Source organism: Meles meles, chromosome 8, assembly GCF_922984935.1.
Source record: "Meles meles chromosome 8, mMelMel3.1 paternal haplotype, whole genome shotgun sequence".
Lineage (NCBI taxonomy): Eukaryota > Metazoa > Chordata > Mammalia > Carnivora > Mustelidae > Meles > Meles meles.
The window spans coordinates 63,293,871-63,417,001 of NC_060073.1; the positions used below are offsets into that span (position 1 = coordinate 63,293,871).

General features: G+C 45.4%; 2 protein-coding genes across 4 annotated transcripts; one reads left to right on the forward strand and one right to left on the reverse strand.

The window, feature by feature from the left end:
• Nucleotides 1-58,569: 58,569 nt before the first annotated feature.
• On the reverse strand, nt 58,570-81,214 carry THAP12 (THAP domain containing 12). Its single transcript, XM_046017176.1, has 5 exons — nt 80,826-81,214; nt 70,892-71,012; nt 67,368-67,475; nt 63,236-63,272; nt 58,570-61,489 (listed from the first exon to the last, which is right to left on the reverse strand). Exons 1-5 carry the CDS (start codon nt 80,912-80,914, stop codon nt 59,556-59,558), a joined length of 2,289 nt encoding a protein of 762 aa, XP_045873132.1. The 5' UTR covers nt 80,915-81,214; the 3' UTR covers nt 58,570-59,555.
• A 185-nt stretch (nt 81,215-81,399) lies between these two features.
• GVQW3 (GVQW motif containing 3) lies at nt 81,400-112,923 on the forward strand. Of its 3 annotated transcripts, none has more exons than XM_046016132.1 (2): nt 81,400-82,387; nt 112,221-112,923. In XM_046016132.1, the coding sequence occupies exons 1-2, from the start codon at nt 81,916-81,918 to the stop codon at nt 112,502-112,504; spliced, it is 756 nt and encodes a 251-aa protein (XP_045872088.1). In that variant the 5' UTR covers nt 81,400-81,915; the 3' UTR covers nt 112,505-112,923. The 3 variants fall into 3 exon arrangements, with proteins under 3 accessions (XP_045872088.1, XP_045872086.1, XP_045872087.1); XM_046016130.1 differs by lacking the exon at nt 112,221-112,923 and adding an exon at nt 84,530-84,867 and having other exon boundaries at nt 81,400-82,959; XM_046016131.1 differs by lacking the exon at nt 112,221-112,923 and adding an exon at nt 84,530-84,867 and having other exon boundaries at nt 81,400-82,728.
• Nucleotides 112,924-123,131: the final 10,208 nt, after the last annotated feature.

Genomic DNA, 123,131 nt, shown 5'->3' on the forward strand with positions numbered 1-123,131 from the left:
GGGGGGACGTCAGGCTAACTGCAACATTCCCCAGCCCCACTGAAAGGCAAACTCTGAGTCTGTTCCAGCTAGCAAGAGCAGAAGAGCTTAATGTGGGAGCTGTGGACCCGCACGAATGGGTTCAAATCACAGCCACCTCTGTGTGACCTTGGGCAAGTCAGTTCGCCTCTCTGGGTCCCAGCTGATATGTAATATCTTGATAGATGATATCAATGTCTACCTCATAAGGTTGCTCTGACAATGAACCATTAATCCTCACAAAGCAGGGAGTCAGGCCTGATCCTGGGATCAAGAGCTAGGTCTCCTTTCAACAGAGAAGCAGAGTTTGTGGGAGAAGGATTGCCCTAGAACCATTTCCAACAGCCCTTCCCCTTGCTCGGTCTTAGTCTTTCATCTGCAAAGTGAGTGGGGCAGCCTAGAAAGTGTCCAGGTCCCTGAGGATCTAGCCATACTATGTCCTGTGCCCTCCTCGAGCCCAGCTAGGGGAAGCACTGGCGTCCGATTATACAGGGGACCCACAGGCCCTGGGGCTGAGGACAGGTGATCCTTGCCAGAGGCGAGGGAGGAAGGACGGTCTCTTTGAGGTCACTGGGAGAGAGGCAGAGGCAGAGGGGGTTCATGTGAGTGGGTGGATACCGAGTCCCCCGCCCAGATCCCTGAGGCTAGGTCCTTCAGACAATGAGAAGAGGATCAGGATTGGGGCACCGCAAGTGGCACCCAAATCGACCTTTCCAAAAACAAAATCTGGAAAAGTCCTCCTCTCCAGGACTGGATAGACGAGGGCCGTAGTGTGGTTTGGGACCAAACAAACGTGGGTTCCCAACCCACCTCTTCTACCTGCATGACATTGGTAAGACAGTCAAACTTTCTGTGCCCCCATTTCCTCATCTGTAAAATGGGCATAACGGCCCTCCCCTCACAGGGAGATGACACATGCAAGAGTCCTAACCAGAGTGGGTCCTTGGAAGACAATGCTCCTTTCCCTCCTCTTAGTGACCTTGAGGCCACCTAAAATGACCGAGGTCCTGTTGTGGGCAGAGGCACCCACATGGACCAGTCTCAGTCCCTGCTCTCCATGAACTCAAGGGTCCCTGGGGAAGCTTGATGATGTGGCCAGAATGCTGGGGTTGAGTGAGAGCTTCATGCCAGAGGTAGAGGTGATCGGATGTGTATCCATCATTGTTGAAGTTGGGGGATCAGTATGTGGGATTTCATGATATCGTTCTATGTACTTTTGTACAGGGTTTAAATTTTCCACAATTAAAGTTGGTGAAGTCCCTAATGGATCCGCTAACATTGTGTTAAACACCACCAACTATATGAAACAGGCTCCTAGAAAGACCAGACAATCCCCAGTTCAAGGCTATTACCCTGGAACCCCGGGGTCGTCCTTCTCCCTCCATGAGCCAGATCTGTCTTTCGGCCTGTGTTGGTAAACAGAGATTTACTGGGAGCCAGCCCACGCAGTCAGTGATTGCCGTTGGCTGCTCTCCCCACAGAGACCACACGGACCACAAACCCCAACACCTGTACCATCTGCCCTTCAGAGAGAACGTTTGTTGCCCTCTGGGCTGATCTCCTGCCCACACGCTCACCCTCCACGGTACACCCACAGCTCTGCTCTCAGGATCCAGCTGTCCTGTCCAGCCCTGGCCTTGGGGGCGGGGGGGGGGGAGGCGGATCCTGGGTGATGGCTGGGACCTGCCTCACTTCCCGCTGTCATCTCCACTTCCTTCGGCCCCCAGTCCAGCAGCCTCCCCTCAGCCCTCGTCACCGGCCACAACGACCACCTTCAGGATCTCCGGTCCACACCCCACTGCCACTACAGATACCCGCCTTGCTCTGTCTGTGCTGCTGCCCACTCTGACTCCTCTGGGAGCTTCCTCCTCTTGGCTTCCACCTTATCCACAGTCCATCATTCCAGTAACAGTCCTGCTGATACCCCAAACCCGTTGCCTTTTTCCTTTGCACCAAACCTCAAAAGCATCTGGTGGTGGAGGAACCCGCCGAAGCGTTTTGCAATGCCGAGACCAGCCAATGCTGTCCAGGGGACAAAGCCACACAGCAGGGCCACTTTGTACTACAGTTTCATATCATGCCCAGACAGAGAGGCCGCCTGCATCCAAACTCCAAAGACGCTGACCTAGTTAGCTCACGTCTGCCTTGTTTCCAGCAGCTCCTTCAAGCCTTCTCTAGTCCCAGGTGATGGAGTTTAACAGGCTGAGATGGGATGGGAAGGGCATTGCCAGTGAAGGGAGCAGCAAGAAAAGGATGGGGGGTCGGGGGTGGAGTACAGTCAGAGGCAATGGGAGTGAGGCTGGAGAGGGAGGCCAGCCCAAGGAGACAGCTGTAGCCTACAGGTCTGTAAGAAGATTGTGGGCACTGGGCAGCCATAGAAGGTTCTGGAGCAGGCAGTGGCCAGATGGTGGGTGGGGAATCAGGCAAGCGGCATGGAAATGGGGTACCCATTCACCTCATGCTCTGTGTTCATCTGACAGGCTGGGACTCCCCTCAAAGGGGAGAGTGCCTTTAGAGGCCTTTAGAGGTACCCCAGGTGTTGGGCCCCTGACCCCTGACCATTCCCAGGGAGGCCCAGTCTGTCCACAGCACGTGGCTTCCTTGTCCCTCAGCCAGGCGGTATCAGCAGCTGGGTACTCCTGAGGGGACTCGTGAACAGATCACCAAACGGAAGGGTGCTGTAAAACAGGAGTAATTTCTTCCCCTATCCAGCTTGTCTCTACGTAGTAGACAGAAACGGACATTTCAGAGCACCTGCTGTGTGCGGGCCCCCGCTCACCCACTGCCCCCAGCTCCCAGAGGTGAGCATGAGCGTACCCACATGACAATTAGGAAACTGAGGCTCGGCAGGCCGGGGGACCTAGGTCAGAGCTCACCGTCAAGGACGGCGCCAGACCTGGAGGCCACGTGTCAGACTCCCTGCCTGGTGCTCTTTCTCCCCCACGCAGCGGCCCACCGGGACGTACCGACCGTGACCAGTCAACACCTCGGGGCAGGAATTCGCATTTATCACCCCACACACCATCCATGGAGGGAGCTCGCCTTCATGGGGAAGCCCCCTTCCCACGGTGGATTGGCTCCATCTGGGAGAAAGTCATTTTTCATGGCCTTCCATCCTCCCACCTTCGCCTCTCAGTCGGCCCTTCCCTCGGTGGGCATCCCCATCCTCCCAGCCAGATGTCCCAGGATGCACTTGAGGACCCAGCCAACTTAGTTTGTCTCCTCTGGACAAGCTCCAGTTTATCTGCAGAGCCCAGAGGGCCCCTGTGCTCCTCAGTGACCCAGCCAGAGACGATCCGGGCATCCTCTGTAGCCTGGAACCTTGGCTCACAGCCACTAACCCCTCTGTTCCTACCCTGGGTGGCCTGCAGGTGGGCCGAAGCAGAGGCGGCAAATATTTGCTGACCGAGGGAATGCATTGTCACTGAAGACCCCTCGGCAGGTGTCTGCGTGCACGGGAGGTGAAACAGGGGGCAGTGGCAGGGGAAGGAATTGAAGGAATTGCCCCAAGATTCACACCTGTGGGGAGGCTCAGACAGTGGGCGACCCAGCCCCAGCCCTGGTCAAGTTCAAAGGCTGAGGGAGAAGAACAAGATGAGACACTTAAACAACGGAGTCCAGGTGAAGATATCATTCAGGGCTGGGACGACAGCTTTGCAGCTGTGCCTAAGTGAGAAAAGTCTGAGTGTAAGATGGTTCCCGAATTGAGCTCCTGGGGAAGCTCCTGTATCTAGAGGGGGTGTATGGAGGGCTGGGGGCAGAGAAAAGGGTGCCAGGTGAGAGCCTCAGAACTTGGGATCTGGAAGGTGTCTTGGGCAAGCCCCTTGCCTTCTGAGAGCCTCAGTTTCTGCCTGCTGGTCCTTTGGTTGGCAGAAGTGTCCAGCAAGACCATGTATGTGAACTCCATTGGTGGTGGTGGGAAGGGTCCCCTGTGTGTCCTTCTTACTGTTGTCGGTGGTGTCGGTGGCACCCATGTGCCGTCCCAGCAGGGCCCCAGGTGGGGGCTAGAGGTGTGGTCTGCTCAGATAAGGGGCCCTCCGGCTCCCTAACAGGATGGCAGGGGCCCGGTCAAGTGGTTACTGGGGCCATCCGAACAGTAAGAGGAGCCAGGAAATTGTTAATCTGGCAGCTCCTTCCTGCTGTCAGAGACCCTAGATGGACAGGGGCAGGGAGTCCTGGGGAAGGCCAGTTCCCTTGTGCCTGCCTGCTCGGGGACTCCATGGGAACTCCATGGGAACCCAGCCTGGGTGCAGGACAGGTCTCAGCTAACGGTGCTTCCAGCCTTCCCCTCGGATGGGCCTCTAGGGTGAGGGGGAGTCGCCAGAGCATTGCAGGGGGATTGGCTGGGCTGGCCTGAACTAGGAAGACCCATGTCTCTGTGACTCTGCTTCTCCAAGATGTGTGATCCTGACCGAGGCTGGGGGTTAATGTTCAGAGAGCTCCGTGGCTGAAACAGCCTAGGAGAGAGCTGGGCTTCTCTCTTGGGCCTCTGCGGCTCGCTCCCGCCTGACCACACTGTGACCTCTCCTGGGTGTCCCTCAGCTGGCCTGTGCCACATCATCCCACAGGCTCCCTGCCCCCCACCCCCACGTCTGCCTCACTCCTGCCAGAGGCTGCAGGCAATACCCCCACACAAACAGGGCTCCTCAAGGGGAGGTCTCTTGTGGGCGCCTGGCATAGAAGGCCCCAGGGTGGTGTGCACTGAAGGGACAGAATCCAGGCAGAGAAAACAGTAGGCGAAATGTTCACAGCCCAAAGACACCTGGTCCATTTGGGCCCCGAGTGTCCCTGGTGTGGCTCAAGGACCTCGATGGGGTGGGGACAGAATTGGCAGGGTGCAGGCCTGGAGAGGGCACTGGGGGCAGACTGAGAGGGCCTTGAATGCCTGGTTGAGGCCTGGTGATGTGAGGCCACCGTACAGGACCCATTTGCACCTTCAGACCCACCTGTCCAGAAAGGGGCTGTCTGTCCACAGCGTGGAGGGCACAGCACAAGCCAAGAGAGGAGGCAAAGAGATGGGGGGCAGCGGCCCTGGAGAGTAGGGCTGGAAGAGGAGGGAGGGATTCCAGAGTCTTTCTAGAAGTGTCAGGGTGGCCCAGAGAGTGGGTGCCCACCCCTCTGGATAGGGGCTTTGCTGAGCCGCATGGTCTCTCACCACAGGGCAGACTTGGGGAGGGATGTGATGCTCAGTAGCCTCAGCCCGTGGGGCCCAGGACAGCCTCGGGGGTGGGCTCCACAGTCTGGGACAGTCCCCTTGTGTGGGGCCTGGAGCAGGAGCCATCACCACATACCCCAAGATGAGCTTGGCCGTGTGCATCGGGAAGCCCTCCCTCTCTGCTGACAGCCCCCTGTCTCCCCAGCCTGGGACTGAGTGTGTCTGCATCTGCCCTGTCTGTCTGGCCCAACACCTAGGAGTCTCCTGCCAACCAGCCCTCCTCCCCTGAGCTCCCCAGAACTCTCCACATTTAAGACTTAGAATGACCACATCTGCTCCAGGCAGCCCCCCCGAGTGTCCCCCCAATCCCCTCCTGGGAGCCCCACAGTCCCCGGGCTTCCCAGCTCTGATCATGCTGAGTCCGCTCCCATTACCCGGGGCGCCAGGGGTCAGCCTGAGGTCTGGGACTTCTGGGTGTGACTCCTCTCTCCCCCTCACCAGCACTGGGTCTGGAGCCACAGTATCCAGCTCAGTGCAGGCCAGCTGGTGGCTGGCTGGCCGGGTGGGGACAAGCAAGCATGTGACAGTACTCAGTAGTGTGAGGTCATGAGGGTGAGCCACGAGAAGGAGACACAGGTGTGTCGGTCTCCCAGCACTTTAGAATTCCCAGGAAGCATAAGACAGGCTCTGGGCTCTTGATGGCAGCCATTCGGTGTCAGAGACCACACCGGGGACCCCAGTAGGACCCCCAGCACATGGCCCCTCAGGGGCAGAGTCTGGAAGCCTGTGCTGGGCTGAGCCTTCCTTCCTTGCCTCAGCTGGCCACACTCTGCTGACTTCTCAGGGGGCAAAGGGGGTAGAGAAGAGGGCATGAGGAGGACACGGGGATGGGGAGAGAGACCACTCCTGTGGTGGGGTCTTCACCAGCGGCATCTAGTGATGTCCTCACAGCAGCCATCAAGGGAGGCAAGAGAGGGGAAGTGATTTGTCCAAGGTCACCCACCAGGAAGTGGCAGAGCTGGGATTTGAACCCATGTGGACTTGACCCTAAACCCACACCCTTTCCATCTTTCTGGACTACTGAGAGACAAGATCACCAGATCACTGGGGCCCCTCACTCTGCAGCCTTGAGAGCAACCCAAGCAAATGGCCTCAGTAGGTGGGAGGGGAGGTGGAGGTGGAGTTCACAGGAGCACGTGGGGGCCCATCGGGCACCTGGCACACGGACCCTGGGCCAGGGAATCCATCGCACCCTCATGGGGCTGACGGTGCCTGCCTTGAGGTGACTGGCCTCTACCCCAGGTTCTGTGGAGTTGAGGTGAGAGCCGAGGAGGAAGAGTGGGCCATGGAGGTGTCCGAAGGGAGGGCCTGTGTGATGCCAGCAAACACCGCACCAGGGGTATGCTTCCCAAACACGCTGACAGGCTGTCTGGGGCCTGCGGAGACCGCGGGGCTGGGCACATGTGGGTGTTCTAAGCAACCCTCACAAGCGGGGATAGCAGGACCAGCAGCCTCCGCACCCCCTCCAGGAGAAAGCAGGTTACTCCTTGTCTGCTCTGTGGTTTCGTCTGAGCCACCCTACCCTGAGGACCTTGCGTAGCCAGTGCCCAGCCCTGCCCCTCCCGGCCCGGCCCCCTCCAGTCCCAGAAGCCCCCACCCCCAAACCCCCATTGTTCCCAGCCTTGCCCCTGGGATCCCTGGGCCTGGAGCTCGGGAGACAATGAACATTCCAGGGATTCCGTAGACCCCACCCCTGCCCTCAGCCTCCTTCAAAGTAGCCGCTGGGGTTAGGGTCTGTCTTGACAGAGGTGCCAAGCCACGGGGCCCTCCCACTCCCCTCCCAGCTCTACCGGCTCAGCCCCTCTGAACTTCTTCCAGGCGCAGAGGAAGGGCCCTGTGTTGGGCATTGCAGCTAGGAAGGCCTGGCTGGGATGGTTTGCTCAACCCGGGCCCCAGGCCGCGCTCTTCCTCGGATAGGCTGGGCACCCTCGGGTAAGCCACTGTGCTCTTGGGACCTGAGTTTCCCCCTCTGTCAAGTGGAGCAGACACAGAAGGATGTGGTTGTCACGATCTTGGGCGTTGGAATCCCTGATACTGGTTTTGACCGAAGCAGGTGGTCAGGCCTCCCCATGCCTCTGTTTTCTCCTCTGTCAAATGGGAATGATGGCAGCACCCACCTCACAGAGGGCTGTGTGGTTTAAAAGAGCCAGGGCTGGGCCCATGCCCGGCCACGGTGAGCTCAGAGGGTAATGGCCATCGTTCTGGGGCCTTCCCAGAGTCCCTCTCATCATGTCACCTCCTGGCCTTCTTTGTTCCCCATCCCTGACTCTCCATGGGGTCCTGCCCTTTGTCTTTCCTCAGACTGTCGCCTGCCGGGTGTGCTTCTCTCCCTGATAGCTTTTGTCTCTCCAGAGACTTGCTGGGTCAGCCCAGCCCAGCCCACACTGACCTCTCCCAACCCAGACATCCCCGTCTGCTCAGATAGGCTGAGCGCCCATCATGGACCTAGCATAGTCTATACCCTACTCCCCCATACCCAATCTTGGCTCAACAGAGGCATTTCTTGCCGGACAATTCAGCTCCCCTTCTGACCTCCCACTCCATAAGCTGTCCTGAGGTTTCTCCCAGTCTGCTGAGAGGACAGGTGTAGAACACCCTCTGAAACAGTGAGGGGAGCGTGTGGGAGGCCAGGGGCCACTCAGAGGAGTACATGTAACTCTGCTGGGAAAGGGGCTGATCAAGGAAGGCTGCTCAGAGGAGGTGTGCTAAATTGGATTTTGAATGACGCATACAATTCTTCAGATAGACACGCGGTGCCAGTGGGAAAGCACATTCAAAACCCCAAAGGCTGACAGTACCGTAGGAGCTGAGGAGAGCACGGTGGAAGGGCTGGAAGAAAGGAGAGGCCTGGAGAGGCGGCTGGGCTGGATCTAAAAGGGATCCACAGTCAAGGTCAGGCACAGGGGAGCTTCTGGACAGATGGAATTGGTTGGGGGGACGAGGACCTTCCTGGCTGCTGGCAGGCGATAGATGGGAAGGGGCAAGACTGGAGGCCCAGGGGAAGGCAGAGGCCATGGCCTGAGCCCCACTGTGGAGGGAACAAGGGGACAAATTCATGGGAGCTTCTCAAGCTCTAGCCTGAGCCTCTTCCCTACTTGCCTGGCATTTCTCCTCCTGGGCAACTCCTCACCCACCCTCAGCTGGGCCTGGAAAGCTCAGGACCCCCTCCAGGCTGGGGAGCTGAGCCTCACTGAGTCCTTGTGCATGGTTCCCAGAGTCCCTCAAGGCCTCCAGGGGCTGAGCAGAGCATGGGTGTCTCCCAGTGGACCTCGTGTGGAGAACCAGGGTCCCAGGGAGGACAGAACCCAGGCCAGCCCAGGGATATACCCACAGCCCCCTTCTGCCCGGCCCTTCTCCTCAGAGTTCCCTGAGGCCTGAGGATCTAGGCCTTTCCTCCCACAGTGCCCGAGAGGGCTGTGTCCTTACCTTCCTCTCTGACGTTCTCCTCCTCCCACCAAAACCCGACTCAGATGTTACCTGCTCCCTGAATCCCTGCTGACTGCCACCCAGGTACCCCCAAACCATTCCTTAGCTGTCTACCAGGGGCACCCCCCTACACATTAGGTCTGCAGCCCCTTGACGTCAGGCCCCAAGTCTACATCTCCACATCACCCAGTCGTGGCTCAGGGACCTCAGCAGGATGCACGCTGGCGGGCTGGCTGGCTGATGCAAGGACGGTGAGCGAATGAAGGAACACTCCAACCTCCAAAAGGCCTCCAGCTAATTCCCGGGCCTCTCTGGCACCCCTGCGCTGGCCTCCCAGGCAAGACAACGGTGGGCCTTGCCCTCCCAACACCAGCCCAGATCTGTGGGGTCCTCAAGGTGGTGCAAAGAGTCTGGGCACCCTTCCATTCCTGCTTGGTCCCCCTGCACCTCTGAGAGTCTCCGGGGCAGAGAATCCTCTCGGGAGATGCATCTCTCAGCAACGTGGGAAGGGACACGGGGAGCCCATTTGTCAACCTGCTGGTCCACACCTGCCCCCCACTCGCCTCGCAGAGGAGGGGAGCTGCCGACTCTGGCCCTCACCCCCTGCCCCCCATCCCGTGGCCTGTTTCCCTTGGAACTGTTTCCCATAGCTGTCTGCTCCCCATGAGTAAAAGCCACTCATTTCCTTCTGAAAATACAAACCGTTTCCTGGCTTCGCAGAGAACTGCCTGGGTGAAATGGGCCATGGTCTCAGCGTCATCTGTGTACAACCCCCCCCCCCCGACGGCCCAGCTGCTTGGGGACGTGTCCCCCTTCTCGCCTCTCCCCTGCCCACTCCCCCATCCTCTACCGCCCACGCATCTACTTCCCCCAAGACGCACACACTCGGCCCATCCGCAGGCCCGATTCCCGGACTCCTGTGCAGGGAGCCCTGTACGGAGGACTGGGCGCAGGTGCTATCAGCTTTTTCTGAGTAGACTTCCATCAGGCATCTCTTCCATGCCAGGGCCTGGGCGGGGCACTGGGGGGATGGGGAAGCAGGCCGCGGCCCCGTCTTAAGACGTCACCAGTCTGGATAGGGACACTGAGGTAGGGAGGAAAGTGGAAAAGGAGCAAGAAGACATGCAGAGGATTCGGTCGGGCATGAAGTCTGTGGGGGCTGAGGAAGGGTTACGGGAGAGCAGTGAGTAGAGGCATGGAGCACACTCACCCCCAGGCCCTGGGCCACCTGCTGGCTGCTGACACACACATCTGGCAACCCCTGGACATCCCACAGGCCCTGCAGACCCAGCCCTGCACATCCAAAAGCGCCCCCGACACCCAACCCCGGTCTCCCCCTGTGTTCTCTCTACCCCCCTGCAGGACCCCAGACAGAGGGTGGGCTTTCTCCAGGGTCCTGCCCACCCTCCCTGCCCTTCATGAGCCTGTCCACATGGTTGGCAGCCCTGCCTCATGACAGCCTCTCCACAGGAACGTGTGGAACCCCTTAAACTCTCACATGCTGCTGGGGCACAAGAGCTTTTGGAAAACTGCATTGCCTTTGGGGCGGAACATATCCATGGGGCCAGCAATCCCCTTCTGGGGACATACCAGGAGGCAGGCGGGTAAATGCTGACCTGCCAGCCCTTGGGGGGAGAAACAAGCTCCCTGATTTGTGGCATCTGCCAGTTCCCATGGTATAAATAATCCCAGCACGGCCTGGGCAGACCGTCAGTGTGACGGCACGGGGCGCAGGTTTGGGAAGAGATGCACTAAATGGGGTCTTGGAAGCCAGAAAGGGCAGTCTCCTGCCCATCACTGGATAGAGCCCGCACAAAGGGACTAGGACAATCGCAGCAGCAGAATTCCTGCTAGCCACTAAACGCCCACCAACAGTGGGAAGAGCTCACAAACCGTGCTCTGGTCACACAGCAGAACGACACATGGCAACAGACGTGAACACGGCGCTCCATGACAAGCAGCCCCGATTAACCCTCATGGACACGAGGCTCCATGAAAGCATCCAGACGCACGTGGGCACATCCTGGACGAAGAAGCCCCAAGCAGGCAAAAGGAGGCCGCAGTGACTGCAGATGGGACAGTGGTCACTTCAGAAGGAGGTCCTGACCAGGCAGGCGCGGGGCCCTGGTCTGTTTCTGGATCTACGTTGGTGGCTCCTCAGGTGTGTTCACTCTTTTTTTTTTTTTTCTTTTTTAAGATTTTATTTATGGGGCACCTGGGTGGCTCAGTGGGTTAAAGCCTCTGCCTTCAGCTCAGGTCATGATCCCAGCATCCTGGGATCGAGCCCTGCATCGGGCTCCCTGCTCAGCAAGGAGCCTGTTTCTCCCTCACTGCCTGCCTCTCTGCCTACTTGTGATCTCCGTCTGCCAAATAAATAAATTGAATCTTAAAAAAATAAAAAATAAAAAAAATTTTATTTATTTACTTGACAGAGTACAAGCGAGCATAAGCTGGGGAGCAGCAACAGAGGGGGAGGGAGAAGAAGGCCCCCCGCTGAGCAGGGAGCCCGATGTGGAGGTTTCATCCCAGGATCCTGGGATCATGACCTTAACTGACTGAGCCACCCAGGCGCCCCAGGTATGTTCACTCTTGATAATTTATCAAGCTGTTACAAATTGTGCATTTTCCTGCATGCGTGTTATGCTTCACAAACGAGTTTTCATTAACACAAACACACAGACGCCTCACCCTCTTGGCGGTCCTCTCCTCTCCTCCCACAGCCATCATTCAGGCCACATACCAGGCCCTCATTACCTCCCTCCTGCACCACTGCCGGGCCTTCTCCTCATGGGTCTAACTCCCTATCCTGCCACCCCTGCTCCAGATTAAGGTTGCCAAGTACACAAATACCAAAAAAAAAGACTTACTGTTTATCTGAAAGTCACATTGAACTTGGTGTCCTATATTTTATCGGAAACTCTACCCTAGCCCATTTCCAGCCCTACCTCCTGAGTGCCCTTTCTCAAAGGCAGATCTGGCCACATCCCTTCCTCGCCCCTTCAGCTCCTCGGTGGCCACAGGGTCCCACCCAAACTCTTAGTATGGCCTTTAACACTGTCTCAATTTCTAGCCCCTTCCAGTTTCTTCCAACCCCCACACACCCTCCAAAACTCCCACACTCCAGCTACACCAAACTTCTTAACACTGATTTATTCAAAAGATATTTACAGATCGCTTACTATGGGCCGGGCTCTCTTACTCAACCCCACTGTACCCTCTAAAGGACTGTTATTTTGCAGGTGTGATGCCTTAGGCCTTAGGGGCCTTCTCATAGCTGAGTTGTTGGATTAACTCATCTTTAAAATTCAGTTCTTGAAGCGCCTGGGTGTCTCATTTGGTTAAGCCTCAGCCTTCGGCTGGGGTCATGATCCTGGGATCGAGTCCTGCATCAGGCTCCCTGCTCAGCCGGGAGCCTGCTTCTCCCTCTCCTTCTGCCTGCTGCTCCCCCTGCTTCTGCTCTCTGTCAAATAAACAAAATCTTTTAAAAAATAAAATAAATTTACTTCTCCTTCTAGGGAACTCCTCCACCCTCCTGACCCCAGGCTATGCGAGGGGGACCCTCCTCAAGGCTTCCAAAGCCCCCGAGCTTCCCTGGGTCCCAGTCCCTAGCACAGCGTTCTGTCACTGTCCTTGCCTGGGTCCACACCTGTCTCCCCACCAGACTGTGACTTCATCCTGGATAAAGGCCAGGTCTGACTCATCTTGGGGTCCCCAGCCCCAGCTTGGGGCCTAGAATGGAGCTGCTTTCAGGAAAGGTGAGTGCAGTAAGTGAAGGGACCCAGTGATAAACGAGAGGAGAGAGAGTCCTAGAGTTTTCAAGGCAGTTGTGATTTCAAGGTGGTTGCGTTTCTTTCCAGTTGCTCCCATAAGGACTCAGACACTGTCAGGCCATGTGTTTCGACTGATGTTTTGGAAAGCACCATCTGTGTCTATGGGAGGGCACGGGCCTGCGGCAGGGATGGAATGCAGGGGGTGCCGTCCCCTCCCCAAGCCTCAGTCCCCCATCTATGAAAGGAGACTAGCTGGCGAGGGCCACTGCCCTGCAGCCATTTCAGCCCCAGCTCTGTCTTCTCCACGCCACCCTGGGGCCTCACGCTTCAGCGCCTGCGGCTCTGGGAGGTGAGACCCACGGCAGCGGAGGTGGAGCCCCCCGGTACATTAATGAGGTCCGTGTTTACCCAGGCTGGGCCCATAAAATGCTTCAAGCGGAACAGAGCTCGGCTTGGAGCAATCTGGCATTGTCCGTTCCGGCTCTTCAACCTTGGAATGGGCCACCTGGGTGGGCATCTCATTCCCTAGACATCTTGGAAAACTCCAGAGGGAGGCTTGGCACTACCTTGGAACAGCGAGTGGACAAGGATGGGTTTGCCAGGCTTTGGGACCTGAGAAGTTGATTTACCTGCACAACCTGCCCCCAGCCCTTACCCAGCCCATGCAAGACTCCCCTGGGAGCTGCAACATGGTGTGAGGGGAGGATTTGGGCTCATCTGTTTACGAAACTCCCAGTAAAAACAATTGGGCACCCAATGCACCAGAGGATAAGGCAGGAATCTGTCCACCCCATCCATCCAACTCTTGACAACAGTCCCACCAGCTTCTGGGCAGCAAAGACACCACCAGCACCGGCTCTGGAGTCACGTGGTTCCGAATTCAACACTGTCCTCTGTTGTATGACCTTCGGCTTCCCTCTCCATCTCTCTCAGCCTCATCCTTAAAAACCGTACCTCATTATAAAAAAAAAAAAAATTGGAAGGGGAGGCGAAACATAAGAGACTATGGACTCTGAAAAACAACCCGATGGTTTTGAAGGGGCAGGGGTGGGAGGTTGGGGGAACCAGGTGGTGGGTAATAGGGAAGGCACGTATTGCATGGAGCACTGGGTGTTGTGCAAAAACAATGAATACTGTTACGCTGAAAAAAATTAATTAATTAAAAAACAAACAAACCAAAAAAAACCGTACCTCACAGGGGCCTGGGTGGCTTAGTTGGTTGAGCATTTGCCTTTGCTCAGGCCATGATCCCAGGGTTCTGGGATGGAGCCCTGCATCAGGCTCGTTGCTCAGCGGGGAACCTGCTTCTCCCTCTGCCTGCTGCTCCCCCTGCTTGTGGTCTCTCCCTCTCTCTCTCCCCCTCTAGCAAATAAAATATTAAAAAACAACAATAAAACCCCCTACCTCACAGGGTAGGTATGAGATTTCCCAAGACAACACATATAAACTGACTAAAACAGTGCCTGGCACTGAAGCTTCACCTAGGAGGTAATGAAGTCAGCGTTTCAAGGCCCTTTGCTTGAATTTGTCCCTTTTCGAGAAGATGCTCTCAAAATGTGCTCGCATGGCCAAACATCTTTGGGGAATTTTGTAAAATGGAAGCCATTTTAACCATAAAGTGTTGATAGCACCCTCTCTTTCCACCCCGAATCCCCCTCCTTCTCTCCTCCCTGTTGAGGGCTGTTGTGGGGCTAGAGGCTTTTGGAAATCTAGCTAAAGGGAATGTGAGGACACATTTACAGTAATTTGGGATTAGTGGTTTATATTTTTATGCTTCACAGTCACTTATAGGTATAGTTAGTGCCAGCTGCCCTGGTGTAGGAAGTTTCCAGAACCAAGTTCCCTGCTGCCCACTGAGCCCACTCAGCTAACACCAGGCCTGTGACTGGCCTTGGAGGTCTGTGGGTAGTGGAAGAGAAACAAGGTTTGAAATGTACGGAGCTGTAAGTTCATCTGGGGGATATTCCTTTAAGCTTCCGTTGTGGCGAATTGCATGCAAATAATTTAGGCCTCATCAAAACAGAAATTCATCCATTTGTCCCATCACTGATGACCAAGCCAATGGAATTAGACATTATAAATACATCCTTTTTTCCTTGATGGGAATCTTGTGAAACAGAACTTACCAGAAGTTTTGGATTTGTGGAACACAATCTGTAGCAGGACAACAACAGCAAGTGTATCTGCATGTAAAGTGGTGTATTTCATGCATCCCAACTACCCTAACAATGAGTATTCAATAAACATAACCATACAAGAAGGGAGACGCAGTTGTCTTTCTAGTCTTTCCAGAGAGAACACTGTGAAAGGTATTACACTATGAGGAGGCAAGTAAAGAGTATGTAGTCCAAAGTTGTAAGAAAAGAGGTGTCCAAAATACTAGCCAATAGGATCCAATAGTACATTAAAAGGATTATTCACCACGACCAAGTAGGATTTATTCCTGGGCTGCAAGGTTGGTTCAACATCCGCAATGTGATACAACACATCAATAAAAGAAATAACAGGAACCATATGATACTCTCCATAGATGCTGAAAAAGCATTTGACAAAGTACAGCATCCTTTCCTGATCAAAACTCTTCAAAGTGTAGGGATAGAGGGCACATACCTCAATATCATCAAAGCCATCTATGGAAAAACCCACAGCAAATATCATTCTCAATGGGGGAAAACTGAGAGCTTTTCCGCTAAGGTCAGGAACACAGCAGTGATGTCCATTATCACCACTGCTATTCACCATAGTACTAGAAGTCCTAGCCACAGCAATCAGACAACAAAAAGAAATTAAAGGCATCCAAATCAGCAAAGAAGTCAAACTATCACTCTTTGCAGATGATATGATATTACATGTGGAAAACCCAAAAGACTCCACTCCAAATCTGCTAGAACTTGTATAGGAATTCAGTAAAGTGTCAGGATATACAATCAATGCACAGAAATCAGTTGCATTTCTTTACACCAACAAGACAGAAGAAAGAGAAATTAAGGAGTCAATCCCATTTACAATTGCACCCAAAACCATAAGATACCTAGGAATAAACCTAACCAAAGAGGCAAAGAATCTATACTCAGAAAACTACAAAGTACTCATGAAAGAAATTGAAGAAGACACAAAGAAATGGAAAAATGCTCCATGCTCATGGATTGGAAGAACAAATATTGTGAAAATGTCTATGCTACCTAAAGCAATCTACACATTTAATGCAATCCCTATTAAAATCCCATCATTTTTTTTTCAAAGAAATGGAATAAATAATCCTAAAATTTATATGGAACCAGAAAAGACCTCGAATAGCCAGAGGAATGTTGAAAAAGAAAGCCAAAGTTGGTGGCATCACAATTCCAGACTTCAAGCTCTATTACAAGGTTGTCATCATCAAGACAGTATGGTACTGGCATAAAAACGGACACATAGATCAATGGAACAGAATAGAGAGCCCAGAAATAGACCCTCAACTCTATGGTCAACAAATCTTCAACAAAGCAGGAAAGACTGTCCAGTGGAAAAAAGACAGCCTCTTCAACAAATGGTGTTGGGAAAATTGGACAGCCACATACAGAAAAATGAAATTGGACCATTTCCTTACACCACACATGAAAATAGACTCAAAATGGATGAAGGACCTCAATGTGAGAAAGGAATCCATCAAAATCCTTAGGAGAACACAGGCAGCAATCTCTTCGACCTCAGCTGCAGCAACCTCTTCCTAAGAACATCAACAAAGGCAAGGGAAGCAAGGGCAAAAATGAACTATTGGGATGTAATCAAGATAAAAACCTTTTGCACAGCAAAGGAAACAGTCAACAAAACCAAAAGACAACTGACAGAATGGGAGAAGATATTTGCAAACGACATATCAGATAAAGGGCTAGTATCCAAAATCTATAAAGAGCTTAGCAAACTCAACACCCAAAGAACAAATAATCCAATCAAGAAATGGGCAGAGGACATGAACAGACATTTCTGCAAAGAAGACATCCAGATGGCCAACAGACACATGAAAAAATGCTCCACATCTCTTGGCATCAGGGAAATACAAATCAAAACCACAATGAGATACCACCTCACACCAGTAAGAATGGCTAAAATTAACAAGTTAGCAAAGGACAGATGCTGGCGAGGATGCAGAGAAAGGGGAACCCTCCTACACTGTTGGTGGGAATGCAAGCTGGTGCAACCACTCTGGAAAACAGCATGGCGGTTCCTCAAAAAGTTGAAAATAGAGTTACCCTAGGACCCAGCAATTGCACTACTGGGTATTTACCCTAAAGAAAGAAACGTAGTGATCTGAAGGGGGATGTTTATAATGTTTATAGCAGCAATGTCCACAATAGCCAAATTATGGAAAGAACCTAGATGTCCATCAACAGATGAATGGATAAAGAAAATGTGGTATAAATATACAATGGAATACTATGCAGCCATCAGAAGAAATGAAATCTTGCCATTTGCGATGATGTGGATGAAACTAGAGGGTATTATGCTTAGTGAAATAAGTCAATTGGAGAAAGACAACTATCATATGATCTCCCTGATATGAAGAAGTGGAGATGCAATGTTGGGGGTTGGGGGGTAGGAAAAGAATAAATGAAACAAGATGGGATTGGGAGGGAGACAAACCATAAGAGACTCTTAATCTTACAAAACAAACTGAGAGTTGCCAGGGGGAAGGGGGTAGGGAGAGGGGGGTGGGGTTATGGACATTGGGGAGGGTATGTGTTATGGTGAGTGCTGTGAAGTGTGTAAACCTGGCAATTCACAGACCTGAACCCCTGGGGCTAATAATACATTATATGTTTATAAAAATTTTTTAAAAATTATTAAAAAAAGAAAAAAAGAAAAGAGGTGTCCTAGAGGTACTTACGGCACTTGGGAAAAATTTGATTTTTCTGAATTTGGTGAAGTTTGTGATATTTTCCATTCAGAAAAATGTGTAATTGGTTGTGAATTCTTTTTGCATTTGAAATAAATATTCACTTCTGGACTTGATTTTGTATTGTTCTTCTTAAAGAGGGCTCCCAAAATTGTTTAAGTTTCAGGTTTCCCAAATCTGGATCTGACACTGCCTAACACACAGTAAGTCTCATAAGTGCTGGAAATTTCTGACTTGGTCATTTTACCCTGGCCAGGACTCCAGTCAAAGTCCTCCTCCTCCTCCCACCATGGAACTCAACATCCCCTACCCATGTTGCAATTATAAATATATAAATGGAGAAAGGTAAAGGGGCAGACACAAGGTGAATGCTGGCTCAGCCAGCCAATGTCCCTGTCACACATCTGTCTCTTCCACCAGAGAGGAGGCTTCCAGGCAAGGATGGCCTGACTCATCTGGGTCCCCAGTGCCCAGTCCAAGCCTGGCATGGAGGAGGTCCCAGAGGAAGAATCAGTCTTGGACTCAAGGTCAGCCAAAGCTGGGGTCCCCTAGCTTCCTTCACTTTTCAGCTAAAGGACAAAGAAGAGTATGTCTTGGTAGTCTTTTTTTTTTTTTTTTAAGGTTTTATTTATTTATTTGTCAGAGACAGAGAGAGAGTGAGAGAGAGAGCACAAGAGCATGGGGAGCAGCAAGCAGAGGGAGAAGCAGGCTCCCCGCTGAGCAAGGAGCCCAATGTGGGACTCGATCCCAGCACTCCAGGATCATGACCTGAGCTGAAGGTAGACACTTAACTGCCTGAGCCATCCAGGCATCCCTAGCTTGGTATTCTTAAACTGAGCCCTCAGGATCCTCAGAGGTGCCCAGAAGCAGCCAAGAGGGTTGAGGGAAGGCTAAGGGATTGGGGTTCCAAGCCCCTTCATCTCCTTTCACCCAGAGCATATGCACTGGGTTTCTGCTTGAGAGTTCATCTGAAAACACAGAGTTCATCTGGAGACACAATGCTAAAAACTAGATGGAAAACCACTGGTATGTCTCTCCTGCCTCGTGTGGGCTCCCAGAAGGCCAGAGCTGTGTTCCAGACTCATATCTGATGTGTAGAGAGAAACTCCCACCTGGCCTTTTGTGAGGTGACCTCACCCCCTGTATCCTGGTATTTTTTTTTTCTTTCCTTATTGCCCCTTCTTCTTTTCTTTTCTTTTATTTATTTATTTGACAGAGAGAGATCACAAGTAAGCAGAGAGGCAAGCAGAGAGAGTGAGAGGGAAGCAGGCTCCCTGCCGAGCAGAGAGCCCGATGCGGGACTCGATCCCAGGACCCTGAGATCATGACCTGAGCTGAAGGCAGTGGCCTAAACCACTGAGCCACCCAGGCGCCCCGTCCCCTTCTTCTTTTAAAAACTGATTGTTTTCTACATACATCTGTAGACCACTTCCCTTTTGCCACAAGATGGGCCAAAAATAAATTAATCTGGAAGTTTAATAAAAGTCTCTTGAATGAAGAGTTCTGAAAACATCTCTTCTCCTCCAGTCCAGCCCTCTTCATGATCCTCTCCCTCTCCCTCCTTTCCAGCCTCCTTCATGCAGCCAGCTTCCTGGCTGTTGTCCCCGCTAGACGATGAGCTTCTTGAGGGCAGGGGCCATATGTACCCACCCAACACCCTCCCTGGACGTGTTTACAGAAAGAAGGAAGGGGGGGGATGCCCCACGTCATAACCCATCTCTCACTCATGGTGCGGTAGCAGGAATGTACTTGGGACTCTGGAATCACACACACCCAAGTTCAAGTCCTGGCCCCACAGTCGGCAGACTGGGTAACCCTGTAAGTCACTTCCCTTTTCTGAGCCTCATCTGCAAATTAAGAATAATAACCCTGCCTCGAAGGTCAGTGGAGCAGTGAGACTGCACAGCCAGGGCTCGGCGCACAGTCAGTGCTCAGAAAAGGGCTAGAGAATGAGCTGAACCAGCTGGGGAAAGGGAAGGGGCATCTGTGTGCAGAGCCTGGCCTGAGCTGGGGCCTTCCCTCTCCCGTGAGTTCCTCAGCCCCAGGGACTCCACATCTAGTGGGGCAGAACCTTTTAACTGGGCCAGGCCAGGAGGGTGGGTGGAGGTAATCAAGCTTGCCCAACCTTGGCAGAAGGCCTGGCCCCCCGAGCCTGCCCGTGCTGGCCTCCAGACTTCCAACAGTGGGGTGTTCCAAGGCCAATCTACTACCACCAGCCGGCCACTGGCCACACAGCCTGCTTGGCTGTCCACCCTATGCAGTCCTTGAGGCTTGGGAAGCACGGTTAGGAGCCCAGCAGGACAGGCAGGATGCACAGTATCCAGCCAAAGCCAGGTAAGTTCAATACAATTACCTTCTGCAGGTGCATTCCATAGAACGCACACTTATTAAAGAAATGCTTGGCCCTATGTGGGAAAAATAAAACAAAATAATAATATATATTGTATAATATAATTCAATGTAACTTATTGAATGCCTATAATAATAAGATGTATTTTTATTATTTAACTCTGCCTCTGAGTATTATTCCCATTTTATATGAAACTGAGACTCAGGGAAGTTAAGAACTTCAAAACTTACTCAAGTTCACAGAGAAGGCCTGTGCTGTGGTCAGGATTCAAGCTTTATCACCCTCCCCCAAAGTGTGCACTGGCACCCTGCCCAGGGCCACCCACCTCTCAGTTCACTCCCCTGCTAACTAAACCCTCCTCTGTCCCCAGCCTGGTGTTGGGGCAGGGGTCCAGGACAGACCTTCAGGGCTCTTCCCCAGGCAGGTTTGATTCAGACAGAGACAATACTAAGAAGAGGTAACCATTCCCAGATAAGGAATTGAAAGACTACAAGCAGGGCCTCGGAAGGCTAGAGGTGGCCTTTGTCCAGGGCTTTGAGGGTAAGGGGAAAAGGATGACCGCCTCAATACTATCTGCTTTAAATTCCCCATTATACAGAAGAGAGGCATTTATCACAGGGCACCCAGGCAGGCCCCCCAAGGAGCAGACACAGAGCTGCCCCATGCCCAGGGCTAACTCCAGGCCTTTCACACCCCACCTGGGGTTCTGGGAGGGTGTGAGGTCCCAGTGTAAACTGGGGGCCAACAGAAAAGCAGCACAGGCAAACAATAATTTGAACCAATGTGTGGGAGGACCTGCTCCCAGGCAGAACAGCCGCACGGGGGTGCAGCCCTGGGAGGAGTGAGCTCCCCATCAAGGAACAGTGGAAGTGTCACTTTGCAGAGGACACTCGGCTAGGGTTGCTAGAGCCAGGGTTCGCTCCTGAAGATCTGGTGTCTCTGGTTCTGAGGATTCTTTCCACAGAGCTGCTGGGGCCTAGAGCAGACTCCTATCCGGAGGAGGAAGAGCTTGTAGGCCAGAGATCAGCCAGCTGAAAAGTGACCTCCCGGAAGGTCCAGAGGGGGTGGGGACCTGCTGAGAATGACAGGTCTCCACACCAGACGGCCCCCTCGCCCAAATGGCCCCGGCCAGCCTACCACGAGCTCGCCACGTGGCTTCGCGTCGGGCCATCCCCTCCATGCCCTCCCCTGCTCCATCTGTTCTCAGAGCAGTTCTGAGGCCAAACCAATTCTTATTATCCGCCACGCTGGAGCCTAACACCTTGTTCACATTATTTCTTTCATATAGAGTTGGGGGTGATAAACTCTGCTTTGAGTAAATTTCATAGGGACAAGAGCACCCTTCTGTAATGGGGGGTGGGAGGGGCCCCAGGACCGGCCCCCCCCCCGGGTCATTTCATCTTCCCGGAGCCCATCGCCCCCAGCCCCTCACTCCTCTCTCAGTCTCAGCTTCATCTCCTGTGAAAGGAGGATATAAGATTATTTTACAAAATCAAAACAGACCAAAATGTGTTCTTAGAAATGGAAGGGTCCCCCTGCCCCAAGGTAGAGGGCTGAGGTGCCTGGAGGAGGCAGGAAGCCGCCCCCGGGTCCCTGGCAGGCGCTAGCACCGGGAGCCTCCCCGCAGAGGTGCCGCTCCCTGGGGCTCCCTCTCCTCTGGCTTTGGCCTTGGGCCTGGGAGATGTGGAAACTCTGAGGGCCTCAAACTCCATGTGTTTTATGGGCCCAGAGAACACAGCTGCCCCCATAAAATCACTACAGGCGGCTTACAAGCCCTGGGACCGCCCGGGATCCCCTTACCCATGGCACCCTGAGCTCTCTGGGGAGTGACTGCACCCCCTAAACCAAAGGGAAGCTGCCAGGGCCCCTGTGACTGGACCACCGAGGTAAATCCCCCTGCCTGCCCTGCTGGCCCTGTGGCCCTGTGGGGAAGGGCTCTCTACCCCGCCAGTCTGATGGAGGAGGTCCTGCAAGACGGTTGGTCTGGGTGCTGGGTGAGCTGAACGACTGGCTGTGTTCCTAAGCAGACTGAGCCCTGGGTGTTCCTCAGGGAGCTGTAATAGGGCGGGAACCAGACGGGCCTCCCTCTGCTTCCTTTCCGTGAGAGGCCATGGTTAAAGATGCAGACTGACACTTTCTGTGGGGGTCACCTGTCCCTGGCAGGCAGCAGACCCCCGGACTCGTCCTTGCTAAATGATTTGTGCCCCTCTCCATTCCAGAGTGTCCGCTTTGTCCCACGGGCAACTTCTTTCTTTGCCTGCCAAACTCTGGCAAAGCAAGGTTGACCATGCAGCCCGATCTCCTCTCCCTCCAGCCTCAAGGATGGACACCAAAGATGGTGTTTTAGGCGAGAATCAGACACACGTTTCTCTGCCCCCAGACTCCAGGACTTGCCAAGAGGAGGGGACAGTCTCCTTGCACACCACGCCTGTCTTTCCAGCCCCTGCTGTATCTCATAGGTTGGCAGTAAGTGCCCATCACAGAACTACTTCGGGGCCGACTCTTTCTCCATCCCTGCATAGATGCCTTCAAATGTGGGGTGCTAGGCATCTACGAGATGCAATTTGGGGCCTCAGCACCCAACACAAAGAAGGTGTCCATCAATAGTCCCAGACCCTTCTCTTCCTAAAACAACGGAGGAAACAGAAGAGCAGAAAGCAGGGCTACACGGAACATCAGGCAGAACAGAGTCTCCACAGGCTTCCAGAGACGCACGGAAAACCAGGATTGGGAGGGATTCGTATTTAATTAAAAAGCAGTTGAGGTCCAGATATAAGGTATCATGACATTAATGGTCCAGGAAATCTGGAACCTTAAATCATAGCAATCTCTCCCCAGAGGGCAGGCCTGGGACCCCAGGATTAGATAGGGGGCTTGATGTGTGCCAAGGCAGGAAATGCTGAAGGTGAGTTCAGATTCCTCCCTGCTAAAGCATTCAAATAAGCAGCTGGTGGGAGCCCAAAGGCCCCGGAGTCCAGTTTGGCACCATCCTTTCACAGCTGGGAAACTGAGGCCCGGCGAGGGGTGGCTCCTGCCCAGGGTCCCATAGAGAGCGGGGGCAAAGCCAGAACCAACACCTGAACTGGAGGCTCTCTCTCCCTGTACCGACCTGTGGTCGTACTCCAGGATGGATACTTTCCCACGGTCCCCTGCCAGGCTCCTCCAGCAGGGTCTGGGGCCTGGGACTCTGCCAGGGTCACTGAGCTAAGAGATTTTTTTTTTTTTTTTTTTTTTTTTTTTTTTTTTTTTAGTTTATGCAGGGTTCTTGGTGGTGGTAGATGGGGGTAACCTCAAGACCTCAGCAATAGGATGAACCAGCTGTCCCCCTGGGTCCAGGGCCACCCACACTTACATCACCAATGTGGTCCTCACCACCTGCCAGCACTGTCTTCCATCAGGAACTCACTGATTGATTCTGGGAGAACTTTGCCAGCCTCCCTCTCCTCTGGCCTTGGTTTCACGCTCTATATGGAAAGGAGGTCGAACTATACCCTCTGTGGAGGCCCACAGAACCGACAGCCTGTGATTCCTTGAGTCTATTGGTCTTATTAGCCTGCGACTCCATCCCCCAAAAAGGGGCATTGTGAAGACAGAAAGCAACCAGCAGGGTGGGGAGATGATGAATGGGGAGACAGGAAGTGTTCTGAGCTCCCAAGGAAAGACTGTGACATGGCCCCCAGCCTAGGATCCTTCTGCGCCCCCTAATTCTCTGGATTTCCTTCCTCAGGGCTGGCGTGAGCCAAAAGTCAGACACTTCATTCATTCATCCCACAAGGATTTATCACTTCCTTGGAATGCTCTGTGCTTCTACAAATCTTGAGATGTCTGAGAGCATTTAGCCAAAGTGGGTGGGTCTCCAGAGCTGCAGCTGAGTGAAAAGCAGGCTGCCAAACAACCATTGGCTTCTTTGGCCACATCAGTAGAGGTTGTGCTCAAATCTAGGGAGGTGATTTTCTCAGTCTACTCCATGCTGACTGGATTCCTAGAGAGTGGTGACCTGTGTGGGAGTGGAACTATGTGGTCAGAGGAGGGAACTAGGGCAGTGAGAGTTCTGGAATGCAGAACATGTGGAGAGTGTTGAGGTTTCTGGGCTGGGTCACCCTGGAGAAAAGCAAACTCGGGATAAGGGTGCTAGTTCCAGACCTCAATAAGGATATCTCAGGATAGATGGCCATATGTGTTTGACTGAATTATAGATCTGAGAACTAGAAGACCTTAGAGATTTCTGGTTCAAGATCTCTGTCCACTGCCTCCTAGTGCAGCTCACATACCTCCTGTGACAGGGAACTTACTCCCTGCTTGGCAGCTTCTTCCATAGTAAGAAGATTCTGACAGATAGGACACTATTTGTTGTGCCCCTACTGGTTGGTTATATGTGCACTGACCTCTACCAGACGTGGAGCTGGTGCTTCCTCTACCTCCGATCGTGTAATTCTCACAACCCTGAGAAGTAAGGATTATAGCCCATTCTCTACAAACTCTGAGCCTCAGAGCAATCAAGCAACCCCCCCACCGTCCCACAGCTAGTGAGGACAGAGTGGGGATTTGATCTCGTGTCTCTCTGGTTCCAGAGCTGTTTACACCAGAAAACATTCATGTCTTCCCTGCTCCAGCCACACACAACCGTGTGTCCTTCTCCAAACCCACGAAGCTCTTTCACGAGTCACTGCCTTTGCCTAGAGCCCCTTCTGCCTGGAATGCCCTCCCTCCAAGTCCATCTGAAAACTTTCGTTCTTTCTTGGTCATTATTTTACAAACACGTACAGAACAGCGAGAGCGCAACACTTACTCTATTTATGGCATAGAGTAGGCACGCCATGTTTGTCTAATCGATACACGAATGCATCAGCAATTCCAGTCCTCCAGTCAGGTCTCACCCACGGTGGGCAGTCTTGCTGGCCTCCCTCCTCCGGCCTCCAGAGTAAACAAGTGTGTCCTGGACTCCTTCAGCCCCACTCCCTGTCCGCCTCCCCACTCCCACACACCGGGGGGGGGGGGGGGGGCCGGCATCTCTCTTGACCCTGGCCTTGGCACAAAAGAGAGGCTCAGAAAGGAATGTGGAATGCGGTGGAATAGGAGACAATCAGTAAAACTTACAGACGACTTTAACCCCCTGTTGTTGCAGAAGAGGAGATGAGGCCCAGAGAAGACGGAGTTGGAAGGTTGGGATTCTAAGCTCTAAGTCTCCATCCCACGAGCTGTCCTGACCAAGGAAAGACGCAGAGGAGGCCTGTGGAGGTGGAGGGCCCACGCTGGCTCTGGGCTTTCAAGCCAGCCCTTCCTTAGCTCAGCTAGCAGGGGCTGCCTCTGGGGCCCGGGAGGGGTGAGCTGGGGTCAGGGGGAGTGACGCAGGCTCCTGCTTCCCCACAGACGCCTTTCATTTTCCAGGCCAAAGTCCTGCTCCTCCTGCTGGCTGGAGGAAGGGCCCCCGGTGGGTGCTGAGTGTGAGGCTGAGGTTCAAAGTCTGCCTGAAGCCGGCCTGTTTCTCTGTTTCCGCCATAAATTTACAACCCCAAAAAGACCTGGCATCTTTGGGGGGTGGGGGTGGAGTTGGGAGAGTGGTGGGGGGTCTTTCCATGGTTGGAAATGCCTTGTTGGAAAGTCTGAGGAAGACAAAATAGCTCCTCTATGCCAGAGGAAGAGATGGGCCTGCCCTGGGGGGAGCAGAGCCCGCCCACAGAGACCCCACGTGGAGGTCGCTCAGAACAGTCTTATCGCCCAAGCCCCTGGCCAACCAGGGCATTTCCTGCTTTTGCCCAGACACCCACTTTTCTCAGGTGAAGTTCAAACTCCTCGATCTGGATTCAAAAAACAGGGGGTCCAGTCAGCAAAGAGGGGAGATTGACTCCTTACCCCCAGACCCTTTGGGGCTCTCTGGGGCTCAGACCCATGTGGGCCTGGCAGAAGCTCTCAGTCTGCAGAGGGCAGCGAGGGCCCCAAAGTGGGGGTTCCGTGGCAGAGGTAGAGGCAGGACCAGCACACAGGGCATCTGATAAATACTTGTGGAATGAACCCCGTCTGCCAGGGAGAAGACGGCAAGAGAGGCCGAGCTCCCGGGCAAGCCCTCGAGCAGTCTGTAGGTTGAGATTCAGTTCAGAGGGCCCACCTTCGCCCCCCTCCACTTCACAGCCCCAGCACTGGCCTCCCCTTGGTGCAGCAAACCTATGCCAAAGGCTGCCTGAGCCCCTGCGCCCCAGCAAGTCCCACTTTTCGCAGAATGAGAACCTGAAACTGAGGGGAAGTGAGTGACTCATCTCAGGCCAGTGAATGAGATGGGCCACAAACAAGGCACCCGGTTCTTTATGCAGGGCAGCCCGCGCCGCTGAATGATCGCCCCGGGCCTGGGCTGGAGGCCACGATGGAGTCACCACACTAGTGCTGCAGGGGACACTTGAGATTACCTAATCTCCCCCAGTGCCACCTCTGTGCCAGTCCCTATCACGGCCCTGGGGCCACGGGGGCCATCCGATCTGCCCCTGCCCTCCAGATGGCCATTTCCTGGAGAGACGACAGAACCTGAGACAGACCCCCACATTCGGAGTGTTAAGCGCAGGGATAGGGACAGAATCAGGCACTCTCTAGGAAAAGTGGCGGGAAAGGCCATCCTGGACAGAACAGCAAGTACAAAGGCCCGGGGGAGGGGGTTTGCAGAATGGCAAATAGCACCAGCCAGAGAACGGCAGGTGGATTCAGGGCAGCTAGAGAGTAGGGGGGCAGGCAGGTAGCACAGAAGGATGAGGGCCTGGAGATGAAGTAGGAGAGGAGACAGCGGCTGGATTGGGAGGGCTCTGTGATTCCTTCACACAGAAAGTTACCATGTCCCGGGAACCTGGCCCTCCCTTTTACCCAGCCACTCACCACAAAGAGCCACATGTCCCCTTGCCTGCACTAGTGAGGGACACAGCCAGGTCACATGCCAATGATCTCTTCAAGGACCTTCCCTAGGACCTTGAGAATCGGGCCTCAGCCAGACCTACCAGTCCTTACCTTTGTTTCATTAGGGTCATTTTCTCCCAGCCTGCACATCAGACGGAGAACAAACACAAAACAATAATCCTGGCTTCTTCTCCCTCCCTCCACCCCCAGCCCTGCTGTTCCCATCATGGAAGGAGCGGCCTCCGCACCCAACGCCAACCGCTATCCAAAACTCCCAGCGTGGGCTGGGCCCGAGGGCCAAGGTGCGGTGGGTCAGGCCTGCCCTAGCACTGAGGGAGGGGCCCGGAGCACAGAGTCCATATAAATTAATTTAATTGAGCCCTATTATCACTTTGCTCCAAGCCTGCAAGTCTAATCTAGCGTTGAAGTAATTCATTGGGTGTGAATGTCCCGGAGCCAAGACTTCCCTGGGCTCTCTCGGAACACACGCTCCCTGCCTGGCCCAGGCCCCCGGCCACGGCAGCCTGGCTCAGCAGAGGGGCTATGTGGGGAGCAGGGAAGGCCAGGGAGGCCTTAAAATAGCTCTTTACTTTGGCTGCATTGCCTGACTTTCCCAGAATGAGGCCCCAGTCCACACCTCCAACACACACACACACACACACACACACACTCCGGCTACACAGTCACACATCAGCTTGACACTCCAGCCCTCACAAACCCCAGAGATGGCCGAAAGGGTCCCAGGAGACCTGGGTGAACCCTGATCGACCACGAGCTGTTGGATAAGTCCATTTCCTCCTTCTGTGCCCCCGTTTCTTTCCCTTCCTGCAGACCTTCCTGGCTTCCCACTTGCGGAGCTATGTCACCTTAGGCAAGGGATTCAGCCTCTCTGAGACTCAGCTTCCTTATCTGCAAAGCAGGGAATCCACGAACGCTCATCTCGCGGGGTTATTAGGAGGATTAAATGAGTTAATAGACGCAACTATGTTTTCCCCATCGCAAGTGCTCAGTAAATGGTCGCTCATTGTTATTGCGAGACTTTGGGCGGTGTGGGGGGCAGGAAGCCCTTTGTGCAACCGTAATTGCTGAGGCCAAGGTACACACTGGAGTTATAATTTCAGAAAAGTGGGAGGGAGCTGGGCGGCGTGGTTCCCACGGAACTTTCGTCCCAGGATTAGGGCACCTGAGAGCTGAGAGAATGCGGGGTTGCCCAGCGTGGTGCTGTTATGATTAGATTTACATTCTTTATGGTGCAATTATTCAAACCCTGATGCCAAGCTCATTAAGCAATCAGGCACCATGAACAGAATCCTCTGGGTAGAGCCCCGATCTGGAGGGGAGATGTGGCCTTGGGGGCCCTTGGGGCCCTGGTTGAAGGGCGGAAGCAGCACACTCATGCATGAAGGCAAGTGTGTGCACCACACACCCACAGTGGCGGGGGGTGGGGGTGGGGGGTAGGCAGGTCCTGCTGAGGACCTTGTCAAGAAGAGACAAGGGACACGGGCCCTAAAGGCAGCGCAGAGGTTAAGTATTTACTGGTCTGCCTGCTTCTTCCCTTATCTACTCTGAAATACCAACTGACCTCTGTAAAACCCTCCTGTGCTCCAGGCCCTCTGGCCATGCGTTGAAGGGTATGGGAGCCCAGGGATGACACTGAGGCCCGAGTGAGGACAGGGATGAGGCTATCAACACCAGCAGGAGGCCTGGGATCTACCCCTTCCCTCTGTGCCCCAGAGATGACTTCGGCAACGCTCTCTCTGAGCACCAGGTGAGACCATGTGATGGTGGGAGCACCCCCTCCCTGTCCCTGCGCTGGGATCATTGGATTATTTGAAGTATCCCTAAGACCCACTGGTGCTCGGCTGCCTCCACGGAGCTCCAAGTGTAAAGTGATGTCCGCTTTATGGTAAGCTTTATGGTAAAACGTCCAGACAGGACGTTTGGGAGTAGACAGATAATCTGAGGCTGAGAAACCATAGTCCCAGAGCAATCAGAGGCAAATCTCAGAAGCTCCGTGACCTTGTTTCCCCACACGCCATGGGCTGTGCTGAGCCAGCCAGGTCCCTCTTCAGGACTGAAGGGCCCAGAATCCTGCCTCAAATGTCCACCCTTTGGGAGACTAGCTCTGCTGAAGACAACTATGTTGCCTGAGGTCACATCCCCTCCTAGGGCCAGGCTTTATCAACAACCCATCAATTTGCCCAGCTCCTGGTACCCCAGATTGGGACAACTCAGAGTTTCCTCCTCATTCTAGAGGCCCCATGGGGTCAGCAGAGGCCTTCATGAGACTAGATCACAGTCTTGGGGCAGGGACGCAGTCAGAGAGTACATACAGGAATCTAACTAGATTCAGGAGGTCGAGTAAGATAGCTCCAGGAAGGCAATGAAAGGAGGAAATTGGCCAGCAGTGGATGCCGTGAGGGGAGGGTAGAGGGGGCAGAAAGGCGAAGGTTTTGAGGCAGGAGTTTGAGGAGGTAGAAGAAGGCCAGGCGTGAAGAGCAAGGGGCACCATATAGGAAGGTGGCACAGCCAGTCACCGACCCACAGAACGTGGTGGTTGTGTGTGGGCAGTCGGGAGCCTCGAAGAGCTTCTAGCAGACACAGTCAGGTCTAATTCTGGAAAGCTATCCCACTGTCACGTGGAAGATGGAGGAGAGGGACTGGCTGGGCAACTGTCCTGATCACAGGGAAACTTTAGTGATGAGGGTTCAATGAGGTTAGAGATGGTAGAACTGGAGAAAACTGGAAATAGTGGACACTTATTTGGAGGGAGTCTCCCCAGAGCTGACTGCGTGTTTGTTGAGGTGTCACAGCTGGGGGAGAGGGAGAAGGAAGTCTGTAAGGTCGCCAAGATGGCACGGGTCATTCACTGGCCCCGGGGAAAGCTGGAAAAGAAAGAGGCAGGGTGTAACGGTCCTCAAATGTTCCTGTAGTGGCCCCTCCATGTGTCCCAGCACCCTCAGGGCTCCTGGGCAAGTTATCTTCCCAAAACAGATAAAGAAATGGGGCCCAGAGGAAATTACCTACTTGCCCAATTTCACACCTTCAGGCGGCACTGGGCAGTGAAATAAACCAGTCTGGAGTTTACAACTTGATTTCAGATTCCTGGCCAGGCCACCGGGCACAGAGCACTTGGGGCCAGTCCAGCCCCTCCTTCTGCAGGTCCCATTTTCCTGGGTGACAAGATCTGGCCGCCTGGGCTGTGGGGAGAGTGGCTGGGGAGTGGCACAGGCTTGGTAACCTGGAGAGCACTGCAGAGGCTGTCTGCCCCTGGGGCTGCATTGCGGAACCTGTCCCCAGCAAGCCCTGGCTGGTGTCTCCGGGTGGGCCGGCTGAGCAGGCTTGCTCAGGGCAGAGAGAGCAGAGCTAAGATGGAGCATTTTGGGGATGAGGCCATATGTAGCAGTGAGGGGCTGAAGAGTCCTCCCACCACCCTCCCTCAGTGGGGCTTAGGCCTCAGTGGATGGTGACAGCAGGGCTGCTTGAGAATCTGCAGGTGCACTCACCCTGCCCTCACTCCTGCTTTCTGAGGGACAGCTGGGAGGTTCCATGACCCCAGTGGGGAGATGAGGTGTTTGAAACCAAAGTGGAACACGGCTCTGACCAGTGTCCGCCAGCCAGCTGGTGCAGAACGGAGGCCCCAGGCTTGCCAATTGGGAATATTTGTGCTGCGCCTCTCTTCATTCATTCATTTCTTCGTTCATTCATTCCTTCACTGGTTCAGCAACCTTCCTTCCTGGTCTTGTCATGCGAGCTGCGGACAAGCCCTACCCTCAGGCAACTCCTGGTCCCCTGTGGAAACCACCGCATAACTAGTCACTGACAAGAGGAGCTTGGGTGGCAATTCCCGAGGCTGAGGGAGCCCGGGGGAGGCCCACCCCAGGCTCTGGTGCCAAAGTGGAGTCTGCAGGAAAAGAGGGGTTCCTAGGGGTGTACTCCCAGCTGAGCAGGGAGGACAGAGGTAGGAGAGCAAGGCACAGGAGCTCATGGAGGGGACATCCCACTGTCCGTTCAACCTCTGTTCATATCCTGGCCCTCATCCCCTCCTTTGAAGGTGGGGGACAAAGGGAGAGGAAATGACACCACAGCTAGTTGTGAGGGTCAGTGGTGGCTCTGCCCTCAGGTTGCCAAGGGGCCTTTCCTCTCTGGGCAGTGGCCTGAATGCCAATAAGGACAGGTCCTCAGCCAGCACCCCCCACTGAGAACTAGTTCATCTATTCACTCACTCAACAAATTTTTATTAAGCCCCACTACTACGTGTTAGCTGAAATATATGACTATTTGCATCAGTTACAATCGCTTGAAGAAAAAACAATAATGATCTTCCCCCCAAACACAAATAGGGACATTCAAGTTCCCGTTCCCGCCCCGCCCCCCCCACACACTTAGTAGCCTGGCAGCTTGGGGTCTCAGCTGCTCATCGGAATGGTGACACCCACGCCACATAGAGTAGCTCCACGGACTGCCAGAGAAGGCAGGGACCCTGGGTACCAGCAGGAACTCAGCAAATGCTTGTCCCCGCTCTTCCTGACCAGTGGGGTGAGCACCCTCAGTGTGCCCTTCCCTGGAAGGGAGAGGCTGTTTCAGGGGGGTGAGGCAGAGCCCGAGGAAGAGCCAGGAGGCCAGGAACAGAGGCTCTGTGGCATGTCAAGACCTGCCTGAGTCCCCTGCTTGGTGTGGGATGATGCTTTGTCCCTCATAAGGCCAGCTGGAGGCAGCTGGGGGTTAGTGGCCAGAGGCCCCAGATCCAGGATGGGGTGTCACGAAGAGGCAGTCCCTCTGGACGTTGATGACCCAGGAGAAGAGTTACCTTCCAGAAGTGGCTGGAACCCTTTGCTGAGTCAGACGGAAGACCTGACTGGGACCCCATGGGAGCCCCAGGGAGCAAGCCTCCCAGAGAGAGGATGACCTCATCCACCAGCAGGCGGGCAGGCGTCGGGCTGAACTGAGTGTTGTCACCAAGCAGACACCCCACTAACCAGCAACTCCTCACACTGTCCAGCCCCAAACACATCTCCAAGCAGATGACTGTGGCTAGAGGGACATTCTCCAGTACTACCCGGAATGAATTTCCACCAGTAAGGCATTTTGAGCCCTCCTTCCTTGGGGGTGCGGGTTAAGGCGGGGCTGCCCAGTGGTGGGGGTTGTACCAAATGACCTCCCCAAGGTCATTCCTCCAAAGAATCAGACCCAAGTCTTGGAACAGCAGGAGAGAGTGCCCTTGGAGTCACCACCAAGTCACACCGGGAATCAGGAGACCTAGATTCTGCACCTGGCTTATTGTGAGACTGGGCAGACACAGTCCCTCTTTGAGCCTCAGTTTCTCCTTCAGATAAATGAAGGGCTCTGGCTTAAGCACGAGGGCCCTTCTATTTCTGACTTCTGTGTAACTTCAAGACTGGACACCCAGACACAGGGGCCCTTTGGGGGACTCCAGGCTAGAATTTTCCTTAAGGGCGCCTAGAACACACCAGTGTTGTGCAGCACGTTGAAGCAGCCCCAGTATTGACACTGTGACCCAGAAACCTGAAACATTCTATAGGCCATTCGTTTTGCCCATCCTCAACCCCTGGGTTTCTCTGCAGCAAATATTTCCAGCTTATTACCACGTCCTGCCTTTTGTGGGCAGCCTTACCTCTGGCTTCCCAGCTTCCAGCCTGCTGACCACAGGTCTCCTTGGAAAGTCTTGTTATTTTGGCCCAGCTTGATCCCAGACCATGAGCCACCCGCTGAGCTGGGCAGTGCTTCTCCCTGGATCACCAGGTCAGCCTCTTCCTTGGCTTCCAGCCACTGGTCTCTGCTCATAGTTGCCACATGGACACTTCTGGTACTCAGGTCCCAGGCCCCCGCCTGGCTCAGAAGAGCTGGGGGCATCCCATGCTCTAAGACAGGGTAGAAGCTTTATTTATTGAAGGCTCTCTGCCCCAGGAACCCCCAAGTGGCCTCCTGATTGCCCCAGAGAAGCCTTACTCTTATCCTTGGGGACACATGGCTTCCATGGGCCTGCAGCCCCCTTCAGCTGTGGCCTGAGGCCTTACTGTGCCGACAGCCTGATGAACTAGGTCCCACTCGCTCATTCATTGGCCACGTGACGAACTGTACTTCCATCTTCCATCTCCTCTTCTGTAAAATGGAGATGACAATTGCAGTCTGACCCATCCCTGGCCCACAGCAGTGTGTAATAATCTAATAACCCTCGTCCCAGTTTACCTATCCTCTGTCACTCACCCAAAAAGACTTGAGTTCTAACAGGAGGCCAAACCCTGTGCCAGCCCCCACCCCCCCGCCAGCAAAGGAGACAGGCACAGGACACCCAGTCACACACAGCAGTCCCAGCCCTGGGAGCCTAGAGGAGCCCCTTATCCCCCACATCTCAGAGGCTTACAGAGTGGTAGAGGAAAAGCTGGAGTTTGACGGTAAAACAGGGAAGGGAGAATCAGCATGGGCAAAGTGTGAGGGGCTCAGAGCAGATCTGCATGGCTGAGGCCTGGGAGAGGGAGAGGGTCTTGCTCCCAAGGCCTGGACTGTTGGACTAAGGGATCTCCAGGGTGGCCTCCGTGAAATGGGCCAGAAGAGCCCTGGAAGCCCTCCCTGCTCACCCGTCCTGTGGCTCTGTAAAGCCAAACAAGCGGCTTTCCCAGCTTCTGGAGAAGAGAGAGCAAAGCGCAGCCCGACCTAGCCCAGCCCTTCTCAGAGCCTCATCAGCACAAGATGGGGTCCAAAAGCACTTGGGCCAAGCTGGAGAAGGGGTCTCACCTGCCTAGGTGGGGGGCAGGTAGGCCAACCCTGAAACACGATAAACGGAGCTTTAGCGCCACCTACTGTCCACCTGGAAAGAAGCCACCAGTCCCAGGGGCCTGGGCTGTGACCTAAGTCAGTCCCAGTGGACGGAAGGACTGCTATCCCACAGGGCTCAGTGCCTCCTGAGAGCTAGGGAACTCCTCCAGAAACTGACCAAGGGCAACAGTGGGATCTCAGGGGCGGTCCAGCCTATTTCCCTCTTGTCCAAGGTAGACAAAGGGGTCCTGACTTGCTTAAATAGGAAGTCTTCAGCAGGAAGTCAAGCCTTCCCATCCCTGGACTTAAAATCTTTCTGTTAGGGGCGCCTGGGTGGCTCAGTGGGTTAAGCCACTGCCTTCGGCTCAGGTCATGATCTCAGGGTCCTGGGATCGAGTCCCACATCGGGCTCTCTGCTTGGCAGGGAGCCTGCTTCCCTCTCTCTTTCTCTCTGCCTGCCTCTCTGCCTACTTGTGATCTCTCTCGCTGTCAAATAAATAAATAAAATCTTTAAAAAAAAAAAAAAATCTTTCTGTTACCTCACTGTTACTAACCTCTATCCAAAAGGCTCCAGACAAGAAGTTTTAGGAGACACTGTAGAGACCCTTGTTTGTTTCCAGGATGACCAACTCCAGTGGAGGGGGGAAAAAAAAAACCCTCACTCACTAAGCACATACCATCTGCCAGTCATATAGAATCTTAATCCTTCAAGGGAGGGATTATTATCTCCATTGTATAGATGAAAACAAGGCTTGGAGTAATTTTGACTTTCCCAGATCACAGAGCAAAGTCTGCAGGAGAGCTAAGATTCAAATGTGATCCTAACCACCATGCAGGGCTCCCTTGAAGACGGATGCACACAAATTAATTCTAGAACTAATCAAAACAGAAATAACCAAATATTAGCTTTGATGTTCTGTAAGATCTTTGATGAGATCTGTAAGGGAGCAGGAAAAGCTTCCTGGAGGTGGTGAGGTAGGACATGGAGTGAGGCCCTAAATCCAAGCTTGATGGATATGGGAAGGAGGAGGATTTTTCCAGGAGGCACTCACTGTGGGAGGAGGCACCATCCTCCCTCTTGCTTCCTACTGGGGGAAAGGCTGGGTTATCCACCATCACTCACTTTCTGATCCCCACATCCAGTCTATCCTAGCGCAGAGTCCTACTCATTCCACTAAGAAATTCTCCAGTCCATCCCTTTTTCTCCACTCCCACTGCAGCTACCTTGGCCCAGCTTTCATGAGCTCTGACTACAGACTTCTCACCCATGTCCCTGCAACCCCTCAATTTCACCTCCCACACCAAGCCAGAGCAGTCTTTCTTAAAAGCAAATAAATAATCTGGCCAACTTACATGTTCTGTTAAAAACCCTACAGTAGGGCGCCTGGGTGGCTCAGTGGGTTAAGCCTCTGCCTTCGGCTCAGGTCATGGTCCCAGGGTCCCCATATCGGGCTCTTTGCTCAGCAGGGAGCCTGCTTCCTACTCTCTCTCTCTCTGCCTGCCTCTCTGCCTACTTACGATCTGTGAAATAAATAAAATCTTTAAAAAAAAAAAAAAAACCCTACAGTACCTTCCTAGCATAATTCAGAAGACCCTGCCTCATTGGCCCTTGATGGTCTTTCCAGTCCTTGGCACTTTGCCTTTGAGCTCAATACTTCAGTGACAAACCATAGTGGTAACTTCCTCCAAATGCCAGTCTCTTGGGCTTTGCAAACTCTGTTCCCTCTGCCCATGTCTAATTCTTTCATCTTCCAGAGCCTAGCTTAAATATCTCCAAGAAGCCTTCCCTTACCCCTGGGTCGACTGGGGAGACATCCTGCAGATTCCCGTGGTGGATCTGGTTGCTTTGCTGCCCTCATCCACCGCACCCTGAGCAGAAGGCGCCCATGTCCCACGCGCATACGTCCCTCGCCCCTCGGGCAGTGCAGTAGAGAGGGGTGACTCGTCCAGGCTTCTGCATGCAAGGTTCTACGCGAGGGGTTGGGGGTGGGGGTTGGGAAGAGGTGGGCCAGCGCCAGGAGGCACGCTGAAAAGTCGGTTTCCGCCTTCTCCGGGCCCAGGGAATATTTATGGGCTGCCGGAGGGCAGGCTGGGAGGGAGGCAACCCCCCACCCCCACTCCCTCATCCCGCCTCCCAGCCCCGCAGGCTGGATGCGCCAAGCACTCGGGTTCCCTGCGGTCCCCGGCGGGGGGCCGGCGCGTGCGGATAGCGGCCCAGATCCCCCAGTCTCAGGGCCTGTCCGCAGGCGATTAGGAGGCAACCGCAGCCGGGAAGCGGAGAGTCCCCAGCTGTTTCCTTTCACTCCGGCGGCGCGGCGGGGCGGGACCGGCAGGATGGAGGTGGGAAGGAGCCTGGGGAGGGAGGCAGGTGTGGAGCTCGCTGAGCTACCGGGATGAGCAGGCCAGGCGTGATTCGGCCCACTTCACAGGCAGAAAACTGAGGCGGTCCTGCCCCAGAATCATGACGGGTGGTGCTGCCTCCTGGGTCCGCGCTCTGACTAAAATCTAAGGATTTTAAGTCCAGGGATGGGAATGACTAGCCATTTGGCATCGCTGTAGGCCGAGGGCAACTCACTCAGGTGAGTACAAGAATCATGGGGACAGTTGTTAGACGCAGGTTTTTAGGACCCCATCTCCCAGAGATTAGGCAGGCCTAGAGTGGGGCCCAAAACAAACAGGCAGGCCGGACACCACATACTGTGAAATATTGGTGAAAAGGCATTTTAGAATAAGAAGGCTTCCCTCAACTGATGGCCAGGATAAAGCTAGCATGGACAGGGTGGGGGAAGCAGAGAACCTGAACTTGAAGGAGATGCGTTTGAATTCTGATTTTCTGTTGGGTAACCAGGAGTTGGTGATCAACCTCTCTGTGCCTTGATTTTCTCTTGTGGAGGAACAAACATGGAGATAACATTCAGCCCACATTTCTTTAATATCAAGGAGATTTGTGTAAAAGTGCTTTGCAACTAAACCACTACCATCATTATTATTCTCTGTCACTGCCACTTCTCTCGCAAGGAGAAAAGCCAGCCTGATGTGATGATGAGCTCAGGGGCTACCTTCTCCATAAACTCACCCTGATTCAGTCCCTTGGGATGAAGTCCTCCTTCCTTTGAACTGCACACCACTCAACATCTTTATTCCTATTTCATCTTCCTATCCTATGCCTGGGCTGTCTGTGCAGTACACCTGACTTATGTTCTCCCCACCAGAATGCGAGCTCCTCCTTTGGGCCTCCTCAGAATTAACAATAATGTCAAAAGGGGTTCAGTGGTAGAGACGGACCTGAGTTCAAATCTCAGTCCTTTCACTCACTGACTGTGGGATCTTGATCTGTGGACCACCCCCCTCCCCAGGTCTTATAGGTGTGAAGTGTAAAGGTTTAGAAGGGATAATGTCTGTAAAGTTTTATATAATGTTTATCACTCAGTAGACCCAAATTGGGTAAAACCAGATAGCAGCTTGGGAGACTGAGGAAGGCATCACAAAGGATGGCTCTTGGCCTGGGCTTTGAGGGCCAGGAAAGGTCTTACCAGGTAAAGAACTAGTGGTGGGGGGGCACTCTGCCACATGCTGGTTACACGGCTTACTTCTATAAATTGGCAGCAGAGAATTCCTGCTCGAAAATGTGTTGTTTCTACTCATTTAAAATTGAAATAGGATAAGGATAGCAAGTTGAACACACGCTGTGGTCTTTCCTAAAACCAACTAAACAACAGCGAAGGGATTTATCAAAATATTAGAAACCAGACGCAGCCAACAAAGAATGGGAACTGACTGAATCCTAAACAGGCAACAACAACAAAAAGCTGAAAAGCAGCCCAATTTACACTGTGAAATCTCCAGATGGTTCAGGAGTTGGCTGTACCAGGAACTTCTGGAAATTGGATGGGTGGGGAGTCTTAAAGAGAGGAGGATTACTTGAAAATCTATTTTAGAAGAAATGAGACTGGGCTGCCCGAGTAGCTCAGTCAGTTAAGCATCTGCCTTTAGCCCTGCCTGGGGCTACCTGCTCAGTGGGAAGTCTGCCTCTCCCGTGCCCTCTTCCTTCACCCTCGCTCCAGCTCATGCTCTCTCTCACATTCTTTCTCAAACAAATTAAAAAAAAAAAAATCTTAAAAAAAAAAAAAAGAAGCAATTAGACTCCCAGACACACTCCTTACCTGGTAGAATACTAAAGGCCCATTCTCAGAAGAGAGTAGCAGAAGATCTCCACTCTGGGGGCATTCTGACAATGGGAATCAAGCAATGACTCGTGTATTCAATGCTGAGGTCTCCAGTCTTTTTACTCCATTCAGCTACCCACTAGGATAGTACTCCCCAGACAGGAGACTGAAGGAGTTTTTTTCTTGACCGGCTCAGCAGAAAAGACAAGGAGTGGCCCAACCAGCTCCATGTACTCAGCCCCAGTTATGACTGTCTGGTATCAGGTCTTTGTTTTAGAGTCCCCTTTTTATTTTTATTTTATTTTTTTAACAAAATATTTCATTTATTTGATATGTAACGAGAGTAGGAGAGAGAGAAGGTACACAAGCTCCAGGAACAGCAGGCAGAGGGAGAAGCAGACTCCCTGCTGAGCAGGGAGCCTGATGTGGGGCTCCATCCCATGACTCCAGGATCATGACCTGAGCCAAAGGCAGACGCTTAACAGACTGAGCCATTCAGGTACCCCTAGAGTCTCATTTTTAAATATGAGCAGACTGCAAAAGATAAGTAAACATTTGAGGAAATTCTCTAGTAAGAAATAGGTTAGAAACACATGGTCAGGGAGACTTGAAAGATAGCAACTAGGCATAAAGCAGAGGACTTGAAAGAGAAAACCCTTGTTAATGTGCCAAGAAATGAGGTATTTCATCCATAAGCAAGAATGGGAGGCTACAAAAAAGGACTCTTGGAAATGAAAAATACCGTTGCAGAAAACAAAAAACTCAAAAGAATTCAGATATAAATTTGAGGAAATAGAGCAAAAAGGCTACGCAGGGGAAAGCAGAAAAGACAAGATAATTAGAGGACTAGTTTAAGCAAACTCAGCATCTGCGTAACAAGAGTTTGAGGAGGAAGCAGTAGAGAAAATGTCCTAGAGCTGAAATACGTGAGTGTCAGACTAAAATGACCCACTAGGACTCAGCACTGTGGATGAACAGAGATTGATACCATGACATCAGAATTCCAGAACTCTGAGAATGAAGAGAAGATTGCAAAAACTTCCAGGTAGAAGAACAACAACAAAAAAAAGCAGGCTTCATGCGAAGGAGTAAGAAGCATACTGGCACTGGATTTTTTTTTTTTTTTTTAGATTTTATTTATTTATTTGACACAGAGAGAGAAATCACAAGTAGGCAGAGAGGCAGGCAGAGGGGGAGCGGGAAGCAGGCTCCCTGCTGAGCAGAGAGCCCAATGTGGGGCTCGATCCCAGGACCCTGAGATCATGACCCAAGCCCAAGGCAGAGGCTTTAACCCACTGAGCTACCCGGGTGCCTGCATTGGATTTCTTAAGAGCAAGATGGGTCCTAGGAGCCAATGGCAAGGTGCCTTGAAAATTCTGAAGGGAATTCCTTCCATCCCAGAATTCTGTGCCTAACCCAATGATTATGAAGAGTGAGGACAGGATAAAGACATTTAGTCATGTGAGGTCTCCTTGCCCACTTTCTCAGGAAGCTGCTAGAGGATGTGCTTCAGCAGAAATGAGCAAGGGAGTAAACCAAAGAAGAGGAGCACGTGGTATCTAAGGAGAAGATACCATAAAGGAGGGGACAGAGGAGTCCCTGGGCCAATGTTTGCGCAATAGAAAGCAACTAACCCCTACTGGAACAGGATGGAAGGCTCTGGAAGAGATTTCTTCAAGAAATGAAACTGGTAGGCTATCCAACACATTTAAACATATTGAGAGATTACATAACTGTAATTGTTACACAGGAAAGGAAAAGTAATCACAGAATATTACACGGCTCACTTGTCAGCAGCATTTATATGCCTAATAATAATGGTGAGTACTCTTCCAATCAGACTTGTGATGTAATTATACTGGACAAGACAAACGGGGGCTGGGGGGGGGGAGACAAAACGGACATGTGGGTTTAGAGAGAGTGAAGAGAAAGAAGTCCAAAACGGACACATCGAGAAGGAGCAACGCAAGTAAAACGCAAGTTGCCTCTGTAGAACGGAAAACGCGTGTGCGGGTGCGTGTGTTTTAAGCAGAGAGAAGGCTGCTTTCCATTACGAGACTTGTAGGCTTCCTAAACTGAACTATGTGTGTGTGTAGCTAACTTTTTTTTTTGAGTGACAACAAGTCCCTAAGGCCAGGCCACTAGTGGCAGGAGGGCAGTCATTTTTAGCAGAAGGGACCAATACTGAAATGCTAGTGGGAGAGGAACATTCTGGCGGACTCCGGGGAGCTGAGTAGGTGGACTGTAATTCCTGTATTGAGAGCAAATTCAAATGCCATGCCTTCCAGAAGCCTTCCATGGTCCCTGCCACCTCTTGTGACCCCTCCTTTCCCCCATCCCTGATCCCACCCTCATCACTGCCATCACTGTTTGCTTCATCTATAGACATTTTGTCTGCCCTTACTTTTCCACCAGGCTGTGAGTTCCCCAAGGAAGGTGACTGAAGCCAAGTGGCACAGAGAAGTTGCTCAATAAATATTTGCTGAATGCCTGAATGGTCAGTAGGCATGAGGGCTGTTCTCATTGAACAGAATAATACTTGATACTTATTGAACAGAAAGGCTCTTTTTCGTTATAATCACCCTTTCCTATGTTTTTGGCACAAAGCTGGTCCTTGACAAATGTGCATTACCTTGGTGAGCGGGTGTGGCCTCCTGGAACCCCGGCCCGCTGTGTGATTTTGGACAAATTCCTTAACCTTTCAGAAAGGTCCCAGGATTTCCTTCTAGATCAATAAAGAGATAAAAGAGGTCGAAAATGATCTCCTGGGTCTGGGAAGCGTGACCTGCGAATTGGTTGGGGTAAAAGGGATGGCCACTTCAGGGCACAAAATAGCCCTTAGGGATTCTTAGGTGTCCAGGAAGGCAGGTGGGTGGACGGGCAGAGTAATGGCTAATGAAAATGGCTGGAGAGAGGCCTGAGTGGGAGAAATGATTCATTACCAAAGCCACTCCTCTTCACTGTCCCTCGGCTCTGGCTCTCAGCAGCCAGCAGTGCTGAGCTCCACATCTGGAGGGACATTTGGCCAGATTCTCCCTATCCTCTGACATTGGTTGGGCAGAGTTCCAGGCCAAGCCTACTCTCCACTGGTTGGTGCAGCTCCAAAGACACTGGCTCCAAGGGCTCAGACAGAACGGCAGAGTGCCCACACTGCATGGGTCATTAGATCCTCTAGCCCGGAAGGTTCCCAAATGTTAGGTTTTACAGATGGGTCCATTTTAAGTAAATAGTGGGAGAACAATGTAAAGTTGCCAACTTCTCATTTTGCTTGGGGAAGAACATTAAAATAAGAACTATCACTGTGTTCTGTTTCTTGATCTGGGTGGTGAACCCAGTGTGTTCACTTAGTGGAAACACACTAAGCCAGACACATGTGAATAAGACTATTCTATGTATCTGACTTTGTAAAAAATTAACTCAGAGAACTACCATGTACTATCATATCACCATTTCATCTGAAGAAAAAAAAAAAAGACATTTCATGCTATAAATGGCATATAAAATGGGAAAAGCATAATCTCAGTAAAGGACAGTGGTGAGTTTACAACAGCATGCTTTATCTGATGATAGTAAAGAAAACAATATGTTAAAAAAGGTAGTAAAAAATATGGTAGTAGAAAAATAAATGTGATATGATAGTAAAAAATGATATGATAGTGGGGGAAAAAATCCCAGGGGAGAAACACTCAAAGCTTTACTTCACAATTTTACTCACACATTGGTTTGTCAGTTTAAGGATTCAGACGGGAAGAGTTCTATATCCAGCTTCTTGAGCTTTATTGCAGTTGTGGAGGAAAACCCTGTTTTACTTGGTTATCTTGAAGGAAATGGAAACCACACCCAGTGGAGTTCCACTGATTTCAGAATGTTCCATGAGAGCTGAGAGAGGCTGAGGACTGTGGGGTGCAGAGCCAGCCGGCACCCTGACCAGCCGGTGCAGAGCAATCAGACCTTTACTTGAAACTGTGTCGGAGCCCTAGGCCAGTCCATCCACAAGTTTCTGGGAACCACTCCTCTCTCGGACTCCCTTATGAGAAAACTGAGGCCTCAAGAGAGGAGGTGATTTACCCAAAGTCACACAGCAAGTTAGTGAAGCATTGGGACTAGAACCCGGGTCTCTGACCTTCAGTCCCATCTCCTACCGCCTCCCCCACCTTGCCCTGTCTCTAGGACTCCTGGGAGCTGTTTCTCTTGATCCTGAAAACTGCTCTCAGGTCCTGCCATGTGGCTGTAAACTCTCCAGGGCTCCAGCTCTGGTAGCCAGGGATGGGCTGCAGAAGATCAAGTTACCTGCTTGGAGAGGGTCCACTTCTGGAGCCAGCCACTCTTCAGTTTGGCAGGAGGACAACTTGGCGAGCTGGGCTTGTGAAAGATGCCAGAATGTCTACAACAGAGGGCTTCAGCCATCTAACACCTTCTTTGGGGCTGCACTCACCAAACCCAAGCTGGCACCCTGGCTCTGGGCAGAGGATGGCAAGGGTGGGGAGGGGTGGGGGAGGTTGTCCTGAAGGCTCTGCCAGGCAGGAGAAGGTGGGGTTCTTGGCCTCTGCAAGACAGCTTCTTTCCCACCTCCTGGGCTTTGCCCAGGCCGTGCGTCCTCCCTGCTTCTCTCTCCCCACAGACATGCCCGGTCTCTAACAACCCTGCAAAGACTCTTTTTGTTGTTCTTGTTTTTTAAAGATTTTATTTATTTATTTGACAGACAGAGATCACAAACAGGCAGAGAGGCTGGCAGAGAGGGAGGAGGAAGCAGGCTCCCTGCTGAGCAGAGAGCCCAATGCGGGACCCGATCCCAGGACCCTGGGATCATGACCGGAGCCGAAGGCAGAGGCTTTAACCCACTGAGCCACCCAGGCACCCTTCCAAAGACTCTTTAATTAATGATGCCGTGAAGAGACTGCTTCAAGGGACCCATAGCCTGGTCTACTCTTTGGGCCTTTGTCATCTAATCTGTGATGTGGTTGCTTCTAAGTGTATCACTATCTCTAAGGTTCCTGTCACCACAGTGAGCTTCTCAGGCCAACTCTGATGGCTAGGCTCCCAGATGAGGAAGTGGACCCCTGGTAGCCCAGGTGGCCGATTCCCATCCTGAGCAGAGGGGTGGGGACCTTTGATTTCTCTATCATATGCCAGAGTGCCTCAAAGTAGGAAGAAAATCCAGTCAACCTTACCTTCCAGGCATCCAGAAGGTCTCAATAAATATTTGTTGAATGGATGAAAGAATACTGAGGTTCAGTTTAAGATTATTTTGAAGAAAAGTACCACAGCTTAAAAGGAAAATCAAAGACCTAGTCCAGCTGCCCTCATCTGACAGAAGAGGAAATAGGCCCATTTAAGGCCCTTTCTTGCTGCAAGTATCCTAGGAAATATACGGGGCCAGGTAGGTGTCCTGAACCCAGCCACCTGAGCACAGTTCTTTTTTTCTTCCTCTCTCTCTTTTCAGATTTATTTATTTATTTGGTGGGGGAAGGGGCAGAGGGAGAGAGAAAATGTCTCAACTTCCATGGGAACCTCTCTCTGCACCAGACACGTGCAGGACACGGCCATTTCCTGCACAAAGGACTACAAGGTTTAAGGACAACAGAGTTAAGGTCAAGATTTGCAGGCAGGGCTGACCAGAGTTAGTCTAGCCCTGCTATTGACTCACTATCGTCACTTAGCCTTTCTGGGACTTTCTCTTCTTATGTGTCAAATGGAAATGATGATACCTGCCTTGCTGGGTGCTTGGGAGGATTAAATAGGAACCCTACAAATGCCCTGTATGCTTGGCATACAGTAGGTGCTCAGGTCAGGGCAGCTTCTATGTGTTTCTCTCCCCATGAAGTGCCCGCTGGACCAGACTGCACGTGCATCCCCTCTCCCAGGTCCTCAGGTGAACACTGGCCCCAGCATTGAGTACACCTTCAGTGCAAGACTGTGGTATTTTACTGGGGTCTAACAGGGAGCGCTAAAAGAACGAGGAATGAGGAGGCCCCAGGATGGGAAGCTCGGAGTGGGGGTGCTGTGCTGGGCTGGCAGCCAGCAGGCCTGGCCCTGAGCCCTGGGCAACCACCTTTCTGAATCAGATCCTTCCCTCAGAGCAAGCAAGCAGGCAAGCAGGCTCTGGCGGAAGTCCTGGCCAAGCACAGCGGAATCTTTGTGAGCTCTTGGCTCTCCCCACAGGCGCCCCCCCTCTTCCTTGTCATTGCCTACAAGAGCCTGGGGAGTGGGGCTCCAGGCAGGAAAGCAGCTCCCAGGCCTCCTGGCCCTCATCACCTTCATCAGCCTCTACCCACCTTAGCCTGGCATTCCAGGCCTAAGAATCAGCCCTCTCATCAGTTCTCCCTCCTCCCTGCCTCATCTTCCCCTCTGTGGCTGCCACTCTGTCTAGTACACGTGGTTCGCTGTCTCTTCGATTTTTCTGCAGAGGTGTGAACCAGGCCAGGACTGTGGATAAGTAGGGAGAGGACTTCACTCCAGGAGAGATCAGCATTCTGCTCCCATTGTCTGCTGCTCCTAGGGCAACACTTCAACCCCGCCTTCAACCAGTCCTAAGCACTTGGACTTTGGTTTAGTCTTTACTGGCCATGGCTTAACCCCCAAGAGTAACTTTCCTCCTCTATACAAAGAGACAAAACTCCTACCTTGGGCAGGCCCTGATAGGGCAATTTTCTGTCCACTCAGGAATTTGAGGAGACTCCCTGGGCTCTTGTCCTTGCCTTGCCCCCCAATAGCCCGGTGTCTCATTACCACCCAGAAAGGCTTGGGCTCCAGGAACCTGAACTCTGAAACCGCCACCTCTCTGAGGTCTAGCCTTGTAAGAATCATTGCTCAGAACTCTCCTCTGCCTCCTGGACCCCTGGGTGGTCCTCCTCACTCCTCAGTCCAACTGAGGGACGTATCCCTGTGACATTCTTGCTGACCACTGTCCTACTCTCCCACCATCACCACCATGCAGAGCCTCTGCCTATCTTGTTCACTACTGGATTCCCGGTGTCTGCCCAGGATCTGGAACCAAACAGGGGCTCTGCAAACAAAAACTGCCTGCTTGGGCCAGGTCCTCCCACCTCCTATACTGTCAGCACTTGAACTCACCTTCACTTCACTAAGAACATTTCTGCGTGGAAAAAAACAAACCCATAGGGCACCTGGGTAGTTCAGTTGTTTAAGCACCAGACTCTTGATTTCAGCTCAGGTCATGATCTCAGAGTCTCGAGATCCGGCCCAACCTCAGGCTCTGTGCTCAGCGAGGAGTCTGCCTGAGGAGTTCTCTCCCTCCGCCCTCTCCCCACTGCTCACTCTCTCTCTCTCTCTCTAAAATAAATAGATAAATCTTAAAAAAAAAAAACCATGAAGTCAAACAAATGACAAATGGAGGAAACACTTTTATACAAGACAGAAAAAATACTAACTTCTTTAATATTTTTATAAAGCGATAAGAAAAGTACCTTTGTTCATGTTCTTTATCCAAGTAGGAAGAAATAAAATTTACAAAAAAGAGAAAAATAAACATTTTTATAGCTGTAAAAAAATGCTTGACCGCACTCAAAACAAAAGGAAAATCAACTCAACCATGAGCTATGCCCCTCAGACAGGCCTAGAGCAAATAGTATGTGTTTACGAGACATCTGCTTGCACATGCTTGCAATAATGGGGAAGAATATTCATGACAGCATTGTTTGCAGACTGTGATGACTTTAGCCTGGGGACCATAGGAGTTCACTGCTTAAAAAAAAGAAGAAGAAGAGGAGGACTGAATTTATCAAGCCATAGTTTACCAGCCCCTAGTTCAGATGAACAAGAGACTAGACGTGATCTTGATGCCTCACTACAGGAATACCTAAACACTTAGCTCATGTCCCTGGGATGAAATACGCCTACGGAGGGGAGGTGCTTATCAGTGGCCTCCATGTACATTTTGAAAAGAAAATATACACATCCGTCGTGTGTACCGTAGGATTCTCTGGAAAGATACAGAAGAGCTACCCTGTGGAAGAAGAAAACTAAGAGTCTAAGGGAGCCAAGGCTGGAAAGGAAACTTTTCATGGCATACCCCATTGCTCTGTTTGAAAGGGATTCACACTGTAAGTACATGTTAACATTAAAAAAAAAAAAAAAAATCAGTTCCCGAACCCCCCATATAAAGATGTTCCCTGAAACAAAGGGATTCATGGTGAAGTAACTTTGGTCCACGCAGGGTTAAGCAAAGTTAATGTGTCTTTGCTGCAGGACTGGTGGGGGTGGGGGAGTGGCCTTCAGTATGCTACTGTCCTAGTGAATCCGTGAATCCCTGAGGACACCATATGCAGCACTTCCCGTGCTTATTGCAAGACCACAGAGAACCTCTGTGGGCCAGGATTCTGCGGAAGTGATGCTGAAAATCACCATCTCCAGGAGCAAGCACAGATGTTACGGCACTCACTAGTCTATTCTCTGCCATATGCGTGCACACACGCACACGCGCGCACACACACACACACTCTTCCTCTTTCTCTCTCTCTCTCTGGTATAGCTTTTCTTGAAGTGCTTTCCTCAGGTCACTCCTCTCGTAAGATGCTCCGTGGTCAAATATTCTTGGGAAACACTGTCCGCCTAAGTGGATGACCAATTATTGCTCATTATTGCTTCCCCCAGATTTTACTACTTCTCTGTTTTTGTTCCCACCATTCCTTCCATCTGACTGCTGTTTGTTTTAACCCATTTCTACCTGCCAAAGTTCCAACTCATCCATCAAGGCTTGGGTCTTACGCTTCTCGGATCCTGGCAAAATTCTCAAGCTGCCTAACAGGTGTCTGCAGACCCTTGCTGAAAGAAAGGAGTTACTGAGTGCAGTAGAGGAATGACTGGGGGAGGGATGGAGGGTGGGGATTATATGACTAGGTGTGATTGTGTTTGGGTTAACAATGAGTGATGCAGTAGTGTTTTATGCCTGGGTTGGCAATTCTACTCACTATGGGTGGTGCAGGCTGAACTCCTCCCCCGATAGGTCTGACTGAGGGTCCCAAAGCAGCTTACTGGCCCGATCTTGGGCAGTCCCAGGGATGAGTGAGATGTCCCTCTCTCCTAAACCTCTCCCTCAGGCTCTCATCCCCATCCAAAGCCCCACTGAGAAAAATGCCCACCTCTGGATATGGATCTCCAGGTGTCTTGCCACACTGTGTGCCCTTGGCCTTTAAACTGTCTCCACAGGCACTCCAGGGAAGGTGGGCACTCCCCTGAGTTGTTTTGACCAAAGAACCTTGTGGGGTTTCTGCAGAAACTGAGCTGTCCTCCCTCTGTGTCCAGACTCTACAGCGTATTGGACACCCCAACAATGGCCCTCTCAGGGGCTGTGTGAGGGTGGACCCGCACAGGGATCCAACGTGGGAGGAGGCCAGTTGACTGGCTTATCCCTATAAGCAATTTCCTCTGGAACCTTCAGCAAATTGCCTAACCTCTTTTTGAACTTCACGTCCCCTAACTCTACAGTGGGGGCGCCTACCTCGGTGGCCACTTGAGAGGATTGTTACATAAAGCAGATGAAAGCAGCTGGCAGAGTAGGCACTCAGCGGCTGTTCCCTCTCCCTTCTTCCCCAGTGCGGATTCTGAAACTGCTAGAGAGACCGTTTCTTTGTTTTCAACTGTATGGTGCGAGGACACTGAAAGGAGGATACACTAGGATGGATGGTGTGGCCCAATCTATGTCCATATATGTATGCACATTTCAAAGCAGCCTCACCCCCAGGGAAGGCTTCCCTGAGCCTTTCCCCTTCAAGGGTTGCTTTTATCCTTCTGCTTGTAGCTAGCTGGTATTCTCATCAGTCTCCCTCTGGCCCCACCGACCTCCCACACATGTGGGCCCCCCTCAGATCAGGTACTAAGGATGACAAAGATCTGTGTTCCCAAGCTCCCCAGGCTTGGCACGGAATGGGGTCACCGGATGGGATAGTGGGAAAGGCTAGTTTCTGCCGCTGCCACTGAAGGTCCCTGAAAGCACAATTTTACTTACTACCTAGAAGGTGCCAAGCTCTTGGCCAACGTGAGCAGGCACTGGGAGCCCAGGAAAGGACAGGGATGAGGGGACAAGAGGCGGGAATGGACAGAGCTGGAGAAAGGACAAGCCACTTTGTGATTTGCCTTTGGGCATTCATTCATTAAACTCAATGAGCATGTATTAAAGGCCTCATGTTTTCCAGACCCTTTGCACATTCTGACTTGGGGTACTGCAGCGTGTTAGTGAACAGTAGTGTGGACCTGGCTCTATGCATTCTTGGGTAGGTTACTTAAGGTCTCTGAGTCTCGGTGCTATCATCAGTGATACGGACATTATACTCAATGTTTCACAAGGTTGTTTTGAGAATCACATGAGTTTATTTATGTAAATTGCTTGACACAGTTCTGCTAACAAATGGTTTGCTGATATAATTGTTAAAGATAATAATCCTCACTCAGTCCTATGTGGTTGGAGTTAAGAGTTCTGGCAGACCTTGCAGCAAGGCAGTTCCTTCGTCTACGTGCCAGAGAAGACACAGGCAGAGCAGGAACAGATCCCTGGCCAAAGGTTTGCGGGACTCTCTTCCCATCTGAGCTGTTGTTTTTCCCTGAGTTCAGAGCCTGCAGCGCAGGCGTGCGTGCTGCTCCGCCAAGCACCCCTCCGGGGAAAGTGGTATGTGGGGCCGGGCACAGCTTGCACATAACTGTGCAATAAAGGCAACTTCCTGCACTCACAGCTGAGGATGTACTTAAGGTGCAGTCCATTGCTGGGCCTGCAACGTGCCGCTCGGAGCACCTCCTCTCTCTGCTGTTCCTTCTGAGTTACAGCCTGGCCTGAGAGTTTGCTGCTTCACCTCAGGACATTGTCTTACTGGGGTTTGGGGCAATAATAATGACACAAATGTATTTGTGAAATTTTCCACTTTTCCCAGTGTGCTATCATAGTCGTGATTTCATTTGATCTCCATAATTTTTTAACATGTGGAGAAACTGAGGCACACGGCATTAACATGCTTATCTGAGGTCCTAGAAGTCATCATCAGGTATATTCACAGTCTAGTGCTTATTTGATTCCTTAACATCTGACACTCACTGGGTGACGCCTAGAAGCCGGTCTCTACCCACATTCAGTCCTAGTAGTCCTCCCAACCACCCCATGCGGCAGAAACTGCTGTTATTCTCCCCCAGATGACGGAGAGCAAGTAACTGGCAGAGCTGGTAGGTGGCAGAGCCAGGGATCACATTCAGATAGTTGGGCTCCCCAGTCAACACTCTGAATCTCTATGTCAGGGTTTCTTGACCTCATGCTATGGACATTCGGTGCCAGAAAGCCCTTTGTTCTTGGGGAGGGTGTCCTATGCACTGATGTTCAGTCATTTCCCCAGCCTCTGCACACTAGATGCCAGTAGCTTGCCCCCCACGGTGGTGACAACCAAAAATCCTCCAAACACTGCCAAATGTCACTTGAGGGTTAAAATCACCCCCAGTTGAGAATCGCCGCTCTGTGTTATACTGTTTTTTTTTTTTTTTAACTATGGCAATCCCTAATTTTAGACATAATATGTTTTATAGTCCTCTTTCCAAAATGAGTCAACATTCTGATTCAAATAATCTTAACTGCTCACCTCCTATGCCTGGGCAATTTATAGACCATTTAAAAAATGAATTGATGCTTAGGGAAATCAAGCAACTTGCCCAGAAGGATAAAGCTAGCATGTGGTAGAACAGGAACATGAATATCGGTCTCAAGGTCCACATGACGAAATTTTTTTGGTAGTATTTATTTTGAAGTGACACATTCAGTATTTTCTCATTTCTAAGATAGCTTTCTCCCCATAACTTAATGGTTTTGAAACTGAGATGCAACTTAAAACCAGTGTGTGTTTATAGTGGAGATATTTTTTTATTCCCTTAAAAGCTGCAATTTAATTAAAAGCGTGTCTCATAACTAATAGCCTCTTAGAATTGAGAGTTGAGGGCCAGAGCTGCGAATGTGGGAGAGACGCTAATGGAAAGGGAAGAGACAGAGCAGTAGCCCTCCCTGTCTGGGAAGACACCTGGTCTCCTGGCCCGGTTGTCCAAACTCTGCACCCCTCCCTACACCCCGTCCAGCTTTTAGGACCTACCTCATACCATACTCCTCCAAGTCTTTCCAGGTCCTTTGGCGTGAAGTCCATGAGCCTTTCCTAATTTCATCACGGAGCTTTTTTCTATCAGAGCATTTCAGTGACATGATAGCAAATATAGCTGACTAAACATTTTCTCCTTAATCATGGCAGTATTAGTATCCTTGCTTTACAGATGGGAAGACTGAGGCCGAGAGGGGCAGCAACTTGCCTAATCTCTCTTTTAAGGGTACAGATGAGAAGTGAGCCTCTAGGTTCTTCATGTCCTCAGTACTTCCTTCTTGTTCTGGGATAGCTTCCCATAACCAGAAGCAGGTTGGCCAAGCCTTCTCTTGGACAAAGTGGCATTCCAAGCCGTGTTGAGGTTTGCCCGTGGCTGCACAATCAACAGAGTGACATCTGAAGTCAGGAAGGAGAAATTGTTCACCCAATGCCACATAGCGCCCAAATAGCAACACTGACTGGTTGTCCTCACACCAAACCTCCGCTTCTTACTGGTCTGTCCAACCTGCCCCCTCCCTCATTTGGATGCTTTCAGGTCCCAGCCAGGCCTGCCTCCACTCTCACCAGCAGTGAAGGGACGGCAGTCTCATCCAGACCTCCCGATGAACACCTACATCCCTGCTGTCATTGATGTCACAGGGGTTGTGGTCTGGTCCTTCCAGCATAGCCCACCAATGTCAAACTCTTCTAGAGATGACCTCAAATACCTCATTTAGCAGAGCGATCTGCATGGGACCCTTCCCCAAACACCTGACTCTGAGTCAGAGAGCCACAGATCTAGAGGAGACATGAAGTTGAGTTCCAGCAGCGCTGCATTTTGGCAAGTCAGTTCGGGATGACACCACCATTCTCACAAGCTGTCACGAAGACTGAAATGACATAATGTCTGTGAAGACCCTTGGTACACTCTCAAGTGCTGTGGTAGAATTGAGGTTAGCTACATCGTGTTTTGCAAAGACACGGGCTCTGGCTTTGGACAGACATGGACCATGTGACTGCAGGCAAATAATTTCCTTGAAATTCAGTTCTCTCATGGGGATAATGTATCCATCTCATAAAAGTGTGGGTCTTAAATGAGATTTTATATATAAGGGATCTCATACAGTGCCTGGCATACAGGAGTCACTCAGTAGGTATTAAATTCCTTCCTACGTATCATTATATGAAGCATAGCAGAAACCATTACCTTAGTTCTACTATTTAAACAAGCTGATCAATTTCATACTATGGGGTAGAGACAAGAGTGCTTAAATGCGCAATGAGATTGCTATGATTTTAAAGCACCAGAAGCCATCTTTGTGTTTAGTCATCTATCACCCAGGGAGACTGCAAAGCTGGACAAGGAACTGCAGCCCAGAAGAAAATGCCACTACATAATGGAGGTAATTTAAAAGTGCACATCTCTCCCTCCGTACTGTTCCAGGTCTGCTCCCCTTCTCTATAAAAAGGCTGGAGCCGAGACGCAAACAGGTTCTAAAGAGGGCTATGAAAATTATATGGGTTGTGGTTTGAGAAGGGAAGGAAGAGAAGAAAAAACACGGCAGAAATTACTTGACTTGGAAAGGAAGGGGTAAGACGGGTGATAAATAAGAGGGTATTATATGGCAGGGGAGGGTGGTGAATCACATGCCAAGGTCATTATTGTGGCAGGGCCTGGGGCGACCAAAGGGATCATGTCTCAAGACTTGGAAAGCTTTGGAAGACTATACAAATCACAGACGTTATTAATTATGATTAACAGTGACCAAGGTGGAGTTTGCTTTTTTAGTTCAACTGTGTTCTCAAAATTTTCTAGACATGCCCAGAAACTGCAGGCTGGAGTCTGCCATACACATCTATGAGCCTATGAAGGACTCTGTTCCTGTGGCAGTCCACACAGGCAAGAAGTCTAGGCTTAGCATCTCTTGGAGTGTGCCCTGACCAGGGGGTGATTGTTAATTCCTAAGCAGGAATTTCAACAGTTTTCAGAGATTGGACAGCTCCAAATGCCTTTCCATCCTCATCTCCAGTTGTGTTCCCTTCCCCTCAACCCTGAAGCCACTCTGAATTTCCCAGTGGTCCTAAAACACATCGTTTGGACATTCCTTCAATAAACACAAAGTTCCTATTACATGCCAGGCACTGTTTCAGGCAGTGGGGTACAACTGCAGTGAACACGAGGTCTTATCCCTTAGAGAACTTACATACGAGTATGCAAAGACCAATAATTTCTAGTAAAGGTAGGCTAGTTTTAAAAGGGGAGGCAGAGAAAGCTTTTCTGTAGAGATATTTAAGCAAAGACCTAAATGCTGCAGAAGTGAATTAGCAGCTAACTGGGCTGATGGCTTTCAAGGCATAGCGAGTATAAAGGTCTTTCTCTGAATGAGCTTGGTGAGTGGGAGAAACCAGAAGGAAACCAGAAAAGCTGGGCAGGGTGAACAGGAATCAGACTAGGATATGCCAGAGGATGGCATGGACCAGATCATGGAGGTCCATAGTTCATGTATGGTCAGAGCTTAGACTCTGGTCCCAGACCACTGAAACGGTCTGAGAAGAGGATGTCCGTGATCACTCTGGCTATTAGTTGGAAAATAAACTTGGAGGGAAAGATAAAGAGACATGGCAGTGGTGTTAAATTGCAGTGGTAACAGTAAAGGTGGTTAAGGAGGAACTGGGGGCAAGAGGTGTGGGTGCACTAGTGACAGACATGACCTGGGTCTTAAGAATTCCCAGCTTAACCACTTGCCACAGTGTCAACGTCTTATCTCTAGCAAAAACACCTGGCGTAATGTCTGGCAGGATGTGTGTTAAATGGAACTGGAAAAGTAGTAACAAATCTTCCGGAAGAAAAACGTCTTCACATAACTGATCTTGAAATTCCAATTTTCTATTTCAGAATGCTATTTAATCTCTTCCAAGATAGGAAAAATATACATATTACAGAAAACATGGAAAATAGAAATGTCAAAGAAGAATTTATAAATCTTCATACTCCCATCACCTGGAGCTAATCATTAGTATTGGTACTAATGTACTGGTGTCCTTTCCTCCAAGTCTTTTCATACACATTTTTTAAAAGATGGCTATTTCTACTCTGAGGAGCAAACTGGTTGACCCAAATCAGTTGGTCGGGGTTTGACTCCCACTCCACCACTGAATGGCCCTGCACAAGTCACTTTTGGATCCGTGAAATGAGGATAACAAGAGCCACAGCACCAGGTTATGGCAAACCTAAAACAACTGATGCATACGAAGTCCCTAAGAGGACACAGGACATAGTAAGTGCTCAACATACAGCAGCGGCCGTTACTAAAAGGAAGTCCAAATCCCATAAGATACAATTATAAGGAAAGCTTTCAACAAAAGCCTTCAACAAAAAGGCTTTGCAAATCCATAATCTAACCACATGTCCTCTTCTGAAGAAAAATAATCACACCAAGAATAGGAATTTGCCAATAAAGATGTAAGCAATATTTTAAAAACCAAACATTTTTAAACATTTTTAAAACCAAAATTTTACAGTAACACAAAACAGAAATGTGCCAGAAACTAACCCCAGGCCCTGGCCCGCTTAATAAATCTCTCTCCTGTAAAGCTGACATACTTATGGGATTACAGTCTACGTGAGTAACAGTTTAAAGGGTGGACACTACTCACCTGCCAAGAAAGAATTCTTTCAGGCTTTCCATCTTCAGTTACGTCCGTGTGGTACAACAGAACACCACACTACTGGGACCCTTCCGTTCTCCCTTCGGCCTCTGCCACCACCGAGTGGCGTCACCCTGAGCAAGGTGTCCTGTCCAGTCCTCTGTAAAACGAGAGGTTGCCTACATAGTTTCCAAAACTCCTTCCGGATCGAAAACTCTACCATGTAGGTTTTACAGTTTAATATGTGTAAAAGTGGTTGGAAAAAGAAATATCCTCTTCGTCAGGAGGGGGGAAATGAGTAACATTATGGTTGACCCTTGCACAACACAGGTTTGAATTGCATGATTCCACCTACATGTGAATTTTTTTCAATAAATATTTTGGAGAATTTTTTGGAGATTTGAGACAATTTGAAAAAATTCATAGCTGAACTGCATAACCTGGAAATACCATAAAAATTAAGACAAACTTAGGTACTATTGTAAGAATAAAGTGTATAATAACATACAAAATATGTGTGAATCGACTTTTTATGCTATCATTAAGCCTCTGGTCAGCAGGAGGCTACTGGTTAAGTTTTGAAGAGTCAAAAGTTATTCACGATTTTCAATTGTGCAGGAGAGTTAGTGCTCCTAAACCCTGCATTGTTCATGGGCCAACTGCATATAGGTACATTTCTAATACTAAGATAACAAATCACATTTTCATTGAGAAGCAAGAGACTAGCTTAAAAACATTTAGGATCATAAAGTCGCACAGACACACAATTTTCAAAGGTGGATATACTCTTAGCAAATGTCAATTTCTCAGTGGCTTCAAACCTATTCCAACTGGACTTATTGGCAATTGTTGGTGAATCTAGCTTAGTTTTATATACCATTATCAATTAAACGAAGCAATACGTGGGAAAAGAAATATTGTTTTTATAGGTTTCTGCAAAGGCTGTTTGTTGCCAACTCCCTACTCTCAGCTGCAAACAGGGAGACATGTAGAAACCACACGATTCTCACAGGGACTTACATCTACTGAAGAGCCAGGCAAGCTTGGGAGCACATGTAAGGGCTGCTTGACTCGGATTTCAAGGGCGGAAAGCCTCCAGGAAAGTGACGACCAAGCTGAGGTCTGGAGGACAAACAGTGAGGGTGGAAGGGTTATGATTGGAGACAAGTATACCTGGGGCGTCACCTCAGGTCTGCTCCACTCACACCACAGGTTCTCATCTCCGGAGGGTGACCCTAAGTCCTGGTTTGCTCTGGATAGTCCCGGTTTATGTTACTCTGGCATAACTAGTAAAAGTGCTTCCTTACACTCTCAAAAGTGCCCTGGTCGGGAGGATCTTATACCAATACTCTACCTTTAGCCCAGTTCCTGGAAGATCCTGACTTGCAGATCTGGCTTTCCCATGTGACTCAGCTCACTGAAGTATGGGCTCAGTTTTATTTACCCTGGCACCCATGGCATGGGCTCCGCCTCACTCACATCTTTATATCCATGACACTTAGCCTCATGCCTGGAACTAAAGAGACTGACCACTACAGGCATTCAAGACAGTATTTGAAATTAGCACGAAAAGCCTCAAATACAAGGGACAACAAATTAGATTTGTAAATCTTTACATCATGCTAAAATGCTGGTTCTAACTTTCACCAGCTGCATGACCTTCTAATTCTTAGGTTTTCGCCTGAAAAAAAGGTGGAGATACTATCTTTTTCACAGGGTGGTAAGCTGAAACCAGACAATCCAGGTAAAAAGCTTCAGCACAGCCCCTTGCAGGTAGTGAGCACTCTTAACAGCAGCCACCACAATGATAACCACTCCTCCTGCTACCACAGCCGTTTTTGCTGTAGGAAAATCAAACCAACACCTAACAAAAACATCCAGTGGGGACTCAGTAAGTGTGCACTAAATGAATGCTTTGGTCTCATGCTAGGTGCTGGCTGCAGATTCTTGGACTACAAGATGCATTAATCAAAATTACAGTTTCTAAGTCACAAGGTTTGACTCCCTTGTGACTCCTTGACTCCCTAACACAGTCCAGTTTTAAGAACAATTATAAAAAGCCCACCATATACCCATATGCAGCACAGAACACAGTCACACTATCTGGCTGTATCTTAGATATGTTAGCAGCATTTAAACCTTACCCTTGTTGGAACTATGCCCTCTTTTAAAAGTTACTCTTCTATAAGCATGCCAACTTAGATATCTGGGTCCATCTCGACTGTTTTTGAACTGTCAGTCTCAAGTTTTAAGTGATTAATGCATATATAGAAAATTAGGAAGGCTTCAGATTGAGTCAATAGTAGTTTTCTTGATCCTCCAATTACAATATCCTCTTTGCAACATATCCTCGTTGAACATTTGGAATGAATTAAGACTTTAAACTTCCAGATGTTTAAACTACTACTGTAAATCCAAACTCATTAAAAAGGGCAGATTTACTACCTCTACTTAGTTTTGAAGTCTGTTGTTCACCCTGTCCAAATAATTTATGAAATCAAATACACTGGCAGGTAGTGTACTCTATTTATACAGTATTCATGGTGAGAAATAAAGGGCATTTTAAAAAGTCTGGAAATTAACTGCCATTTTAACCAACCTATAGATCACACTTATTGTTGTTTCTAAGCTAGTAATTGTTTCCTGAAACTGATCTAGTAGAGATTTTTATGCTAATCTGTACTAAAAATTTCTTTGCTTTTTCTGGCCACAAAAAGCTGGCTACAGAGGAGCATTTGATTACAGCAAGAAGACAGCTGCACCCACTTTCATGAAATAAATGGACCTGGACCTACAGTCCTTTGTGGTAGTGTCTTGGCAGCCAAACAAAGGTGGCAGCATTTCTACACCCAGTCTGTGAAGTCTCAGAAGTTTCAGGCTTTTTTTCCCCCCCAAAGAATCTACATCGACTATAATGAGCACATTCTAGAGATGCCGTGCTGAAAGCTGGCAATGGATAAAGCAGGAACATAAAAGGAACCTATTCCTAAAGCAAATATTTCTTTTATAAACCATAAGAATGAAGTGGCTTTCATAATCAATTTTAAGATTGAAGGATTGAAGTACATGGCTCTGGCACTTACTAGCTATATAATTTGGGGCAATTCGTTTACCTCTCTGAGCTCGATTTCTCAACTGAAAAATGGGGATAATAGTTACTTGAGTTTTTCAGAGCACTGGAATGATATAAAGTGCTCTGTAAGCTGTAAAGTATCATATAAATATGAATAAACACTGCAAGTACAACTTTCCTGTTTTATGAATCCCTCACTTCAAATAGCACTTTGAAAGTAGCTGTCCCTAAAATGAAATAAAAACCAGATCCAATTAAGTTATTGCAGAGGAACTCGCCTCAAGTGGGGTCTCTTCACCTCAATCAATTGCTGTTTACCTCAGGGTTTTTGTTAGGAATTAAATAAAATTACACAAAATTACTTATAAGCATTTGTTCACATTTATTCTTCAGGTAACAAATTCTATGTTATGTTTCAACTGTGAAACTTTTTTTTCCCCCCAAAAATGAGAGTGGATAGGTCAAAAGCAAAAATTTCTCCAATTAGTTTTTCTAAGTCTTAAATCTATTTTCTAGTATATTTCACAAACTGTTTAGATTTAATATAGAATTTTTAAAAAACTGAACAGGCTTTTATAGATACCCTCTCTCTTTTTAATTTTAGTAAATTTGACTCACTTAACTCTGAGTGTGTGTATGTATAGTTACAAATTAGTAAAATTATAGTCCAAGGGCCAACTCAGGACTGTAAGCTCTAGTAAGAAAAGTTCATCTGCTATTGCCAGCACTTAAATCTGGCACACACCAGGCGTTCACCTAATATTTGTGGAATAGTCACAATACCTATCACTTTCTATCTAATCTTGCAAAAGCAACAATGTTTTATATGTGGGGAGACCACCAATGACTCAATCTATCTTCAAACATCAGTTTGTGAAAGTGCCTTAACAAATTAAGGTTTGGGGTTTTTCAATAAATTCCCAAATTAATTTAGAGAACATACACAGATTATAAAAACAAATGATGGGCATCTTAAAAGCTTACCCAGTGCTAGCTGCAGGGCTGTTTTGCATATATTATTATGATGGAGAGCAAACAGGATTTGCTCCTGTTATTCTGCAGGTATTCTGCAGGAGCTCCAGGTATTCTGCAGCTCCTCTCATCAAAGACAAGGAGTCTGTTTCCTCACGCTTTGGATCTGCACCAGCCTTATGACTTGCTTTGACCAAAAGAATGTGGTGAAAGCGATGTTCGGTGAGCTCTTGAGCTTAGGCTTTGAAGCTATTGCCTCTGCCTTCTTGGTACTCTGAGACCACTATGCCCTAAGCCCAAGATAAAAGACCACATGAAGAGACCCAGCTGTTCCACCCAGCTCCCAGCCAATCTGCCAGCTGAAGGCAGAGTGCCCACAAGACACTAGCAAAAGAACCATTCAACCAAGCCACAGAACTGAGAAATGATGAACTGTTTTTTCAAGCCACTAAGTTTTGGGATGTTGTTATAGGTCATAGGTAATTGATGATAAATTATCTACCCTTCACAGCACAACCATAAGTGTGTATTTTAGAGCTAAGGAAACATACCCAGGTCAAATAATCTATCAAGGTCACACCACTCCCCGCCCCCCCCCCCCATGCAGGCTTTGAGTTCATCACCCTGAGAGATGAAGACCTACGCTGAGATCAAGAGTCTCACGCCCAATTTGGATGCCCAAAAGACTGAGCCCCACCTGGGGCTCCAAGGTCACACCACTCTTAAGTGTCCTAAGAACGTCACAGAAGCAAGTATTAGAAGTTCAGCTGTCTCCTTCCTTGTCATTCTGCCACCATGAACCTGATCAGTTCTTTCTGCCAAAGACAGAGGCTCCTCTTAGAACTCTGGCGATAAGGTAAACTCTGTTATCTTTTTCATAATCTGAATGGGTAATGTGTTCTGATTTAACACATCTGTCAGCCTTGTCCCTGACAGGGAAATGCATTGCCAGCTATCATTAAGACCTGCACTCTGCAAATGCACCGCACTCTGTTTTCTGAAACTCAAGTAACACTAACATATCCCAACATAAAATAATTCATTCACATCTCGGCATAATTAATTCATTTACATTTTGGCTATCAACAATTACACAAATCCTGAAAATTTGTAACAGGGTCATACAGCATGTAATATTTTTAAAAAATCAGTTAGATAAACCTTATTATTTAGATATTACTCAATTAAAATGTCATTTATATACCCCAAGAAGTAAACCATATACCACACACCCCCCAAAAACCCCTAAAAAACCCGTCTTCAATTGTGAAGGTGATATTTTTGAAAAAAGAATTCAACACAAGAATCTACTTTGTCCCCAACCAAAAATCACATACTTGAACTTTAAACAAAATTCACATTTTATTTAAGTTGAAATAAACTATACAAAATTGATCTTCTTCACCAAAAATAACAGCAATATTTTCTGTATTATTCCTAGATAAACCACAAAACACTTATTTTTGTAGGTTCTCCAGGTTTTGTTTATAAATCAAGACGAGGCAGTAGATATAGTCATGGAAAAAGACAGAGGAAAACAGACAAATCAGTTGTCAGTATTCATGGCCTCTGATCCTGCCTTGACCATGAACAGAGGTGTTCAACATATACCTGCTAAAAAGCTTATGAAGTCGTAGGTGTTTCAACATACACGTGCTAAAGAGCTTATGAAGACGTAGGCTCAACAAAGGAATGTAAACAGCAACAACCCAATGTGGAACAATAATGGCAGGCTCTCCCACTCAAACTTTAACTGTAACTTGTTAAGTTCTTTTGATAAAGACAAAATCTCTACTGCAATCCTTGCTTGGCAAGCTCCCTGTTTCTGTCTGATAACTCCCTGAACTGTCCATTACAGATTTTTAACATACTAACACTCCTACTACTCAAGGGTCACTCATGAGCTTCTTGTAACATTTTCTAAAATGTATCCCTTCCCCCCATACCTCTTCAAAATCTTTATCTTCTAAGAAGTGATAACTCAATACCCGACAATTGGATCCAGTGATAATAAATGTTATGTCTAAAATGACTTAACTAAAACAATTGCCAAGTGCCACTAGCAGAAATCCCACAGAAGTGTAATGTGGCACTTTCAAAGCTATCTTCTGGAAGAACAGGTATGTCTCCAAAGCATGAGTTTAAACAGGGGCCATTTAAATAGGCAGATTATCAATGGCTAATATACTCAATGAGAGGTCAATATGTCAAGATATTCAGTGATTAAGTGGCCTACATACACCTGACAGCTTTTCTGTAAGATGTTTTCAAATTTCTTACAGATTTTTCCAAATATCAAACATAAGAGAAAGCCTACTTTAAACGTTTCTTAGGTATTTTCAATGGTTTCTGAGTTATCTGTAGGAAGCTCTGACTTAGTTGTATAGAGTTTGATATATGTGTCCACCATTAAATCGAGATCATGTTTTATGTCAAAATTTATGTTAAGCAAAGCCAAGTTACTTGACCTTTGGTCTGTCAAAGTGTTCCTCAGGTATGCTTTGAGACGCTTTCGCCCATTTTCATAGCGTTCATTCTCAACCTTCATCACAGGAAGAATACACAGGACTTTAAGCAATGCATAAACATTAGGGAAAAACTTGATGTCTGGTAGATGGAGGGCTTCGTAAATGGTAGATGGAAGCTCTATATCTTTCCCTCTGTGTTTCCATTTGATTCTCCAGCAATGCAGCTCAGCTGAGAGTGTGTCGGGATTGGGCAAGTCACTTCTGTACATGTCAGCATGGTGTTCCTCTGATGTATTAAATTTGAGTTGTCCCATGACAGAGGGTACAAGAGATAAGCATTTAAGAGCTTTGAGGTGCTGTTCTGAGAATATATCTTTCAGTTCCTGAATAATGTGTTCCACTGTTGGAACACTTAGAGTTTCTTTATAGTAACTCTCAGAGGTGAGCTGAGATTCCAGGTTACCTTGCTGGGCTCTGCGGAATTTCCCAGGGAGTTTCATCTGAATATCAAGTTTAGTTGCCAAATTTGTGGCTTCTTCGAACCAAAATTCATGATAAACTTCAATATTTTCCATCACTTCATTTAGTGAATGCAGCACTGCAGTCAAGCTACTGGCTGCAAAGAAGACATCAGAGGTCTGCCCTTGGAGATTTTTCCCAAAGGCTCTTGTAAAAGATAGAACATTTTTAAGAACAACAATGGTGACGATGAAATCAAAATCTGTTACTGCACTGCAGAGTACAAAAGCTCGACCAGCTATATAGTTATTCCACCTAATATTTGTATCACTATTTATACCATCTAAACATAAAACAAGTGCTTGTAGGAGGTCCACTAAAATTTCAAAAGCATCATGCCTGCCTGTCCACTGAGAATGGCAGATCTCCTTCAGTTCTTTACCCTTTTCCTCATTATTCTGAAAGAGGACAGAAATTACATTGTCAAGCTCCAAAAGCAGTTGTGGAGATTGATGGAAGAAAGAACAAACTTCCTCAATTGTTCCTAACGCAACAGATACTCCCACAACAGGCACTGATTTTGCCAGCCACATATTTAAGGCACAGGAAGAGCAAAGTGTGTAGACAGCTTGGGGATATTTCTCTAAAAGTCTAGAAGCAACAACTTTCATTTTGGAAGAAAATCCACTGGACACAATGTAAGCCTGGCCACGACAATACTCCATGTTTAACCCCCACTTCTCAGTTATCGTAGTGTGAAATTTCACAGCCAAAATTTCTGCATCAGCTTCATAAGGCAAGAAGCCCACAAATTCTTCTCTCAGGTTATGAGATTCATCAACAAACCTCACCAACACAGGCAAGTGTTCTTCTCCTGCTATGTCCACTACGTCATCAGTGATGATGGAAAAGAAGTGCGAGTCTCTCACTTCCCTGAGAGTTTCCTCCCGAATGCAGCTCTCACAGATCTCTAGCATCTGTTTCTGCTGTGTTTTCGAGCAGAACAATGTGTTAACTGCTGTTGTCTCAAAGCGCTTTCTCAGAACCTCTTCACCAGAATTTATCCGGCACTCCAGCAGCGCTTGAAAGTTATCAGGAGTAAAGAGACCCTCTGGGATTTCATCAGTTTCATGCCCATCCAGAGGTATGTTTTGTTTTCCCATAAGAATCAAAATTTCAAATAGAGATTTTAAGTATTCTTTGTTTTCTTTCTCTTCAAGGGTTAAAGGTAAAATATCTTCATCCTGTTCCTCACCCCCTTCTTCTGCACTAGGATTCTGAGCGTTGCTGTTGTTTATTTCTTTATGTTTTGGTTCCTGTTCAGAAGTTTCATCAACTGGAAAAAAAAATTAATTTTATAAAAAGGCTCAGGAGAAACCATACAAACAAAAAAAATTATATTTTTGATTGGTTAAATATTTAAAATTCACAAACTCATCCATTCAACATTCACAAGGCACCTACTGGACCACAGACTAGGGTACAGAGGTTACAATAAGGCACACTCTAGAGGAGGAGACAAAAACCGTATTACAGATATATTTTAATCCTACAGTGAATGTTGTAAGAGAGAAATGATTTCTTATAAACTTAACAAGGCATGTGACATAAAATATATACCGAGCTCTAACAGTCTGTGCCCTCAGAAAAAAGAAAAGGAAGAGAACTAGTATTTACTGAGGCACAGTGTTGGCATTTTATATGTATCACATTATTCCTTCTATGGGCAGGTGCTATCAACCCCATTTGATAAATGAGGAAAGTAAATAACTGTCCAAGGTCACAGATATGGTTAGAAGGATGGAGATAAAATTCAAATCCAAGAATGTGTGGCTCCAAGTTCCAGGCTGATGCAGCTTCTGTGAAATTAAGCTACATTTTTATATGGAAGAGGAGAGTGATACAAGCCAATAAAACATAAAGTATATTCAGGCAATTTTTAAAACTTTATTTATTTATTTAATATTCAGGCCATTTTTAAGGCTAATATTAGACTACTAGAAGTATCTTTGTATTTGGATAGGAAAACCGAGGCTCTGAAGTGAGTGCCTTGCCCACTGTCATACACACAACCTTGCGAGTCCTGGACCCTGTGGTCCCGTCTATGCTCATTAATCATCATGGGACCTTAAAGCTCCAACAACAAAATGAGTATAATCGCCCAAATCTGGCACCCGGTGTCAAGCCACTCTACTTCTATATAGACTATTCTTCCCTCCTTTGCCTGACTCTAGGTCTCCTCTCCCCAGGACTACTGTGAGAATTAAGTCAATTAAGAAAAGCAATTAGAATAAAGACTGGGTACACAGTACACATAAAGACTTATGTTAATAATAACAGCAACACAGTAGTGGGAGGAGACAGAGAAAGGAGGAATAATAGCAATCACTGACAAGAACAAAAACAACTTCTGGTCCTCATTTTTTGGTGACAGAGATCATCTATCAGTACTCTGCAGAAAGGCTTCTGACTCCCATTCTCTATTAGGTTAAGTGTTCTCATAGCATTTAGTCCTTAAAAATGTATCAAGAACTTATTATGAGGGTGCCTGGGTAGCTCAGTTGTTAGGCATCTGCCTTTGGCTCAAGTCATGATCCCAGGATCCTGGGATAGGGCTCCCTGTTCAGTGGGGAGCTTGCTTCTCCCTCTGCCTCTGCCTGTCGCTCTGCCTGCTTGTGCTCTCTCTCTGTTGGATAAATAAATAAAATCTTTAAGGAAAAAAAAAGAAAAAGAACTTATTATGCACCACACATTGGGTAGACGAAGATTCTGCTCTTGTCCTTCCTGCTGCCTCTCCTTCCCTATTCTGGGACATTCTGTCTGTGTGTCTGCCACTCCCACCACACCAAGAGCACAGCCCTAGTGGGGAGAAGGCAAAGTGTATGGCACAGAAGCACTCAATCAAGAAACTAAGCTAACACTTTAGTCTCACAGACAGTTCCAGACCATGGGACAATGCCTACCACACACTTACATCATTCTCACGGCAGGTTTTGGACATAAAACATAATTATTTGTCCTTACCAGGTCAAGGCCTTTTTAAAAGACATTCAGAAGTTGAGTCATTAACACTATCACTTACTTTTTTTCTGTTTCAGTGTCCTGATTTCATCTTCACTCTAAATGACAAGAAAAAAGAAAACAACGTCTTTAAGAAAACTTAACTCTAGCACATCACTGTAGACTCATAAGTAAAAAGCATATCTTGACTCAAATTTAATTCCTTCAAGAGCATAAATTCCTTTTAAGGAAAACATTCTTCAAACAGAGATGACAGAAAAACCAGAAGTATAATTTACTAATGACTCCAAGCTCATAATAAAATACTAGAGGGGAAAGAATACATTGTTTAACTTACTTTATATTTAAATAATCATAACTTTGGGTTACAAGTGTTTGCTGGCTAATAAAAGGCATGAAAGTACAGGATGGGCATTCCAAAGGGTCACAAATCATGTTCCCTACTCAATCCAATCCTGGCGGAATGCCAGGTAAGAGACCACTCTGGATCCCAGAATCTAACATAAAAGCTACAAACAATCCCTGGGAAGGAGACAGTAACACAGTGCAGAATGGAAGAGAAATGGATGCACACAGCACAGAATGCAAGTGGCACATACATACAGGGTTAGACCGAGGAAGGACTTCCCAGTTGTGTCCTTTTCTCTCCCTCTAATCCCCCACAATGCTTAAATCACAACCCACCCCATTACTATTCTGGGGCAGACAAACAGCAGTACCAGTGGCAGCTGGAGTTAGCAGGGTACCTGCTAGGCAGCATGGAAACATGATACTGCTAACAAGAAATGTCAACAGGCTAGCCAATCTGGAACATTCCCTCATTAACCTGTGAGTTGCAACTGCAAGGATGGCAGGCAGATCTGGAAAAGTATGTCTGCAATAAGGTATCTGAGGTTCCCAAAGGACAGAATATGGGGAAATGATAGCTATAGGATGGGAAGTTGCTGAGCGTCTCACCCCTGGTACGTATTACTAAGAAGAATGCTAATGTGGAGGGCTGTTGTGGAGTGTCAGTGTTCATCTAAGAGAAGTCCCAGAAAAACAAATAAATAAATAGAAGGAAAGAAATGCATGAAGAAATAAAATCTGAGGACTTCTCAGAACTTAAAGATGTAAATCCAGATAATTAAAAAAAAACATCTAGACCCCGTTTAGCAAAAATTTAAAATGTCAAATATAAGGAAAAAAAACTAAAGTCTTTGAGGGAGCAAAGCAGATCATCTAAAAAGGAGCAAGAATCAGGCTGGCATCAGACTTCAATAGCAATAACAGATGCAAAAACTAGAAAGAATCAGTATTGCACAGACTGTACACATCCTCTATGTATCACTTAATTATAACACTCCAAATAAAAATTACAGTAAGTTTTTAAAAAAAATAAACCCTGTAAACCAAAAACAAAAATAATCCTATATTAAAGGAATAGGGGAATTTACAAAACACACTTAGACATTTACAGCTTGAATATACATAAATATGAACTAAACATTCAAGAAGCCACAAAAATAGCTAAAAAGTAAATCCCTCAAATCAAGAAGAAACCAATAAAATAGCTCACAAGTGCAGATATCATTGATAAAACTAACCACTACTTTTTTGCAAAGACTATTAAAATAATTGTAGGTTCAGAAAAAAAACAAGCATTCCAAAATCCCAGCTGCAGTTCATAAACTCTTGAGAACAAATGAAACACAAGAAGAGAAAAACAATAAGTAAATCAAAATGGCAATCAAAATATTCCCTCACCTACCACAAGCCCTCTGTTTTATGGTTTAACTTTCAAGAGCAGACAGTATATATATATAAACCTTACATAAGTTTCTCTAGAAAAATTAAGAAGAAAAAAAGGAAAGCTATCCAACTAATTTTATAAGGCTAATAGAGCCCTGATATCATGACTGGGTAAGAGGAGCACACAAAAAGAAAATCAGAGGACAACACTTAAAATTATAAATGCAAAATCTTAAATAAAACATTAACCAACTAAATCAAACAAATGAAGAGAGATATACTACAATCAATTAGGGTTCATCACAGGAATGCAAAGATGGTTCAACATTAGAAAATCCATCAATGTTGTTCACTGCTTTAAAAAAAATCGTGAACTTTTCTACTCAACAGACGCAGTGAAATCTTCTGATAAGTTCAACAAGTTATGATAAAATTACTGAACATGAGGACAAAAAGGGAATAAAAGGAATTTCCTTAACTTCATAAAAATTATTTAAAAATATCAACAATAAATGGCACATTTAATGTCAAAAATGTACCAGCTGTGACATTCCTGGGATTGTTCAACACAGCACTCTTAGGGGTCTGGACTCAACAGTAACATAGGCAACAGAAAAATTTTAATTATGAGGATAGGAAGAAGAGGCAAATATGGAGGATGATATACAATCAATCACACAGAAAACTTGGTAGACTATTAGGATTAATAAAAAGGGGTCTTCAAAATTGCTAGAAACAATCTCAACCAGAATATATAATCTATACCAAAAATAACCATAGTGTATTTAGGAAGTAATTTAAGGAAGAATGTACATATTGTTCTCTTTTAAAGAACTGCAGCAAAAACCCTGAAGTTTTTTCTAATTTTTTTACTTCGTGTACTCCCAAAAGTATTTAAAAAATTTTTAATTTATTTTAAAGATTTTATTTATTTATCTGAGAGAGAGTGCACAAGCCAGAGCCAGAGCGGGGTGGGAGGCAGTAGAAGGAAAAGCAGGAAAAGCAGACTCCCCACTGAGTAGGGAGCCCGAATCAGGGCTCGATCCCAGGATCCTGAAATCATGACCTGAGCCAAAGAGAGGCTTAACCAACTGAACCATCCAGGTGCCCCTAAAAGTATACTAATAGTGTTTTCAAAGAACTAGTATTTAGTTTTGTCAATAACTGCTATTACTTGATAGCTGTTTTTTTCTGTTTATAGACAGGACTAATTAATACTGCAAAGATGGTAATTCAAAGCATTCATGACGAAAATCCCCATACAATTTCTATAACCTGACAAAAAGAATTCTCAAATTCATCTGGAGGGATAAAGGTCCACAAATAGCTAAGACAATTTTGAAAAAGAAGAGTTAAGAAATCACTGTATTTGTAAGCAAGATATATTATAAAGCTATGGTAATAAAGACATACAAACTCCAAATCAATGAAAGATATAACTATGAATGGTAAACACAGAAACAGAAAAAATGAGGAATATTAGATAAATGTTGTCTTTAAAAAGCACACAGCAGGCAGAATCAAATGACCAATATTAAATACACTAGCATGGATACCAAAAAGAGAGGAAATGAGAATAGTAGTAATACTGGAAGGAGGAAGAAAAAATAAAATAAGGGTCTCACTGGTAGCAACAAAGACAGAAAGTCATGGACTGAAGAGTCTCAGGAATTTAATGTTGGTCACCTAATGTCAATTAAAAAAAAAAAAAAACAGATAGGTTTCAAGCATTAGAACTAACGGGTATCAAAGGAATATAAAAACATGCATAAATGATGCCATATACAGAGATTTAAAAGCTTTTTCTAACTCAGTACTTATAGTGACAGAACCTCTACATAAAAGTATCCATGCAACTTTTATTTTTTTAATTTTATTCTTTTTTAAAGATTTTATTTATTTATTCATAGTGGGGGGGGGGCAGGCAGAGGCATAGGGAGAAGCCAAGTGCCCCGCTGAGCAGGAACCAGATGCAGGACTCAATCCCAGGACCTTGAGATCATGACCTGAGCCAAAGATAGATGCTTAACCAACTGAGCCACTAAGGCGTCCCCCACACCCCCACCCCATGTCTTAACTTTTATACCTTCCCTTTCTTTATCCCTTTGTGCTGAATTCTGGAAATACCCCTCAGCTCCACTTTCTTTACTATAAAAGAAAAGGGAGTGGTTTTTCCCCCCCCAGGAAGGGAATGTGCTAGTGTTCTATAACTGACAGCATATTTTAGCCCAAGGCAATGAGTATCAACAGGCTAAATCAAAAGGCTAAATTTGGAAAAAACTTCCCAATTTAAGTATTGAACTAATCGTCTCACATCCATGCTACTTCAATAACCACAGTACTCACTTCCCATGCTACCTTTGAAATAGAGACTAACTTGGGTTCAATTTTAACATGAATGCATCTATATTTGATTTCATAGTATTATGGGGCATGGGAAAGCCAAAACTACATTGACATACCAATTCTTTTATTCGTTTTCTGTGTCTACTATGTGGATTGTTCAAATGACTGGTAAGATCAAATATTGTTGGTATTGCATTATCTCGAAGAACTGTCCTATAAGGACTCTGAAAAAGAAAAATATGTTAACTCAGAGACAGTCTGTAAGAATGTATTACACATAAAGAAAATGCTACATTAATGACTTCCCCAGTACTCCTTCAACTCCAGCTCTAGAGTGTAGAGACTTGCAGAATGACAATGTCAGTCCAGAAGAGCTTATTATTTCTAACTCTTTTTGCATTTGCCTTCTGGCAATCTTACTATTAAAAAAAGGCAACGGAACTGATGGTATGCATAAAAAAATTAATGAATTTTTTCATTATAAATTATAATTATTTCATTCTAAAATTCCTTTTATTTCATTATAAAAAATAATGAATAATTAATGAATTAGAAGTATATATGCAAGATGTGTATTTGCATCTTGCATATATACTTCTAATTCATCCTCCCAGTGACTTCATCTATTCTGCCCTTCCATGAGCCCACCAAATCTACATCAGGAACAAAAGTTTCTCAATCTATCCTTTGTATATTCAATTTTTTCCTTCTTTACCTGATGTTCACTCCACTTTCACTACTATTACTGAGAAGCATCAAGGTATAGTGAAATAATGGACTGGGTCTGACCCAGGAGACCCAGGAACTAGTCCAAATTCTACCAGTTACTCACTGTAAGATCACTGTAAGATCCTGGTCAAATACTTTCCCTTTCTGGACCTCAGTTTCCTCTTCTGAATAAAATTCAAGTACTGAACTAGACCAATATTTCCTAAAATGAAATGATTCACATACTAACGATAAGGCTTGCATTCTGTCATCCACACTTTTACATAATCCACTCATTTTTAAAGTTAGCATTGTCTTAGGCAATACAAACTATAAAATAATGATTTTGATGAGCTACGTATATTTTTAAACACACATGTGAAACTCCTAAAATAAAAATTGACTCATATGCCACTTGAATTCATTCATAACCATGATATACATAATTGGATTTTGCAAACACTAAACTAGGTATTTCTAAATTTCTAATTCTAACATTCTTATCACTGGAGGATGACTATTCTCTATTCTAATTCCTGTTAACCTAATCCAACTTGGCTATAAACTGGATGTTGACAGTCTTCAACAGCCAACCCAGAGGTCAGGTAGGGACAAGAAGTTTATTAACAGGGAGAGTAATAGATGAATAACTGCAGTCTAGTCTAAAGAAACAGTGCCTTTAATTTCTTCACAGGTCTGCACTGATAAAGACACACACTCTTCTTTTCAAAAAGCTTTCTTGGGAGCAGTGATTATTTCAAAGCTAACTACTAAAGCATGTTCAAAGTATATGCCAAACAAAAATAACAACTGTATTTTTTTTTTACCCAGGGAAGGAAAGTTAGGATGATATTAAGAAACACACTATCTCGGGTTGTGTTAAACACATTTGGGAAGTACTTCTATTCAGAGTCAATATTTTCCATTTCAACCCCATGCGTCATGGAAAATACAAAGAAGAAAACCTTTTTTTAAAAAAAATCTATTTCTTAATAATACTCAACTTCTAGTGGTGGGCCAATTATCCTGAGTCTACCAGGAATTTTGAGTAAGACTGATTAAGGACACAATCACTGAAGGGAGCAGAAACTATACCACACCCCAAACATTTCACCTTTCCTGCCTAGCAAACATGTCACGACATAAAAACATACACAGTCAACTCTTGATACCTTACCAATTATTAAATAAGGAGAGGAGGGATAAAACATTCCTAATGCATTTCTTAAATTTAAATCAAATTAATTTGCTATAAAGCAAAGACATTACAGACCAAAAAACAACATGAATTAAAAACATGTTACTTTTTATAAATATTGACTTAAAAGTTCACATGCAAAAAAGAGCTATATTCAATTTATGTGCATGACAGTTTTAACTCAGTATCAAGATTTAATCTTTAATTGCTGAACTAAAGTTTGAGCATAAAGCAATGCTCTTACTCTAGCATTAAAGACAGTATTTGGCTTTGGTGAAGTATCCATGAATGTTTAGTGATGAAACCTTCAATGCCAAATTAATCCAATCAAAACCTCTCAAACATTTGGATATCTATACCATATAAGCCAGTTTTTAATAGCAGTATCTTCTTCTACATGTGTAGAAAGAACATCTTCTCGTATTTGCATTAACTTATTCAAGACTGAAGAATCATGTGGAAATTTAAAAAGCAAAAATAGCTCATCTTTCTGTTCTATGCTCTGACTAAACAAGAATATGGGTGAACTATAATTTTACATTCCTCACATTAATCTCACTGGAATTGTCTAATAAAGAGACCATATTTATTACTAAAATAAAAATGCATATGGCTTGTATATTTAAAATAATAATTTGGGATATTTTTACTTAATGTCAAGAATATAAAAATGGTTTGCCTTTTAAACATATGAAATCCCTTGTTTTGGTTGATCATTATTACCCTCTTAACAAAGCAAGGCAAAAATATCCCTCAAATATTTGTGATTAAACTGTTGAACCGGAATTGGCTCACCTCCCAATGACTTCACAAGTATCTGCTTCAATTAATTTTGAGAAATAAAATAACCCAATCATTCTTTAGTTTTCTGATGCCTCTGCAAAATGTATCTGAAAAAAATATCAAAATAAATTGCTGCGTAACAATATATAGTGTATCTTCAAATCAAGTTTATGTCTATCCCAATATCTGAGATGATACATTAGTTATACCTAAACAAGAATATATTATTTAACAAAACTGTCTTCCTAACTAATTTTTAAATTGTTTCAAGTCTGTTTCATTTCAATCAAATCTGCCCTATTTGTGTCTCTAATAATTCACAGCAACAACAGAATCACAGAGGGTTAAAAATGTTAAAATCTCAGGAATTATGTGGTTTAATCTCCTTATTAGATTTTGGGAAAGTGACATGGCCAAATTCACACAGTTAACAGTAGTAAGGATGACAGATCCCGGTCTTGATATGAAATTGAGAAATACTGATGGAAAAATTTTTTCACATTAAATATATAATTTGCTTCTTCTTGTAACTTGAACATAAAAATAAGGGTGGGTTCTAACAGTACATATGAAAACAAAGAGCTCCATTTCTCAATGAAGATTTCACTCATAAAAAAAAGCTCTGAAGATGCTCCAAATAAAAACACAAATTCTACCTTAAACATACACTTTAATAATCACCAAAAATTTTCTGAAGGCTGCATAAGAAATGTAAAAGTGGCAACCTCTGGTGAGTAGTAATGGGGCATCAGAAACAGGCGGGGTTAAAAAAAAATCTCAGGTTTTTAAGAACACAATAGATACCAATCAGCTCCGAATTTGTCTTCAACTTTAAAAAAAGTGGTGGGGTGCAAGGATACACCTCAACATTAATAAAGATTTACATTCTCAACCGGACACTGAGTGAGAGAGAGAGAGAAAACAAACAACTCAAGCCCTTCTATTACTTACAGTTCTACAGATCATAGAGGTCTCAAAGTGTTTGGCACATAATCGATAATGTTTATTTAGTTGATCAGGCGTTTTATCTTCTAAGTCTGCTCTCCTACAATTCTCCACCCACTTCTGGCATCTATAAATAAAACCAAAATACAATTAAGAAATATGAGCTCAATGTTTGTATTTCAGCATTCAGCTATAAGGCAAAGATATATTATAGACAATGGATTCCTGCTCACCTTCCTCTGCAGAACATAATTTGGAGAAGCTGACTGATAACAAAATGAGAGCTAAAAGAAACCTTAGAAATCATTTAGTACATTCAATTATAGACAAGTTTAAGAAGTAACTTGCTCAGGGGGCGCCTGGGTGGCTCAGTCATTAAGTATCTGCCTTCGGCTCGGGTCATAATTCCAGGGTCCTGGGATCAAGCCCTGCATCAGGCTCCCTGCTCAGCAAGAAGCCTGCTTCTCCCTCTCCCACTCCCCTTGCTTCTGTTCCCTCTCTCGCTGTGTCTCTCTCTGTCAAAAAAATAAATAAAATATTAAAAAAAAAAAAGTAACTTGCTCAGAATCCTGTACAAAATCAGCAGTAAAAATAGAACTTAAATCTGAGTCTTTCAATTCCCAGGACATCCTAGCACCAGAGAGGACTCAATTATCAGCAGTTCAACCAAAAACGTGCACAACCATGAAACCCATGGCCTAACATTTCCCTCAGGATTTCAACTTAAACAAGGATATGAAACAACACTGTCATTGCAAAAAATCAGTAAATAGATGTTCTATAAATCATTTAGAGTTTCTTCCAGGAGCATGATGGCCTGTGTTCATTCACCTTATTAAGAACATGATTTATTCTCTACAATATGTACAAGTTAGATTAGCAAGCTCCATGACTGCAGGGATTCTACACAATCTAGTACACAGAAGGTGTTGAAGATAGTGAACAAGACAAAGTCCATGCCCTTTTGGTGTTTATAAATCTGCAGAAAAACAAACAATAATAATGACAACAACAATGATGACGATGCACACTGAGCACTTGCTATAAGCCAGACACTGTTCTAAGTCTTTTACAAAAGGGATACATTATACCCTGAATGTAGATGAAGAAATGAAGGCACAGAAATGTTAAGTAATTTGCTAAAGCTCACAACTAATCTTTCTTTCCTTCATTCCTCAAGTTTCTAGCAATAAAAATGCTGTCATAATCACAAATTTGAAAACATGGGGGGCCTGGGTGGCTCAGTCATTAAGTGTCTGCCTTCAAGTCAGGTCATGATCCCAGAGTCCTGGGATCAAGCCCAGCATTGGGCTCCCTGCTTGGCGGGGAGCCTGCTTCTCCCTCTCCCACTCCCCCTGCTTGTGTTCCCTCTCTCGCTGTGTATCTTAAAAAGAAATTGAAAACATAGTTTATTTTATAATCGCATTATAGTATATTATGTCTTAATATTACAGCTCACCCCTCCACACATACACACTCTGACACTTAATTCCCTTTACTCTCAATATGTAAAACCATGGTGAAATGTTGATTATCTAACCGAAACTAAAACCACACCTAAATTGCACAGCATTTCATTCAGCCAAGAAGTGTTACTGCACAGTAATGATACCTAAGATGTCCATATTTTAATATTTTTACACGGTTATGCAATATGATTTTATAAACATTTCATGTTTCAACATCTAAATATTTAGCACAGAAACTGCCTCACTAAAAAATAATTTGCCATACTGCTACAGCTGTTTGTTTTTTAATTCTTAGATCTCTGAAGACCTTCCATACAGAAAAGTACTGTCTGTATTATCTCTGAACTAAGTTGAGACAGATTCCTGATATGGCAAACATTCAGATTCAGTCAAGAATAGGTAGGGCAGATAGCCCAAACAGCTACATCTATGTCTGCCATATCAATACCTAGAAGTAAATTTAGTGAAAGATGTGCAAGACCCTCTAACTGAAAAAAATTTTAAATAACTTCAATAAGTGGAGGGATATACAAGTTCATGGACTGGTACATGGAATTCTAAAGATATCAATTCCCCTCAAATTGATTTATGAGTTCAAGCCCCATGCTGGGTACAGAGATTACTTAAATAAACTTAAAAAAAAAAGAGAGAGAAATTATATGTCATTAAAAAAAATAGGCAAAACTCATCTATGGTGATTATGCAGAAAAAAAGTTAATTAATATGGGAGATCTGAGACTGCTATCCTTAAGAAAGGCCCGCTCGTAAAGACAGCCTTTTGGCTGGTCCCTGGAAGAAACTTGCTTAATAAATAGTTCCCTACACTGACATAAAACTTGCCCTAACTGATAAGGTGGCTCATTGTATTTAGGACTGTGGAAGCAACATGATTTATTTTTTTTAAACAATATTTTTATACTGAACATCTGCCTTCCTTCTGGGAGTCTAGAATTTTAATATACCCTTGACAGAGAGTGTCTGTGTGACTACCTTGCAATAAAAACTTTGGGCACCAGGAGAGCCTGGGTGGCTCAGTCAAGTGTCTGCCTTCCTCTCTGACTTCCACTCAGATCATGATCCCAGGGTCCTGGGATAGAGCCCCACATCGGGCTCCACGCTTGGTGGGAAGCCTGCTTCTCCCTCTCCCACTCTCCCTGCTTGTGTTCTTGCTCTCACTGTCTCTGTCAAATAAATAAATAAAATCTTTTTAAGGGGGGGGGGGGGCACTGGATCTCTAATGGGCTTTTCTGGCTGGAAATATGTTCTGTATCTCAAACATTACCGGGGTATTCATTTTCTAAAAATTCATCAAGTTCTAGACTACTGACTTTACATTCTTTTCTATGTACGTCATGTATCAATAAAAGATTCCCTCATTCTGAATAACCAACTAATCTGATTGTATCCAGTAGGACAATGATTCTCACTAGGGATAGTGGCATAATGACTGAGAGAGCCTCGGGGGAGAGGAAGTTTGGGATATTAGTAATAGACTATTTTTTTTCTAAATCTGGCTGAAAGCTTCATGGACAGGTCACCCTGAAAATCCAACAAGCCATGCAACACTTATGATTTGTGATGGTCTTGCATATATACATTTTATATCAATAAAGTTATAAAAATTTTATGTGACAAGCTTTTTACATACATGTATACATGTATGTATACACACATGTGTATATATACTTAAATGCTTTTAAGGATATACATAGTTATCTCTCAAATTGACCACTGTCTCCCCTTTCCTAGCTCTCCCTCTCATTATTCTGCACCCTGTACTCCCAGACTCTGTAGCCTTTTCCCTTAGCAGAGTGAAATGGTTCTCTGAATCCATCTAACTTCCAAACTGGTCTTTTGCCTTTCCCTAGCCCTTTCTCCACACTGCAGAGTAAACGTTTTTGTTTTTTATTTTTTAAGATTTTATTTATGAGAGAGAGAGAGCGCGTGCGCTTGCACACGCACACTTGAGAGAACACAAGTTGGGGGAGAGGGAGAAGCAGACTCCCCACTGAGCAGGGAATCCAACATGGGGCTCACAGGTCTCAACCCCAGGACCCTGGGATCAATGACCTGAGCTGAAGGCAGACACTTAAAAGACAGAATCACCCAGGTGCCCCTCAAATATCATTTCTTGAAGGAAACTTCCTGATTCAGGTATGTATACATATGTGTAGAACTATGTATACACACACATAGGAAACACTCCCCTTCCTCTCTGTATATGGTATCTCAACATCCTTTACTTATCTATATTATTACCATCAGTATAAACGTGCCCTAGTATCTCCTATCTAAAAAATTCCATTAACTTGGTTCCTCTGCAAAGCAAAACTAGAACCCATTTTCATAGTCTCCACTTTGTCTCACATTCTTTCCTCAATCAATTCCAAGGAGGGTTCTATTTTATCTTTTCCACTGAAATTCCTCAAGAGTATGAATGATTTCAATCCTGCCAAATCCAATGGTCACTTTCTATCCTCATTTTAATCACCCTTTCAGTACCATTCAGCCTTTTTGTGTATTTTTCCCTTTGATGGTCTCCTACTTGCAGCATTTCCAAAAACATATTTTAAGAAACTCTAGTCAACTGTTCCATTAAAATAAAAAAGTTTCATGGTCAAATAAGGTTCAGTAATATTACATGTTTTATTATATTCTTGGGGTCTCAGACGTTTCTGTGGAACTTTGAACACATTACTTAATTTCTCTGTGCCTGCTTTGGTCATCTGAAAAGCAGGGACTATCTCAAAACCTATTGCAAGGGCTAAATGAAATAATGTACATAAAACACGTAGAACACTGCCTGGCACATAGAATACGAAGTATTCTGTAAGAAGTATTATCATTACAACTCATAGCATGGGTTGGAGGATTAAATGAGATATGAAAACACTTTAAGATCATATTTTACAGATATGATTCTCAAATTCAGTCTTTTTACCCTCTTATTGAGGACCCAAAGAGCTTTTGTTTATCAATATTTATCACTATATCAATATTTATCATCTAAAAAACCAAATACACTTTTAAAATAGTTATTATTTCATTAAAACTTACAATCCCAATGAAAAATAATTGCATTTTCCAAAACAAAAAAATACTTTAGTGAAAAGAATGGCACTGTTTTCCATCTTCGCAAATCTCTCTAATGCTAGATTCTCACATCTGCTTTTGTATTTTATCTGTTGCCATATGTGGTTTTGGCTAAAGTATATGAAGAAAATCTGGCCTCACACTGCTATGCAGTTAAAAAGGAAATTAAAATATTCCTCTCTTATCCATATTACTATGGATATTCTTTAATACTACACAAAAACTCCACAAGTGGTGGTTTCTTGAAGATGAGTTGTGATATGTAATCTGACACCAGACCAATGAGATTTCTCACTCGATTACACTGAAATCTCCTGGTGTATCTTATACTTTGAATAGGGCTTTTTTTTTAAAAGATTTTATTTATTATTTATTTGACAGACAGAGATCACAAGTAGGCAGAGAGGCAGGCACAGAGAGAGAAAGGGAAGCAAGCTCCCTGCTTAGCAGAGAGCCCGATGCGGGGCTAGATCCCAATGATCTCATGATCTCTGGGATCATGACCTGAGCCGAAGGCAGAGGCTTTAACCCACTGAGCCACCCAGGTGCCCCTGAATAGGGCTTTTATCTGTGCATGTTTTTGTGAAATTATGAATTGGCCAATTTGGAAAATATCAGTTCAGCCAGTTATGCAAACCACCCTTATACAATTTATTTTAAAAAATCACGTTTATCAATATTACCATCAATCTCAACAGAAAAGTCTTAGAGAGTTGTCAAGCTCAAAGTAGTGCATTTAAATTTTCCAAAATTCTAATTTTTGCTTGAATGTCAACTGTTTCCCTTGAAGTGGCAGGCTTCCATTCATTTCTGAGAAAATGTCTACCACACACTGGCATCTGTATAATCATACTTAGGAAATTTTAGAAAATATAACAGACAACTTTTCAGAGCAATGATATTACCATGCTATGGACCTCCTCAGAAACTCCAGTGCACACTCCTGAAAGAATGAGCATGAAAACGGCAAATAACGTCAGTTTTTACCCTGTGGACTCCCTGAAAGTCTTGGGGGACCTTCATGAGTGCCCCAAAAAACCACTGTTTTGCATTTCACAAGGCAGAGTACATCAATTCTCAATTTACTTTGATTAAATTGCCAAAAGAAACTTAGAAGACCTCACTACCTTAGGGGTGAGTTAAAACTAATTGCCTGAGGAGGAAGAGGGCTTCGGTTGCCCAACTCGCTCTAATAGGAGCAATTCATTAGCTCTACTTGTACCTTCACCTCACCTGGGTATGAGCTCTACTATGAGCTGCCCCTAGGTTCCTGCCAAGCCTTGGCATTAATCAAGCCATCCTCGGGTGATCCAGTTTTAGGCAGGTTTTTTTCTTTTAACTTTAATTTTAGGTAATCTATGATCTCTCCACCATTGTCCTGAAGTAAGTCGATTCAATTGTTTTATAGTTTAAAAAAAAAGAATATGTAACGGGGATAAAAGGCACAGCATAGGGAATATAGTCAGTGTTACTGTAACAGCACTATATGGTGACAGGTAGTAGCTACACTTGTGGTGAACACTGCATAATGTATAGACTTACAGAATCACTACACTGTATATCTGAAACTAATGCTGAACACTGTCAACTATACTTCAATTTAAAAAAACTAAAATTAAAATTAATAAAAAAATAAAAAGCACATTAATGCCACTTTTTATGAACCAATAAAAGGTACTGTGTTTTGGGAAATTCTGCACTGTGCTCTTTATTAACTACACTTTTGAATTTTGAATTACTTCAAATAGCTCTTTATAAAAGTGTCCATGGAATTTACAAATAAAACAAAAAGAAATAGACTATTTAATAACATTAAATATACTATATTTTTAGTTAACAATATTAGTTAACTTTTTCAAGGACAGGTTGGCAAAGTCACCTTTTATCAACCTTCCCTACAACTTATTTACAGAAAAAAAACTAATTATAATTAATAACCCTAAAAATACTATCATTAATTCAATGCACACTTCTGAAAACTACCTCTTTATTATAATTAATTCTGGTCACAGTAAAGAAGAAACTGTCAAAAACAGAAGAATTTGGAATCCTTAGTATGAGGAGATTTGGTTTGGATAAAATAGGATCTTGAAGATATTATGTTAACTAAAATAAACCAGACATAAAGGACAACTGTATGATTCCATTTTCATGACATACACAGAACACACAAATTCATGGAGACTGAAAGCGGGTGGAGCAGGGTGGAGGTGGGGAAAGAGATACTGCTTGCTTGGGGTAATGAAAAAGCTTTTGAAATGGGTAGTGGTAATGGCTGCACAACACTGTGAATGTAATTAATGCCACTGAATTATACACTTAAAAATGGTTAAAATGACCAATTTTATGTTATATATCTTAACAAAATGTTTAAAAATAATGTATACTAAACAATATACATTAATACTATACAACATGTATTAAAGTGCACTTAATAGACATTTTAAATGGGTGAATTATATGGTATGTGAATTTTATCTCAATAAAAATGTTTAAAAAGAATTAAGAAAAGTTCTTAATTTAGTCTTGAAATATTCAAAGCATTCTGACATAGAAAATGGCACAGATTTGCTCAGTATGACTGTAGGAACATAACTAGGACCTCCAAAGCATAAATTATAAGGGAGGCATATTCCCACTCAATATAAGGAAGAAACAATAGCTAAAGGTGTCCCAAATCTTGAAACATCCCTGCACAAAGCAGAGAACAGTCATTGGAGGTGTTTTAGCAAAGGCCCACCTGTCAGGAATGCTCAGGGCCCTAAAGGGTCCATAAATACCTTGATAATGGAATGCAAAATTGTGTCTCTGTCTTTTCTCAAGTAAGGTCCTTATGTTAGATTCTCAAAGGGGATAGAATGCACTAGATCTAAAAATTCCTCCCAAATTTGAGACTGTATACCCTCCCCTCTAAGGAGTATAATGAAAAGAGCATTTGCTACAGTATACAGACATAAATGACCTGTGGTCCAGAATCAACTAATGTTGCCCTTATTATGAAAGTGAAATATACTCTCAAAATTGCCCTTGGGCTAAAATTTGGGTAAAAGGAAGATAATGCTTAATGGAGTAAGGCCCAGTCAGATTCAGATGTTCCCCTTCTCTGCTCCCATGGAACCCAACAGCTATTCCTCAGTCTTCCAAAGTTCATCCTCACCACCCTGAACTTTAAACACCAGGAATGCCCCAGAGCTCAATTCTCAGACCTACTCGCTTTACTTACCCCAGAGCATGACATTAAACACCATCTATAAACTGAGAACACCCATATTTACAGTATCTAGTCTGAAAGTCTCTAAATTCCAGACTATCTTTTTATGGTTTTAGCTCTAAAATATTTAGGTTACTGATCTAAATATGGGCCATTTAAGTTCATTTCTGGATATTCCTGAACATTTATTAAGCTCTTCAAACTTCACATGTCCTAGACCAAACTCTGAATATGTCTCCACCAAACCTGCTCCTCCCAGACTTCCATAGCTCAGTAAATACTCAGGTCAAAAAAAATCTTAGGGTTATTCTTGACTTCCCTTTTTCTCTTACCACCTACATCTAAACCATTAACAAATCCTATTGGCTTCACCTTCAAAATATGTCTCAAACGCCAGCAGTTTACCACTTCCTCCTCTACTAACCTGGATTACTGCAATTGCCTTTAACTGGTCTTCCTGCTCTCACCTTTGCTTCCCTACAATCTAACAAGCAGCCAGTAATCCTATTTAAAGTCTAGTCTTGGGCGCCTGGGTGGTTCAGTGGGTTAAAGCCTCTGCCCTCAGCTCAGGTCACGATCCCAGACTCCTGGGATCGAGTCCCGCATCGGGCTCTCTGCTCAGCAGGCAGCCTGTTCCCTTCTCTCTCTCTCTCTGCCTGCTTGTGATCTCTCTCTGTCAAATAAATGAATAAAATCTTTAAAGTATTGTCTCCCTTCTCTAAACCCTGTCTCAATCAGTATAAAGATCATAGTGCTTTACATTGCCTATAATGTCCCATACAATTTGCCCCTACCATACAAACAAACCCTTTACTGGTCTCATTTTTTCCCTCTCCCTCCTTCCTTAAAGCAGTTTTACTTCCTTTACTGGACTTTTGGCTGTACCTGCTACAGGCATGCCCTAACTTTGCATTTACTGTTTCCACAGATCGGAAAGCTCTTCCCCTAGATAGCTCCATGGCTGGCCTGCTCAGCTACTTCTGGTCTTTCCTCAAATTCACCTTCTTAGTGAGGCCTTCTCTGATCACCTATTTTAAAATAATAATTGTGCCTCCCCTGCTACTCCTTATTCTATGTCCCAACATTTGTCCTTTCTTCAAAGTATTTATCACCAAATGACATACTGTACGTACATATTTATTTGTCTATTTTCCTCCAATGGAATGTCAACTTCAAGAGAGCAGGGGCTCTGATTTGTTCATCTGTACACTTCCAGCGCTCAGAGCAATGCCTACCACATAGTAGGCCTTCAATAAATGTTTGTGGAACTAATAAATAGAATGCTGTATTATAATCGCCTTCTTCTATAACTGTCTCCTTAAAAGACTGCGAGGTTTCTGCAGGCAGCAACACTGTCTCACACACATCTGAATTTCCAACATCTAACACTATCTCCCTTCTCTAAACCCTGTCGGCACACAGTTAAGTGTTGGTTCGAAATGAACGAATCAAGAAGAGAGGCCAAGGAAAATTCTTCAGACTTTCACAGTCCCTTCTCCATCACTCTTTAAATATAAGTCAGAGCGTGTGAGTTACCTCAAGGAAGACATTTCAATACCCATTCCCACGCCCACAGGCGTACCCCACCCCCAACCCTACCCTCAGTTATCCCCAGGATAACCATCCCCAGGATAATCAAGTGAGACAGTGAGTAACGGTCAGAGCCAGAATTCGAACCAGGATCAAATCCGCCGGAGGAAATAATTGTGACTTGACGAGATCAAAGAAGGTGACCGGACTCCAAAAAGAAACACTGCCCCCGGGGTAATGGCAAGGAGAAGGGCGGGCCCTGGTGACCCCAACTATAGAATCCAAGTCCCTCTTTTGACAGCTGAGGAAACTAAAGCCTAGAGGGGAAAGCGACCTGCCCGAGGTCACCCAAGCAACCTAACCAGGGCGAGAACCCCGCTCATGCCGCCTGCGCGCCGCCCCAGTAGCCTCTTCCTTCGGGTGGTGCCCGCCGCGCCGAGCCCCCGCTGGCGCACGTGCTCCGAGGTCCCCGGGCGCCAGCCGGCCCGCTGCTCCAGGCCCGTTCCCCACCTGCGGCCGAGGCTGGGGTCGACAACCGTGGCCCACTCCCCACGCAGCCCCGGAGCCGGCGGCTGGCAGCCGCAGCGCGCCCCGCGGAGGTGGGCCCGGGGCCGCCGGCTCCGCGCCCGCCGCTTACCTGGCCGGATCCCGCGGGAACCTGAAGAAGGCCAAATCCGACTGTGTGCTCTTCCTCGTGCAGTTGGGGGCAGCGCAGAAGTTCGGCATCGTCGCCCACCCGCCGGCCGGCCCAGCCCTCCCCTCCCCGCCTCCTCAGGGCAGCCCGCCCGCCCGTCGGGGCCGGGGAGGGGAGCCAGGCCGGCCGGCCGGCTCGGCAAGGCCGGCGCGCCGGGGGGAGGGGCGGCGGGCGAGAAGCCGCGAGGGGCAGGAGGGGCGCCGCGGTCCGAGGCCGGGCTGGAGACGCGGCTCCACAGTGCTGTGAGTGGCCGGGAGGATTTACCGCCGCCGCCGCCGCTGCCGCTGGTGCACCTCCCGCCCGCCCGGGACGCTGCCGCCTCCTTCCCACAATGCACCCTGGCGCCCGGGGGTGCCCTCTCTTCCCTCAGCCTTCCTCCCCCGCCCCCTCCTTTCCGCTGACTTCTCCGCGGGCGGGCACGCGCAAAGAAGCGCGCCGGCCCGGGTGTGGCGAGGTGGAGGCGAGGCCTGGCGCGGGCTGCCGCAGTGCGCGTGCGCACAACCTACCCCCAGGAGATGGCTTTGCGCATGCGGGCATGTCTCCCGGGACTCTAGAGCTGGCGAGCCCCCGGCACGGTGGGTAGGTTTGGCGTGCGGGGGTTTCCGCAGACCTGGGGCGGCGAGCTTGCACGTTATATCTCTCCTTCCTTGCTTACGTTGTCACCACTTAGGCCTCTATTGCAGAAGTCGCCATAGACTCTGAAGGGCCGCGGAATCGAAAGACTTTGCTGACCGATTTGCCCCCTTTCCGCAGAGCTGCGTGCACAAGTTGAACGGAGACGTGTAGGAGATTCCATTTTCCCCAGTTTTGCAGCTACTCTTAAGCCGTGTTAGCTTTTCAGGACGGGCTTCCCCAGCCTCAATCGGAAGCTGGGGGACGAAAACTGAGAGAAGCAGTTGCTCTTCCCTGGTGAGGCTTCTGGAGGATCGTTACGAGCGACATGATTCCACTTGCAGCCCTATAAAGGTTGGTTCCGCTCTCTTCCACTTACAGCTGTGGTCTTTTCACTTTCGTGTGCTGTTTAAGTGCCAGAATGAGTGACCGCTATCTAGAACAAAGGATTAGTATCAAATTCTGCGTGAAATTGAACAAGTCCGCAAGTGAAACCCACCACCTTTTAAAAGAAGCTTATGGAGATGAAGTCATGTCAAGGGCCCGAGTTTTCGACTGGCACAAAAGGTTTAAAGAAGGGCGGGAAGATGTCCGAGATGACGCCCGAAGTGGTCGTCCAGTCACCCACCGGACGGATGAAAATATCCAGAAGGTCAAGAACTTGGTTTGTTCAAACAGGCGGTTGACCGTGAGGATGATGGCCGAAGAGTTAAATTTAGATAAAGAAACCGTTAGACTCATTTTGAAAGAGAACTTAAATATGAGGAAAATATCTGCAAAAGTTGTATCAGGTATTTTGAAGGATGAACCCAAACCTCAGAGATTTGACTTTCAGTCTGATCTTTCAAAGGAAATGAGGAAAAATAGCTTGTGTGTAAGGAAAAAGATAACAAGTTCTGAAACACGGACTCATCTCGAGTGTGAAGCTGGTGGGAAGATACCTCTGCCTGTATCCCATCCCCCAAACCACTACCCTGCCAACCAGCTTCTGCAGGCTTCATCATCAACAAGCCTTCCCACCAGGGCAACTCAGGACTGGTTCATCCCGTGGTAAAAGGAACGTGAGGTAGCTGAGCCTGAGCTAGAAAGCTGCCTCACAGTTAGACACCTTCATTTGCTCCTCATCCATTTTCAGTCTTTATCACTCTTTCCCACATGTTACCACCCTCCTAGTTACCCTTGTGGACTACTGGGCCGTCTTCTGGTTTTGAGGAACTTTGCCTGTTGACCTCTGGTACTTGCTTGTTTCTTGATTTTGCTTGTTAAAATTTGGATCTCCTCACTGCCCAGGCCTTAGCTTGTGGCTGTTGTGTTCCTGTTTCTCAACATTCTGCCTCAGGGGATCATACCACTGAAAGGTGGGAACAGGACCTCCTGGAGTCATTCTGTGCCTATGAAGGCATATTATGGGAGGACCTCAAAAGAAGGCCTACAGTTCCAGCCTGCTTCACAGGCAGGACCTGAGGTATGGTACAGAAGGTAGTGGCATGCTGACCTAGTGAGCATTGCTAAGGGCATATCCAGCCCAAATAAGTCAGTGGGAACCCCTCAGTACTCAGGGGTTGGCCATCTATACTCACCTTTCACACACCTGTCTCTTACAGAAAAACTGGATTCGTTTCATGAGTCCTGTGCCCTGGACCCCCACTCATTTGTGTATCCCCTCTGCTGGAAGAGGAGGATTTGGTCCTAGAAAATAGAAACCAGTGGACTTAGTCCCAGGCAGCAGTGTGTGAGGAGAAGACGAGGTGATACTCTAGACCTTAACTTAAGGGAGTCTGCTGCCTATGTGCTGATTTCCACACAGCGGCCTGTTCTTAGTAACTAATGCCTACCACTGTCAGGTGGCTTTTGAGCACATGCAGTTTTTAGAACGCTGCTGGGCATTGACACTGTGAAGGTATAAAACAAAATCATCAAGGGCTGGCTGGGTGGACATCCAGATGAGATGATTTCTGCTGGATCCATAAAGAAGGGTGAGACAGGAGGCTAGGCAATTAGGGAAAGCTTCCCAAAGCAGGTAGAATTGCCTGACTCTTCGAACCTGTATTGGTATGAAAGTGATGGCACTGTTGGCTGAAATAGCAAAGTCTGGGGGAAGATAATGGTATTTATTGTACAAGATGAATAATTTCGGATAATTTACTTCCTCTCCTCTGCCCTAACTATGCCATAGGTTTATAAATTGCTTCCCCTGAATCTGTGGATAGGTTTATAAATAACTCACTTACTTGATTATCTAGTTTTCCCATCAACCACCCCCCCCCCCCACAAAAAGTTCTGCAAGTTTAGGGGTTTTTTTGTTTTTTTTTTTTTTTTTTAATCTCTTTCTGCCTCTCTGCAAGAATTTATGGAATGGAACTTTTCCCAAGTGGCTTCCAATAGACTGGAAACATCTCAGAAATACCTGACGAAGGTGCAGTGGAGGGATAGTTAGAACATTTCACACGATTAGCCAATGTCTGTGTTTTACCCAAGAATTTTTATGGGTAACAGTCCCTATTATTTAACTAGTAAGTTACTAAACCATATTGGTTGATAGAAGCCCAACACTTATTTATTCAACACAGTTATGTTTAGTTCTGTTCTTTCACTGTCTCTGTCTCCCAAAAAAATGACAAGTTCCCTACTAATACCTGTCAGTTTTGAAGCGCCCTGAAAGCTAGACCTTATCCCACAAATAAAAGGTCTTGTGCAAAAGAACTCTTAAACCAAACAACAGCTTATAGATTTCTACATGCTTAGCCATTTGTAGGCATTCCGTTTCAGGACCATTACATCTTCCACATCAGGTGAGGCCCTGGTTCCCCACAAGCACTTGCCACCAGGGACCCTGCACTTCTGGAACAAAGCCCCCATAGCTGGCTATTGCAACTTGGTGGCTGAACCTCACATTAATCCTTGGTAGGCTCAGTGGTAATTGTTGGAAAATTGTATGCTCCTTGGCCAGGGCCAGGATCCCACAACAGTATCTCAAGGCCTTATCTCCAACCTGAGAGAACTTATTTCTGGACTTATTCCTGTTCTGTGAACAGGGCTGGAGTGAGCCTTCCAAAGATGCTGGACCAAGACCATGCTGGAGCATAGGGTACCAGAAGCATTGCTGGCCCAGACAGGGTTTGGACACAGCAACCAGAAGCAGGTAATCAAGAATGTGAGTTCGAAATGTTACTAGTATCTATAATGAGAAGGACTTAATTGTTTACTTTAGATCATGTGCTGAGTACTAGTCAGGTTGAACTATGGCTCTCCCTAAACCAATTACCCATTTGCAAGGCTTCCCAGGAAATATCCAGTGAAATGATAATAAACCCAGGGTGCCTGGGTGGCTCAGTTGGTTAAGTCTCTGCTTTCCCCTCAGGTCGTGATCTCAGGGTTCTGGGATCAAGCCCCACATCTGTCTCCGTGCTCAGTGGAGAGTCTGCTTGTCCCTCTCCTGCCCCTCGCCCCATCTCAGACTCACTCTCTTGCTTTCTCTCTCTCTCCAAAAACATAAATAAAATCTTAAAAAAAAAAAAAAATTATAATAGACCCTAAGATGGCTCAGATTTGGGGAAGTAAAATTTCTGCCTGAACACTCATCCCACAGCAAACTATCCATACATGGCTGCCCAGAATCACTAAGCCCCAGGCCAGAGCATGAGCTCCTGTGATTATCCCCAAACAGGAGAATTCTTGTACGATAGTACCCCTCATATGCCCACCCACCCACCAAATCTGGGTTTTTTTTTTAAGATTTTATTTATTTATTTGGCAGACATCACAAGGAGGCAGAGAGAGAAAGGGAAGCAGGCTCCCTGCTGAGCAGAGAGCCTGATGCAGGGCTCCATCCCAGGACTCTTGGGATCATGACCTGAGCTGAAGGCAGAGGCTTAACCCACTGAGCCACCCAGGTGCCCCCCCACCAAATCTGTTTTATCACTGACACAAAATTTACCCTGAACTACATCTTGGACTTCCACCTGCCCCACAGGTTTCCCGAGTCTCAAGAATCCACTTATCATCATCCCCCAGGCTCTTGTCCTTGGCTTTTCTTAACACACCTCTGTTTATTCTCTGTCAGTTTGCTCTTTCTCCTCTGTTATACTGGTGCTTTGTTTTCTGGTTCAGGATCACACCTCCCTCCCTTTGGTCGGGATTTTCTGTTCAACTTACAACTCTCTAATTTTTTACCACTTTTCCAACTCCCCACTTCAGCCCTATAGTCTTGAGTAGGGAAATTGTCCCTAAGTTGCTTTCAAGAAGCAGGGTGGGACGACATGAAGGGATGTGTTCTTGTTTTTGTTTTATCTAAGAGACAGACGGGGAAGAGGAAGCAGCTCCCTCCCACCCTTAGCCACCAGTGGTTCCACTCTCCAGGGGCAATCAGTGTTACAAGTTTCTTATAGTGAAGGAAATGGAAACCTGAAGAAGCTGTCTTGGTTCAGTGGCTACCTGTGTGATGTAGGACATGTGACTTCTCTTTTCTGGGCCTCCACCTCCGTCCCCATTTAGTGTTACAAGTTTCTTAAGGAGGCAGTTTGGTTATCTCTGGTATTCAGGAGTCGTGAATCTTTTTCACAAATACAACATCCAAATCTCATTCTCTCAGCGTAAGCTCCCTTAAATGGAGAAGATGAAGCCTGGCTCTCTCTAGGACATCAGAAGGAGAGCTGGCCATCTGCAAACCTTGACTATAATTCTCAAGCTCAGCACACAGTCAGTTAATGAAATCTCTTTGGCTTTCAGACTGATCTCTCTCCTCATCCCATTCTGGTTCAGAATCCGTATGGAATGTTATATTCCACAGCTGGAAGTCCAGGAGAGTAGACACCTTCCAGGGCAGATCATCCCATCAGTGATTTTATCTAATTCTTCCTCCACCCATCACCCCTCCCTACCTTACTTCCACTTGCCCCACTGTTAATGAGCAAAAACAGAGAATATTCACCAATCTTTGATTTCAAAAAAACATGGGAAGCTCTGCAGTCTCTGAATTCTGCCCCTGCTCTGAATCCTCGCTGAAATGTTATTGTTTGAGAAGAATGTGTACCTGGACCTGCTTTTCAGAGTCTTCCTTTCAGATCCATTTCCTAGAGTTCAGATTTGCCCATGGAGATGCCTGGATCAATTTGGGTACCAACTGACTTGAGGACATCTAGTAAAGGAGGAGGCTACTGTAGGGGAACTGTCTGTCTCCGCATCTCATATACTGCTCACCCAAGCTGCTATTTGCAGAACACCTTGTCAGCAAGGCTCACTAGGCTTCTTGGGATTGGGTCTCATCAGGGTCCTATGTAGCTCAATTAGCAAGATGTTCCTTTGCTACTGGAACTGTATATGCAACCCTGTATTCTCCAACTGCTTCTTGTTTGGATCAGACCTCTCAGATTTTACTGGCCTCTACACAGTATCCTAAGCAATCTGCATGTATTTATCTTCTCTAGTTTCTGCCTTATCAGATCCTTGCAAATACTGTCCCAGTTTCATCACCCTTCTCCCAGTATTAATATCTAGAAATAAAAAATTTGTAGTGGGAAACTTCAGTACCTCTAAGGACCCTTGGGTCTAGTGAAAGGGTCAACAAATTTTCTCCATAAAGGAAATGCCTTAGGATTTGTGGGCCATACAGTCTGTTTAATAACTGCTCAGCATTTTATTGTTGCAAAAGTAGACCTGGCTAATACAGAAACAGATAAACGTGGCTGTGTCCTAATAAACCTTTATTTATGGATACTGAAATTTGAACTTTATATAATTTTCACATGTTACAAAATACTATTTTGATTTTGTTCAACTGTTTTTAAAAAATGTAAAAAGCCATTCTTAGACTTCTTAGCTTACATACCAGAGAAAAACAGATGGTGGACCAGATTTGGCCCATGGACCGTAGTTTGCCTACCTGGTCCAATGTATATAAAGTATATATACAAAATGACAGAAGATTGATCCTTTTCCATCAATAATGTTGTTAATGCCATATTGATCCAGCAGTATCTGACAGTTTATTATATTAAAAATTGTGGAATATTGAAGGGAATCTTTACGGTGCCAGGAGAGTGAACCAGAACTGAATGAACTAGTTTATCTCAACCATATTGACTAAAAATGGTATGACACAAACTACTACTTAGATTATGCCCTTATAATATCTCAAACAGTTTGGGCAATACTGCAGATAGTTCAGAGTTGCAACCAGTGTGGTAACCGAATGAACTGAAGGTGGGTCCAAAATCACCACAGTCATGGGCAGCACTTGAACGAGTTTACGTTCTCACCTGTGGAAGTGACTACTGTGGAGGTGACAACTCTCACTGAATCATACACTTCTCTGCGTGCTGGTGCCCAGGGTGTACCTTTCAGATGTGTTTACTTGTTTTTCCCCTAAAGAGAGCCTTGTGGCATCACCTTCAGTTAAGCCGATTTTCTAAAATTGAAGTGGAATCTCAGGATGGGACAGATGTTGACAAGGGTATTTATAATCCAACCAGTCAAGTTTCCCTTGAATCCAGGAGTGACTAACTCCTACAGCTGCTGGGGGGGAAAATGTGTCTGAAAGAAGAGTTCTGTGTTAATTCAACACATTTCTGTTGTGTGACTGTGTGTGCCAGGCACTGTCCTGTGTGCGGGGTGCAGCAATGGATGAAACAAACCCAGGCCTTAGATCCGACAGTCTGACATCTAATTCCTTTACTCTCCACTTCGGTACAGCTTCTCTTCCATGCCCCATGTGCCCACACGAACTTATTGTTAATTGCGTACCCAGCAATAGGTCTGACCTTTGCCATAGGCCTCTGTGCTGCGGTCATGAAGGCTCTCCAGCTGCATGAATAGCTTGAAAACTGTGTGTTCTACTTAAATTTTATTATCCTTTGGACAGATCTGGATTGGTAGAGAAACATGCTGGCAATGTTAGAAGTGTAAATTGGCAACAGCTTTCTAAAAAGCAATTTGGCAGTATCTATCAGGAACTTTAAAAATGTTTATATCTTCTGATCCTCTAATTCCACTTCTGGGACTCTGTCCTAAAGAAATAGTCTAGAATGTGGGCAGAATTTATACTTAACAATCCAGAAGTCCAACAGTAGAAAATTGATTAAATAAATTACCGTATGACTGTACAATAGACTATTATGCGGTCATTATGATTAATGTTTATGAACAGTTAAGACAGCATGGCAAAATGCTTGTAACGTTAAGCCAAAAGACTGATACACAAAATAGTATATATAAATCTGAAAATGTTTTTTTTTTTTTTTTTTAATGACTGGAATGGGTGTGCTAACTCTGGGTGGCTCGGTTATAAGTGTTTTCTTAATTTCTCTGTTTCTTCTCTTTCTAAAAATTTCTACAAAATATTACTTACCGCCTCTACCATCAGAATAAAACAGTAGCACCAAAAGGTGGCAATGGAGACAAGCCAAACCACTAATTTGGTCCTCGAACAGTTAACGGCCTGGGTGGACGTGGAGGTTGTGTGATACTGTATTGGTAGTAAGAAGGGAAAAGGGCCTGCCACAGAGGAGAAGGTGAGGGACCAGAATCCCTACCAAAAAAAAAGGCCGAAGTGATATGGGAAGTTACCATGAGTGGCAAGCTCCTGTTATGTAATCCTAGATAAATAAAAGAGCACGTATGGATCAAGTATGTTCTGACAATGGGAAAGGATATGGAAATACTCTCCCAAGCAAAGTAACCTCACTCTTGCATTCTTTCATACAAAGTGGGTATTCTCAAGATGGATTTTATTACAGCTGATTCTCTGAAGAATCCTCGCGCCTTCCACGTAATTTTGTTAGACTAGGAATGGCTTTTGATGGGCCAGGCCTACCTCCTCCCATACCTGGACGCTCACACAGCATGGATGTACATGGGAATATTTGGTATCCCACCCTGAGAATTCCGAAGCATATCATTAGTCACCTTACTATTATAACTTACAAAACTAAAGTTTGCAAATGTGATTTCAATGGAATCCGGAATTGCTGTGCTTTTCGTTTGTGTCTGAAAAGTAAACATGTCCCGGGATTTTAAAGTGAGAAACGATATAGATAATGCCTATCCATAGGTGAAATGGTCATTATCTTGGGGAAATCTGTCCTTCATTGTTGCTTTAGCAAAATGTTTATCATTAAAATGCCAAATATACCTCTCTGGTAAAATTTCAGACTTTCAAATGAGTGTATGTACATATTTTGGGGGCATGCATAGATTTGTCAAGCTGAGATAGTTCTTCAAGATCAAAGTATAAGTCTCTTGGTCAGTAGAAAGAACAGAAGAGCAAGAGTGGGTACTGGCTCCTTAACTATCCATGTGCCTTTCATTTTGCACCCTCGGAGCACTCCAATGTACTCCTCTGTAAAAGAATAATAACTCATCTTGTAGATTTGTTCATTTTGTTGGTTCAACACATATTTATCGACTGCTTACGTGTATCTGACATTGTTCTAAACACGGAAGATACAGCAATAAACGAGACAAGAAAACGTTCCTCCTCCTGAGCATACTTGTAAGTGGGGGAGACAGGCAAGAGCAAGAATATAGCATGTTAGATAGTGATTATTAGATACGAGGCTTACTTTAACGCAGGTGGCCCCCAGCACAAGACTTGGCACACGGTAAAGGACTCGATAGCGATTTCCTTTGGTTCTTTAGTCTTCTTAATGGCTCTTGAATTACTCCACAAAATGGCAATAATCGGCAAAGCTTGACCCTTCTAGCTCTTGCCAGTTAATAAAGCCTAAACCTGTTTTTGCTTAAGACAAATAATTCTTACAGTTATGTTTTGTACCTTCCTGTATAGCAGATCAATCAAGGTGGTGCCTAAACACTGTTGATAGATGGCCTTTTCTGAAGCCAGTTGGCAGGGGTCTTGGCCTGGGACTAGGATGGCAGGTGTTGGGTCCACAAAGACAAATGGCATGGTGTCATTGCTGTTTAAACAGAACAGATGCAGAGGCTGTCATGGCTGTTTCTGTTAAAGATGTGTTCCCCATGTCCTGTTCCCAATGCTGGTGAACTGGGAAAAGTTTGTGTTATTTGTGGGAGGCCAGGACATTGACAGAAAGCCAGGAAAAGGAGGGCTTAATGCTTGTGGTATGTTTATATTTCTGCCCCATTGTGGAAATTTTGGAAGGTTCAGGAATGTTGGATAACAGCAGCCAAAAGTTCACCCCTAGAGTTCAGGTATTTCACCAGACCCATTTCTCTGCCTCGTCTTCCTCCAGGAACGTAGTGAGCATTCATTTAGTGAATTCTTCAGGTCTGGGCCTGCCTGAGGCAAAGAGGGTTGGGCCCTTGCCCTTAGGCTGTGCCCACCCTTGTGGCATGGGGAAAAGGCCATAGGTGGAGGGACCACTGAAAATGAGCTCCCACCTTAGATTGTCCATCTTTCCCAGAGGACAGCTGTAAGGAACAAGCTTTTATAAAGAATCCAGGACAGAAAGTTAGAAAGATCACACATAGGGTGATTGTGGGAACGAGAAAGTTGAGTTTAAAGAGGAAAAACATAGAACAATGATTAACTGGCCTGCTGGCTATACCATCGCCAGGATTCAGTGTGAAGTTGTACCTCTTAGAAGAAACTAGATGTTGGGCTATGGGCCAGTCCCCCCGAACCTTGCTTTAAGAACCTAATAAGTGAAAATTCAGAATTACAGCTCTGCTTAGATGAGGAAATTGGCACAGGGAGGTTGAGTGACTTTTCTTGAATCACACATCTAGCTGGTGGCTGAGCCAGGATAATAATGAAGGACCTTGAATTTCACTCAGCCCAGTGAATTTTTTTCCATTACTCCACTGGTAATAATTGCCTTTACTAACATATACATTGTTAAGATATCTTTGAAATAGCAGTCAACATCCCATTTGATAAATATGACTTACCAACAGTTGATTTATGTGCAATTTTTTTGGGAATGTATTTTTTTTTTAAAGATTTTATTTGACAGAGACAGAGAGAGAGATCACAAGCAGGCAGAGAGACAGGCAGGGGGTGGGGTAGAAGCAGGCTTCCTGCTGAGCAGAGAGTCCCATTCCGGCCTTGATCCCAGGACCCTGAGATCATGACCTGAGCAGAAGGCAAAGGTTTAACCCACTGAGCCACCCAGGTGCCCCTAGGGGGACAAAGTTTTTTCCAAGTTTCTTTGGTGTGTCCAGGCCCTCTGGTGGTTCCAGAGGTGCGTATTCATAAGTAAATGTTGGCATTCTGTCATTCATTTTTTCCAGATGTCCTTCCCAAGTAGTGCGTTAGGTTTTATGTTTTTAATATTTCTCATTTATATTTTTAAAATCTGGGCACATAAATCCTAATAAAGTTCTTAACTATCTCCTCTATGCTGTCTCAAATTTCTGGGTGTGTTTATATTTATGACACAGTGCCTATAGGCGTGAATGCTACCACATCATTAGGGTTTATATTCCTAAACCATAGACTTATATTTCTAGATGTTCTGAAAATTCTTTACACTTCACTTGTAAATGCCACTATACTGTGCCATGACATCTCCATAGTAACACATATTTTAAACAGGAAAACAGAGGAAGCCCAAGGAAAAGGGAAGTAGGTTTCAAATGAAAAAAAAAATCGTTAAAAATAGAATACATAAGGGGCGCCTGGGTGGCTCAGTGGGTTAAAGCCTCTGCCTTCAGCTCAGGTCATGATCCCAGAGTCCTGGGATCGAGCCCCACATCGGGCTCTCTGCTCTGCAGGGAGCCTGCTTCCTCCTCTCTCTCTGCCTGCCTCTCTGCCTAGTTGTGATTTCTCTCTGTCAAATAAATAAAAAAAAATATATTAAAAAAAAAAAATAGAATACATAAGATGGGGAGGAGGGGAGTAAATTCTGGTTGGATGTGCCCTGAGAAGAGAATGTCCTGCAGACCCACCTTAGGGACATGCAGTGTCCACCACCCACCAAGTGGCCTAATCATGGCATTACACTTTCTTGGACCCTCATGTCCAGTGGGGTCCACGTCATTATCCTTACATTTCTTAATTCTCACCCTCTGAGACCAGATTGAGGTGGTTACCCACCTGTCACCTCACTGTCCTGAAGCCCATCCTTCACACTGCTGCACATGTGCTGTATGGTTCAGTGTTTACTGAAAACCGGTGTCTTTTGGACCCCAGCTTTTTGAACTTCCACAGGTCACACCCCCTGCCTGGAATTCCTTGCTGCTGCCATCCACCTGGCAAACTCCTACTCAGCACTCGAGCCTTAACCTTGCCATTGCTGTTCTCTGCAATGGCAAAGCAGCCATCCTGAATGTATATACACACTGTTAATGTCAAAGAAACATTAACACTTAATTGAACTTAATTGTTTGCAGAATGTTTTTCCTCCCTTACCAGCCTATGAACTCCTCAAAAGCCAAGACCATATGTGATTGTTCTCTGTATTCCCTGCATCCAGAATAGAGCTTGTCTGGATAAATGTTTGATGGATGAATGAAAGAATAGACTTTTATGGTAATTGGTTTTTTTATTGTGGGAAAGTTCACATAACAAAATTCACCATTTTAACCATTTTAAAGTGCACATTTCCGTGACAGTATATTCACAGTGTTGTACAATCACTACCACTGTCTAGTTCCAGAACATTTTTACTACTCCAAAAGGAAATCTTGTATCCATTAAGCAGACACTCCCCATCACCCCCTACCCCAAGGCCCTGGCAACCAACCACTAATCCACTTCCTGTCTCTATGGATTTGCTTAGTCTGAATTTTTATTTTTTTGAAATTTTTATATAAATGTAATCATGCTATATGTGGCCTTTTGTGTCTGGCTTCTTTCATTTAACATGTTTTCAAGACTCATCCATGTTGTAGCATGTATCAGTACTTCATACGTAACTTTTTATGGCTGAATAATATTGTTGCATTGATAGACCACACTTTCTTTATCCATTCATCCACTGATACACATTTGCATTTCTACCTTTTGACTATTATGAATAGTACTTCTATGAATGTGTGTATGTACAGATTTTTGTTTGAACAGCTATTTTTAATTCTCCTGGGTACATACCTGAGAATGGAAATGCTTGGTTATATGGTAAGCTTATGTTTAACTTATGAAGGAACCACCAGACTGTTTTCTATAGCAATTGCCCATTTTACATTCGCAGCAGCAGTGTATGAACTGAGGGTTCCAATTTCCCCACATTTTCATCAACAATTTTATGTATATATATGTATATATATATGACAATTATTATTTTCCATATATATATATATATATCCATCCATCCTAGTGAATGTGAAGTAGAATCTCATTGTGGTTTTGATTTGCATTTCCCTAATAATTAATGATGTTAAGCATGTTTTGGTGAGTTCTCTGGCCATGTGTGTCTCTTTGGAGAAATGTCTTTTACACAAGCCCTTTGCCCACTTTTTATTTGGGTTGTCTTTTTGTTGTTGAGTTGAAAGAGTTCTTTATATATTCTGGATACTAAACCTTTATCTGATATATGATTTGCAAATATCTTCTGCCATTCTATGGATTGTCTTTTCCCTTTCTTAATAGTGTTCTTTGGTACAAAAGAGTTTTAATTTTGAGGAAGAGTTTTGGTACAAAAGAGTTTTTAATTTTGAGGAAGTCCAGTTTATTTATATATATATTTTTGCTTGTTTTGTGCTAAGAAACCATTGCCGAATCCAAAGTCATGAAGATCTGTCCCTATGCTTTCTCCCAAGGATTTTATAGTTTTAGCTATTATATTTAGGTCTTTGATCCATTTTGAGTTTGTTTTTGTATAAGGCATAAAGTAAATGTCCAACTTCATTCTTTTGCATGTTGATCTCCAGTTACTCCTGCACAATTTATTGAAAAGATTCTTCTTTTCCCATCGTCACATGTGTTATTGAAAGATATTTTCACATTATAAGTTGACAGTTTTTTTCTGTGCCTTGAAGACTTTGCTCCTGTGTCTTCTGGCTTGCATGATTTCTGCTGTAATTCTTTTTTTTTTTTTTTTTTTGTATTTTTTTAAATTAATTAATTTATTTTTATTTGCTTATTTACAGCATAACAGTGTTCATTGTTCTGGCATCACACCCAGTGCTCCATGCAGTACGTGCCCTCCCTATTACCCACGACCTGGTTCCTCAACCTCCCACCACACCCCACCCCCTCCCGCCGCCCCTTCATAACCCTCTGGTTGTTTTTCAGAGTCCACAGTCTCTCGTGGTTCATCTCCCCTTCCAGTTTCCCTCAACTCCCTCTCCTCTCCATCTCCCCATGTCCTCCATGTTATTTGTTATGCTCCACAAATAAGTGAGACCATATGATACTTGACTCTCTCTGCTTGACTTATTTCGCTCAGCATAATTTCTTCCAGTCCTGTCCATGTTGCTACAAAAGTTGGGTATTCGTCCTTTCTGATGGAGGCATAATACTCCATTGTGTATATGGACCACATCTTCCTTATCCATTCATCCGTTGAAGGGCATCTTGGATCTTTCCACAGTTTGGCGACCGTAGCCATTGCTGCAATAAACATTGGGGTACAAATGGCCCTTCTTTTCACTACATCTGTATCTTTGGGGTAAATACCCAGCAGTGCAATTGCAGGGTCATAGGGAAGCTCTATTTTTAATTTCTTCAGGAATCTCCACACTGTTCTCCAAAGTGGTTGCACTAACTTGCATTCCCACCAACAGTGTAAGAGGGTTCCCCTTTCTCCACATCCTCTCCAGCACACGTTGTTTCCTGTCTTGCTAATTTTGGCCATTCTAACTGGTGTTAGGTGGTATCTCAATGTTGTTTTAATTTGAATCTCCCTGATGGCTAGTGATGATGAACATTTTTTCATGTGTCTGATAGCCATTTGTATGTCTTCGTTGGAGAAGTGTCTATTCATATCTTCTGCCCATTTTTTGATATGATTATCTGTTTTGTGTGTGTTGAGTTTGAGAAGTTCTTTGTAGATCCTGGATATCAACCTTTTTGTCTGGATCTAGAAGAGGGCAAATACAAGATGATTCTGGAGCACGCTGAAGTACTAGAAAGTAAGGAAGTGTTCAAAAGCAAAAGAATGGGAACATGTCAAAGAGATACAGAAGCCAACCCGAAAAAGCATCCAATGGCCCAAACTGAAACAATCTGAGCAACAAAATAAATAACATAGCATTGAATTATAATGCAAAATATCAAATAAATATACATGAGTCCAAAATGATATAAATACTAACCGAATCAATAAAGTGGGAAGAAAGATAATTATTCTATACAGAATTCCAAATAACAGATGCAGATATTCTCCCTTTGCAGGAGGTAGAACATAATCATTCCCCTTCCTTTGGGTGTGGGCTGAACTGGGTGACTTGCTTCCAAAGAACAGAAAGGAAAGGAAAAAATAGTGTCTTTACAGTAGGAAAATCTATCAAAACCACCTTAATCAAGTGACTAAAGTGAAGGTCACCAATGATGTCATGTGACTATCATGTGCTCTCTAATTTGATGTAATAAAAAGAACACTTTAGCTGCTATTCTTTCTCAAAACCTATAACCCCAGCTAATCATAAGAAAAACATTAGACAAACCCAAATTAAAGGATATGCTATAACATACATGACCAGTGCTCTTTAAAACATTCAATGTCATGAAAAACAAGATAAGACCGAGAAACTGTCATGGGTCTGAAAAGACTAACTAGATATAACAAGTAAATGAGAGCTGATATCTTATTGATTACTGGGATAGAAAAAAATCATTATTGGAAAAGCTGATGAAATCTGTATCAAGTGTGGGGTTTCATTAATAGTCATGCACAAAGTTGGTATCTTAGTTTTGGGGTAAGTGCATCACAGTAACATAACAACATTGGGAGAAACTAAAACTGGATGAGAGGCAATTGGAAATGCCCTGTACCATCTTTGCAAATTTTCTGTAAGTCTAAAATTATTCCAAAATAAAAAATATATTTTTTAAAAAACAGGTCAAATTTCTTGAGATTGAAATCACTGTATTTGAGATGAAGAATCCACAAAATGAGATTAAAATAGAGTAGACATTTCAGAAGAAGGCATTAGTAAATTTGGGGACACGGCAATAGAAACTGAAAGAAAGGGAGGAAAAAAAAGAAAAAAACTGAACAAGTATCAGTGGGTTATCAGACAATTCAAGCCGTCTACTATACATGTAATTGGTGCCCCTAAAGGAAGGAGGGGCAGAGAAAATATTTGAAGAAATAACATCCATAAATTTCCTGAATTTGGTGAAAAGTTCTGGCCCACAAATCTAAGAAGCTCCATGAGCCCCAAGCACAAGAAACACAAGAAATACTATACCAGGGTATATAAAATCAAATCACTAAACTCAGTAATACAGAAGAGGCCTTAATACAGAATACAGTAATACAGAACAGCAGCAAAAGAGAATGTACAGAAATCAGTGGCTTTCTTATACACTAACAATGAAAATACAGAAAGGGAAATTAGAGAATCGATTCCATTTACTATAGCACCAAGAACCATAAGATACCTGGGCATAAACCTAACCAAAGAAGTAAAGGACCTGTACTCGAGGAACTACAGAACACTCATGAAAGAAATTGAAGAAGACACAAAAAGATGGAAGACTGTTCCATGCTCTTGGATTGGAAGAATAAACATTGTTAAAATGTCTATACTGCCTAGAGCAATCTATACTTTTAATGCCATTCCGATCAAAATTCCACCGATATTTTTCAAAGAGCTGGAGCAAATAATCCTAAAATTTGTATGGAGTCAGAAGAGACCCCGAATTGCTAAGGAAATGTTGAAAAACAAAACTGGCGGCATCACGTTACCCGATTTCAAGCTTTACTACAAAGCTGTGATCACCAAGACAGCGTGGTACTGGCATAAAAACAGACACATAGACCAGTGGAACAGAGTGGAGAGCCCAGATATGGACCCTCAACTCTATGGTCAAATAATCTTCGACAAAACAGGAAAAAATATTCAATGGAAAAAAGACAGTCTCTTCAATAAATGGTGCTGGGAAAACTGGACAGCGATATGTAGAAGAATGAAACTCGACCATTCTCTTACACCGTTCACAAAGATAAACTCGAAATGGATAAAAGACCTCAACGTGAGACAGGAATCTATCAGAATCCTAGAGGAGAACATAGGCAGTAACCTCTTCGATATCAGCCACAGCAACTTCTTTCAAGACAAGTCTCCAAAGGCCAAGGAAACAAAAGCAAAAATGAACTTTTGGGACTTCATCAAGATCAAAAGCTTCTGCACAGCAAAGGAAACAGTCAACAAAACAAAGAGGCAACCCACGGAATGGGAGAAGATATCTGCTGTAATTCTTATCTTTGTTCTCTATATGTACTGTTTCTCTTTTGCTGCTCTTCTGTATTACTGTATTCTGTATTAAGACCTCTTCTGTATTACTGAGTTTAGTGATTTGATTTTATATACCCTGGTATAGTATTTCTTGTGTTTCTTGTGCTTGGGGCTCATGGAGCTTCTTAGATTTGTGGGCCAGAACTTTTCACCAAATTCAGGAAATTTATGGATGTTATTTCTTCAAATATTTTCTCTGCCCCTCCTTCCTTTAGGGGCACCAATTACATGTATAGTAGACGGCTTGAATTGTCTGATAACCCACTGATACTTGTTCAGTTTTTTTCTTTTTTTTCCTCCCTTTCTTTCAGTTTCTATTGCCGTGTCCCCAAATTTACTAATGCCTTCTTCTGAAATGTCTACTCTATTTTAATCTCATTTTGTGGATTCTTCATCTCAAATACAGTGATTTCAATCTCAAGAAATTTGACCTGTTTTTTAAAAAATATATTTTTTATTTTGGAATAATTTTAGACTTACAGAAAATTTGCAAAGATGGTACAGGGCATTTCCAATTGCCTCTCATCCAGTTTTAGTTTCTCCCAATGTTGTTATGTTACTGTGATGCACTTACCCCAAAACTAAGATACCAACTTTGTGCATGACTATTAATGAAACCCCACACTTGATACAGATTTCATCAGCTTTTCCAATAATGATTTTTTTCTATCCCAGTAATCAATAAGATATCAGCTCTCATTTACTTGTTATATCTAGTTAGTCTTTTCAGACCCATGACAGTTTCTCGGTCTTATCTTGTTTTTCATGACATTGAATGTTTTAAAGAGCACTGGTCATGTATGTTATAGCATATCCTTTAATTTGGGTTTGTCTAATGTTTTTCTTATGATTAGCTGGGGTTATAGGTTTTGAGAAAGAATAGCAGCTAAAGTGTTCTTTTTATTACATCAAATTAGAGAGCACATGATAGTCACATGACATCATTGGTGACCTTCACTTTAGTCACTTGATTAAGGTGGTTTTGATAGATTTTCCTACTGTAAAGACACTATTTTTTCCTTTCCTTTCTGTTCTTTGGAAGCAAGTCACCCAGTTCAGCCCACACCCAAAGGAAGGGGAATGATTATGTTCTACCTCCTGCAAAGGGAGAATATCTGCATCTGTTATTTGGAATTCTGTATAGAATAATTATCTTTCTTCCCACTTTATTGATTCGGTTAGTATTTATATCATTTTGGACTCATGTATATTTATTTGATATTTTGCATTATAATTCAATGCTATGTTATTTATTTTGTTGCTCAGATTGTTTCAGTTTGGGCCATTGGATGCTTTTTCGGGTTGGCTTCTGTATCTCTTTGACATGTTCCCATTCTTTTGCTTTTGAACACTTCCTTACTTTCTAGTACTTCAGCGTGCTCCAGAATCATCTTGTATTTGCCCTCTTCTAGATCCACAATCAAACATTTCTCTAAAGAACTCTGGTTCCTTTTATTGGAGAATGGTATTCGGAAACGAAGAGATGGGCACTGAGCATGTTTGTGGCTACTGTGACTTGGACCTCTTCGGTATCTTCTGTATCTCTAACAAGCTGAGTGTTTTCTCTCGCTCCTTGATCACATAGAATACAGTTGTGACTGTTTTAATGTTTTTAATCTATCCATTCTATCTGTCTTGGTCAGTTTCAGTTGAGGGATTTTGAATTTTCGGAAGTAGCTTTTGGCTATTACTTTTAAACGTTGTGAGATGGGATCGGGGCAACATTAGTCTAGGGCTGCCCCACTATTGTGGCAAAGCCCATCTGATGCCATGTGAAATATGCCTGCCACTCTGAATGCTGGGAACAGGAACTGGGCCTGTGTGTTCTTTGTGAGTTGTTCCTTCTGTTTCCTTTGGATGGTTCTTTCTGGTCTCAGGCATTTTCCTCACATGCATGTTGAAGACTTAAGGGGTAACCTCAGCAGATAGCCAGAGCTTTCTTTTGGTGCATATTTCTTCTCTTTGGCAGTCTTCCCTGTGAACTCTTGCCACCGTGACCTCCCCAGACTCATAGCTCCATCTCTTCAATTCAAGAAACTGCTGGGTTCCACCTGGGTTTACTCTCTCAGCCCTATGCCCTGGAAACCCTCTCTAGGAGGTAAGGGACAATCATAAGGTTCACCTCACTTGTTTTCTGTTTTCCAGGGATCACTGTTTTTACTTGCTTGATATCCAGTGACTTAAAAATCACTGTTTTATATGTTTTGTCCAGATTTGTAGCTGCTTTGTATAGGGAGATAAGTATAGTCCCTATTACTACATCATCTTAGCCAGAAGCCACAGTATATGCATGTATATGCATAGGAAATTAATGGAGCCAGGGGCTATGATTAGCACAAAGGCAGGCATATCATAAGATTTTAAAAGGCAATGTCATATTGTGGTTAAGAGTATAGACTCTGGAACCAGACTGCCTGGGTATGAATTCTGGCTCCCCATCTTACTACCTGTATATCCTGGGCCAACTATATAACCTTTCTGGGCCTCAATTTCCTCATCTTAAAATGGGGACCATAATGGTCATATTTCATTGGCCTGAGATGGGGGTTAAATAGCTTAAAACACATAAAGCATTTGGGACAGTGCTTGGTTCAAAATTTGTATTCAATAAATATTAGTTATTTATATACTTGTTAAAAGCAGCCAGCAAATCTATGAGTTTCCTAGTGACCCTAGCAAAGTGGAAATATCAGTTACATGATTCAGTACCCATAAAATATAAACAAATTGGCTGGACAGGAAAAATACAGATTTCAGAATCGCCTCCCCACAAGATTCCTCATAAAGAGAATACAGTATGTGCCTGGAATAATATACCAGCCAGAGGAAGTTTCTAGGATTTTGTCTTTACCATTCCTCCAAATAGCCAATAACTTCACACTAGAGCTCAGTATAGTAAAAGGGCTTCCACTGTGACTGAAATATCGCAATACCTTTAGTCTGGCTTATTCCAAAAATAAAACGTATAGCATCAAAATGAAACTATAGAACCACAAGTCATTTGGGTGATTCTCTATAAATATGGGGGTGGGGGTTCAATTAGAAGACAATTACAGTGGTTCAGGGAAGAGGCAACTAAAGCCTGAGCCAAGAACTAGCTAAGGATGAAAGGGGGTTGGCACAGAACCAACCCACTGTACTGTGAGAATCCACAAATTTTGGCAATTGACTCAGTGTGTAGCAATTGTGAGAAGGAACTTTCGAGGCCAGGAGTGTGTGTTGGGAAAGATGAAAAAGCTTGATTGTTGTGTTCTTCAAACCTTCTATAGCCTTACAAATATTTCATCAGCTTACTCCATCAGCTGCTGAGGGAGATGGGTTAATTCTCAGTATATGGGTTTGTCCATTTCTCCTCATAATCTTATATATTTGGAGGCGTGTTTCCAGTTGGTACAGAGAGGTTCTGGGTCATATCTTCCTGATGAACTATCCCTTTTGTCCCTAAGTATATGCCTGTAGGGCATCTGGGTGACTTGGTTAGGTGTCTGCCTACCATGTGTTTGCTTTATTCTTTTGTCCTGTCTTTCGTTTAGTTGTTTTCTTTACTCCCTTTTTATTCTCATGAGTGATTTGCAAGTTATACATTCTAATTCCGTTCCTTCAGTGGATGTTCTTACATTATTAATGTGCATACTTGAGTTAACAGTGTTAATTACCGTCTCTAGCTCATTGTGAAGGTATTAGGATCCTTAGAATTCTTCAGTTCTAATCTCTACCCGCTTCTATCTTCCAAGTGATTTGGGTTTTAGTTTTTTGCTTCTAACTTACTTTTAACACCCCCCCATTAGATGATTTAATAGCCAACATTTATTTGGATTTACAGGCCTGCATATTAATTTCTTTGCCTACCTTTCTTCGGTGCCTTTTCTTTATTGAGATATATTTCATGGGGTACCTGGGTGGTATAGTCTGCTCAGCATCTGACTCTTGGTTTCAACTTGAGTCTGACCTCAGGACCATGAGATCAAGCTCCACGTCCAGCTCCGTGCTCTGTACAGAGCCTACCTGAGTTTCTTTCTCCCTGTCCCTACCCCGACCCTCCACGCGCTCTCTCTAAAATAAATAAATAAATCTTAGGGTGCCAGGGTGGCTTGGTCAGTTAGGCATCTGCCTTTGGCTTGGGTCATGATCCCGGGATCCTGGGATTGAGCCCATGTTGGGCTTCCTGCTCAGCGGGTAGTCTTCTCTTCTTCTCCCTCTCTCCCGCTCATGCTTTCTCTCTCTCTCTCTCTCAAATAAATCTTTTTTTAAAAACCTAGTTTTTTAAAAATAAATAAATCCTAAAAATAGATATATAATTCACATACACAATGAAATTCACCCCCTTTAAGTGTACAATTCCATAGTTTTTTAATATGTCCACAAGGTTCATCCATGTTTGGGCACGTATTGGTACTTCATTCTTTTTTATTCCTGAATACTATTCCATTGTATGGATAAACCATATTTTATTTACTAGTCATTAGTTGATGGACATTTGAATTGTTTCCACCCTTTAGCTATTATGTATAATGCTGCTATGAACTTTTGTGTACAAGTATTTTTGTGGATATATATTTTCAGTTCTCTTGGATATATACCTAGGAGTGGAAACTTATTTCTTGTTTTCAGTGGCGTGCTGATATTTAACAACCAGCTCTTACGTGGTAAGGGGTAAGGGGAGCTCTGGTTTGTAGCATTTGTTGATCTCTGGGGTGTAAATACTCAAATTGCCATCATGCCATCTCTGAATTATGGAGATGGGAAAGAAATGTACAGTAACACACCATTCTATATTCCTTCTACTGTATAGGTATGGGAGATAGAAATTACCTCAAGAATGTAGATAATAGCAACACTGTAGCCAAATAATTAGGAAGTGATGCATTGTGAGAATTTTTTAACCTTTTTAAAAATAACTCATTTAATTGTAAGTTTATACAATCTAATGCTGAATAATGACCATGTTTAACAGCCAATTCTCAAAACTGCTAAAATTTTAGCAGACGGCTCTCTGGGCTAATGGGAGCTGGCTGTGGCCCCGACCTCACTTGTATCACATTCCTTGTAACTTCTTTCTGGACTGAATTTTCTTACCAAAGTATATCCACCAGCGCTCTTTTCAGTAAGAGTTTGTGTGAGGTAAACTCATTGACTTTGCTTGTCTGAAAATGTCGGAAAATCTGGCTCTCACTTAGGAATTTCACCGTGTATAGAATTCTGTGTCAAGATTTATTCTCTTTCCACACTTTGAAAATATTATCCTCCTGTCTTTTGGTTTCCATTGTTGCTGATGAGAAGGCTGCCGTCATTGCAGTTAACACCCCTTTTGGTAATCTGTCCCTTTCCACTGAGAGCTTTTATTTTCTTTTCCTTGTGGTTTCCCAGTTTCACTGGGATATGAATGGGCTAGGGGGGCACCCAGATATTTGGTGCTACCTTATTCTGTGTGTGTCTCTGAGAGTGTTTGGGGAGGACACATAGCGGAATGCCCCCCCACTCCCCCAGTGGGAGGCCCTCATCTGATCAGGTCTGCCTAGAACAAAAATGCTGCCACCCTGCCACCCCCCCCCCCCAACAGGTAAGAAAGAATTCTTCCTGCCGAGCTGTTGTGTTGAGATATTGGCCCTTTCTGGCCTCCAGACTCAGACTGTAATATCAGCTTCTCTTGGGTCTCGAGCCTGCTGGCTTTCAGACGGGAACTTAAACCACTGGCTCTCCTGGTTCTTGGGTTCTTAGTCCTGGAACTATACCATGGGTCTCATGGGTCTCCAGCTTGCCGACTACAAATCTTGGGCCTTGTCAGCTGCCATAGTTGTGTAAGCCAATTCCTTATAATGAATTTCTTTGTATGTGTATGTGTGTGTGCTCATATACACATATACATATCTACAAACACACACACATATGTTCTGTTTCTCTAGAGAACCCTTACTAATAGCTATAGTACTATACTATAGCTATAGTAATTTTAATAATGATTTTCTACTGTTCCCTCTATTAAATCTTTCTGGAACTCCTATCAGGCATATGCTTGACTACCTCTTTTTAATCCTTCATATCTCTTAAACTCTCATTCAGCTCTTCTGCCTCTTTCTGTCTTTACTCTACTTTGGGTGAGTTCCTCAAATCTGTCTTCTAATTCCCTCTTCAGTTAGATCTAATACGTAATTGAACTCATCCTTTGAGTTTTTAATTTCAGGGGCTGTTTTTCGTTTCTTGAAGTTCTGTGTGGATCTTTTTTCAAATCTCCCAACTCTTTTCTCTCATACTATTCTGGTTTTATATATATATATATATATATATATATATATATATATATATATTTTATTTATTTGACAGACAGAGATCAGAACTAGGCAGAGAGGCAGGCAGAGAGAGAGGAGGAAGCAGGCTCCCTGCGGAGCAGAGAGCCCGATGTGGGGCTTGATCCCAGGATCCTGGGATCATGACCTGAGCCCAAGGCAGAGGCTTTAACCCACTGAGCCACCCAGGCGCCCCCTATTCTGGTTTTTTATTATGCCTTTAATCCTTCTCTCTATTTGAATCATCCAAATTCACAGTCTCTTTCAAATGGTTTCTGTCTTTATCCTTTTTCCATCTAGTTAGTTGTGTGCGTTGGTGCTCCGTTTTGGTCATTTCTTTCCACAGGTGGTTTGTTAAATTTTGTGAGCACCTTCGGTGGGAGTTGTTTTTCCTAGTGGATCCTCAAGCCCTGGATTGTTAAGCATCCCTAAGGGGCTATCTTGAATACACCGTCAGCTCTGACCTAAGAATTTTAATACGTCTTACTTCAGCCCTAACCTAATTTTTATGTTAATTTATCTCAGTTGGTGCCTGTGTATACAGGCAAAGTAAATTTAGACCTCCATATGCATTTGGCAGAGGTTAGGGTTTTTAGTTCTCGTGAGCGTCATTTTTCCCCACCTAAGACTTCTTCAGACATCAAGCTTCCTGAAACTTCACTAATGCTGGGGCACCGTTTTTCCAGTTTCCTTTGCATGGATGGGGGCAGAGCCTCCAATGTCAGGGCTTTAGGCGGGGGGCTCCGTTCCAGCTTCCTCGCCTGACTGGGACTGAAGCCCCATCTCCTTCTTCTTGGTGTGCGGAGGAACCCTAGCCTGCAGATCTCAGGATCTAGAGTTAAGTGTGAAATCCCTGTGTGCTGCTAAAGCACGTCACCTGTACCCTGTTCTGGCTTTGCCTTTTCGTTTCTAACATCTGGGGATTTCTCTACATTTTTCAAATTTGGTGGTAAAAATAAAACATTTCTGTTATAGTTCACCCAGCATCTCTATGTGTCTGTAGCAGGGGGTGGAATGGGAAACCTATCTCCATTAGCAGAGTTGGTCATGTTTCTGGAAGTTGCCAGATCAGAAATAATAATTCTGTGAGGAAGACATTTATTGTTTCCATTGTGTAGATAAGAAAAGTGAGGCTCAGAACGCTTGTCTAAATTGCCAAAGCCTTAAAATTTTAAGTGGGGAAATAGGTTTTGTTCTTTTTTTCTTGTCTGCCCACTAATCCCATGTAAGATACCTAGGCATCTCAAAGGTAGCTTGGTACCTCTGGCATCTCTCCATTGTTAGCCTTTATGGGCAATTCTCCCATGGCATTTTGCGGAAGCAAATACTCTGGATAAGATTCCTCCTGCTTCCTAGGTAAGGCTGTTTGAGAGAGAAGAGGAGGAAGTCGAAAGCAAGCTGTGGAAGCTGGGCTGTCTTAAACCTGAAAGCTGCTGGTAGGAGCATTTGGCTGGGAGGAGGCAAAACATCTCCCACACCATCCAGAAGCATCCCCAAGTGTGCTTATGCAGTAGACAGTGAAGGGGACTTACAAGGCTCCTCCACATTGTTTTTGGCTTGATTCTGGAGGCAGGAGGAAGCCCAGGTCATGGCAGGACTTACCTGTAAGTTCTACTGGGTTTGGGGGATGTCTCAGCACAGGCTGGGATACTGTGAGACTTTTCACTTAGCTGCCTACCCTGGGAGCCCCTCTTTACCTGTGCTTCTGGCACTGAGGCCCTTAGTGGGTGCACTGCAAAGCTGTGGTGGATTGATGGAGATCGCTTCAGGTCTGAGGAGAAAGAAGGTACTTCAAGTATGTAGAGTAGAGTGGCCTTAAAGAGATTGGTTACACAGGTGAGGGGATAGGAGACAGAGAGGCATCCAGAAATTAGCAAGAGCGGGAATCCACTGCCGCCCATGAGGCAAAGGGGCAGGGTGGGGAGTAGGGTCATCAGGACCCAGGAGCCAGGTGATAAGAAATTTGAATGCCAGCAGGCCTATTTGTGGTAGCAGGAGCCATGGATGATGAGGAGCCAGAGATGCTACCTGAGGCAGATGGAGAAGAGAAGAAACACCCTCATAAACCTACTTCCAGTCTCTGGGTAGTACCTCTCTTTGGCCAAACAGCTGGAAACCAGATGTTCTGGAGCCTGGATTCACAGGCTAAGTGGATCTACCTCGCTGTGTCACAGAACAGAAAGAGCAGGAGATGGCTAGGGAATAGGTCTGAGAAAAACAGGCCCAGGACTGGCAGGCAGGCAGGCAGGAAGGAAGGAAAGGAGGGAGGGAGGAAGGAAGAAAGGAAAGAAAGGAGGTAGGGAGAAGGGAAGAAAGGAGAAAAGGGAGGAAAGAAAAAAGGGAGGAAGGGAGCAAAGAAGGAAGAAGAAAAGGAGAGGAGAGAAAAGTCAATATGTAACATATAAGCCATACTAGAATACTTTGATATATCCTTTTGCAATTGAAAAGAGTCTTTAGGATAAAAATTTGCCTTCCTTGCAGAGTTGTGAGGATTAGATGAAAAAAATGGATGTGAAAATCTTCTGAAAATCGCCAAGTACTGCATACATATGCAATAACCATCATTAATATCATTAGTTCTTTAGAGGGAGGAATTGTATGTAAGTAAGAGTGTAAATAGAAACCTTTTACTGAGCATCTATTATGTATGAACACTTTTTGTGAATGTGCATTGAGTACTTCCAGCTTCAAGACATGATAATGAGCAATGACTTGAACAAAGAGGTATTTTCTGACATATCAAGAATTCCAGAGGTGCTCCTTTGTCCTTTCCATCTTGATTACAAGATGACTGCAGTGCTTAGCCTTCACCTCCATGTTCAAGGCAGGAAGCCATGGGGGTGAGTGGACAGTTCAGACTTAGCAGTCCTGTTTCATCAGGAAAGCAAAAGCTCCCCCAATAACTCCCAGCCGAGTGCTACCTAAATCTCATTGGCCAGAACCAGGCCTCACAACCACCCCTAACAACAAGGGAGAGGCAGCGGGAGGTAGTATATGAGAAATGGTTTCTGGATGGCCAATGACAGGGTGTGCTGCCTGCATATAGAACACAGTACTTGGTGCCTGGGTGGCTTAGTCAGTTCAGAGTCTGCCTTCCACTAGGGCCATGATCCTAGAATCCTGGGATCTAACTCTGCCATCCATCGGGCTCCCTGCTCAGCGGGGACTCCACTTTTTTCTCTCCTTCTGCCCCTCCTCTTGCTCCTTTTCTCTCTCTCTCACTTTCTCTCAAATAAATAAAATAAAATCTTAAAAAAAAAAGACACAGTACCTGGCAGAGGAAAAGTGCTCAATACATATTTTATGCACCTCTGTGCATGTCTGTCCACCTGTCTTCCTGTCTGCATCTGTGTCTGTGTGTGGTTATATGTGTTCTCCATTTCTCCTAACAATCCTGTGAAGTAAATTCTGTTACAAATGAGACCTAACATGGCTGGTAATAGGCAGAGTCAGGCCTCCGATCCAGTTCTTTCTGACCTCATTCTGAGGGCTCTTTCCATTGCCACACCGTGTGCTCCCTCCCACTAACCTGGCCGTTAAGCTCTTGGTCTTGGAGACATATCAGGCCCAAGTGGGCTTGATGAAAAGAAAAGGTGGAAACCGATCGGCTCCAAAATAAGTTGGCACCTAACCCCGGGGCTGTGCACAGAGTAACCATGAAGTCACAAAAAGGGTTCCATAATTGCATGTGCTACCCCATGCCTCCCCTACGTGCAGCCACTTTGGAACAGTCACACTGGGAGGCTCCCCAATGATGGATGATGCCAATGATGCCCCCACTGCCCAGCACTCCTGTGGGACACCCCTTTGCAAGTCATGAAAAGACCTTCATCATTACTGTCAAATTATACCTAGTTTCCAACCCTAAGTCCAGCTGCAGCTCCTCATCTCATTTACTGGGAGCTCCAAATGACTTATGAGTATTGCCAAAAAGTAAAAAATCATTCTCCAAAGACAGAATTGTACAACCTAGATACAAAAGTCCAGGTGATCTGCTTCCCAGGCAAATTTTCATATCGAATTACAGAAATGTTTACAGTAGCTGAAGCACTGTTGCAATAAATATACCCTCCCAGGTTGATATCTCAGAAGAAGACAACTCTGAGTTTGGCTGTGTACTTTCTGCTGTATTTAAGAAAAGTTACTCACGGGAGCCTGGGTGGCTCAGTCCGCCTTTGGCTCAGGTCATGATCCCAGGGTACTGGATTCGAGTCTCACATAGGGCTCCTTGCTCAGTGGGGAGACTGCTTCTCCCTCTGCCTGCTGCTCTCCCTGGTTGGGCTCTCTCTCTGTCAAATAAATAAATAAAATCTTTTTAAAAATTAATTAATCAAAAGAAAAAGAAAAACTACTCATTTTGAGGGGCATTGTGAGAAGACCACTGAACTTGGTAAAGATACCAGTGGGATAATACTTAATGCAGGTCAGGACACTGGGACATGGGCCCACTCATGTACTGGTGAAATTATAAATGGTATCACTTTTTCAGAATAATTTGGCGTGAAGCGTGGAGAAGTTATAAAGGGTTGAAACCAGTTGACCTCGAAATTTCCTTTCTAGGAATCCTTCTTAGGAAAATAGTCGAAAAAGCAGACAAAGATTTACATATATAGCTATTCATTTTATTTCCAAAATAGTAAAAAGAAACAACTAACCCAAATGTCCCACAATGGGGAAGTGGTCAGGTAAATTGTGGTATATTCATTAAGTGAAATAAGCAGTCATTTAAAATGATATTTTTGAAGAGTAGTCAATGATGTTTAAAGATGTCCTTAATAGAATAGGGTGATAAAATAGGACTAAAACTACATGCATCATAAAGACTAGACCCATTTTTACTTTCTATATGCTAAAAAAAAAAAAAAAAGCTCAAGGTATACCTAAGATACACTCAAAATGTTATCAGTGCTGGAGCGCCTGGGTGGCTCAGTCCTTGGGTGTCCAACTCTTGATCTCAGCTCAGGTCTTGAAGTCAGGATGGTGGGCTCAAGCCCCACATTGGGCTCCACGCTGGGTGTGGAACCTCCTTAAAAACAAAATTCAAAGTCACCTCTAATTTCATCACCCAGATAAAGCACTGATAACATTTTTTTTTAAAGTAGGTTACATACCCAGTGTGGATCTCAACATGGGGCTTGAACTCCTAACCCTGAGATTAAGACCTGAGCCGGGACCAGGATCGGACACCCAACCAACTGGGCTACCCAGGTACCCTTAAATTTTCTTCATTATACTTTTATGTATATAATTTTTGATCATTATAACTACAAGTACTAATTTTATAATTAGAAAAATATGTATAATGAAAATTACTTTTTAAGAAAGAAAAGAAGTGGGTTTTACTAGGAGAGAAGAGATCTGCCCCTGAGGAGCTGATGGTTTAATGGAGGAAATGAGACATGTACACAAATAAATTTATTACAAGGTAGCTAGGGATATAATGGAGGTTTTACAAAGTGTGGAGGGAAGGATTAGCTCGGCCTGGGAGAGTTGAAGGTTGGTGAAAAGAGGTAACATTTGTACAGGGTCTTGAAGGATGAATAGGAGTTCTCTAGGGCTTTGTAAATTGTTAAGCACTCAGTAAGTGTCAGTTAGTTTTTGGCCGTTATTATTATGGTCAAAGCTTACCTTGTATAAAGCTCTCTTTCTTGTCTCTTTCCCATGCTCCCTGAAGCCCAGGATCCCTGGGACAGGAAGCAGCAGCAGTTAAATAGTCACACATCAGTGCTCGAGCAAGTGAACTGAGGTGCATCCAAGTAGGGAACAGATCCAGGACCAGAGGACATAAAATTATCTGGGAGCAGGGCCAGGAAGGTGCTGGTGAGTAAACAGTTCCCCCTTATTTGCCACCTCATGGAAAGGCTGGCTCTTCTTGGGGCCTCCACCCTGAGTTATGGGACCACCTCCACCTGGGGGATGGTAAAAACCGAGAATGAGCATCACACATCAGCCTGTGATTTACATTGGCAGGAAACGGTGTGTCAGGTGCCCTTAAAGCCTCCAGACAGGGTGGAGTGGAAAGGAGGGATGAGGGTGAGGGGACCAGAAAAGGTGGCAAGAGATGATATGTTGGTAAGAAATCCTTAGACGCTCCAACTTTGGAAAGGATTTGTAAATTATCTCATTTAATCCTGCCAGTCCCTTTCCCAACATTCCCATACTGTTGTCATCCCTCTCTGCCTTCAGGGCCTAGCTCAGGGGCCACCTCCTTCTTTCACTTCCCACCTCAGTTTCTCTGGGCTGTGCTTCAGGTGTAACTGATTGTTTAGCTTTATGAGAAAAAAAAGTCAGTGCCCGCTGTTCACCCCACACTGTGCTTCTAGTTCCTCAATTGCAATATATGCCCTCCTGTGTTTCTTTTTGTTTGTTTATTCATGCAACTAACATATATTCAACACCTACATTGCCAGGCAATGTTCTAGACGTTGTAATAGAGTGGAGAAAAAGACAGCCAAGATCTCCTGTTCTCATAGACCTGTCATTCTAGTGGGGGATACATAAAATAAACAAAGGAACAAATAAGAAAATATCAGGTCAAGAAGGAGGCAGCTTTGGGAATATCTAAGGGAAGAACTTTCCATACAAAGAAAGCAGCTCTGGGTGCCTGGGTGGCTCAGTCATTAAGTGTCTACCTTGGGCTCAGGTCATGATCCCAGGGTGGTGGGTTCTAGCCCGGTATCAGGCTTCCTGCTCTGTGGGAAGCCTGCTTCTTCCTCTCCCACTCCCTCTGCTTATGTTCCCTCTCTGGCTGTCTCTCCGTGTCAAATAAATAAAATCTTTCAGAAAGAAAGAAAGAAGCTGATTCTAATAGCCAAGGGGAAAACCTTTGCTTACTCTAGGAACAAAAAGAGAGAAACTGGCATTGTGTATAAAATGCTTTCTCTTGCTTCATCTGCAAATGAAAATCTTTTATCTTTTAGGACTTGGCTCAAGCATCACCTATTTAGGCAAACATATCCTGACTTCCCCAGGTCTAAGTGACTGTCTCCCTTTCTTCCCATTGTCAATGAGTACGCTTCTGTCAGCCTACCTGTAACAATTTGCCATTCCTTCCATACTACAGCATTGCTACTCCTTCGTGGACCTCAGTCTCATCAAGGGCAGAGCTTCCTATCTAAACTCCTAATGCCCAGCATGGAGCCTGGCACAGAGTCTGTGATCAGGAAACATTTATTTGTTCCTTGAATAAATTAGCTCTCACACGGTCCTCTATCAGAACCTCTCTGGCAACACTTAGAATTAACAACCATTTATCGATCAGTGCCAGGCCCTGTGCTGGGGACTTACATCTCCGCTTTTATAAGGCTAATGACTACCACAGGCGGTAAGTGTTATTATCCTATTTTGTAGTTAAAACTCAGAAAATGAAAGTGACTTTTTTTTGTCTGTTTATTTGAGAGAGAACACAAGCAGGGGGAGCTGCAGGCAGAGGGAGAGGGAGAAGCAGGCTCCCCACTGAGCAGGGAGCTTGACATGGGTCTCGATCCCAGGACTCTGAAATCTTGACCTGAGTCAAAGCAGACACTTAACTGACGGAGCCACCAGGCACCCCCCAAAGTGACTTCTGAGGTGGCTCAGTAATAAGAATCAGAGCTAGAAGTCAAACCCAAGTCCTCTTGGTGCCAAATCCCAAAGCTTCACCTTCTATGTGATGGTCTTACCATTTATTAGTTCGTCTGTAGACCTGCCCTCTCTTTTCTTCTAGATAACCATTTCCTTGACACAAGGGTCTGTATTTCACTCCCTTCTACATTCCTCCTGACACCAGCACAGTGTTTTGTATTTAGGACCTACTCAGTCCATGTATCTTAAATCTCCAAGAGGTGGAAAATAATGAAGGTATGAATGAACGTTTCACCCAAAGTGAACCAGCCTCTAATATCAATTCACAGGACCGTAATGAGCTGGAGGGAGCGACATTTCCGAGGGGAGGGGCCCTCCCAGATGCCTCTACTCCCATCTGGGAGAGCCAAGCGTGCTGTCTCTGTACTCAAGTACTCATTTCTTAGAAATCACACCTTTTGCTCAGTTATACATCTCAGCAGGCAGGCCAGGGTGCAGAGAGGAACATGCCTGGCTTCCACTGAGTTGGGAAAATGAGGTTAGGTTTCGATTCAGATAGTTATTTGTGTTTTCTGGGTCTGCATGGTCAATAAATTTTCAACGAGCAGTGATTCTGTTCCTCATCTTTCACGGCTTTATGGGACTTCAGGGAACGAAAGCATAACATCCTGCTTTCCCATAAGTTCTCTGGCTGCTACCCTGGCACCAATTAAAGACATGTCTATGCAATTAATCAAGACCAATTTGGAAGCCTTCTGGCGCTGCCTCTCTGATGTGCTGCCTGCGGCACATACAGTAGTTCCTCTGCCGCAGCGATGGAGCCAGGCACAGAGGAGCTTTTGATGAACTGGCTGTGCCGGCCCCAAGTGTTAACTATGTCATCTGACATGACTAACGAGGCTCCCAACTTGATCCGTGTGAGTGCAGCAGCCCCGCTGTCTGGAGGAGGCGCCGTTTCCGCAGCCAGCCTGGGAAGAGGCTGCAACGTGCTGGGTACACACGCCATCATGTCAGCTGGAGTCCTGGAGGCCTCTAGTGTTGGAGCTGGGAGTCGTCTGTGGGGAAGGGGGTGGGTGCTGCGAGCCAGGCTCTGCGCTGGGCACTGGTGGGAGTGTGACCTGATTTAAACTTCGAGCTCAGCATCTTTGTTGGACAGACATGGGAGCCAAGACTCAGCAAAAGTGTGGGGTTTGGGGCACCTGGGTGTCTCAGTGGGTTAAGCCTCTGCCTTTGGCTCAGGTCATGATCTCAGGGTCCTGGGATAGAGCCCAGCATCAGGCTCTCTGCTCAGCAGGGAGCCTGCTCCCCGCCCTCCCCAATCCCCCACCTGCCTACTTGTGATCTCTCTCTCTCTGTGTCAAATAAATAAATAAGATCTAAAAAAAAAAAAAAGTTGTGGGGTTTGCCAAAGACATGAGTCTTTGCAGGGGAGGGGGGGTTGGGAATAAAGGAGTAGGTGTGGTCCTTACCCTTGAGGAGCTAAACGCCTAGATTAAACAGATACACACTTTACCAACACTTAAGCCATGGGTTTCCTTCTATAAATGTTTATCAGGAGGAGGAGAGCCTCTGTCCTTGTCACTTCTACAATATCAAGAGTGTGATGTGGAGTCAACAGATCTGGGTTTGAGTCCCAGCTCAACTTTGAGTTGACGGAATCTTGAGCAAATCACTTCGTTTTTCTGAGTTTGGTTTTCTCGACTGTAACATTGGGACAAGCCAAATGCTGCCACCCAGCCTACTTCCTAGAGTCCTGGTGAGACCCAGCAGAGTTAATGGGTGTGAAAATATACATAAGTAAGTGTCTTTGCACATGTTAGCTATTATACATATTATCACCCCCTCTCAGGATCCCTGGCTGAAATCTCTGGAATATGGATCCACACATAGCTTTAATTCTCTTCCTCTTTCTGCCCCTTTCAAAATGCACAGGAGAGAAATGGATAGAAAACCAACTGGTCGGGGCACCTGGATGGCTCAGAGGGTTAAGCCTCTGCCTTTGGCTCAGGTCATGATCTCAGGGTCCTGGGATAGAGCCCCACATCGGATTCTCTGCTCAGCAGGGAATCTGCTTCTCCCTTTCTCTGCCTACTTGTGATTTCTGTCAAATAAATAAATAAAATCTTAAAAAAAAAAACTGGTCATCTGTCTACCGTCTCAACAGCTTTCCCAGAGAGTCTATGGCATGGAAAGTAGAACTCAGCCATTGTCATTTAATGTCATTCCACACATCGACTGAGTACTTACCATATGCCAGAGGTTGGCCACGCTGTGTGAGCAGTCAGAGTTGGATAAGACAAGTTCCTTGGCCACCTTCAGAGGCTCACCATTTGGCGGGAGAAACAGACGTGGACATGATTAACTATAACATACTACAGAAAAATATGATTGCCATAGGAAAGATACAAATCAAGTCCTGTGGGAGCCAGAGAGGGAACAGTTCATTCCCCAAAAGGAAATTGGGAAAAGTTTCATCAAGGAAGTGGTATGAAAGGATGGGCAGTATTTGGCTCTGGCAGGAAGCATAAGAAAGGGCACTCCAGACTGAGAGAACGGCACAGGCAAATGCACAAAATTATCAAAGGATTGGTGCTCTAGAGGTCACACTGAAATCAAGTGAGGTATGGGGTGTGAGCAGGAACAAAAGGCTGGGCCCCAGCTCTGAAACCCAGTCATGGATGTTGCTACCTCAACTGCTCTTTTTGCTGGCTGGGGACACCTTGGCCCTCAGGAAAATCTCATGCTAGCCCTTCCTCCAGCAAGGCGGATCCTAACCCCCAGGCAGGAGAGCCCACTCCAAAGGAATCAGACACCCCAACAACCATCAGAGGCAAAGAGGCTGGGGCTGGAGAGTGCTGGTCACAGCTACCCTTCCCAGCTCGAGGGAAAGCTCCACCTAAGATGTAGCAATGACACCAACATCTAGAGCCTGATGGCAAAGACCCAAAGTCCCTTGCCATGAGTCACACACCAAGTTGCTCTCCTTCCCTCCTTTGTCCAAAAGAAGCCAGCTCCTTCTTTTAGGAGTGCTGCCAGCAAAATGGCTTGGAAGGCTTGGTATGGCCGTGGGCCCACCCCAGGGGCTCATATTTTCTCAGTCTTTCCATCTTCTCTGTCATTTTAGATTGGGTTTTATTGTGCAAACAATATAATGATAACAACAGAAACCCCAAAAATAAGAGAAAGCGGGAACAGCGCCCACTCACACGTTATCTGTTTCCATTTCTCCTTGCCTTTTCCTACAGGTGTCGGTAGTGTAATTTTTTTTTTTTTTTGGCTGCTTTCATCACTGATACAATTACATATTCTATTTTTACTGCTCAGCATCGTATCATACAGCTTTTTCCATTTTGCTACTTATTGCCAACGCCTGGTGTCTACACAGGCTTGGTCCGGTTTCCCCAAGACTAAAGACACCCCAAGACTACACATTCCTGTGTAGAAGGAATGCCCTGTAGATAATGTTGTCATCATTGACAATGGGCATCAAGGTGCAGAGGAAAAACATAAAAACATAAACTGCTCTGTCATCACATAGACCTAGATTAGAATCTCAGCCCCTTTCCTCGAAGCCAAATGGACTGAGCAGATCACTGCCTCTCTTGGAGCTTCCAGTCCTTGTCTGCAAAACGGGAATGGTATTTAGTACCACCTCACAGGACTGCCATGAGGATGTAATGAAATACCAAAAGAGAAATGCCCAGTGAATGGTAGCTCCCCTTCCCTTTCCCTTGCTGGGGCTGGCCTAGGGTCCACTAGGTGGACTAGCTTCCACCCTTCCTCTCTTGCCCACATTGGGCCTTCTCGCTTCCCCTGGGCCTCCTGGGCTAGTCTATCTAAATTCAGATATACCAAGTCTGCCTATTTTTTTTAATTCCAAATATAATTTTATTAATACTTTAAATACAGTCTACTAAAAAAAAAAACAACAACCTTAAAAAGTACAAAACCAAATTTCACAGAGATTGGATTTAATGTGAGGGGTGTGCTTGCCTGTTCGTAAGCTCGTTCCAGTCAGGAACACAGGAGGATACGGCTACCCGCATGTCAAGTGCACTATTGAGCCTGTTTCTTTTCTTCGTTTTTAATGGTGTCAAGATTGAAAATCCTAGTTCACACAAATAAGTAGCTGTGAATGGTAATAACAACAATATGCTCTTTCTACTTAGCAATGGAAATTCATCTTTAATCTTAATCCAAAATGCTGAGAAACTCAGTGTCTTATAATAATTCCTTGGTGTGAATGATGAACTGAGCTGCAGTAATTCATTCTCTTCTTCGGGCTCCAAGTTTAACTCACTGATTGATTCTGGGGTCTAAAAAACAAATGGAGCTTTTATGCAAATATTTTCCTTTAATGATTTAAATTTCTCTTCTGGAAAGAAATGATGAAAGGTTTGAGACAAAGAAGTGAGATGCATCAGTATCTCTAATTTTATTTCTTTTAAGCGGTCTTTATTAATGATGTTCCCTTTAATGTGTTGCAACAAAGTTGGGAACATATAGTAGCTAGGGCGATTACTTTTAAGTCTTGCTTGCCACAACATTAATGTCTTTTGGAATCCTAGAATACATTCAAGGTATTGAAATACATCGTTTTCCCCCTGTACTTTCAAACTTAACTCATTAAGAATGCCAAAAACATCACTTAAATAGGCTAGTTTTGTTACCCAAATGTCACCTTCAAAAATATTTGCCAAATGAAATTGCTTTCCAATGAGAAAAATGTAAATCTCATCCCTGAGTTCATATACTTTGCTCAATACTTTTCCTTGAGACAACCAATGAACTTCTGTATGAAACAGTAAGTGGGTATGGTTGATTCCAGTCTCTGAACAGAATATTTCAAGAAGTCGACTGTTCAGGGAGCCTCCTTTAATAAAATTAACAATTTTCACTGCATTTTTCAATACATCCATTAGACTTGGTGGAATTTTCTTGGACACCAAACTTCTTGATGAATAAAATGGTGATCCCAAAGAGCCCTATTATGTGTTACTTCTAACAATTTTTCAATAACCCTGCCGTGTTTTCCAGACATATTTGCTGTTCCATCACTCGGAATTCCTTTACAGTTTTTCCAGTTCAATTTCTATTGATAAACAATGCACTTTTCTAATTCACTAAATAAATCTAATCCGGATATGTGTGAATTTAAACTTACCCAACACAACAGATCCTCTATAAAATCATCTCGCCACATGTATCTGATGTAAACCAGGAGTACTGGACAACTTGTGATGTCGTTGCTCTCGACAAGTTGGGTTGCAAAATCGATCCCAGTCTGCAGGCGCGCAATAAGCATCGCCTCCAAGTGTTTGCAATCGTACAGATTCGATGAGATATCGTGTTGTCACTAAGAGCTATGGTTCTTAATTTATCAGCTGATTTATCATCAAAAATTGTCCGTACCATATCCATACACGCCGGAAGAATAATTTTTTCAGCAGCTTTGTGAGCCATTTTTTCTTTTGCTACTCGATAGGCAATCAAGTATGATGATAACAAGGCCCTCTCATTGATGGTTGTGGACCAACTAAGAAATGGTGGGGATGCTTCTATGCCATTTCTTTCCCTTGGGAAATGGTCTTCTTCATCTTTATCTTCCTCCTCCACTTTCACTATCACTACGCCTTCCATCTCCTGGGTATGCCCTGACTCAGTCGGTGTTCAGGTTCAAAGAACTGGCCTACTTGATCCAAACAGGGTCTGTCTGCAGGACTATCCTTTTTGTCCTAGATGTTTTAGAAGACCAGTTTCTGCCGTCATCCGGAGCCCTCACCCGGGCCTGCCTCAAGTCTGCCTGTTTCTTATTTACTGGGTGAATGCACCATCTTTTACCTAAGTATTTTCCTTTGAGGGAAATATTGACTGCTTTCCCATTTTTCACTATTTCCAATAATGATGAAATAGATATCATAATGAATATTGGTCACTTCATCCTTTATCCTTCCTCCTTTAAAAAGTAGTCCCTTGGGAACAATCTCCAAGACCTCACTAGGGCAGAAAATAGAATCATTTTAATGGCTTCTGATATATATTTCCAAATTACTGTTCAGAAGGTTTGCGCCTTTTACTCTGTCACCAGCTCGAGGGAGAGGACCAGATGGACTACATTAGAAGCTCTTGGGCTCTTCACAAACTGTTGGTCTTGCTTTATTTTCCATATTTTCTCCCCCAACCTGCCTCCCATGCTGCAGCCACATGGGAGGACTCACACCCCTCCCCCAAGTGATTCTCCCAAGCTTTTTTGCCTTTGTACTTCTTATTATCCCCCATCACCCTTGCTCAAGAATATTCTTTCCTTTATATGCCTTCTCACCATTCGGCTCCCCCTTTATGGAACTGGAAGCTTTCATACTATCTGCAAGACCCAGCTTAAATACCCCTTTCTCTCTGAACTAGTTGCAATTCTCCCAAGCAGAGCTAGTCACTCTTATAATATGTGGTGCCTGGAGGGACCTTTGGCATCCAAGTGCTCCCCAAGAAACAGTCCTTCTCTGACCCTAGCTCTATGCCCAGCTCTGCGTGATTCTCCTCTCTCTTCACCTCTCTCACTCTCTGCACTAGCAGTTGCCAAGTTATGCCAATCATCACCTAATCATGATGTTGGAGACACTCATCTGTCATTGCCATCCCCATTGGCATTAACAGCTGATCAGGATTCCTGCGTCAGTCTCCTAAAAGAAAAAAAAAAAGAGTACTATGTACATGGTTCAAAAGTCCTGTTTTCTCTAAGGCTTATAATAAAAAAAACAGTAGATTCCTGTCCCATGCCTCCCCACACCAAGCCCTGCACCTCAGAGTCAACTAGCCACTTTTACTTCTTCCAGCCTTTTGTATTTACTTCCATACTCCAAATAATATACCTAGACTGCTCCTTTGTGATTTTTAAGTTCAGACATTACCTACTGACTTTGAGCAATGGAAGATTTCTCTAACACCACTTCCTTTCCCCATCTTCTGATAAAACTGTATTACCATTTCTGGTTAAATCATCAGATGGTCCTTACCTATTGTGACCAGAAGTATCATTAAAAATATTTGCCCTCTGAGATGCCAGTATTCCCTCCAGGCCTGTTGTCTCTCCTAGTGGGGTCAGAGCCTGTTGGGGGAAGGCAGAACACTTGGGGACAGGGGCTGATGTGTGGGAGGTGGGGCAGGCCAGCCACTGGCTGGCAGCCTGATGTCTCTGGAAGGTTCCCACATAGGGCTGGCTCCCTGGGCCCAGGGAGGTATAGCAAGCAGGGTTGAGGTAAACCTTCTGAAGAAATAAAGGGAGTGGAGTGCCCAGGAGGGGCTGGAGTGCTTACTGAACAAGCACTGACCGATACAAAGAGAGGCTGGCCTTTCCAGCAGGTTTCGGGAGCCCCTGCTATGGCTTTGTCTCTTTAGTTGCTGGATCCTGGGAAGGTTCAGGGAATTCTAAGATAGAGAGCTAGGGCAATTGGAGCTCTAGCAAGGGGGTATTCAGGAAGCGTGGGGGTAGTTATTATTTACTAACCAGTATAGAAAAATGTCAACAATTCATAAAGTCTAAAATACCTAATATGCCTTCTTGATCCTGATTATGGCTATGTAAATATTATTCACAGCCAAGCCATGTAGGGCTTTGTGATTATATTTCCATTTTTGTTAAACTTTAGTTTTTCCTAGAGTTAATAATTGCCTTGCTGTTTTCTTTTGCTTAGTTTCACTGTACTCATTGCTAAATCATCTCCCAAACTCTTTGATAGAATAATATAGATGACCAAGCCATTGAGTAATTTCTTGCTTCCAGCTTTATCCAAGGCACTGTGCTAAGCACTGGGGATTCACCTGGGAACAAGACAGACATGGTCCCTACTTTCGCTGAGTTTAGAGTCTAGCAAGGGATGAGATATAAGTAATTATACTTGTTTTTTAAGTGTCACAATGGGAGAAGAATGGGTTCTATGGGAACACATAGCAGAAAAATGGATAGAAACTATTCATTCAGACAGCATACATTTACTGAATTTCTCTTACATGCCAGGATGTGTTCTAAATGCTGAGAACACAGCACCAAACAAACACACAAGGCCCCTGCCTTCCTTGAGCTTACATTCTATGAGATAAGACAGATAATAAACATAGAAGATAATTTTTAATAGAAACAAGGACTATAAACAGGCCTGATATTTGAAGGATGAGAATAGGCAACTGTATGAAGAGTAAGGAAAGGCATGTTCTAGACAGAGGGAACAGTATCTTCAAGATTGGAGGAGGAGCAAGTGCATAAAGTTTCGAAACAGAATTGAAAGTAGTTCCATATGGCTGGGACATACAGGGCAGGGGGGAAGTTGCTAGATATAAGTGAATGGATCTAATTTATAGGGCAGGAGCCCTGCCACCCTTAATAATACCATTATTGATAAAAATCCCTTCTATGCAGTTAATTGTCTGTCTTAAGATATATTCCCACCCTCTTTGCTCTCTGTAGTATTATAAGACATATGGACACTTGCAAATTACATTTTTTAAAAATATTTTATTTATTTATTTGACAGAGAGAGAGATCACAAGCAGACAGAGAGGCAGAGCAGAGAGAGAGGGGAAGCAGGCCCCCTGCTGAGCAGAGAGCCCGATGCGGGACTCGATCCCAGGATGACCTGAGCCGAAGGCAGAGGCTTAACCCACTGAGCCACCCAGGCGCCCCGCAAATTACATTTTTTTAAGACTGTCTTGGCAGATGGAAAGCATTGGCAGGAGACTAAAGGGTATGTGGAAGGAAGAAGCCATTGTTTTGTCCCGCTTTTTTATGGTGTCTCTAGCAGCAACAGCAGCAGCAACACCAAACACAGGCTCTTGGGTTCCTTCTCAGTAGCAGCACCTCTAACAGATCAGTACCTGCTGTGGGCCAGCCTTTATCCAGGGTGGCAGCACCTTCGTAATCTCTTTTTCTAACTCTTCTAAGCCCTTCCTTCCTTGGACCACTCCCATGTGCCCACCATCTCTGAATACAATTGCCTGGTTTAAATCCCTTTCTGCTTCAAATAATCTAGAGTAGTACTGTCTTATAGAATGTTCTGTGAAGACAGAAATGTCTTAATGTGCTGTCCAATACAGTTTCTAACTGTATGTGGGTACTGAGCTCTTGAAATGTAGCTAGTGTGACTGAGGAATTGACTTTTTAATTACATTTAATTTTAATAATTTAATGTAAATAGCCACGTATGACTAATGGCTACCATACTGGATAGCACAGATCCATTTAATTTGTTTTTCATTTCATGGGACACTAGCTGATATAGTAGTTACTATGGAAAATGGTTGTGGGAAACTGACCCTCAAAGAGAGAACTCTGGGATTGTTATCTGACCTGATTGGGCTTGAATTCAGCAATGACTTCATTGCCAGTAGAAAACAGGATACTGGGGGTGTCTGGGTGGCTCAGTCGGTTAAGCGTCTGCCTTCAGCTCTGGTGATGATCTCAGAGTCCTGGGATCGAGCCCTGCATCGGGCTCTCTGCTTAGCGTGGAGCCTGCTTCTCCCTCTGCCTCTGCCTGCTGCTCTGCCTACTTGTGATCTCTCTTTATCAAATAAATAAATAAATAAAGTCTTAAAAAAAAGAGAATAGGATATTGTATCAGGGAAGAGCCCCCACCTCATGGAAGATGGCAAGGAATAACAGGACTCTAGGTTGGCTTGCCACACTCTATAGGTGTTGAGGGTAAGAAAACTAGATGCAGCAGATTGGAGACAGCTTATTTCATAACACTGCCAACAGCAGGGGCAATAGTGTGGCTCATCTCCTTGCCCTCAAGTCCCATGGGGGCAATGCAATGGGCCCAGATGGCAGATACCAATACAATGCAGTTGGACCATAGCTGAGGAACCCTGGGCCGAGGGCTGAGAACCTTTTATAACAAGCAGCCAACAAGTCAGTGTCCTTCCCTGGGGGAATGAAGAGTTATACAGTAGTCATGTTATGATCACTTTGACCTACTTAATTGCCTTTGAGATTAGTTACAGAAATGACTCAGGGACAGAATGTGGTTAGGTCTTACAGTTTGGCACACTCACCAAAGATTTACAGGGACACTTGGGATCCCTGGTGGACTGCCTCCTTCAATAACTAGTAATTGGTGGCATGCAATGGCACAAGAGTTGCTTAGAAACTATACCTGGGAATTCCTAGGATGATAAGCCTATGGAAAAGCAAGTCTTTCATAGATCAAGTTGCCGCTGAAATGAACTGTTGTGGTAGGAATTGTGACTACAAGTATTTTGAGATGGGTTGGCTGCTTCTGACTGCACTGGAAGAAAATTACAAGCTCAGTTCTATGCACATTCTGAGAACGTAAGAGCTTCTACTATGGCTCTACGATAATTTTTTTAGGTATTATAGCTTCAGGACTAATATAATTGAAAATCACACCCAAGCTTTGATACTGTGGGTATAGAATTATAATGTTAGAATTCACCAGTTCCCAAGGTTCTTGGATGAAAGTTAAGGCATGAATGGGGAGGAATGGGACCCTGGGATCTGGAATGGAGACATTTGGTTTGATGCAGACAAATAGGAGAATCTGAATACCTAAATCATTGGGCTCCAGGGAAATAGAAAAGAAGCTTATGGGTCTTTTGTCTGTCTATCTAATTTCTTGGGGAAGCATGGAAGTATATACTGATCAAGTTTTTTAGAAAAATCCTTACATACGGAAGTATATGTGTGAGTGTGTGTGTGTGTGGTGAGAGAGAAAGAGAGAGAGAGCAGAGAGCACACTTGTACATAAAGGCACCTATACCCCCTAAGCCCATTCAGCACCCTTGTGTTTGAAAACAGAATATAAAAATCCAAAGCTCTTTCCAAGTCAGATGAATCTAGGGCTCCTCTGTCCTTCAAGTTACTTTGACTCTATGTTCAGCCCTGCCTGTGAGTATACTAAAGGCAAAGAAGGTCCATGCAGAAACACAAAATTCCCAATCATAAATCTGTTCAGCTTTAGGAGCATTCACAGCCTCTTGCCAAGTTCAAGTCCAATCTTCCTCTTGGGAGCCTACATTCCCTCTCTCCCATTTATCCCACACTTTTATTGTTTGTTTATTGAAATGTTCCACTTGCTGGAAGTCTCCCAAGGAAGTAAATCATCATGCTATTTTATTGTGATTGGAATTCTGGGGGTGCAGAGGGAGGGTGAATGATTCTGTGGTGCCATTGGGGCTCCACACACCACCAATGGCAACTTCACTGGACATTGCAAAACTCCCCTTCATTGATAAGACTTATCAATAAAGTGATAACACTTTAACACTCTGCTCATGTGAAGGTAGAGAAATGAATAAATTGGGGGACCCTGCCCTCTACTCATAGTCTTATAATCTAGTGGTAAAGATAAAGTAAAAGACAGTTAAAATCTAGCAGTGATAGAAATGCAGTGGAAGAAATTAGTATCAAATGGTTCAAGATCATTTGAACTGTGGGTAGAAGGTGGAGAAAGAGGTGTTT

Coding starts and splice junctions, on each gene's coding strand:
- THAP12 (XM_046017176.1), bottom strand. CDS start 80,914: ATGCCGAACTTCTGCGCTGCCCCCAACTGCACGAGGAAGAGCACACAG. Junction 67,476..70,891: donor CCTCTATGATCTGTAGAACT/GTAAGTAATAGA, acceptor TTTCTTTTTCAG/AGTCCTTATAGGACAGTTCT. Junction 63,273..67,367: donor GAAAACGAATAAAAGAATTG/GTATGTCAATGT, acceptor CTTGTCATTTAG/AGTGAAGATGAAATCAGGAC.
- GVQW3 (XM_046016132.1), top strand. CDS start 81,916: ATGAGTGACCGCTATCTAGAACAAAGGATTAGTATCAAATTCTGCGTG. Junction 82,388..112,220: donor TGTAAGGAAAAAGATAACAA/GTTCTGAAACAC, acceptor CGATTCAGATAG/TTATTTGTGTTTTCTGGGTC.